Source organism: Anabas testudineus, chromosome 6, assembly GCF_900324465.2.
Source record: "Anabas testudineus chromosome 6, fAnaTes1.2, whole genome shotgun sequence".
Classification (NCBI taxonomy): Eukaryota; Metazoa; Chordata; class Actinopteri; order Anabantiformes; family Anabantidae; genus Anabas; species Anabas testudineus.
The window spans coordinates 1365718-1509175 of record NC_046615.1 but is presented as its reverse complement, the minus strand read 5'-3'; the positions used below and the strand labels follow the sequence as shown (position 1 = coordinate 1509175).

The 143458-nt window shown below is 40.4% G+C and overlaps 10 protein-coding genes across 12 annotated transcripts in view; 5 read left to right on the top strand and 5 right to left on the bottom strand.

The window, feature by feature from the left end:
• trhr2 (thyrotropin releasing hormone receptor 2) overlaps positions 1-6964 on the bottom strand; it is a 12101-nt gene extending 5137 nt beyond the window's left edge. Inside the window, exons 1-4 of the mRNA XM_026366091.1 lie at positions 6582-6964; positions 4223-4355; positions 3596-3747; positions 2895-3018 (exon numbers count right to left, since the gene is read on the bottom strand). Coding sequence (XP_026221876.1) covers positions 2895-3018; positions 3596-3747; positions 4223-4355; positions 6582-6964 — 792 coding nt within the window. The remainder of the gene's footprint in view (positions 1-2894; positions 3019-3595; positions 3748-4222; positions 4356-6581) is intronic.
• An 8716-nt stretch (positions 6965-15680) lies between these two features.
• Positions 15681-47056, top strand: zc3h18 (zinc finger CCCH-type containing 18). Of its 2 annotated transcripts, none has more exons than XM_026365292.1 (19): positions 15681-15848; positions 16917-17870; positions 20496-20580; positions 21948-22096; positions 22337-22432; positions 23066-23208; positions 23674-23703; positions 23878-23992; positions 24963-25228; positions 31754-31936; positions 32797-32922; positions 34004-34096; positions 34456-34734; positions 39377-39493; positions 39911-40116; positions 40272-40486; positions 42366-42462; positions 44401-44497; positions 45884-47056. In XM_026365292.1, the coding sequence occupies exons 2-19, from the start codon at positions 16926-16928 to the stop codon at positions 46110-46112; spliced, it is 3471 nt and encodes a 1156-aa protein (XP_026221077.1). In that variant the 5' UTR covers positions 15681-15848; positions 16917-16925; the 3' UTR covers positions 46113-47056. The 2 variants fall into 2 exon arrangements, with proteins under 2 accessions (XP_026221077.1, XP_026221075.1); XM_026365290.1 differs by having other exon boundaries at positions 42363-42462.
• A 7684-nt stretch (positions 47057-54740) lies between these two features.
• On the top strand, positions 54741-56780 carry il17c (interleukin 17c). The gene is made up of 3 exons (XM_026365980.1): positions 54741-54894; positions 55006-55235; positions 55955-56780. Exons 1-3 carry the CDS (start codon positions 54880-54882, stop codon positions 56229-56231), a joined length of 522 nt encoding a protein of 173 aa, XP_026221765.1. The 5' UTR covers positions 54741-54879; the 3' UTR covers positions 56232-56780.
• A 3232-nt stretch (positions 56781-60012) lies between these two features.
• Positions 60013-68859, bottom strand: utp4 (UTP4 small subunit processome component). The gene is made up of 17 exons (XM_026365751.1): positions 68714-68859; positions 68418-68582; positions 67957-68145; positions 67754-67838; positions 67569-67658; positions 67193-67404; positions 66930-67101; positions 65027-65118; positions 64844-64940; positions 64394-64458; positions 64073-64195; positions 63806-63962; positions 61130-61236; positions 60956-61051; positions 60666-60851; positions 60388-60498; positions 60013-60216 (listed from the first exon to the last, which is right to left on the bottom strand). Exons 2-17 carry the CDS (start codon positions 68574-68576, stop codon positions 60100-60102), a joined length of 2058 nt encoding a protein of 685 aa, XP_026221536.1. The 5' UTR covers positions 68577-68582; positions 68714-68859; the 3' UTR covers positions 60013-60099.
• A 28-nt stretch (positions 68860-68887) lies between these two features.
• chtf8 (CTF8, chromosome transmission fidelity factor 8 homolog (S. cerevisiae)) lies at positions 68888-73456 on the top strand. Its single transcript, XM_026365753.1, has 3 exons — positions 68888-69036; positions 71027-71150; positions 72623-73456. The coding sequence occupies exons 1-3, from the start codon at positions 69017-69019 to the stop codon at positions 72902-72904; spliced, it is 426 nt and encodes a 141-aa protein (XP_026221538.1). The 5' UTR covers positions 68888-69016; the 3' UTR covers positions 72905-73456.
• Positions 73457-75693: 2237 nt separating this feature from the next.
• Positions 75694-85557, bottom strand: has3 (hyaluronan synthase 3). The gene is made up of 5 exons (XM_026365752.1): positions 85475-85557; positions 80479-80572; positions 79828-80378; positions 77862-77963; positions 75694-77736 (listed from the first exon to the last, which is right to left on the bottom strand). The coding sequence occupies exons 2-5, from the start codon at positions 80570-80572 to the stop codon at positions 76807-76809; spliced, it is 1677 nt and encodes a 558-aa protein (XP_026221537.1). The 5' UTR covers positions 85475-85557; the 3' UTR covers positions 75694-76806.
• A 3083-nt stretch (positions 85558-88640) lies between these two features.
• tango6 (transport and golgi organization 6 homolog (Drosophila)) lies at positions 88641-105368 on the bottom strand. The gene is made up of 18 exons (XM_026366113.1): positions 105261-105368; positions 104135-104793; positions 103922-104044; positions 103659-103815; positions 103331-103437; positions 103030-103192; positions 102345-102412; positions 102019-102131; positions 100726-100902; positions 100076-100202; positions 99774-99977; positions 98720-98863; positions 97603-98136; positions 95915-95972; positions 95614-95772; positions 93197-93348; positions 92328-92441; positions 88641-88867 (listed from the first exon to the last, which is right to left on the bottom strand). The coding sequence occupies exons 1-18, from the start codon at positions 105310-105312 to the stop codon at positions 88691-88693; spliced, it is 3288 nt and encodes a 1095-aa protein (XP_026221898.1). The 5' UTR covers positions 105313-105368; the 3' UTR covers positions 88641-88690.
• A 1449-nt stretch (positions 105369-106817) lies between these two features.
• cry2 (cryptochrome circadian regulator 2) lies at positions 106818-123377 on the top strand. Its single transcript, XM_026365576.1, has 13 exons — positions 106818-107120; positions 109408-109516; positions 111059-111201; positions 112318-112502; positions 114444-114532; positions 114966-115106; positions 115239-115364; positions 115518-115703; positions 116009-116160; positions 116324-116526; positions 119940-120020; positions 120113-120681; positions 120945-123377. The coding sequence occupies exons 1-12, from the start codon at positions 106963-106965 to the stop codon at positions 120673-120675; spliced, it is 2136 nt and encodes a 711-aa protein (XP_026221361.1). The 5' UTR covers positions 106818-106962; the 3' UTR covers positions 120676-120681; positions 120945-123377.
• A 2389-nt stretch (positions 123378-125766) lies between these two features.
• On the top strand, positions 125767-138380 carry mapk8ip1a (mitogen-activated protein kinase 8 interacting protein 1a). Its single transcript, XM_026366532.1, has 12 exons — positions 125767-125960; positions 131040-131115; positions 131560-132132; positions 132587-133168; positions 134059-134313; positions 134881-134956; positions 135044-135210; positions 135331-135434; positions 136194-136304; positions 136623-136693; positions 136821-136919; positions 138157-138380. The coding sequence occupies exons 1-12, from the start codon at positions 125889-125891 to the stop codon at positions 138227-138229; spliced, it is 2259 nt and encodes a 752-aa protein (XP_026222317.1). The 5' UTR covers positions 125767-125888; the 3' UTR covers positions 138230-138380.
• Positions 138381-141891: 3511 nt separating this feature from the next.
• Positions 141892-143458, bottom strand: part of c6h11orf49 (chromosome 6 C11orf49 homolog) — a 5184-nt gene continuing 3617 nt past the window's right edge. The window contains exons 8-9 of one of the 2 annotated variants that reach the window (XM_026364946.1): positions 143042-143105; positions 141892-142797 (exon numbers count right to left, since the gene is read on the bottom strand). In XM_026364946.1, coding sequence (XP_026220731.1) covers positions 142635-142797; positions 143042-143105 — 227 coding nt within the window. In that variant the 3' untranslated portion in view covers positions 141892-142634. Of the gene's footprint in view, positions 142798-143037; positions 143106-143458 lie in introns of those variants that run through there. The other variant, XM_026364947.1, reaches the window with a different exon arrangement.

The following is a 143458-nucleotide window of genomic DNA, read 5'->3' as shown; positions in this document are numbered from 1 at the left end:
CATATGAAGTTCATGATGGGCTTTTGAAGGCTTCAAGGTTCGACTTACTTATCATTGGAACAGCTAGAATCCCTGAGCTTCCGACATCAGTTTGTGTTGATGCTGTGCTTTTCACTTCACCTCTGAACAACACTCCTACAAATGACTGCATATTTTACGGAACTAAACCAAAAACAAAAGATATTTTATATACAGCATAACATGCATAAGCTCAATTTTAACATAAACAAAAAGTTAGATAATTTGTTTTTCTTTCAAAATCCAATCTTGCAGTACACTGTCCAGTTTGTCTAACTACAACACTTGGTTAAGGTTAGAGAAAGACTGTGGTCTGGATTGATAAACAATCACTTACTGTACCAGTCACTTCAGAAACTTCAGCCTGTGTATTAGCTAAGTGCTTTTGTCACATCTAGGCAAATACCAAACATGTTTTAAAAAAATCACCTGGTAGTGACTGGTTCTTAAGATAGTTTGCATAACTACTAAATGGTTGGAATTTAACATACAGACACATGCATACTGTATGTACAGGAACGCTCCGTCATAAATGGATAAATCCACAATTTGCTCAGATCCTGAGAGGAGGAAAAAGAAGTTCTGAGTTTGTCCAGAAATCCAAAAGGTGAGCAGTGCCCGTGCTTTGTGCTCTGCTGTTCTGTTTTTCTGTTTTCAGAGTGAGTCTGCTATAGTTAGGAAAACCAATGTCAGACTGCGAGGGCGTAGATCATTGCAGGTGGTGTTGAGCCTGCTCAGGAATTGGGTCCATAAGAGTCGACAATACGTCATTTTGAGTGTGAACTTTGAATGGACCACTCAGGGTTGGTTTCTACAAAACCAGAAAATATTAAAAAGGAAGGGAATGCACTTCTAACATACTTAGTGTGTGTCTACAGGCACCGTAGAGTCACATAAATGTACCAAACCAGATGACCAGAAAGTGGATTTTGCATAAAAGGGCACTTTAAGACTGGAATCTTTACAGAACACACATTTAATAATCTTCTCTGCTGACCAGCAGCACAAACTGAACCAGACTGGAACAGACCCAGTCCACCCAGTCATCACAATCAGCCAGCAATTACTTGTACAAATGCTTTAGTAACCATTCATCACAAATAGCTTTATAGTGGATCAAGTATGTGACCATTATCCCCCATTAGTTTTTTGTTTTTTACCTTTTCTATTAGTAGGTTTTTAATGTCCTGTGAAAATATCACCACTTCTCTGCAGGACAGAAACACAGTGACTGGAGACATTACAGACAAAGGTTTAATCAATATAACAAATTATGCAACACAAGTGTTGCCCAATCATAAGTATTGATCTGCAAGCTGTGCTATGAAATCAACCAGTGGCTGCACCAGACAAAATGGACGTTATTATCTGTGGTTCTGTAATGACTGAACTGTACATTTGTATTCCTGGTCATTACAAATATGCTTTTAGAGACTACACAGATGTGCAGGTGGAAGCTAAGATATGAAATAACTGTAATCCCACTGTAGCCCATCTAATTTCTCTGTGGGTAAATCCATTAAAGTATCTTTTTCTCTGCATTTGGACTCTCCAGGCTGAAATGGTGTTTTTCCTCTGACTAAAATGTAGCTCTTTCAAAATGTCCTCCAAAGCATATATATCTTAGACCACCAGCCTGGTGTTGTAGCATGTATGTGGAAATTAGACGTTTGAAATGCTGTTGCAGTACTCAAACATACGATGGTGGTGGCATAGTATTTCATTCTTAGAAACAGCCTTTTGTCTATTGTAATACAGCTTGTTCTGCGTCAAACTAAAAAAGAAATCTTGTAGTATGCCTGACCAGGACCATCTCGACCATATTGATAACAGAAACAATAATCAGCAGTTTATCCGCTGGCTTGTTCATCCTAATGACAAAAAATCCAGCATCACGTGAAATTGTAAACAATATTATCCAGCTAACCTGATAATACATGTATGAAAAACGGGATCCTGGTTTTGTTTTAGTATGAACAGGTTTTTTAGGAAGTACCCCGCTTAATGAAAACAGATAGGGCCTCAGATAGGGCTTTCAGCTGCTGTTAGACACCACCACCCCTCCCTCATTTGAACCTTTCGTGGCATTTGGGGTAGCAGTAGCAAAGCTTAAGCAAGGCTTTATTTATTATATGAAATTATATAAACAATATTAGTGTCTTCAAGCAATAAAAAACTGGAACAAGGTTTTAATTTAAAATAATTAGCAACTTTGATTCAGACATACACAAAAGTCAACGTATTCCTGGACAAACCCTCTAACAGAGACACATAATTCTGTTGCTTTTGTCCAGAACACAGACCTCTGTTCCAAGGCTTTTTAAATACCATACAGCTTCTGAAAGAACAAACCATGGACACAAAACTAATCCCTTCTAGACTAAAAAGAACCCTCCTGAGTGCATAAAGCCTTATGAAGGTAGATACTGACAAGACCAAAAAGCCTTGGAGAATGCATTGTACACCCAAGAGCACATAGACAAAGCAGCACTGCAGCGCAATACCATGCAATCTGAGGGAGAGGGGGCTTTCTCAGTAAGAAGGCTTTTTGGCTGCTCAGCCTGTGGAAAAGAAGCCATTACCACCACAATTGCCTTTAGGACCTCGTAAAAGCCAGGACGGAGACCCGACAAGAGGGCACTTTTTAGAGGCAATTGATAGCAGGAACATCATGAACATGCTGCTAAGAGGGAATCATGGCCTCTGTATTCTCAGCAAATCACATACACGGCCAAAGATGAGAATAGGGTCAAATGTGACCAAAGCTGTTGCACAGCAATTACTCGAAAGATAAGAGAAAGCAGCAGTTACAACAAGAAGGCTGGTTGCAGAAGGGGTTCACTGGAGAGTGGGTAAATATAGGGTGGGTCACAGACCTGTTTCCTAGAGGAGAGCGCAGACTTTGGCCGCCCCTGACGACCCCCCTTTCCCGTTTCAGAGGGTTCGCGGCAGCTCCGACGCAGGGTGGTGGCCCGGGTATCAGGATGGTTGGGCAGAGGGCTGCAGGAACAAAGGCAGCATGTTACAGCATTTTTTATTTATTGTTGCTCAGTCAGGTGGTTAGACATGTTATGTAGGGAAACTGAACTTAAAACTCTCAATCTTTTATGTTGCTGCTAAATATCTTTAAAGGTTATTTATCAACGTAATATTTTATTTACCCCAAAAATACAAGCAGTCATTGTTATGACTCTTGCGTTTGATTCTGTCAGGGTGGAGGATTATCTGACACAACCTCTTATTGTACAACAAAAAAATCAAACAGTACAAATTCTATTTCTTGGATTTGAGTCTGAGCCGGCGCTTAACAACAGCTTCCAATGTGTGATGTAAGCCTTCTTGCTTTCTTCTAAATTCAGAGAGTTGCTGCCAGTCAATAATCTTAATATTATACGAAATATTGAAAATACCATGGTGTTCTGTATTTGACAACTGCATTACTATGCAACAATTAGATGGTTCCAAAACATAGTATAAATTGATTTTTACATCATCAGGCTGACTTCACAGACGTAGTAGTACTCAATGCACTAATGTAATAATTCATCAGCACAGCTTCAAAGACCTTCTGCCACACCTGAGGTAGAGGATCCGTGCTATCAGGCCGTACAGCACGATGGCGAGGAGCAGCGGGATGACGTAGAAAATGGCAAAGTCAGTGAGGTAGATGGGCAGGTAGAGCTCCCGTTTCACTTTGTAACCACACTGCACATGTCCATCCTGGCTGACCTGAGTATCACACAGTTATCACTGAGATGCTGTAATAAAACAGACCAGTGGATCACACGCCAGCTCTGGGCTGATATGCACATAATAATCTTTCACGTCTCGACATAATAACACTCTCTCAGAAATGGCACAGGGCTCTTACAAAGCTTTTCACATTCCCCTGTAGTTGAACTAGAATTCATATGAAAAAGGTCTTGATAATCACAAATGTTTTATTACTCCCTTCATGACTCATGCACTTACTGAAACTCTATGCGCCGCTGTAAAGGGCACTATTGTGTTTATTTTAGCATAACCTGCAAGTGGGTTCAAATTAGTATATCTGTACCCACAGTGGACATACAGTCATCCTACCCTATAACTTGTTTTAGAATCAGTAATTGAAGGCTACTCTACTGTGGCCCAGTTATGTTAGTATCATACAAACTCTGATATTATATTTGATGCAACAGATCTGAATACGTGAATACAGTACCTGAATGTCCACCAGGAAAAACCACAGCATGCAGTAGACACAGGTGAAAATCCAAACCCCAGCAATGATGCGCTTGGCCCGGGACACTGTGCACACTGTCTGAGCCTTTATCGGATGGCAGATAGCTATGTACCTGCAAGCAAAGAGGAAATGTAGTGTTCAAACGCAAGGTCAAACTAACTGTTTTTCTTTTTTGTTTTTCTAAATACTGTTACCATTCATCTGTTCCCCTTTTCAATGTTTTTTGAACTAAACATCTGCACAGCACTGTGACTGTGGGTAATCACACCTCCTCTTCAGCTGAATCTTAATTTAGGACTCCTGTTTTATGCATGATTTATGCTAATATTTTGCTGGATATTCACTCCATTGTACAAGGGCTGTTTTGGCCTCGGTAATATGAGAGAAATAAGAGAGGCTAATCTGAAGACTCTCTCAATGACTTTAAATTGGCTCTTTAACGTTTTTTCCCAGTTAATTTAAATGTTATCTTTGTTCTTGTGGGATGACAATTGGGAAATTAATTTTTGATCAAGTTGCCCAATTCTATGCATGTTTGATGTTGCTGGCTTTCCAATAATCTCATGACATTCTCCACGCCAGCGACAACCATAGCCAGACATGTTTTTATATGGTACCTCCACACAAACCTTATCATATTCTTGTAAGCAATATGTTGGGAATACCTTGAGGAAATTTCTTCAAATTTGGCACAAGCTACTCTTTTAGTTGTTGTTTAGTTGTTGTTTTGGGTGTTTACTCCCTTCAGTCTCCGCTTTAGCAGGTAAAATGCTCCACAGGGTTTAAGTCTGGAGTCTACTTCTGGCCCCTGATGAACTCCTTTGTTGTTTTGGCAGTGTGTGCTTTGGATCATTATCCTGCTGCATGATGAAGGATCTTCCAATCAGTTTGGTTGCATATTTCTTTAAATTGCTAGACAAAATGTTTCTGTTGACGTCTTAATTAACAACAAGTTCATTTTTCTGCTGGCATCATGTGTTACATCATCAATGAAGAGTAATAAGCCTGTTCCTGTTACTAACAGTTGATTAAAGGGTCTTTCTTTACAGCTCTCACAATGTTTCTGTCGTCAACTGCTGTTGTCTTCTTTAATCTACTCATTCAGCATCTGTTACTTAGTACACCAGTGGTTTCTTTCTTCTTCCAAATGGTTGTCCTGGCTATGGACAATGTTTGTGTAATGGTTCTGTTTGATTTTCCATCTTCTCTCAGCTTCACAATAGCTTTTTTCGCCAATAGACAGCTCTCTGGTTTTCTTGTTGGCTATACATTTTAACTATAAATACAGTCTCAACAGCCTAAATCTGAAACTGAGCGTAGACATTTAGTGCTATTTATTGTTTGAATCATTAATGTAATTGCACACACCTGGGCAACAAAACTCCCCTATCACATTACAACCCCTGGTTGTAACGTGACAAAATGCCCTTTCTTGAAAAACAGGTCATCTGGATGGAAACATATGATGCTCTAAAACCTGAATCTGTCTTTCTGCATTTACGGCCCATTTCCCTTTCCAGACTTGCACGCTGCCCATTCAATAGGCACTAATGCACCCCCACACCATAAGGAACACAGCCTTTTGAACTGAAGGCTGGGGACACTGGACCCATAGTTTCCAAACAGAATGTCACATTTCAATTTGCAGACCACAGGCCAGTTTTCCACTTCACCACAGATTATTGTAAATGAGCTTTGACTCAGAGAACATGGCAGCATATTCTAGGCAGAAGCTGCCACTAGATAAAACCGCTTGTTAAAATAAAACAATTGAACCTAAGTCGCCTGGGTGCAGTGATGGTCCAGTTAAGCATATCCTTATAGGGCCACCCACACCTCCAAGTCATAGTCAACAGTACCCCAAGTGCTGCGAGGTACTGGGTTTTGAAATCCTCAGAACCATTGTCAGACATTCCATTGGTGCAGTGGGAGTGCCTGGGCAGTTCCTGGATGACAAAAGCAATGATGCTACTAACTCACTTAAATCCAACTGAGCACAATCTGACACCACCAAGTACCACCACAGACTGTCCAGGAGCTCACTGATGGCCTGATCCAGGTCTGGGAGGAGATCACTTAACTTACTTAATTACTACTTTAACGGGCCAGAATGTCTTACCAAACTGTAAAAAGCTAGGCCTACTATATGTTGTATGTACGTTTCATGAGCCTATTAGTCCTGGGCCATTGAAATCATCTTAATCCCCCCCCCCCCCCCCCTTTGTAGAATCCATAAACATATGTAAATTAATAGTTTTTTCAGGCTTTCTTCAGTAAAAAGTAAAATCAAGAAAGATGGTCAGAAAACGACTGCAGGTGGTCGTTTGTCCATACTCACCTCTCCACAGTGAAGGCAGTAATGGAGCAGGAGGATACATTGATGCCCAGGTACTGTAGGTAGGTGATCCCCAGGCAGCCGGCATGGCCAAAAATCCAAGTACCTGTCAGACTGTCGGAAATGTTGGGCAGCCCCGCTGCCACCAACACTGTCAGGTCAGCTATAGCCAAGCTGACTAGGTAACAGTTAGTGGGTGTCCTCATGTGGCGCGTGGTGAAGACAACTAGCACCACCATGATGTTGCCCACGATGCCCACGCCACACACCAGCAACACCAGGAACACTGACACCGTTTTGTACTCTAACGACTCAGAGACGGTGATGCTGGGACTCAGAGAGATGTTGGTCGGGGTGTCCACTCTGGAGCTCACATTGGCAGTCATATTCCCTAACAGCTGGCCTTTTAATTTGCCAAGTGTTTGCTATTCAGTGGTTATGTTCATTTGATTAAAGCTAAGTGATGAGGGGCATGACTCTGAAATGTCATCATGTCTTTCTTGTTCATTTAGAGCATTAACTTACATTTAAATCTAATCCTGGTGAAATTAGAAGATGAAATTAAGTCATGTGAAGCTTAAACATGTCCTAATTTTGAGTTATCACTACAGAGGAGGAAACAGCTGTGGATTATCTTGCTATACTGCAAGTCATTAATCACTGAGAAGGGGAAACAAGTGCTATCCTTGTTTTTCTTGCCTGTGATATTTCCTTAATTCAAAAGTGTGAGGAAGAGTAAAAGGTTCAACATAATTCCAAACACCACTCAGGTCTCTCTTCAGTCACCTAGAAATGGAAAACAAGTTCAGTTAATTGGACTTCTGTGTCATAACATGATAATACAGAAATGTCAAATGCACACATACACAGGATTTCTCTTTTCCTCTCATTAGAGTAAAGCTTGTGGAGTGCCTAAAGGTACATAGGTAAAGCATTAGCATGCTTAAATATAAAAAAATGGTGATCTGACTAGCTTTACCACACACTAGTAAAATTGTTAGAACTAATTTTCTTTGATCGATGGAAATTGTTAAAACATTAGGAAATCCTACCATTACAAGAAAATAACCTGCATGTGTATCGGAGCACTTGGTAGGATTCTTTTTTGGTCCTTGCATTCAGAACTCGTTTGCTGCGTTCACACATACACTGGATCACTGAATTTCTCCAGGACTTTATCCAGGTTGCATGTGAGAACACTAACGTCAGCTCAGAGATTGCCCAGACTTTATCCTGTGAGGCCTCTAGTACAAAGTGTGCGTAATGTCCATGTGAGCTCATGTGTGAAAACATGTATTACTGTCTGGGGGATTCACTGTGAGCGAGCACAACACCAGAAACTATAGGAAATATTTAATATGCTTTCTAGTGTTGTATCACGCCTCTCTCCTTCCTTCCTTCAGCCTGAAACCAAACAGACTATTTCCCCTAATGACAATGCATGTCCCTGCTGTGTGCTGCCTGTGTTTTCATTTTCTAGACATAGACCAGAGTGCATATGTGAATATGGTATTGCTTTTAAGGGCTGTGCAACATGATACATATCACAATACAGTGGTTATGACTCAGTGTATCGTGTTATTGGGATACTGTCAGAAAGGTGATATATTGCAATATGTTAACTCTAATTTTAGGGAAGCCTGTAATAAAATATTGAACACACCACCATATGAAGTTAACTTTGCTTGTTTAACACTGCCACAACACAACACAAAATGAACCACTGTCTGCAACAAATGTTTGCATGTAAAATCTGCAGTGTTTTTGAGAATCGATACAGTATCACAAAAGGTAATATAGTGATACTCAAGTGTATCAATACTTTCTCACATCCCTATTGCTTTATTGCTTATTTATTATTCCATTCAGACGCATATGACTTAGAAATCAGTCAAGTTCATGTGCAACTAGGAGCAAATCCAACACAGGTGACATCACTGATGCTCCCTCTCTCACTTTGCATTGTTCACATGTAAAGCAGGTGGTTAAACATGTGTCTGTCTCGCAGTAAAGAAGCGCAAGTAAAGAAAACTTGTATTACAAAGTTCAGTTGATGCTTATATGAGGCTTCAACAGTCTGACATCAAATGAGCATCTCCTGGAGTTACAAGGGAACTGTGACTGTACAAGATTGTGAAATTAGAAGATACCCAATTAATCTGTTTAACCTAGACTGCAGCAGCCTTATGTCAGCTCTGACTGAATGTCAGGAAGCATATTTGTATGGAACAAAGACTGTGGATCTTCAATGGAACTGCTTTAGGGAGGATTCTCCTCATGACCACTTCAAAACTTGGGTACCAATGTGTTCTCTTGCTATATTTCTTCCTTTACCATGGAGAGGTTAGGATGTCCAAAAACCAACTACATCTCCCCTCAGAACAACTTGAATGTATATTTCAGACTTGGTAGTGAAAAGGTCGGTGGGTGAAGCAAAAACACCAAGAATCAGACTTTGATGACTATAAATATCCACAACAAATGTCATGTCAATAAATAACAGAGGAATAAAAAGCTTTTCTGGAAAAAAAAAACCCTGCTGCCATGTTCCTCAGATTGACTTTTGTGAAGAAGGAATTGGTGAAAAAGAAAAGAGATTTGGGAAAGAAAGTCATTGTTTGTAGGTTTGACACGCCAGTTGGTGATAAGTTGGCTGACAAGGTGACGACTCAGTCGTGAATCATGCACTGCACCCTGAAGGCAAAGGCCAAACACTGTGCTGACATGTAACCTTGAATTAAATGACTGCAGATTTGGATTTGCAAACATTTTTTTCACCTTTTTGTGTGATGAAGCTTTATTAAAAACTAGAGTTGATGAGCGTCAATAGACATTTAAATTTAAATGAGACTTTATATTGCTGCTCATCGTGCCATGCAACAAATAATCCCCAATACAGAACTCAAAGCATAAACACACTCAATGAGGGCGTTAAGGCAATTTTAACATAATATTCTGACTAAACACAATAATAAAGGCAGGATTTATCCTATCTCATGATACATTTATGATGCCTCCTAGTGCATCTCTGTTGACATTACAGTCCCATCCTGTACAGCAGAGCATTGCCGATTAAAGCCACTTGATCAACGACTACTGCTTAAACCTGCTTTGAAGTCACTAGAGGCTAAACGTGTGAAGCTGACTCCTTCATCCACAGAGTCCTGAGGTTTGTTGTGAGGTCTTGCAATGTGCCAAAAGCTAATTAACCACTGACCAACACTGTGAAACTCTACAAGGCATCTGTTGCTCTTTTCACTCATCTCCCAGCCCAGGCGCGCACACACACACACACACACACACACACACACCTCGTGAGGGCTGCCTCTAATAAATTGAGGTGGACGTGAAATGAAAAGTAATTTAGTTCCACTATTCCACCATCAATCAGAGCGCATGCACTCTCCATTCCATTACACAGCCGCGGCTCAGCCAAGCTGATCTTGTGCACATTTCTGATGATCCATCACACTCTGCTGGGTGAGGTCTCGGTGTTCGGATGGAGGGTTTCCTGTTGCCCTGTACAGTGTATTTCAGAAAAAAAAACTGCATGAACTACATCCATCTACCAGCTCTTCCATCTTACTAATTAACACTGTTAAAGCACAACATGTCATCTTCTCAGCAACAACATCATTAGAGAGTTGTTCCAGTCCACAAGCTACTGTGAGACGTCTTTCTCATGTCTGCTGTCCATGTTCCCACTGAACACTAAACTCACTTACTGTTGTGCAAGACTACGCCTGGAATCAATCTAACTCAACCTGGACTAATCTCTGGTCCAAAGCTTTATAATTTACTTCCTGTTCACAGAACACCGTTTCAGTTTCAAGTGAATTATATAGTTCATATATTTGGGCTTCACTGAGCTAAACAATGCACATGCATGTTTAAGAGCCTCTCCCTTCTGCTGTCCAGGATGAAGGTGATCACACAGTCTCATTTCCTGCCTCCCCTTGCATCCGTTTTTATGTGCATTCATTTGTTCATTCATTCATGCCTCCTTAAGATTGAAAAAAAAAAAAATCAGCCAGCCCCACTGTCATCAATAGGCTCCGCTACTGGAGCCGGATCCTGTTCCAGTCTTTCCCTTCATGTTGCCCTGACAAATATGTGGCGTCAGATTTAACATGGTCAAGGTGGCAAACTATAGGTGCCTTTGAGCAAGGCACCAAACACACAGGTGGAGTGATCAGTGTGTGTTATAGAATGACAGCGTGCCATTTGTTGCACTAGTGCCACTATGAATGTGAGTACATGACACAGCATGGTTACCTGTCAGACTATAGAGTTACAAGAGAACTGACGATGTTGATTGATTTAAAAATGCGAGCTACACAACAAGTGAGTGAAGTGTGGCAGGAGACTGGAGAGTGCATGTCTGAATTCCCTCTGATGAGTACTGTACGTGTTGTACACTGTGTGACCTGGTCTGATGTTAAAGCATGTATGGATGGATGGATCATCATGTGATGTCTTCCTCTTGTCTTTTTCCTCTTTCTGTCATTATGCATGAGGTGCTCCGACTAATGGTGACAGCAACGCGGATGAGAAACATAACTGATCACAAACTTCTAACTCATTGACAGTGAGAAATCTAAATCTTTTACCTTGTGCGTCTCTGCATCCTGTCAGCTTCCTTCAAAATCTTCTTCCAGCCCGTGTCTCTGTCAACTGTTTTCTCCTGTTTGTGTGTGTGTGTGTGTGTGTGTGTGTGTCAGTGGCTGCTTAAAGCCGGGTCGGCAGCATAGCCATGCTTTAACTATTAATGCTCTGCTGCTACTTAGAGCTCCGTCACACCCACACGGACAACGTGGGAGGCGGCTCTTGTGATTTCAAAATAAAAGCCCCATACGCTGAATTTCACAGAAGCAACGTTATATCTTGCTGCACTAACCCACTAAGACACTAAGGAAATCATTTTATTATTTCATGAGTTAAGTTTATTGATTGATGTTTCAGAGGGACCACAGGAAGACTTGCACAAGCTGGCCAATCAGAACAGAGTGGGGTGGAGCAACAGAGGGACCTTGAGGACACAAGAGCTCAAACGAGCCTTTCTAGTCTCAAGGCTACAGGAGCTGTTGTGTAAAGCCAGATAACTGCATCTTGCTCATTGCTGAAGAGAACATGTGATTTATCTTTATTTTGATTGTGGGGGCTGAAGTTATAGAATATTTGACATTTGCCACCATGTAATTATCTTAATTATGTACATTATAGAAATGTCCTTATATAAGAAAATGAACAATTGACAGAGTTACAAATAATGTTTTTTCATCTATATTATGATTGTGTCTTTCAGACTTTGCTGTCGTCTAATAATCCTCCAGCTTTAGTTACTACTACTAGTTCTACTAGGTCATTGTCCCTGGGTCATTGTACTTGTTTGAGGACAAAACTGGCTCCAAACACTGTCCACGTGGTATGGCATGGATAGACTTCCTTCTTCAAGATCCTATTACCCTGTATAAATCTCCCATTTGTCACTACCAAAGTATATATGGTAGTATATATACTAAATTTGTGTTCTGAACAACCATTTAAATGTATATTTGTCTGTCAATTAAACCTCTTACAGTTACAAAATGTTATGAAGATAAGGCAGAGAAACATGGCAAAGCACAGACTCCAAAGCATCACAGCTCTGCATGATCTGATTGAAGACAGGCTGTGTGTGAGGTCAAATGTGAGACCCTGCCTGCACATACTGTATATGCTGTCATCACCACAGTGATGCCTCAGTTTGATAGGTACTGTTCACTGAGCCCAGCGTTGGCGGTAGTAAAGTAGTATGAGGTTTGTGTCTCTCCTTCAGGGAGCAGAAATGATTATCTTCACATTCTGCTCTCTTTCAGTTAATTCACCAAGTTGTCTGGAAAAAGAATATACAAAGGAGCATGTCTAGCATTCATAAACCCAGCAGTGAGATTGATCCACCAAAAGGATTGTTATGTCCTGATCCACCCACAGAAATCTCTTTAAACAATGCCTGTTATCCCCATTCCTCTACAATCCAGCGAGAGGTCACATAAATGCTTGACTCTGGTCAATAAAAGCGTGTAAAACAGATAATACAATCCACCTCAGTCCTTGGATGCCAAGAAGCCAATTTAGCTTAATTTACAGCTGAAAGACATAATGAGGAACAGCTAACTGAGAATTACTTTAAATCTTTACTTTAAAACTTTATTTTTAAATAATTACACAGTGAGATGTTAATAAAAATACAGGCATTGTTAAAGTCCTGGTCACTTTAGTTCACGACCCAAACTGTCCCCTAAACATCAACAATAAAGTAGAAATTTCTCAAGGAACTAAATGGGAGAGCTGATCTGTTGCAGAAAAGACACCGACCGCTTAGAAGCTGCTGACCGATGGCAAGTTGTTATCTAAAAGAACGTTACAAAGAAAAGTTGATGAAGAGTAAAAGTTCACAAAGATAAAAATTATTATCATCACATTCTGCTCTCTTAAATAAAAGAGATGGACAGAGGTGAGGCCAAAGATATATGGAAGAAAAAGAGGTACAGAAAAAGCAGGAAGGAGAGATGGGGTTTATAAAAGGAGAAAGTATAATGAGAGTCATAAATAAAAGATAAAGAAAAAGAAAAAAGAAATAAAAGACATAAACCAGTAAAAAACAAGAAGTACACAGTAGGATGATTGAAGAAGGAGAACATTTCATACATATCTCACATGCTTTGAATTTAAAAATCTAGCATACTTCATATATTGTCAGTTTGCTAACTGGTGCTAACATTTCTAATATTTAAGCCACTTTAAACTTTTGCTTATTGATTTTAGGTACGAGGGCTTTTATTGTGAAAACAGCACTCTTATTGTGAAAGTTACCTTTCAGGTGGAGACGAGCGTGTGTCGGTAAAAAAAGATTAACAGGTAAATAATAGAGAAAGAGTCGTGTTTAGGCATGGGTCCTGACATCTCCTGCAGTCATTATAGGTAAGGAAAAATATCATGGGTCAGGACAGAGACAAACTGCACCTCATTAATGTCTCATCCAGGCTATTTCCAGGGAAAAGGTGCTCCACAAAAACTATTGGTCACAGTGAAGGGACTGCAAGACTAGGAGGCTTCAACAAGCACACTTATGTTTGTATGTCTGTCAATATATGAAGAAACTACAACTAATAAAGGTTTGGTGGTCGTTTACAAATGTAAAAGAGATGTGTGATTTAGAGAGATCTGAGATTCAGACTGCGCTGTCTCCACAGTTAAAAACCACAAGTTCTATCCTTACAAGAAGCAGATGTCCAGAAAGAGGACAGGTTTCCCTATGTTTTGACATGTAATGTGTGTATGAAGGATGAAAGTTAACTGAAGAGGAGAAAAGAAGGAGCTAGTCCTCATAGTGAGAGTCCCATCACAAAACACACGACATCATCATCACAATCATGAAAAGTAACAGCACACAACTTTAGAAAGTTGAATGACGTTTCTCCAACAGAGCTTTGAGGACTAGTTAAGGAGCGAAAGTAACATTTGAACTAACTCATAATAAAGAGCTCTCCCACTAAATAATAATGACACATTATGATGTTGATGCCTTTATATAGGGAAACAGCAGCACATACAGCAGGCCAATGTGAGTTTCAGTGTGTTTGTGTGTGACTGCTCCATGACTGAACTCAAACCCCACCTAGAAAAACTGCTGCAATCCACGTACCCACCAGTGTCCTCTGCAGACTGTGCAATCTACTATCTTATTGTCATGTGCATGTCAGTCACCCTGCAGTTAGCATTTTTTATTTTATATGTTTTACCATCTATTTTATGTATAGACAACAAATGGGAAACATTAATCAGACAAGAGTTCATTTCCAGTTGAAAATGTTGCACATGCTCAGTGTGCTGTATATAAATTAATCTAAATGTTCCAACACAGCTGAGGAGAAGCCTTGCTGTCATTTGGTGTAAAGTAACAGCTGCCATCTAGTGGTGACAATTTGGAAAGGAGCCGTGTATGACTTCATTACCAACAGCCCAACTAAGTCAGCATTATAAATATAGACTACTCACAATGCCATAATAGAAAATAGGCCAAGATATATACATATGATTTTGTTTCATTGTGTTTCCTCAACAGAGCAGAATCAAACTTCCAATACAAACAATATTCCACAAAAAAGCAGTTTTATTTCACATGAAAACGTCATACTAAATGTTAGTAAGTCAAATGAATCCAGATACAAATATTTCATTTCAGAAGCTGCACAGGCAGCAGCAGTAAGACAGAGAGACAAAGAAGGAAATAGACATGTGTCTTGAAGTTGACCTCTTCTTTTAGCCTTACCCATTTTTACAGTCTCTTCTGCAACAGCTTCATTTGCCACTGAGGTATTTTAGACCAAGCCATAAGGAACTGCAAGACATTCACTAACTCTTTCTCCATTGTCACCCGTGTTGCTGATAAAACGTATTATGTAATATATTAATAGAAATATTGGTTGTACTCAGTGCTGCAATATCCATCCCTTTACATTTTACATGTAGGCATTTGGCAGATGCTTTTATCCATAGTAACTTACAAGACAGAGTGAGCATAAGGAGGTCTTGCCTAAGGACCCCTACTGGAGTTAGGCCACAGCCAGGATTCTAGCCAGTCTCCCGGACATCCACCTCAAATCCTTCAGATCAAAGCCTTCTGGGGTCAATATGGCTGTATCTATGGCTTATAATTAAGATTGCTTTATTTATTTAGACTGCATTGTTAAAAAATTCAGGGAATCAAAAATGCCAAATAAATCTTTCTTTCAAGTAAGTGACTTTTCTGATTTCCACATTAAAGACTAGACTAAAATCCATCCATCCATCCATCCATCCATCCATTTTCGTAACCGCTTGTCCACTGAAGGGTCAGTGTTGTAGCCTATCCCAGCTGTCAGAAGGCTTGAGGACAAGCAGTTAAGATAATTGATGGATGGATAATATAATAAAAATATAATTCTTAGATATTCTTTTAAATAATCAATATGTATACATGGCAGCAGTCCACAGTGTGAGCCATGCACTGATCTCTGATCTGTCCTGGTTCACTACCAGTTCCCCCACCCCTCCAAATTGTCGTATGTTGATGACGTCGAGGTAATGGCCGCTCTCGCTGTTCTGTGCGGGGTGCTTTAGTTTCTCCACCATAGTGGCTAAATTTAGCGTTATAATATTTATTATAGAGTGTAAAAAAACAACACCAGCGGAAGAGGGTCGTTCTTAACGAAGCAGTGTCCTTGTAAACAGCTCCGGGTCGGCAAGGTGAAAAGAATTTTCTGGTTGTTAGCAGTTAGCTTTTAGCTTAGCTTCGGGGGAGGTTGCATTGTTAATTGAGAGACAGTCGAGTGTGCTACACTGTCCGCGCACTGCTAAAGCGGCCGTTTACGGCCAACGTTAGTTCCGCGATTTACTCAAACGGTTTGTTTGTTTACATATATTTTGGAAGTCTTGTTGTTTGGTGAAGGCAGAGTGCTCGTTGATTAACTAGGTCTCTTCACGTTGGCAAGTTATGGGCCTTGTTGCCTACTAGCGCGAAGCAGCTAATAGAAATGTTAACGTTAGAAATCATGCTACGATGCAGGTGAACTTGTGTAATATTTACCGGCTTGGACACGTTGTCTAATTGTGTACACAAACTAGATAAACAATGTAACCTACGAAACATTTAAAGCACATGTGTTTTAGCTTCTGCTATTGGCAGATTGTTATAAGCTAACTTGGAATAGCAAATGTTTCTCCTTTGCTATTTGCTATGCAGAAGTGCCGGAAGCTAATAAAGCTGATGTCAGTTTTATTCATAATGAACTTTAATTCTCGTTTAAAGTGTTTTTAAAGTAAAAGATACAGTTTCGCAGTTTACTGCTTTGCTCAGGTAAAGTCCAATCGCCCAAAAATCGTTCACACTTGATCATTTGGTGTGTTATTTAGAGTAGCATATATTGTATTGTATTGTCAACAGTTTTGTATGCCTAAACAGTATTTCATTAATTCATTAAGAGTGTGTGGTTGTTTGGAGTTAGTAACATTAGCATAGATTTTATAAGACTATTTTTCTGGTGCATTATTTATAGTTTGAGTTTTGACCAGGCAATTCTTTTTGGATAATGAATGTTATGTAAATGTTTTTGTATCTGCTACATAACCTCGTATATTAAGTTTTGTAAGATGATAGATGTTTTATCATTCACATATTTGCTAATGTAACATCTGCCGTGCCAAACTCTTCAATATTACATTGTTTTCATAAAATCATTAAGCATAAATGTGCTATCAGGTGAGGTATTTTCAACTTTTTACAACATTGCAATTGTTTGTTTTTTTTAATACCAGAATATTCCGATGGATACTCCTGAAAGCCCTACTCAGTCCCCTCAGTCTCCTGAGGAAGAGTACAAGGGCCTTTCTGACAGTGAGCTGCTGGATTCTGCAGATGAAGGGGAGGAGAGGGTCATCTCAGGCAGTAAGGTAGTCTTTGATGAGGACAATGATGGACTGGATGAGGAGGACAAAGAGGAGGAGACAGTGGAAAACAGAGGAAGACATTCGGTATTAGAGGAAGAGAGGGAAGAAGATCATGAGGTGGTCCCTGATTTTGTTTCTGATGCAGAGGATGAGGAGACTGTAGGAGAAACCGGAGTGATGGGACACGAGGATGAAACAATTATGCTGATGGAGGGAGATGAAGATGGTCCACAGGGAGAGCAAATAGATGGAGAGGAAGAAGAAGATCGAGTGATTGACACTCCTCAGTCTCCAGACTCTGAACCAGAACAGGTCAGGAGATTCATTGCTGGAGAGGACAGGGAGGACAGATACGGTTACTACAGAAAGGATGCCTTTGCAGAGCCTGAGACAGCTGAGGTGGATGATGATGAGGAGGAGGAGGATGAAAGCAAGGTAGAGGAGGACAAAAGAGTGAGATCTGAAGAAGAGGAGACGAGGAGGGCTGTCATGGTGAGAGAGATGGATGATGACTCAGCATCTGTGTCCCGGGAGTTGGATGAACACGAACTGGATTACGATGAAGAGGTGCCAGAGGAACCTAGCATCCCTCCACATGAGGAAGAGGAAGATGAGGAAGATGCAAAAGTGGAGGGAGAAGAAGAGGAGGAGAGAGATAAGAGCAGTAAGAAGGAGAAGAAACCAATTCTTCCCCCATCTCCTAAAGACAGTGACTGCAAGAGAACAGATGATGGCAAAGGGCCTGAGAGGGTGCGCAGAGATTCTTTTAGAGACAAGAATAAGGATGAGGACGATGGAGAGATCGATGAAGGAGAGATTGATGTAAGTGATTCTAGTGCGATTTATAGCTATTTACTACTTGATTCAGCCAAGTACAGTTTTCATGCATTGTGCACAACATGCCAATGATTGCAGATACATATTTTGTTGAGTGATCACACATAACACCACACTGGAGGAGTGGGCAGATTAGGATAGAACAGCTTATTTGTCATTGCGCAGAAGATACAATGAAGACTGCTACAACGTGCAAAGAGTAGGAGATAGGCAACCAAATAATGTAATAAATTTTTTGTTGGCATAGTCCAACCAGTCAGATTCTATTATGATAAACCTGACCCCAGTCTTAATCCAATTCTATCAAGTTACCTCCACCTAGTCCCTATCTGCATGTCGTCATCCTGAAATACTCATAGTAGCTCTCCGTATTTTATCTTACACATGTTTCTGCAGGAAAATGACTCCTTGAGCATAATCATTTATTTTTATGATGTTGTACTTTAAGAATTTCTTTACTTATCTGCGTGTTTTACGCTAACAAACGTGTAAATAGACAAGGACTGGTGTAAATGAATATGATGTTCACTGTTACGTAGGGCGTCACAGCCACTAATAACAGGGGGTTGTTACATATGTAAAATGAACACTACCGTAAGAGTAATTTTTAGTTAGTTCTGTGTAAATAGGCAGAGGGGTCCTAAATTAGGGACAGTTTTACAGTAATAAAAGATTGGTTTCTGTGTTTAAAAAAAAAAAAAAAAGCTGAGTGTGAGGTGAATGACGGGGGTCCAGGTAACTCAGCTCCTGGAGCCATGTTCCAGCTTAGCATAGGGGGTGTTTGGTCTGATGTTATTAATTTAGGCTATATAACCAGAAATAAAAGAGGATTAAACAATGAGTAAATACTGCTGAGACTCTATGTCAAGCATATATAGAGCCAGAATGTGAAAAATAGACTAATCGGAATGAGCATGCTAGTGCTTTTTTTCCCCTCAAAAGCCTCTCATCTTTTACTTGTGCTGTCAACTATTTTTTTTGCACGATTCTATGTATTAAGTCTAAATTTCAATTCAGTTTATTTATCTTTAGTTCTCTGTTTGAAGCCTTGATCAACACCATTACTGCTACTGTGTCATTGGAACATGTGTCAGGTTGGCTGCCATAGTTGTCCAATGATGCATTCACACATACAAGACACAAAGTAGCTGTTAATAGTTGAGCTCTGGCAAATCTGTATTTTGAGTCTGTGTTGTTCTGAACAAGTTATTTACATGCTCTCCTCTGACTGGGCAGTTGTTTACTAAGGTATCTGCCACAGGAACACATAATAAATGTGATTTGATTTGATCATCTCACTTAGTTTCCTTATACTGTGAGGATTTTTTACAATGCAACACACACACAGTGCACTTAATATGTTTTCCTTGCATTTTAATCTTTGCACCTTTCACGTACTTCTTTTATATACTTTTTATTGTTTTGTTAAGAAAGATACAAGTTTTTCATGGTATGACAAAAGCTGTCGTACTGTGAATATGACAATAAACCTCTTCAGTATACCTTGAATATTGTGTTATATAATGTGTTAAAGACATTGCACGTAACTGGGAAACTAAACTGATCAGCCTTTCTTGTGTGATTAATATTGACTGATTGATTGAGCCCTCACATAGCTCAACATAACATATTTGCACAGTATTCAAGATTCTTTTGAATCTATCATTCTCTGTAGGTGTACATGGCTGGACAGTGAATGGCAGTTTTTGCCACAGCCATTTGAATCTGTATGTGCACTGCATGCTGCATGCATGGTGGCACATAAAATATTGTACACAGCTGCATACCTCCACAACTATCTCACTGTAGCTGGTGTTGCTAGTATGTGGTTACAGTGATCACACTCTATCTTTGTGGTTGTTTACACTTGGATTTGGCGTTGTCTTCTTTTGATCCAATTACACAAGATTAATTTTTTATGGGGGCATTTGTTGTTGCTGTCTCCCATATTTAAAATGTTCAATATAGGCATGTGATCAAAAAAAGTACACAATGTAAGCATGTGTGTCAAATATTTAGCTAAAGATTGAATTCCAGCCCAATTTTCCATCACGCTGTTTTATTTATAATTGGTAAAAAATATCCATATACTATGTAAGAAACACAGATATCTTTTTTTTATTGTGTCTTCTATTCCAGTGCTGCACACACAGTTTGTAAAAGGGAAACCTGTGTATAGTGAATATTGTCAGGGCTGTGCAGGGAATATTTCTGCAGACCTTTGTTTTGGTTCATCCTTGTGTTCCTTTGTCCAATATTAGGATCTCTGTTCACAAAGACAGTTGTGCTTTAAAATTTGTATCATGCTTGTCAATATTTCTTATCGCAGTTTGTTTCCTGATATGTTACATAGTTGTTTTTTTCTCTGAAATTGTCCTTCTTTGTCAGTTTTTACTTCAGGTATAATGTATTATCATTATTTATTGTATAGTATTTTACTGTACGATTCAGTGCATTTTAGCAGTTTCCAACATTAAGTACAAATAAGACACTCTTTGAATGCCTAATTAGCGTGATTAGAAGGTAGTAAACCTAATATTGTCTAATTAAAAAAAAAAGATTCTGCGATTATTTATATTTATGATTTCCCTTCCCTGTATGTGTGGGCAGGATGATGACCTGGAGGAGGGCGAGGTTAAAGATCCCTCTGACAGAAAGATCAGACCACGCCCCATTTGCAGGTTCTTCATCAAAGGTATGTGCTGCACAGTAGAGTATGAGCCACACACCAGCATGGGTGATTTGATCCCCCTATTGTCATTTTAAGCTGCTATATGCAGTATTTGGGAATAAAACTAGCTGTGGCATGAGACTCAAAATAGAAGTTGGACTTGGATGTCTGGATCATTCCACAGCATCTCTATCATGTTCATGTCTGTTTTCTGTTTTTCAAGCCATTCTGTAGCAGATTTAGTTTAGATTTTTCTGCCACATCACCAAACTTCTGCCAAGCATCAGCTGGCACACAGCCACCCTGATTTGATCCTGGAACATTCTTTGATAAACTTTAGAATTTTTCCCCTAAGGCAGCAATGCCCCAAATCTTGATCCTTCCCGGACTGCAAGTCACCTTAATTCATCATTCCACAAAACATTTTCTCAGTAGTGGTATGACATGTCTGTCTATGTGCTGTTAGGCAAACTTTAGCTGTGAAGTGATGTTTTTTTCTTTGAGGGAGCTGGAGCATCATCTGTATCTTATATGTTCCTTGGACGCTTCATGCACTCTAGTTTGTGTATTGCTGAAAGCGAAGCCTTGAGCTATTCCTCTGACTCGTTGTAGTTTGCTGACTCTTGGACATTGTTTTGTCATTTAGTCTAATCCAATTGGCAACAAAATGTGATATTTAAAAAATATTATTATATAATTGTTTTCATGAAAAGTAACTGGGCTAAGGGCAAACCATCAGATTTGGATAACTTCAACTGTATTGTTAACACAGCCTATGTTAAAGGGAACCATTGTCAGTACAAGACCCTTGCTTATGTATAAAATGGTATGTTCCATTTTAGATGTAACATACCATTTTGGAACATATGCTTTGGTCTCTTCTGGCATAATAGCTAATATCTAAACACCTTAGACTCTGGGAAGGTGTCATTTTAAGAATGTGAGATATTAGTTTGCACCAGCTCAATAATGGGACTTGTTCTACAGCAGGGGGAGGTATTGGACCTAAAATGGATTACTTTTCAATTCAAGATTCAAGATTAAAAAAACTTTCTTAATCCCAGAGGGAAATTGCCTCCTGTCTAGCCAGCACAGAGGAGCACATTCAGCTTTCTAGTTTTTAGTGCCCTTTGTAAAATTAAAAGAAACGACACATAAAATAGACACTTATTAAAGACAAGAAATAAAGCGGTGAAGTTGTCTGTCAGAAAGAGAAAAATGTTTGCATGTGTTATATTCACCATTCTGTGTATTCTATACAGTCTTGTTCTATATTGTAATTCAGCTTTCAGTGATTCACTAATCACTGAAATTAACACAGTTAACAAATGTGTTTTTCTACCTCTAACTACAATTCATTTTTAAATACTGTTAAATGTTTTTTAATGCAGGAAATTGTACTTGGGGCATGAACTGTAGGTTCATCCACCCTGGAGTGAATGACAAAGGCAACTATTCCCTCATCAGTAAGCCAGACCCATTCTCACCTAATGGTGCACCCCCTGGAGGACCTCACCCTCTCATTCCTAATAATCCCTGGGTATGAATTTCTTACACTGCTCTGCCCACACCCTATATGAAGACACAGTTACCTTTGCACTTTTCTAAAACAGTAAAAATGTGTGTATGGTGTCTGTATGCTTTTGACAAAAACATTTGTAAAATAGATAAATATTGGTTAATCATAGCTAAAACATGTTTTACAGACAGCAATGGTGGGCTTTCATAGCTCTCTGTAAGTATATGTGCAAATGTTGTGAATTATTTGTCACTGCTTTAGGCTGGGCCAGCAGTAGAGGAGCTCCCTCCACCCCCTCTTCCAGTGGAACCTCCTGTGGAAAGTGCCTGGGAGAGAGGTCTACGGCATGCCAAAGAGGTGAACATTTCTATATGCTGTGTGTGTGTGTGTGTGTGTGTGTGTGTGTGTGTGTGTGTGTAAACTAAATCATTAAAATGGAGCCATGGATTGGTGAGAGGATGCTGCATGGGCATGGAGAAATGTCAAACATACTGTAGTAGTCAAGTATAAAGAGACTTGAAATCTAATAATGTAAAAATATTAAATTCAACTGTATGAAACAGTGGACACTGTAAAAATGACAAATAGTGGGCTGGAAGTATTCAGAAAATTGAACTCATATTGAATACAAAGAGAACTCGATTTTCAGTTTTGGATCATGACACTACTCATACCAGCTGCATCTCTCTGACTGTTGACAAAACATTAGTTGCATACGCATTTGCTAACTAAGATAATGGTCCATTTGAGAAAAAAAAAAAATGTTTGGGTCTTTAGTTGTTGGCTATTGATCGGATCACCAGTTGGCACAGGCCTGATGGAGATCACACATTCTATACATTCTCTAACATTCATAACTGGTTGAACGTCGTTCTTCATGTCATTTTAAAAAGTGCAGATTTCTGTGTGGTATAGTTTTTTTGGCTGCCATTTAGATGCATCAATGAGATTTTCTGTGATATTCTGTATCCCATTCCTCATCCGCCATAGGTGCTGAAGAAGGCCACGATCCGTAAGGAGCAGGAACCGGATTTTGAGGAGAAGCGTTTCAACGTGACCATCGGAGAAGACGAGAGAGAATTTGACAAAGAGAACGATTTCTTCCGAGAACGCAGCTACCGTATCATCAGAGAGTATGACTGCTTAAAGTGATTGCATTAGCTAAAAGTGGGATGCATGATGAATGGCACTGTCTGACGTAGAATGTCCAGCAAGTGTGGTCCTCTCCACTGTCTTGCAAGAGGACTTGGAAACTAAAAGTTCTAGATGAACTAATGGAACCTTTTTCATGTTCAGACATGTTCATGTTCAGAATGTACCTCTACATATTTTTAGGTAACCACATTAAAGTAAAGGCATTTATGAATACAGAAGATGAGTAATCAAATTTCTTCTGCGACTCTGATTTGTTTTTTTGAATTAACAGTATAATGAGTGAACATCCATTCACTTCATTGTGCTACTTCCTGTGTTTGCAGCCTTTTGTTAGGCACATGAGAACTTATAAAGAACCTATTTGAAAGTACAGTACAATATAATTTTTCATCATTGAATATAAATTTAGTGAAATTAATTAACTTTCTGTTTTACTCTTTCAGTGAAATGGAATTCAGAGATCCAATATATGGGTAAGTGTAGATTTAATCCAACACTTAACACCTCACTTGATTGGTTTTCTGTTCTTTATCAGAAAGTGAATCTTCACTAGACCAGTGACACAGCAGAGTTGTGAAAAACAAAAATCTGTAGTAAACATCCACTTTAAGTAAACTTTATGATTTCTCTATTGTTTCTCTCTTCAGCGACCTGTATGCAGATCCATACTATGACTACGAAATGGAGGCCCTGTGGCGAGGGGGCCAGTATGAAAACTTCAGAGTACAGTACACAGAAGCTCCTCCTCCTTATCACTATAGTGTGAGTATCCTCCACAGTCTTGTCAAAATATTTTTTCTGAAACATCAACAACCACAGATTGTTTGGCTGCCAAGCCAAAATGTCTAAAGGACAAAGCAGAGGGCACCACTTGAGCCAAGCAGGTGATGGCACAAATATATAAGAGCAGTTGTATATTTTGTCTTTTCAAATGTGCAGCTGGCCTTAGCATGCCCCCAGTACAGCCAGTGTTAAGTCTCACAAGTCTTAGTGTGTTATGTTAATGTAATTATTATTATTAACAATTCCTTGAAAAGCCCAAATTAACAGTACTAACAAGAATTGCATGTGTATCCATAGCCTGTTATTGAATTCATCAGGAAATATTATGGACACATTAGTGAACAAAACGGTTAGTAAGTCACATAATCCTGCACATCTGGAAGTTGAGTCGTGACAACTGGGTTTCCTTCTTGTTAGGTCGAAACGTTTCACTACTCATCCAAGTAACTGAAGATAGTTGGTTAGAGCGGATAGCGGTTTGATTCACCACCTTCTTTTATTTATGCTATTTATCCTTCTCACCTCTCTCAAACCACTTATCTTCTTTGTGAACAATATGTGAACCTCATTGTCCTTGAAAAAGTGTCCTTTGTCCGTAAGATAAAGATACACAGCTGATACCGGCCCAATTCACACCTGCACCAGGTTGGACAAACATAGCCACCCACTTTAGGGGATAAAAGGGCTTGGCAGAGGTGTGACTATTACATCCTTCACAACTTCCCCTTCCATTTTTTTACTTAACGAGCCTATACAGGCCAGGGGTTGAAAAATCAAACCCGGAGCATAAATTTGGGGTCTCTAACCAACTATCTTCTGATTGAAGAAGCTGCTTGTATGAGTAGTGAAATGTTTCGACCTACAAGAAGGAAGTCTAGTTGCTATGACTCAACTTCCAGATAACTACACCTAGAAGACTGAGAATCTTTACCAACATATTCCTGCACAGGAGCGTGAACGGGACCCCCGGGAGCGGCACCGGGACCGAGAGAGGGAGAGAGATCACCGTGAGAGGGAGCGCCGACTGAGGGAGAGGGAGAGGGAAAGAGAGCGGGAGCGTGAGAAGGAGCGGATGCGGCGGAAAGAAGAGTGGGAAAGGGACCGGATGAAGCGGGATGAGAAAGAGAGACCGAGGCCACGTCCTCCTCGTGATGCCAGGGAGAAGAAAGATGAGGAAAAACTGAAACCCCGCTCTCCTCTAAGCTTGCCACCCAAGTAAGTGCTACAACTGTTGACTTCATTTCTTAGAAATTAAAACCCAGTGCTCTGTAGTTGTGTTTGACAGACTAATAAGTAATTTGCATATGACTTAATACCACTGTGTTGCTGCGGTAAGGAACTGCAGAAAGTGATTTTCTTAATATACTTGTTGTTTGTATAATTTAAGGTTGTCAGATCAATCCATTTTGAATCCATTTGGATTTTTAACAAACCTTTACCTGAAAGTAGTTAACTTATAATCGTAACATTAACGTTGAAACACATCTGGCAGCCAACGCAAATCCTAGTGAAACAACTAGCAGCAGTAATAACCTATAAACAAGTGTAGACAAAAAGTTATCTCCACAGGTAGACAGAGATAAATTATGTGTTATGTCCAGAACATGACTAACAGCACAGGTTAAACCTAAGTTAATGTTAGCATTTATTAACCATTTTAATTCTGTTGCGCAAGTTAAAGAGAACTGCTACCTCATTCTAGTTTATACATTTGTTAGCATTTAAAACCTGCTATTAAATACTAGTAAAAACAAAATTAAGTGCAAAATAACTTTTGCATTAAGCTCTTTATCAGTGATTAGGAGAGGGGACTGATGGAAATAGCTAGAAGATATTTATTGAGAAGTACTGTTGGTAAAACATACAGTACAAAAAATAGGAAAGGGTTATGTTATGTCAGCTACATTACTGGAGTCAGTGTTAATTTTTTTTCAATGAAAATTTTGACGATAAAGGTTTACTTAATGACTTGAAATTGTAAGGGCAACAATAATGAAAAAAAAGAAAATATTATGACAAAAACTGTGATCAGATCTCTGTTCAGCACAGCATGAATAATAAAGACGAGAGAAAAAAGAGTTTCTTATTTTCCTGAGACAATCAATCACAGTCTCCGTCTGAAAGAACTGAACGTTATTTTATTTTTTAAACAATAATTTGCATAGTTCCATTTGAATGTGCAGATCCTCTCTGTATCTATGCATCCTTATCAGTTTTTACTGTGGTCCAGTTTTGCAAACCGTCAACTGCAAAACTTGGCACCGGAGCTGCACCGATCCCCACAACTCGTATTTGTAGTCTATGCTAACTTTACTCAAACACATCTAACAATCAGCCACAATATTAACACTAGCTGGGACTAGCTTTTATTTTGGGATGGACCAGTGTCAGTGTGGGCTTTCTAACATATCTGCAGCTACAACACAGCCTCAACAATATGCAGGACTGACAGACCAGAGACCCATGATCCCATGGTCCAGAGTCCTGTCCCAAGTTGGGTTTAGACAAGAAAAGTACTTTAGTTAAGGTTAGGACACAGATTGTCTTTGGGGCTTAATTTTAATTTAGAAAATTAAAAGTTGTTTAGCAAAAACGTATTTGTGAGCGGAGTTGTAGCTTATAGACGTGTAATTTATAGGAATCTGGGTTGTCATATTCAGCAGCCTTGATACACTGTGTTGTTGTTCTGATACCTGCCAATCAGAGCCAGCAGTAAAATTAACCCACTAGTTCAAACCACCACATCAGGTTACTGTTTTGTCTTATCTGTGTAATTAGTCACTTTAAAATCAGACAAGGCTTTAGCTGATTATACTGTAAATAGGACTTTGCAGGACTTTCTTTTGATGATACCGCTCCTTGTCAGATGTGCAAAACACTTTATATTGCAAAGTCAGCTCCAGTTAGAAATGCTAAGTGATTTTATGCTAATTAGCTGTCTGTATATCCAGATCAGTCAGGCTACAAGAGTCATAATTAGACATGATAAAATAGTGCTAGTGAAAATTTAGTTGTCATTCTCATCTTTATTTCACTCACTGCCGGCCGCATTTAGTCAATTCTTTAAACCTGTATATTCGATATGAACAATTTACGCTGTAATTGATTAAGGCTTCAAAAAGTTCGTAACAGCATTGTAAAAGGTAACCCAAACTATTGCAAAAGCATGCTACTGCCATAGTATAATTTTAAAGCTGTAGAAGATGGTCTTCTAGGCTAATTTGAACTACACAGTTTGAAATAGTTGCATATTTTTATAACTCTGCATTATATTTGACGGTTGTGTGGACAGCTGTGACTAGAGGCTTTAATGTTTTTTATGTTCATTCATGCCATTTTTAAGAACACGTTATCAAACCATTAAAGGAATTGCATCAAATTTGTTGACATCTTCTTGACTCATGAACACATTAGAATCTGGACAGGCATGCATGTAAACGGCAACTTGACGGGTGCACAGAGGTGTAGAACTGCAGTGCAGTAATTATAGCTACCTGATGGCACATTGCCATTCTAATAAAGGTAGATATGCTACTTTTTTGTAAAAGCAGCAACACCAGGAAATGTATAACAATACCTTACTAGAAACGTTGGCAATATTGGCACTCCTGGCAACTTGATTCTTTCAAGTTTCCCTACTGTCAGTCTTGTGGTTTTAAAAACTCCAGCCCTCTGCATTTGTACTCCAGACAGAGTTTAGAACAGAAGCTTCCAAGCTTCCAAGCCTTTATAAACCAGATGAGGCTGCAAGCTGGCAAACACAAACATCGTTCAGCTTATTATGTCTTGTTAAGTCACTTTAACATGAATTAACTACCTTAATGAAATTGTCAGCAAGAATACGTCAGTAGTGTCAGCTGCTTTTATGTTGAAGTGTCATCTTTCATCATACATTTTAGAGTTTTTGCATATTACTACAAAGAGATGTATTGATTTCTTACTTGAGCTGGGAAGGAAATTTGTATATATTGCAATACATCAATGCAGGTACTGAGATATTATAAAGAAGAAATAGTAGACTGTGTGAAAACACTGACGTTAGGTAGTAGTAGTAGTAGTAGTAGTAGTAGTAGTAGTAGTAGTAGTAGTAGTATTTATGTGTGAAACAATAAGTGGCAGTTTACTTTTTCCAGTTTGGGTAAAGTTTAAGCTGAACAAACGTTTGCAGTTACAAATTAATATGTGCAGGGTTTCATAGTAGAGGTGAATAATTGCATGAATAAGATGCAAGTATAGGGGCTTTTCTTACCCACAAATAAGATTCCTGAAAAACTGATTTCATTTTATTGAGTTCTGGAAGAACATTAAAGATGTTGTTTTAAAAAAGCTTTGCAACAGCTTTTAAAGGCAGTTTTGGATAATATAGTGTTCCAGGTATATAGGTGTTTTTCCAGTGGAAAAAAGCGACTTAAAAAATGCAGGCGTTCCACAGGTGACGTGACAGGTCTCACACCTATATCTTGAAGTTAAGTGTGTATTGACAGATTTGACAGAATGGAATTCTGTTCTGCGAGACATACCAGTGACAGACCTAAAAAATGCTTTAGATGCACGTTGGCCTTTAGAGTTGTCATGGAAAAATAAGGTTCCCAAAATTCAAATAAGCTATACCAGTCTTGTTTACTAACCCTTTTTTTTTTTTTATTTATGGTTTTATATTTGGTTTACTGTTGCATGCAGAAGTCATGGAAATGAATTATTTATTAATAATGATAATGCTTCCAGTATGTGCTGGCACAATATCCTTAGTGGCAACGACAAAAGATGTTTCTTGTTCCACCACAACCTGGTCTGCATTATTTCAAGGCATTTCCAGTGTCTTTGGATAAGCAGTAGTTTGTATTTGGAAAACTGCCCCCACTGTGATTCAAAGTGGATTAGTCTAATCGCATTTCATCAGTTTATTACTGATAACACAGCCAGTGGTGTCACATATTTGCGATAAAGCATTTGGAGAAGTTGTCGCCAAATGAGAGCCAACGCCCTTGTTTACTATAAACTCTATAAAACACTTAGGCAGTATTATTTGCAAGATGTGACGTAAAATCATTCCACAATGAACTATTAATAATTCTAATTTTCCCTGTAATTTACACTTGGGCTTGTTTTGAGAAGAACTTGTTGGACCTTGCTCAACTTACTACTTAGATAATATAACCATAGACCTTTAGAACTTTTTTTGGTGTCCACAGTATTAATAGGTAATAATAACATTCACAAACACTTTTTCACACAGGGCTATGTAGTTTTATTATGTTTTCCCTTAATAATAAACACCTTCATTTAAAAACTGCATGTTGTGTGACAAACATGCAAAAGACAAAGAAAAGGGGGCCAACTTTTTCTCACCACTGTAATCTACTGTGCTTCTTCCCATCAGAAGGCTTCCAGAAAGGTCCTCAGGCTTATATATTATACCTACAAATGTCTGCAAACAACCAGTTACCTTTTCTTCTACATGCTTGTGGGCTTTACAGGTTTATTTGACCCACTTCCCTTTGTCATTCCTTCCACAAAGGAAACACTGAGCTTATAATAAATGTTAAGAACTAAAAATAGCTCCTGTGTTTTGATGCTATTTTTAGCACTACTTGTTTGTTATTGCATCACCCCTGTAAAACGTTGTATGTAATTGGGTGTACACACTGAAGGATGCAGAATCATTGGCTGATCAAATAATGAGGTAATTTGAACAATTCAAAAGCTGTTCTCTTGTATATACATGGTATTAGATTATGTTAAAATGTGAGAAAACCTCAGATTAGCAATATTTTTTTTTATTTCATAGTTTTCACACAGTATATCATTCTCTGCTATTGGTTTGTTAAATACATGTTTTATAAATAAAAAAAAACCTCGTAATTTATTTATTTATTTTTTATTTTTTTATTTTTTTTGTAACTTCAGTGTTCTTAAATTCAAATTTTTTTCATTGCATTTTTTTTTCTAGCCTTCAGAGAAATAAAAACACACTTAATTTAATCCATAATCCTCATAAAATGGTCTGAGGACCTTGTCTGGTTTCAGATAGAGAGATTAGACTCCCTTGAGCATTTATTCAAAGTGTCTGTAACAAGGACAGTTTTATTCACAGTGGGAATATCCACCTATCTTATTCATTTCCTCTAACAAATATTTAGATACATGCTTGAAGACGTGCAAGTCTTGTTTTCTTTTTTGCAACAATAAACCGTGATCTCTGTTCCGGGGAAAATCCCATACATAATGATGGTAAATGGTGTTGCTAGGAATTATCCAATAGGTCATTACAAATCACTGCATATGTTCAGGTCCTTCAGGGAGGTATTCATACCCCTGAACTATTTGCACACTTTATTGTGTTGTAGTTTTAATTTTAAGTGGATAAAACAGCAACTGTTGCCCTTCAAGACATGAAAACATGTTTTAGTTTTCATGGAGTTTAGGTAGATTGACTAGGATTTAGTAGGGTGACTGTGAATCAGTTGTTAGGTCACCTTTCCATGAACCCCATGACCAGTTCCTCCTGGCTGCATGTTGAGGTGTCATTGGACAAGACATTGAACCCCTGTAGTAGCGTCATTAAACAGACATCAAACAACAATTTCCCCATAGGGGGTTAATAAGATATATTATTATTATTACTATTATTAGGAAATTGAACCCAGTGGTTCCAGTTAGAAGACAACAATGTTGAACCAGCACATCTCTGTGTTACATGCAGCCTTAGAAATAACAGAAAGTTGATCCAGTTTCAGAGGGTTTGCTACACCACCTTACAGTGGCTGTGTATTGGTGAAGATGGGGAAGTACTGTTTTAACATCTAGGGAAATTATCTATCTTAATCAGGCAAACACAATAACAGGGAGGTATTGTTTGCTTTGAGTATGTGTTCGTCTCTAATGCATTTAGTGAATTTGCATTAATGGTTGTGGTCACAAAATCCTGTAGGGATTAAATTTGTTCGCATTGTGCGACGTGAAGAAAAATAACTTTGAAATCGGCTCAGTTTGGCCCAGTGAGCAAAAGCTGTGCGTCTCCTAACCTTTCAGGCTCATTCACCTAATTTAAAGTGCCCATATTATGCAAAATCCATGTTAATTTTCTCCATTTTCTGGTCCCTGAGTAGTCCATTCAAAGTTCACGCTCAAATGATGTCTCACGTTTTAGGGACGCAATTCCTGCTCAGGCTTGGTCCAAACACCTGCAGTCTGACATTGGTTTTCCTGGCTACAGCAAACTCAATCTGAAAAAAGCAAGACAGCAGCAGCAGGGCACAAAGCACATACAGAGCTGACCTTTTGGACATATAGACGAATTCTGTCCTTTCTCCATCCTCTCTGGATCTGAACAAACTGTGGATTTATTTGTTTTTAACGGAGCAGTCCAGTTTGTGTGCGTGTGTGAGCTCAAAGATGGAGTTATTCTGATGGTGACCTAAAGCCTCAAAATTGGTCACTTTGGAGAGAGTCTCTTCATGCACGTTGTCAGACTGGCCACTCACTATGATCTAGATGGCTTTCCAGGATGACAGTGTACAGGCACATTTTGGGGGACTTCAAGGAATTTTTTTTTTTTTTTTTTACACTGAAAAAAGGGGCACAATATGGGCACTTGTACCTGGTTGATGAACAATCTCATACAGTTCTATTTCAAATGATTTTAGATATATCCAGTTTGTCCTCAAAGTATGGATATTAGAAAAATGTAATATTTTACACTGTCACACATCTCTAATCAGCCATTAATAAAATCCTCAGCAGACCAATGGAGCCTCCCTCAAAAAAGGAGGTTGTTCCATTAATGAGGCGACCAGATGAGTGGAAGGACCCATGGCGACGATCCAAATCCCCCAGGAGACGCCCAGGAGTGGGATCTCCAACACGGGGCCGCCGTCGACATCGGCCCTCTGGTTCCTCGGTCTCTCTGTCCAACTCCTCCAGGTGTGGAACTCTTTTTACAAGTTTTATTGTGCATTAATTTGATGTGAAAAGGATGGAGAAAATAAGCAGCTTTCAAATTATCCTGCTGTGGAAAATCATCATGACTGGGAACTAATGTGCTGATAAACCTTACTGAGCTCTGTAATTTTAAAAGATCAGTGTGCCTTAGATTAGATAGTGTACAGTGATATATGTAAGTATAAAGCCTTGTGATGATGCTCAACATGCTTTGACTCAAACATGTTTTAGTTCTTTGCTCATTGACACAATAACTGTGTCTGTTAATGAACCATTAAAAAGAATTGTCAGTTGGATTGATTATAGTTTCTCTAGTACTGCTATCCATTTGTATAATTGTAAAAACCTGCTTATTTCGACTTAATATAATGGCTACTTTGATGTTATTCAAATTGTCTGTCATGGTATCGTAAATATCAGCATGTACAAATACATATTTGGAATACCCGTTTGTACAAGTAGCTGAATATCAAAACAATTTCCTCTTCTTTTCCTACTAAGTTCCCAGTTATTATGCTAACCTGCTTTAGGGGTTACCATGTTTATTTTGTATGCATCACTGTCATTAAGCATATCAGCTGCTGATAATTGTAATGTTATTTATTTTGCATGTGGTCATAAACCAAAGTGCTAGACAAGCAGAAATTTTGACCTTGTGGTAGTGCTACTATTAAACAATGTCTGTGCATTTCAAATGTCCATTTGATAATTGCTGACACATTTCAGTCAAAACTGGAAATTGGCCAGTGGATAATCAGGGGGGACAGGTAAAGAGTAGGATCTGATTTAATGAATAATAAATACACATGCAATGTGTGATTGTGTGTACACATGTGTTGCAGGTCTTCATCTCGCTCTTCATCCTACTCGGGCTCTGGCTCATCTCATTCCCGCAGTCGGTCCTCTTCGTTCAGCTCCTACTCCAGCCACTCGTCCCAGCACAGCTCCTTCAGTGGCAGCCGCTCCAGGTAATTTGCATCAGTGCTAATGAGTCAGACTTTTTAAATAGATCAGCTTTAGTTGAGCTACTTAAAGAGACTCCAACTGATATATTTATAATAACAATAAATAAAATGACAAACAGTATTTTCTAATAAACATCTTACTTGGCCTATCGGAGGATTTAGCAGCTGAAGATCCAGATATGCTCATGAGTAGAGAGCATAAACTGCTCTAAAAGTGACTATATAAATGAATAGAATACTTGCCTACACGCGGAGACCTGAACCTTGACACCAAATGATTGCTAATGTTGTTATAGCAGCTCTTTGCTAACACAAGTATCAGTTGAGGTTAAAGGTCATGATCTGCTTACAACTTGTTTCCCCTGGCCCAAACAGGCTGTGAAAATCAGTTTTTACTTATTTACCATAAACAGGCCTCAGGCAGAGGCAGTTTTCAGGCTTTTTGTTTCATTTTAAAACCATCTTCAGTAAAACACAGTGTAGACAATAAAACTACACTTTATAAATACAAGGTGTGTCAGGTAGCTCAATTATCATTCTATTCATTATATTACGAGCATGGTATACATTTTTGTCATCATTGAACCTTGCATGTTGTGTAGATTTGTATGACATCCTAATTGAGTAATCAGTCACACTGCAACTATTAGCTGTTGTTTCCTTGTCCCTTGATAACTGTTTTAAAGTAAATTTAAAAGCTAAAGAGAACTGCCACTCAGGCCTTTTTTTCTCTTATGTGTTTACTTTTGTGGTAGATTTTCCACAATGAACACTTTAACATTGCATTATATTGATATCCTCATTGATGATTAGCATTTCAGAGTGCAGACATTTGTGTTCCCAGAATCTTTAAATACTACTTAAATCGGAGCATAAAAACATTAAACCAGACAGTTTTTTATTCAATCAGCAGTTTTGTTGACCACATGATATCAACAGTACTTACAGCATCGCTCAGTGGCTAAGACTTGAAAGTGAAAACGCATCAAAATGGAGCTACTGAGTTTTTTTTTCTTCTCTGAACAGCATAAAGCAGTACATAAAACTATGACAATATTATGACTACTGTTTTATTGGTTCATAGATCTCGGTCATTCTCCACATCTCCCTCACCGAGTCCTACAGCAATGAGGAATGCAAAGAACAAGACAGAGGTTCCTAGTGCGTTACCCAAAGGGTAAATATTAAGGACTTTTATGGTCTTTTTAAGGTCATTTATTCCATTCATAATCCAGAGCTTCTATTAACTGCTTTCATTCATGTGTCTCCATAAATAGATATTCTTATTAGTGTACAGTCTCTTTCTGTATGTGAATTTGAATAGTCCCAGTCATAAATTCTGATAAACAATTTAAAGTCTATGGTTAAGGTTTATTCCAACATCATATTGCACTTTGCCTGTTAACTGATTATTATTTATAAATCATTACCTACAAAAAAGCATGTGCTCTGCCGACATGCTATTTTCCAGCATGCGCTTTCTGTCGCTGTCTGCATGCTTGGAAAAAAATGTGAAATTCCTTTTCCTCCCCTAAGCATGCCCCTGAAGCCCGGTGCCATGCCCCCTCCTCGCAGGGATAAGCTCCCTCTGAAGAAAGCCCCCAGTCCTCCTCCACCTGGCACAATGCAAGGTAGGCCTTCCAAACCTATGGCAGAGGGAAGTAAGCCTCCCACCAATCCCCGAGAGGTTGGAGGCACAATTGGCGGGCCAGGCAGCAGTGGAGTTGGGAGGCCAGCGCCTCCAAGGGAACCTGGAAAACCTCCCAACCAGAGGGAAGGCAGACGGAAAGAACGGCAGCAGCATCCTCCACGGCGGTAGGTGCCTTACTTTTAAGCTCTCAGTTTGTTTTAAGGCAGTCGTACTTGTAGTTTACAACAAAAAAAAGAAAAAACACATTGCAGTTTAGGCCTCCACCATAACACCCCCCAATGTAGTTAGATGTGATTCTAATTACAACCTCAATTATGAGCGACTACAGCTGGTAGAATTTCTGTGGCTGGTAGAATTTGGGGTTAACAAACACACTGTACAGTGGGAACTCGGCGCAGATCTCAAAAAGAGAATGGTAGATTTACACTACAAGTCAGGAATGTCTCTTGGAGCCTTTTGCCAACAACTGCACATTCAAAAATCATCCATTTAAACAATTGTACACAAGCACAGGTTTTTGGGAGGTGTAGCCACTTTACAAGGTGTGTAAGAAGACTAAAACTGTCTAATGTAAAAGACAAAGCATAATAAAGAAGAGTTCTGTGGTCAAATGAGGCAAAGATTGACTTGGCCAATCCGAGGTATGTTTAGGTAACTGAAAATGAGGCATTCAGCCTCAAAAATAATGTTCATTCTGTTGAGCACAGTGGAGGTAGCATCATGCTCTAAGGCTGTTTTGCTGCAATGTCCAGAGTAGATTGACTAATGAAGGAGGAGGATTACCTCTACAACAGAACCTCAAACCATCCATTAAATAGTTGAAAACTGGGCACAATTGTGTGTTCTAACAAGACAAAGACCTCAAATACACAAAGCTGAAATGGATAAAGTAGGGTAACGTTAAGCTTTTGGAATGACCTGACCCCAGCCCTACTGAATATATGGCTGCTTTCATAATTCAATGACACACTGAACTTCTCTCCATTGTACGTGGATTAGCTGCAAGTGAGAATTATTGAGATCAGAGATTATCTGGACTTTATTCTACGACCCCACTAGTACAAAGTCTGCGTAATGTCTGTATGAGCCCAGGTGTGAACACACCAGGTAATAGTCTGGAGTGTTCACAACGAGTAAGGGGGCATTTCCTTTTAGTTGCTCCACTGAGCACAACACCGTAACATTTAGAAGTTAAAAAACAGGTTTTCTGTTGTTGTTCTCCCTGTAAAGCAGCATTTCAAATCACGACTTGCTTTACTGATGTGCTATGAACAAAACACACTAAACACTCTTGTATCTCCTGCAAGCTCAAGCCCAAATTTAAATGGGCTATTTCCCCAATGAAGTCACACAGACTTTCCACTACTTGTCTGCTATATGTGTGGATGCCAAACTCTGCACAATGTATATAGTAACATATTCAACAGAAATCTGCCCAAGGCATTTTGATTGCTACCTAGACTCGCCTCTGAAGGTATTCCATCAGTGAGGCCAGTTCCCTTATTTTTGCTGTAGGCTGAAAACATTTGGGTTTGACATCAAAAGATGACTATGAGACAAAAGATTATTTCATTTCAGCTTTTATTTCCAGGTATTTAAATCTGGATTTGATTCACAACTTGGAGGATATCACCTTTTGAGTGAACCCACCCATTATTTATGTCATCAAAAGCATTGGCTTATGTGACTGACTGTGTTTTGTTGCCCAGGTGTTTCCTATTACATTGATTATTCAAACAATAACAAGTAATGAATGTCTATGCTCAGTTTCAGATTTGGGTTTTTCCTGCTTGGACTGTATTTTTAGTTGAGAGGTGCAACCAACATGAAAACCAGCCAGCTGTCTATGTGTGAAACAAAATTGTGAAGCTGGAAAATGGAAAATCAATGAGAACCATTGCAAAAATATTGTCTATAGATGGTACAACCAATTGGAATGAAACCACCAGTGTACTAGTAACAGGCGTCAAATGGGTAGACAGCAGTTGACGACAGAAACATTGTGAGAGCTTGGTACAACGCTGGCTCATTAGTACTGGTAACATTAAATAAAAAAATAATCAGTTGTAATTTATTGTACTGCCAAACACAGCAAAAGGTGCAGTGGCAAGAAACGGTATGTTAACCTTTTGGAATTTTGTTGTTTTCTGCATGAATCTGTCATAAAATCTTATCTGATCTTCCTCTAAGACAGTGTTAACAAATATATTCTGCCTAAAATAATAACACACAAAAAATAATACAATCTTTCATGTCTTTATTAAAAACGACCATAAAAACCTCATAGTGCTATTGGAAAAAGTATGTAAACCTTTGGAATAGCTCGCTTGAGGAAGATGCTAGCATACTAATTAGTTTGTAGGTGTGGACTAGAGCTACAAAACCCACTCAATCTTTTTGTTTATTATTATTATTATTATCTGATTCTGAATGATGTTTTATTTTGGAAAATTACTGGATTCTCGCCACATCTGTCTATGACTCACTCTTGATGCATGTCAAGATGCTTGCCTCGGTCAATGTTTTACCTACAGCCGCTACCTTCTTAAGGGGGCTGCCCCGGCCGATAACACATTGTAAATTACTGCTAAATTTAATTATTAATTCAATTCAATTACCGGCCGGTCCGTTAAAATATTGTCTGACATTAAACCGGTCTGTGGCGCAAAAAAGGCTAAAGAGGAGACTGAAGGGAGTAACCCCTTAAAACAAATAACAACTGAAAGAGGCTGCAGTGAAATCCTGGAAAAGCATCACAAAAGAAGAATGCAAAAAAGATTTGCAATCATTCTGACTCTGTTTTTTGTGTAAACTACACATATACTTAAAAATACATTCAACATAAACCATTGTGCAGAAAGTGCCCAGTAGGGCTGTAGCTATTAAATATTTTAGTAAATATTAAATAATTGATAAATAAATTTGCTTTGTTAAAGACCTGCAGTAAATATACATATATAAAGATAAAATAAGCCAAGTTATGAGAAAGTAATTTTTGCAGACAATGATATTGTCAATGTTAAAGCTAAACCCATTACTGCATTTAAGGGTTATTTTACATTCTGGGTTTTGAAGAAAATATTCTCTAAATGTTATTATTAATAAAATGAAACATAAGTAGTGCCTAAGGTATGCAACTTTCAGAATTACTTTTACTGTCTTATTTAAGCCTTTTTTTGTATTAATATGTAGCAAAAACTATTGGACAATTGGAGATTTGAACAAGAGTTGACACAGACCAGACTCCTACAGGGATCCAGTTTTGCAAACCAAAAAACAAAAGGTTTGGTACCAGGCTTTATAAGGCCCGACCCTTAAACTGGCATTAAAGATATGCATATTAGTCATATTAGTCACTCACTTCAAAACCTGTTTAAGGTTGATGGACCTCCTCTGTGTTGGTACATGGCACTAAAAGATGGAATGATTTCCTTACATTTGGGAACAGCATTTTTAGGTAAACATCTACTGTATGTGAATTTTTCTCAGGTGATGTAAAGTCCATTATAGTAAATTCAAATGTTATTTAAAATAGTCAGATAAAAGAGGGTTTTGGAATAAAACTAAAATGAATTCCAACACAACAAGATAAAGGGTGTAATTAAAACAGTAACTTGAATAGCACCACTCTCTTTTCCTTCATCCTTGCAGAACTTTCAGCCACCTTGTTCTTATCAGTGGCAGCATCCCTCTCTATTGATAGTAAAGTGAGGCTTGAGAGTCTGACATCTGGCCTTGAGATAGCAGTAATTAACTTCAGCTAGCTAAGTTCAAGATTCCACAAGACAGAGACAACATACATACACCTGCACTGCAGGGTTAGAATGCACATTTTATCAAATGATGCACAGATAGAGAAACAGGGAAACATATTGATGTCAGGTCAACTCTTGATTTTAAACTGATTGTCATATTGATTTAAAAACCTGATTGTCATTCCGCATATCATTCGAGCAGAGCATGGGTGTTAATGAAAACTCTCTAGATGCTTGTAGTTTGAGGCATGTGCATGAGGTTGGGACATTGCTGGCCGGCCCACATGTTTTGTTTACAGCCTGCAGGGAAGTTTGTTCACAGTGGATGACATTACACAGATAGATTTTCAATAAGCAGAACTGTGTCTCCTAACACATTCAAATTTGCATAGTTTTTTCATGTGTGGCAATGGTAATACTACAGGTGTATCCCACAGCTGTGCATTTTGGGGGAAGACCATAGTTGCAGTGTGTGGGCAAGTGTGTGGGTGGATGTCTCGAGGAAAGAGTGCACTTTTTTAGTTTTGTACACATTGTGTGCATGCGTTTGTGTATGTGTGATAGAGAGCAACATCAGCCAGAGAGGAAGAAGATTTAAAGGGCAGGGAAGAACAGAAAGTGTGTGTGCAACTGTTTTTCATTTTTGTGTGTGGGTGGAAGTGTGGGCAGAATGGGTCACACCGTGGAAACTATCCAGGAAAACCAGCTCCAACACCTGTTTATTATTCTGTTTATGAACTACTTCCCCCCAACTGATTGATGTATGATGTAAGGCAGTGGTAGTTGCTCAGGCATGTTAATTACGGAACATTGTAAACATGTTTGAGTGATAATTCAATTCAGTCCAGTTTTATTTGTATAGCGCCAAATCACAACAGAAGTCATCTCAAGGTATTTCCCTGTAGAGCAGTCCTTCTCAAATAGTGGGGCGAAGAATGCCTATGAATGATGATTGGATGGGGAGATGGTTGGTACAGTTGGTTTCTCTCTTTTAAGAAACTACCTGCTGTATTCTCTGTTCTGTCTCTCACACCCTCTCTCACTCTTTCAGGCGAACTTTGAGTGGGAGTGTTAGTGGAAGTGGTAGCAGTTACACTGGTTCTAGCTCCAGATCCAGATCCTCATCCAACTCCCTCTCACGTTCACGCTCTGTATCCAGAAAATCCAGGTATTCTAATTAAGTATATGCTTATGCATGTTTGATTTCATTACAATTTTATTTAATACATGTTATCACTAGCATGCTGTGACAAATAAAACCTCTTTTACTGCACTGTACATCTGAATCTGAAGGCCTTAGAATCTAAACAGTGTGCAATTATAGCTAACTTCATTGGCCTATTTCTATGTTGCCTTCATCGTGGGTCTACAATAAAGGTATTCTAAATGTACATGTAATGGGTAAATGTGGTCACACAGCCCAATTTAGATTATGTCTTTTCTCTCCTCTGTTATCTCCCACTGTTATCTCTCTGTCCCATCTCATTTGGGGAAACCATCCAGTAAATACAGGTATCATAGTTAGCATTCAGAATGTGTGTGCATGTTGTGTTGTGTATTATTTACCTGTCATCTCTTGCTGCAGATCGCTGAGTGTGAGCAGCGTGTCATCAGTGTCATCAGCATCATCCAGCAGCAGTTCAGTGCGCAGTGCAGACTCGGATGACATGTATGCTGACTTGGCCAGCCCAGTGTCTTCTGCCAGCTCTCGTTCACCCACCCCAAATCATCCCCGCAAAGAGCAAGGGCCTGCACGAGACCGGCCTCCACATGGAAGAGACAAGAACAGGGGTTAGTGCAGGCAACAAAATATACCATCGGACCTACAGGAAATATGGAACAGTATAAAAAGTCATAAATTCTCCAGATAACTTTCAAATAAATAAGATAAAACAAATTAATGCCACATCAAAATAATTTGCCATGTTTTCCTCTTCTTGTCACAGAGAGACCACCAAAGAAAGATGAACCCATTAGGGAGGATCGCAGGAAAATCGACCCATCTAGTGCTCCCCCAAGAGGAGTCAACCCTGCGCCCAGATCAGGACCTGGTAGCAGGGGTAACCACCCTATACATCCCCCAGCAGGGACTATGGGTCCCCCTGGAAGCTATGGAGGTTCAGGTTCCCACAAAGACATCAAACTCACCCTCCTGAACAAGGTTACTATTGCTCCTTTTTTCAATTTTTACAGGGTCTGTTCACCCAGATAACAGCTAGAATCAATTCAATTCAATTTTATTTGTATAGCACCAAATCACAACAGAAGTCATCTCAATGCTTTACTTTACAGTTTAAAGTTTAACACCTTACAGAGTATAATTGTATAAAAATTATATAGAAAGCCCAACAATCCCATTTAAGCAAGCATAAGGCAACAGTGGAGAGAAAACACTCCCTTTAGCGGAAGAAACCTCCAGAAGAACCAGGCTCAGGGTGGGCAGCCAGTGGGGTGAGTGAAAAGAGGAGAAAGAAAAGTAAAGCAGGCTCAGTGTATCAATAGAGGTCCCCTAGCAGACTAACTTATAGCAGCATAACTAGGAGATGGTTCAGAATCACCTGAGCCATCTCTAACTATAAGCTTTGTAAAAAGGTAACGGTCTAAGCACAAAACCCTGTGGAAGTCCATAACAAACTTTTGTGTGCATGGAAGACTCATCATTAACATGCACAAACTGGAATCTATCTGATAGATATGATTTAAATCAGCCTAGTGCTGTTCCTTTAATCCCAATGACATGTTTCAGTCTGTGTAATAAAATGTTGTGATCCGTAGTGTTGAATGCAGCACTAAGATCTAACAAGACGAGTATAGAAAGTAGTTCATTGTCTGGTGCTAATAAAAGATTGTTAGTGACCTTTACCAGTGCTGTTTCTGTACTATGATGTACTCTAAATCCTGACTGGAAATCTTCATACAAGCATTGCCGATTTGCCAAGGGCGTGATCCCAATATCGTGTTTTCCACAGAATTGGAAAGGATTTTACTGTGGGGGTGATGGCCGACCTGGAATAATATCTTTGGCTCTGTATAGCGCTGTTGCCTGTTTCTTCACCAAGTCAATCAAAGCACACATCGACACTAACAAATTTGTTCCGTTATCGTGAAATTAACTTTAGCGACTGATCTCATCTGCTATTTAACATTTTAAACACTAAACAAATAATCTACTGGAACGACAGAGCGCAGGGCAAAAATACAATTGCTGGTGGCTGTTAATATACTAGCAGTGTGGGTAACACTGCAGTACTAATGTTTGACAGTCCAGTCCAATCTAAAATAAAACATAAGGAAGTATTCAGTAGAAATTTCTTTTTAAAAGAATTTTGCAAATACACATTCCCAGACTTAAGTTAAAACTGGAGGGACCTATGAGATGGTAGTTCATGGACACTTAACATCCAGCCTGATCTCTCTTGACAGGATTGGGGTCAGGAAGAATGAGTTAAACTGCGTAAATCAAAAAGCTTGTTGAGATTTTCCTAAGAGTCAAAACTGTAACTGCTGCCTGAGACAGCACTAAATACATTTAGATTTTGCAACAAAAACATTTTTTTTCAATTTAGTACTGATACACAAACTAAAATAGTTTGTGATTAATCATTTATTATTATTACCAGTCACATACACACAAAGTTGTCTATGTTCTTATATTGCAGGAGTTGTGCAGGTGTAATGTCCACAAGCAATTTTATACAAGCTAATCATCTCCTTCCTCTAACGTAATGTTAAGCATTAAATGATACAAATGGTCTGACTGGCAGTAAAGCAGTTTTGCATATTTGACAGGATGTGAAACTATTATTTTAAATTCTAATTTTTAAATTGTATGAGGTAGGATTTTCCATCACTTAACATTTTCTCTTCACACTCCTTAGAAAACCATTTGGGTAAATCTGCCTCAACACTACTTGAAGTACCAAATTTCTTGGTGATTTTTTACACTCCAATGTGGAAAAAGTATTTGTAGTCAGACTTTGTATTTTAGATTCAATGCTGCTCTGTATTTTCACTTCATTGTATTTTTCTATTTCCAGCAGCAGGGAGATAAGGGCAGCAGAAAGAGGTACCTACCCTCAGACAAGGACAGGCTAGGTTCCCCCCTAAGCAAGAGAATGGCCATGTCTCCAGACAGAGGTGAGAAAAGTGCTGAGTAAGCACACACACACACACACACACACACACACACACACACACACACACACACATACACATACACAGACATGCGTTACTGTTTCATATGAAGACTCAAAATATTGGGATGATACTGGGTTATGTCATCTCTGTGCTGATTAACTGAGCCTTATTAATTTCAATGAGACATTTAGGTCAGACTGCACAAATTGCAAAATTGCCATTTAATTTTGTCATTTTTGGTCTATCTTTATGTTCTGGACCAAGATACCTCTAAAAACCCTTCTATATATACCTTGATAAAGCAGTATTTTTGATGTTGCAATCTCAGTTTTTTGTCTGTTCTGTGATGTAGAATGAATCCTAAAATGATGATCTGTCAGATGGTTCCCAGAAAATTACATTGCAGTTACTTGGTATGAAGAACATGCCACTGAAGTGGAAGGACACAGATGTTATTAGCTGATAATGAGAGAAAAAAGAGTTTCTGAGTTGCATCACATTTGATGAATCATTAATGACAATAAATGGCACATCCAACTTATATGGTAACTTGGACTTAACTTCTTAAAAACCAACATTGCCTTAAATGCCATTGTTAAAAAATCACATTTATAACAACTGTGTGACTCACTGATCAAACAGTGATATCATCGTAAACCTTTGAGTTTCGTCTTTCGGTCACCCTTGACAGTCTTTGTTGAAGGGGTTGCTCATATTGATCTTATTGAAATTAGTTAAACACTTCTTTGCCATCAGGTGTTTCCCCCACTGTTCTTGCATTAAAATTTTTGTTGATTGCAAAACACAAATGCATACCTGCACACTCATCCCCTCAGGCTTCCTTCTCTAAACCTAACTTTCCTCTCCTAACAGTGTAAGTCATCTAAACTAAACTTTGTTTTTAGACATCACAAAAAAGCAATAATTTCAGACATGCAGTCTTTTCCATTAATCTGACAGCATCTGAAGGCGGCAGCATCTTGTCTTAATGAGCACCGTGCTCACTTTTTCAGAATTCGAAACTGCTTGCGGACAGCTCGCATCCATTAATTTATAGCAGTGAAAAACACAAAAAAGAAATTTTTTAGCGGCTGGATAGTGTAGTGGTTGTAGACTGGGGTTCAAATCCCAGCTGTAGCCTACCTCCAGTATGGGTCTTTAGGCAAGATCTCCATCTACTCTGCCTGCCTTTGTACCGTATTCCTCTCTTGTAATTCGCCTTGGATAAAAATATCTGCCAAATGACTAAAATGTATACGTAAATGTAGGAATGCAGAAATACAGTCTCAGTTTCACTACTGTAATACCGCTTACAATGAATAATGGGGCTTATGTTGTCTACTAGTGGACGACAACCTTACATGTGAACACAATAATAAGTCATTCCGGAATTTGCCTTTAGGAAATAATAAAGTCTTAATTCCTTAACTTTTATATATGATGTATTGGATATCAGTCTGGTTTCCATTTGTACGGGAACAACTTTTATCAGGATAGTACCTTATTTTTTCAAATAAACTTGAACTTGAAGCCAGCTGTTACAGTTTCAATATGTGGTCAGTGTATGGTTAGGTTGTACCGCCTTTATCAGCCGCTGTTTTCAGAATCAAACCAACATGTCGCATGTCCCAATGGTTCAATTACTTCTGGTTCTCTTTCTCATTTGCATGTACAGTGTGGTTGTGAATATTTGTTCTGTTCAGTTCATGTTTGCTACAACGACATGAGCCCACATCCACATTTCCTTTGCCAAACATAGAAGTTGAGACATTTCATGAAAAATTTTACAGCTGTTAAGAAACTATGGTGTATGAATACAGCTGCTGTTATACTTTTCTACATTTGTAGTTTCAAGAAATGTTGTAAGTGTAAGTAACGTTATCCAGAAACCATCAGTCCTAGTATCTTTATTACTATTATTGAACTGGTGTTTTCCAGGCCGTGATAAACGGATACCCGGTCGGCCGCCGCTCTCCCCTCGAATGGAACGACCCAGAGGCCAGGGGCCCCGACCCATGCCCCCCCAGGGTGACAGGTTGGTGCAACCTGCTGCATGTTGTTGCTGTAGGACTGTTTCTCACAAGATCATACCACAACTAAAGTCACAAGTAGTTTTTTTTTTTTTTGTTTTTTTTTTAAAGGTAATTCATCTGGAAGTGTGGAAATTCTATGGTCAACTTTTCTTTCTGACACATCGTTTTTATCACCAGTATTTATCTTGTTTATTCAGGCAGGGTTTTCAGATCATGAAGTGTGCATGACCACAAGGCATAAACTTTTGTTAGCACAAATGAGGAACATGCCACAAGTGGAAGCACACAGATGTTAACAACCATTTCTGCACGTGTCATCATAGTGACTGGCTCTTTCTGTTTGACAATTCCCCATTGTCAAACAGGTGCTTTGTTAGAGGATTCGGCTGAAACTAGATAACGTCTATGTAAAGTATGGAGAATAAACAAACGTGAACACTTGAATTCACTAATTCTGGCTTTTTAGGTTCAATGATAGTTGGCAGCATTTATCATCATCCTGTGGGCATGTTGTTATAACATTGGTCATGGCTGAATTTGTTAAAATTTATCTTTGAAAAGCAGGTTTGTCATGACTGAGACAATTGTTCAAATGACAGTAGTACACCGCTGTTTGGGATTTCAGCTATTTTTTAGAGATCGATCCTAAAGATCAGGGCTTATCGCACTAAGCTTAAGATTTCTTTTGCATGAACAAAATACAAAAATACAGCACAGAATTACAAATTATCAGCTAAATATTCTTCATTCACCAAAATAACTATCAAATCCAGTCAAACACCTATTTGCCTCAGTGGGGTTTACAATCATTATTGTACAACAACACCCTCTGTCATTATAGCTTTAAAACAGATAAGTAGAAGTTCCCCTGAAAACTCTGGAAAATTGACGAAACTTCATGTAAAGCAACAGAGAAGAGACAGTGAAAGTCGGCAATAAATATTTACATACATCAGGACTAAGATCTGGGAGGACACCGAGCCACCCCAAGTCTGATTGGGAGTCTCTAACTTTAGATTGTGTTTCAGCTTATTCTAATAGTAACGTAAATAATACTGGCAAGTGGTCATTTCCAGCTCCAAGTTTTGTGAGAAACTTTTAAACCCTGTCTCTCATGTGATCTACAGTATTGTCATAGTTGAAAACTCTAATTTCAACTAAGGATGTTAAATGTCTTGGCAGTTTAGGTAGTACAGCCTTAGAAATTATGTAACAGATGTTGATAACAGATGCCAATGAAGACCAACCCACCTTTTTGGATAACTCACAAGACATATTGTTGCTGCATTGATAACTGGATATTGTCTCTTGTTCTTGGACATGTCACACTGCTTATATCAATTTGACAAAATTAAAATATGACCCTAACCCACATTCCTCTTTCACAGAAAACGTCCTCTGTCACCACCCCCCAAGTCCTCTGGCAAAGGCCCAGCAGCACCTTCGGGCAAGCCGGCTGCCCCAGGCTCAGCCACAGCTGCTGGTTCAGGCTCCAGCTCGGGGTCGGGCTCCAGCAAACCCAGCAACACACTGTCCCGCCGCGAGGAGCTGCTGAAACAGTTGAAGGCCGTGGAAGATGCCATTGCCCGGAAGCGAGCGAAGATCCCTGCTAAATAAAATGTGCCCGCTCCTCTCACCTTCATCTGCCTGCCAGCCTGTGCGGCCCTGAGCAGTAGCCAGGCAGCAGTGAGAACCATTGGGCATTTTTTTTCCCCCTGCCATCAGTGGAAGTGTAAAAATGTTGTATGGTTCATGCCGCCAAGAAAACCATCTTTTGCTTGTTTGGCTCTGCTCCATTCTAAAGTGTTGTTCACGCCCATGTGCCCGACTTTTGCTCCCCTTAAAAATCTATGAATGTCTCGGCTGCAGCTAGAAAATGGGGCGAATGTTTGGGCATTTGGAGGGAGGGGTGTCTCAGGACTGGAGTGTGCTTGTGTAGACTTTACAGAAACAGAAGGTTGTAAGGTGCACTTGACCACTTGGAAGCATCTTCCTCATGCGGTGTGATAAATAACAGATTTCTACACATTGATTCTCCTACTTTTGACTTTCTCTTCCCCCTTTTATTATCTCGTTCTCACATTGTTTCTTTAGTTTTCTCTGTGTAGAGTGGTGTGACTGTTGGCTCAGCTCTAAAGGTTACTGACAGCCTACGGGGCTTCACAACACTTCTTTGTGTAAATCTGCAAATTCTTGAGGATCTGTAATCAGCCCCTCAAATGATCACGAGCCCGCACTTTGTTCACAGCGGGTACATTTCTAACCAATGACTGTCTGTTCTGTGTTTTAGGGCAGCACTGTCACTCCTTGTACAATTATATAGCAAGTCATCAGATCCTTTCAAGCATATGATTATAGACAACAGTGATGTGAAGTATTTCCTTTTTTATCTGCAGCATTTTGTTTTCTTCTTAGCTCTTTGCAAAAGATAAACTGATGTTTTATTTGTGTCACATTTTTAGTTGGAGGAGTATGAGAGGTGGAACAAGGACATGTAGAAACAAGATACGTCTTGCTTTTGTGACAAAAGCCTTCTAAATAAACTATTTTGATAAACAGAAGGTCAGTTTTTATCTGCTGTTGCGCCAGACAAGATGAGGAGGTGTTTTAAGTAAAGAAAAAAGGAAACATAAATTACGTAAGTGTCAGTTTTATCAACAAACAAAATATCAACAAACACAATATTTCTAAGCCAACAAAACACAGTTATGTGTATTGTTATTGAAATACACCCATTAGACATTCAGAGTGATGGTGGAAAAAGTAAGTGAAACCGTGTTCTAACAACTGCCCATTCTTCCTCATGTACCTTATTGTTGGAACAATGTCTTCATGCAGTTACACCGTTGTCTTTTTACATCATAAATAGCTCCCAATCAATTTTTTTTTGTTTCTTTCACAGTAGTGACAATAGGCCCTAAACTACACCTCGCTTTTTAAAAGACTAGTGTTTCAATTACTTTTTCCAGAATCAGTCTGTATGGTGGTTAATGGCTGTGTTCAATAAAAGATAAATAAATAAAGATCATGACTGTGTCTTAGCAGCTCAGAATATTGATATTTGTGATCAGATCATAAAATGCAAGTCTTGTAACTGTATATACTGAAAATAGCCACTGTCACTGAGGGTCAAAATGTTTTGGAAACCCTTTATACCACAGCAACATGCCAACCACAAGTTCAAGTCTATTGCATTTATTGTTCTCGCTCTCTTTTCTCTTATCAAAGCCAGTGCTGCACTCATGTCGTTCCCACAGTAACTTGATGATGTAATATGGAACCATGCTGTTGGCTCTATAGATGGTCTCCTTTTATCAATAGACCCTTCATAAACATTTTGTTGCACACTGGATTTAATGGAAAATGCCATTATTGCTGTTTCAACTAAGTGGAGATGACAATTTACTGTAAGTCAAAAGCTGATGAATGAATGAAAGTATAAAGACATGTCTAATATCAAAGTATGATTTAAAGAGTTGGTTAGAGATTAATTAGTCATATCTCACTATTTATATAAAGGAATTATATAAATTGTAATTACTCTGTAGAGAAGCAGTGTTGCAGAGACGAGGTGACTGATCGGTCAAGTAAAGTGGAGGAAAGATTATGTATACAAGGTCATTTGTGGTTGCATGAAGTGCTTTGCATTTAGGAATTCCTTTCAGAGTTCCCTCTAAACTGTGTAACCTTTAGCTGAAATTTGCTTAGTTTTCCATAACATGAATGTGAAGTGACAGGACTGAATAAACAGAGCTACCGCACCATCAGTAGATTAGCCTCAGGGACAGAAAGTAGATTAATACAGTTCAGCATTTGTTGAACTCCACACATTGTGGAGGGTTTTCGAGAGTAATGCATGTCTGCAGGGACCAAAGGGAAGGAGGCTGTTCTGAGCCTGCTTTGCCTGAGAGTAAATATCTATGACCCCTAAAGTATTTACACACCTTCACTTTTTGGACATTTTACTGTGTTGACAATCTTTTTTTACATGGTAGAAAACATTGTTTTGTCACCCGAGAACGTGACCAAGGAAATGTGAACAGAGCTTCAGACGGGAGAGCCCGAATAAGTCTCTCTCCCACTGTGTGAACGGTGTCCTCATGTCTTACCTCGTCTGTAATTGGAGTTGACTGATTATCAAAGTGTTTATTAAAGTCCACGTCTTAGCTCAGATAGTTTGACCATATTTCATATGACGTCACTGACTTTACAGTCAAGAATGACAGCTTGGTACTTGTATGCCGCCACCAACTAGTCTAGCTGTAGTTGATGTACGTGTCTGTCGTGGCTCTTTCTAATCAGTTCATCCGTCTGTGTGTCCAGGTGAACGTTAGTGCCACATGTAATGAAGTTCCTTGAGATATGGGATGGATGTGAGTTCACAGTGACTTTTGACCTTCAAGCACCACCATCCTTGAGTCCAAGTGAACATTTGTTCCAGTTATAAAGACGTTCTCCTCAGGTGTTCATGTAATATTGCATCTACAAGAATGAGATGGACCTATGATTGGTCCATAAGTGTGGACCACCCTAACACATCGTGTCTCCATGATGTGTTCGGCCACAGCTACTGGCAGCGCTGTAGCATAAAAACAGCTCTGCAGCAATAGCAGTCAAAATGAATGTTTGGTCTCATGTTTGATTCTTTGTTATCAAGGGAACCTGTTTTGTCAACACACTCCTCTCACGTTAGTTCATGCTCATTAGCTTTCCAAGTTTAGATTCCTTTCAAAGTGTCTGCATTAATCCTATTTAAGTCATGAACAGCTCTGTCAGGTTTGATTGCATTCACTGCCTCAGATTGCTCTAGGGCAGAAAACTCTGTCTATCAACAAGTCTGTCAATATGTTTTAATCCAAGTGAACATTGCATAAGCACCTGATTGTTTCACATCATCCCAACGTGAGCTGCAAAGCCACATGTTAATGAAAGTAAGGGGGCTTAAAACAGCAGTCAAGTGCCTGCTTGAACACTGAAACAGGTCTTGCTGTACTCATTCCTCCTGTTCATACTGGCCATGACAAGATTGTTCCTAAAGTAATTTCAGTGGGAGTGATGGTAGCCGACATCCACTGACATTGTTCTGAGGAAAAATTGATTCAAATGTGTTTCTAAGGCTAATGTGGAGCTTCCACTTCACCTCTTGGTAAATATATCAGGACAAAGGTGTAACAACATTTCTCACACTGTTTCCACGATCGCAAAGGCCTCCATAGCTGTGAAATGGAAGAAGTGTGGCACGACCTGGATTACGAATGAACCTGGTTATCTGGAGGCTGATTCATGACCATGGCCTTTCTGGGAACCGGGGGCCATCTAGAAACGGAAATTGACAGGAAACTTACTCACAACATTCACTACAACACAAACGGGGAATCATCAAGACTCTGCACCAGGGCGTCCAACCCCGGTCCTCGGGGGTCGCTGCCCTGCTTGTTTTCCAACTATATCTGCCCCCAACCACTGCTGATTACCTGGGTCAGGTGTGTTGATTAGAATACAAGCAGGACAGTGGCCCTCGAGGTCCAGGAATGAGCTACCATGCTCGACACAGTAGGGGAGAAAACATCCCCAGCTCCCTGAAAACCTAGAAGAAGGAATGTGAGTGGACCTTTAGCAACAGGAGGAGCAGCAGCTCATAATCAGCAGTGTACCTTCATCTGAAGGACAAACGACACTCATTCCAGGACAGTGATGAAGATATTTCAAACAGAGAAGAAAGATGGTCTGAGAGAGAAGTGAAAGAAGCCATCAATGTTCAAACATTCAGGTTTTTTCTTCCCATTTTACTTGGTACGAGTCATAACCACTTAATTGGAACAACTCTCATTTACTTAACGCCCTTTTTTTTTGTCCACCTAACAAGTCAATTGAGGTCATGTGAGAAGTGAAACCACCCTGGGGGGTAAAACCCTGGAGGTCTCCAAGTAGCTTCTCATACTTGAGAAGCTACTTGGATGAGTAGCGAAACATTTCAACCAAACTAGACAGAAATCCAGTTGAAATGACTCAAAGTGTACGCTGTACGAGTCATTGTGAGTCGCTGCCTTTATGGTAATATGCAAAAACTGCAGGTTTTTCTACATTTATATAAGATGACATACAAAAAGAAGAAGTTCAATTTGTAGTTCCAGTGCTTGGTTATATTCCACCACTGTGTTTCTGCCCACTGGTGAACTATACCCTTGAGTTTTGTCTTGACTTTATTTGCAGTTGATTGATTAGTAACCAAACACTCTGACATGTAGACTGAGTTCATTGAACCAAGTCGATACCTCCCAACGTATATGATTTAAATATAACTTAATCAGTTGAGTCGATGTCAGCCAAAACCTGGTTAGGTTTAAAAAAGACATATTGTAAAATAACATATACAATATATTTCAAAAAATGAAGTGTATCACAAAATATAGTACTTTAGTAAAATTGTAATTTCTTTTTTGTGAAAAAACATAAAACTGTAAATTTAAGACAAAATGAACTCTTGTTTTTTCGAAATGATGTATTAGGGCCATGTGTTTTTTCCTAAGTTTGTATTTTGAGAACAAAGTTCAAACACAGATCCATCTGCTCTACGTTGGTGGATGAAACTGAAGCTGGTTTGATTTCTTCTCAAAAGTTCGACCTCAGTCTTGAAATGTGATTCTCAACATTTTGACTTCAATTTCCAAATGCAAAATTTTATGGGAGAAAGTTTTTCTAAGGGGAGTCAATGTAGCCTCGTTTTATCTTTTTTTTTTGTTTGTTTTTTTTGTTTATTTGTTTTTGTTTTCGTTTTGTTTGTTTTTTTGTGATGTTTACAAGGCCGGAGGAGCAATTAGAGCAAATATAACCAGATCCAGTGTTGATTACTGGCATCTGTCTGTAATTATCATTCACTTAGTGTGGATATGAAGGTCTTACTTCTTAAAGTTAGAATAATGGATTATTCATTTAAAAGATGTGATAATAAAAAAATGACATTTGTTCTACAGTCATAACAGTGGCAAGAAAAGCTGTTTGATAAGGTTATGAATGCAGAAACTTACGTTATGGAGGGAATTTGTGTGCTGCAACAAGCGTCTATTGAGTGCGCGTCGGCTCTGACTCATCCCACTAACTGTTATCTGGATAGGCGCTCTGTTATTATTGGCTCCAGTGTCGTGTGCTCGGTGTCTCAGAGTGCACCCAGACGTGGATTTTTACATCTGCAGAGGATTCACCCTGTTGAACACATGCCAATGGGACTAACCAGTGGGAAGTTATCTGTGAATGCCCCTAACACACACACGCTGATGAAAGGACATTCCCCACGTTTAATAGATGGATCTCCATATTGGTAAAATGCCCCACTGCGTGCGCACACACACGCACACACACACACACAGTGAACAGCGTGTACTTTTCTTTCTTGAAGAGTACTAAATTAAGCTACATACATACTTTAAATACCACATTCGTTTTCTTGTGCAGAACTTCTTTGCCTCTCTGGTTTGATTGCTGTTAGTAGCACTAAAGCAAAATCAGTTTTTTACAGGCTGACATACGGGGGGAAGAAGAAATAAAAAAAGAAAAAGAAATAAAAACAAGATGGATGAGACAACAGGAGAGAGGGAAAAGAAAAAACAAGTTCCTCTTCCCAAAATACCAAAAGTGTGCAACAGGAGCAGGGGGCTGGCCAGTTTTCTAGTGGTAACTCAGTTATTCTGCTAGTATTATTCTAGCTGTGATGAGCCATGATGTGTGTGTGTGCTCTCCCCACAGTCGCTGTAGTCACTCGTACACACCACTTATTCACGGCTTGTGAATTCACATACATTTGATATACAGATGGTGTCTCATTACTAAATGCTACTGTTACTCAGGAGAAGAGAACAGAGATCCAGTAATGACCATACTGAGCTGTGGTCAGCGTGGGCGGCAGACGCTGGGGCGAAATTAGGAAAAAGTGAGTTTTTGCTCTCTCTTCTGCAAAAACACGTGGATTCTTCCCTGACGCACAGTCAGTGTTGGCTCTGTCAAAGCAGGAAAAACAACAGTTTCTGAAATGTGATTGTTGTGATTTGTCCTCCTGAGTCACCACAGCAATGGAGCTTAAACCCACTGGAAATCCACAAAAAGACATTTGCTATGTCTTATTATATTTAGTTGCTGATTATTGATCTGACTTTCTTATAAAGTTCCAATATTTTCTGCATTTGACTTCATGTTCATTTATTAAATTGTTCATTCGGGTCAACACAACAAGTAGGAAACACAACACTGACATTATATCAGCTTGCAGGTTGCGGGTCCTTCCTCCAGTTTCCTCCCACACTTCCCATATTTTCTGGTGTTGTTCTGAGTGGATCATCTGAAAGGGACTCAGTTACCTGCTGCATTCACACAGCTTCAGATAGGGAGCTGGTAACTTCTGGTTAATGTTGGTGCCAACTAACTCGGACATTTGCATTCTCACATACAGCTTCACTGGGAGCTGAAAGGACTGGAGTGATCAAGATTGGGCGGGAGACACACGTGTGTGTGTGTGTGTGTGTGTGTGTGTGTTTGTGTACGTGTGAATATACTGTGGATATACTGTGGACCGTCGTCTCCATAATTTCATTCATTCAGTCAGTCATTCATTGAACTGGTAAACAGTGAAGACCTGGTTTTAGGTTCAACCAAAATATTGCAAATGCTACGTCAATTAGTAATTAGTCAGACACATTTAAGATTCTCTGATTGGTTAATAGAACAAACTTCTCCCAACAACTCGTAGAAGCATGAATCTTTGCACTGCTAGTGCTGGCATCACCTCTCCAACCTATGATGAGTCGTGGAGCAGATTTCTTAATTAATCCAAGAAATGACTTGTAGCTTTAAGTTAATATCTACACATCTACAGTTTTTCAGTACTAACCTCCCTCTTTAGTCACTATTCCTTGCACTTCATCTCCACAGGGAAACACTAGGAGGGAATTTCACACTAATAAGTGATAAAACAGTGAATGAAAGTGTCTGGACTCTCTTTGAAGTGACAGAAACACAACTGTGTGTGTATGTGTGTGTGTTGTAATCCTGTAAGGTTGAAGATGTTGTCATGTAGCAGATAATCAACAGGCCAGGACCGATCACAGCGACCACGGAGACGTATCACTAAGATTTATACAAAGGGAACAGTGGAGTTTTTCTTATCCTTCGGTGGCACTAACCTGTTCACACATCATTTCTAACAATATCTATCACCTGATCTCTTTCAGGAGAGGCTTTGCAGTGTAACTGGGTCAGGTAAATGAACTCCAGTGAAAGCCAGGGGACATAAATAATAACAGAGCTTGCTATTTTAGGATATCGGCCCCTGGGATATTGAAACAAGTTGCGTTACCACATCAGAATGACTCTCAAGTTTCTAAAGTTTACAGAAACCTCTGGTAACTGACACGAGAGGAAGTCGGATGAACGTGTTGTGGAAAGTTTTCTAGCAAAAGTCTTTTTAAGATGCAGGGTGCTCCGTGTTGTGTAAGCTGTGTTCTGATACGGCTGATCTTTACTGTCAGTGGAGTTCCTCCTTTAAAAAACGACTCAACAACAAACGGCACGTGTCAGAGGAGGCTTGGCTTTAGTTTCCCTAAACAGAAAGACGTGGTGTTTTTTAGTATTCTGAAATATGATTAAACGGTTATGTAAGCACATAAACAACAATCGTATCTTTATCTGTGTGACAAAATACAGTACAAACCCACATGTTTCTAAAGATGATTAAAAGAAACACTGACTCAACTTCCATTGATTTCCCGGAGATTTCATCTAACTTGAACGACTACATGACTAAACCCGCCCCTGGTGATAACCACTGTGTTAGGATAAAGTGTGTAAACAGTGGCCTCACATTGTTTGTGTGCGTCCAAGTGTAGCTGGTTTCATGGTTGTGTGGACACAACTTTTTTTTTTTTACTTCAGGACCATTTTCCATCATCATATCGATCATAGTGACATGATGTCTGTTAGGATTCAGGGTTGGGCTCAGACATTTATCTGTGCTGGTTCGGGTCAAAGGGTGGAGACTGAATCATGTCAATGAGCAACAAGTGTCCTCACAGCTAAAGAATTCCACGTGTGTGTGTGTGTGTGTGTGTGTGTGTGTGTGTGTGTGTGTGTGTGTGTGTGTGTGTGTGTGTGTGTGTGTGTGTGTGTGTGTGTGCGCGCTCGTGCCTGTCTGGCCAACAGAGTGAGGACCAGTTTGAATTTTAGTGCGCTTTCACTTAGGAAAGAGGAAGTCGAGGAACAAAATAACGTTTCCATTTCCTCATGTTGCCGGTTTTTCCCAGGTACACGCAATAAATAAGAGTCGACTGACCACGATGGCAAGTATAAGCAAAGCGGACCGGCCGGGTGAGAATCACACAGAGCAGAGAGACACGGGATGGACATGAAGCAGGTGAGTGAGAGACGCGCGTCTCTCTGGCTCCTCCATCACATCTCTCCGTGTGTGTGCGTCTGTGCGCTCCAGCGCTCCATCTCACCCCGTGTCCCCTCATCCCATCCACAGATCCTCATCTTCGGGCTCGTCCTCGTCCCCGTGTGGACCTACAGCAGCCGCTGCTACGACGAGGACAAGGTGAGCGAAGCGGCCGACAAGAGGCTGCGGACGCACCGGCAGCACGGGAGCCCCTCACCTGCGGCGGTGTCCGACTCACCTGCCGAGTGTCCCGTGAAGCTGTACGAGCGCCTGTCGTCTAAATCCCTGGAGGAGCGCTCCCTGTCCCCGTGGAGATACGTGTAAGTGGCAATTTAAACAAAGCAGAACACACAGAAAAGGTTTTATTTCAACACACTTGACTTTAACTCGGGGTTCAGATGCTGTCATGCGTAACTTGTCTTCTCGTTGCGCGCATGCTCTGTTGAAAGGGACTTTATTTGTAGTTGGAAACTTCACGTTTCCCGTGAAGTTATTCTGCATGTGATGAATTAAAGCACTGTGCCATCACTGAGCTCCAGTGGGATGTCCGTACACAGTCAGCCTCCTGCTGCACCGAGCTTGCATCACCGCCATGACTGGCTGTGATTTGGTTTACCTGGCACGGGGCTCCGAACGCGCCGGTGATGACGCACTCGCCACTGCGCCACACCTGGTTGTGCAGAGAAGGGAAAGTCCCCCTCTCTTCATCCGCTGTCTGCTGCTGGTTCATCTCCGCTGGGATTGACGTTGTGGCGGACGGTTGCGTCACCTGCAGCTCCTACACTGAAGCGCGCCACCTGCACTCTGTTTATGAACGAGCTGTGGTGACATCCTGTGCTTTCTGAAGGGATGATGATGTTTTCAAGTGCAAATGACACAGTTCAGAAAAGAATAGAAAAGAAAAAATACATACTTTAGTTTTCATGTTTTATCTGCAGCTGATGGAAAAGAAGTGGTGGATTTCCAGAGAAGCATCATGTCACTATGTTGCATCCTGGTGTAAATAAGCTTCTCACCAACTCTCCTTGTCTCTTTTCAGACATGTATCCAACAAGGATTACTTTCCTTCCACCTACGTCCAGGCGGACTGCCTGTGTTCTGGATGCATCCTGGTCCAGGACAGGAACCAGGGCTCACCAGTAGTTGTGGAGAGCCACGACTACAACTCGGTCCCCATAGAGCAGACCAGGATGTTTCTCAAAAGAGAGCTCTGCAGTAGTGTGGGCGAAGACGGCAGAAAGCAGTACCGCCTGGTACCAGTGTATGTCAAAGTGGTGGTGGGCTGCACCTGTGCCAGAGTCAACACCGCCCCGTAAAGGGGGGGCCTCATCCAGACCTGCTGTCACAGTTGTACACTAATGAATGTGTTTGTTTTAAAATGCACCAAGTTCTTTGGAGAGTTAGGAGTGTGGAGTCCTACAGGGTCAGTCAGTGGACGGTCGGCACGCTCTATGATGGTCCAAGTAAAACATGGACTCATGACACAACTGACACCCGACGATGATGTCTCAAGTCTCTTCACTGTCATAATGATGACATCATCTATATGTGTTTCGTAGGTCTCTGTAGACCCCGTCTGTTCTTTACTTGTATCTCTGCATAGTGCAGCTAATGTAAGATGGGTATTTGAATATTTTGATGACGTTGTCATCGAGAAAAATAGCTATTGTATAGTTTTGTACAATAATTTAACTGCTAATAATATGATCTTCTATTTATTTGATTTATTTTTTGGAACAGTTTGGAAGATGTATTTATTTATGTTGAATATCCTGGAGGTATTGTCCCAGTGGGACTCTATCAGGCTTTAAGTCAGTTATTGACTTCAGATAAGTTTCTTCGAGGCAAAAATAAAGAAACTGTTGGATGGCAAAGCAAAGTGTTTTCGTGTTTCTTTATTCGCAGCTGATATTGGAGCAGTCAGAGCTCAGGAGTCACGTATTCCTTCCAGTAAATAGTCATGTGAGGGTGGAAAAGTGTTTGCCCCATGTACTTCAAACTAAACATGAAACAAAGGCGTCCAGAGCAAACACAAAGTACTTAGTCAATGATTTTATTTCTTGACACCAGTAGGTTATTCAAAGCTAAGCTGACACGTGTGAAGACGTATTTGTATCTTCTATTGCAGTGTAAGCAGCAGGAGTCCTCCACCTGTGCAACAGTGTATTAAAAGGTTTATCTGGACACAGTATAAGGCTTCACCCATCCACAGCAGTCACTTTAAGTGGACGGCTTCCAGGGTTACATTACTCTGGGTATTTCCACAATAAAAAGTATGGGAGCTCTTCTATTGTAAGGGCATCAGGAGGCGCTCTGTTCATGACTAGAATACACAGGGGAATGATCACAGCAGGTAAGACCTGTCTTAGTGTTCACAAAGACAGACTGGAAAACTAGGTGGCTACTTGTGAGTATTAGGTATTATTTTGTTTTTTATTTTGAATTCATCGCTATGACTTTGATTCTGTTGGCCATTATAACCTAAAGTGTGGCTTTATGTGATGAAGGTCACCATGAGACATGTGGCTCGAAAAATCACCACAGGCGTTCATGTGGTGACCGTGAAGATCACAGAATACCATTTACATATCATGAACATGGTTGATAAGTTCAGCTGAGTTCATTGCGTTTAGTCGCCAGGGACCATGAACAAAGAGGTGTACTTTCCGACTTCTGACCACAGAAAGAGAAACTGCTACTTAATTTCCTTGTAACGGATTTTTTCACTGTGTTTTTTCTCTACGTCCTTCTTATATGATATCACCTTTTTTTGCATAGCTACTGTTTCATTCAAAACAAGTGTGAGTTTCAGTCAAGTTCTGTTGCAGCACATTTGAATTGAGCACACTGGTTTCCTTGACAAAGCCTGAATACACGTACGCAGTGCTTCATGTTGTGTTCAGTGTCTTCACCAAAGGAAAACAGAAGAGGAGAAACTGAAGCAACACTGTTCACATTAAACCTTTTTTTCTGGCTGAGCTTCATGTGTTTTAATTTAGTGAAATTGAGTGAAATTATACATTAGAACGCCACCACCTGCTGACTACTACACAACACTGCCAGCCACCTAATATTCCCAGCATCCAAATCTGACACAGAATGCTGCTACAGACACGGAGTGAAAGGATCTGATGCTGATGGTCACAGCGAGTTAGGGTTTGGGTTTTATGTTGAATTGTACTGTCTAAAACTTTAAGCTGCCATGTTGACCTAGTCTCCCTTGTTAACCTCAATGGGATCTATCTGATTAACTTTTATTAAAAAAATGTAATAAAACTGTGGAACTGTGACAAACCTGCACAGTGAAGATTCACTCATAGGGAGTCTTCCTTTTTAGTTTGAAAGCTGTGACCTCATCCTTTAAAGGAGTCATACTATGCTGATGAATTTACTTCAACGAAGTAAAAATATTATATTCTAAAATATTAGAAAATATATTTTAGGCTATTGATAAAAAGGGGTTCTTTTTCTTTTAATGATAGATTAATGATAGATATCAATGTGTGCATATACATAACAATCAGAACTAAAAAAGTAATGTGGGGTTCCACAAGGGTCGATATTGGGACCAAAGCTATTTATATGGTTTATAAATTAGATTTGTAAATGATATAGTGCATTGCTCAGATTCAATGTTGGTGCAACTCTAACTAGGAGGGAATGGTTTGATAATAACATGATCAGGGTAGACAATGGATGTGCTTATGAAAATACATTTCTGGGAATATAACCAATTGTATCCTGGAGGTGACAGTGGACCAGTTAGATTGACAGTTGCAACCTGACTCCTCCTGGCCATGTGTCCCTGAAGTGTCCCTGAACAAGACACTGAAACCCCCCCCCCCCCCCCCCCCCCCCCCCCCCCCCCCTCCCAGTATGTCCACAAAATCCTCAGCAAAATCTGATGGATGTGCTCTGCTATGGCGACCCCACAGGCCACGGGTTAAGCCAAAAGAAAAAAGCAAATACCGAAATGATAGATTGAGTTCTGTTCGAAGCCCAAATTCAATATGTTAAAGCACAAATATCTAAAGTAATTTCAAGATATTAGAACCTGGAAACACATGGGTAGGCATAGAAAACCTATACCTTTGCAATCCACTATGTAAATCAATGAACAGTATCTTTACTTTGAAGGATTACTGTGTTTATCATAATTACTAATGTATGTTAGATTAAATTAAACTAAACTACAACTACTATCACTTGTGTTTAATATCACCTCAGATATTGCATACACATTATACATATTATTATAGTGATTGCTTTTCATATGCTCTCATCTATTCATCTATGGTTCTTCCCATTGATACATCCATCTAGTAAGAGTTTCACAGCCTGGTTCTTCTGGAGGTTTTTATTAGAAGAGTTTTTCCTCTCTGTCACTGTCTAGTGCTGCTCAATTGGGATTGTTGGGTTTTCTATTTAATTCTCAATATGTAAAGTGAAATCATTTAGAGCTATGTAAATAAATCTGAACTGTTTAGATAAGAATGCATTGAGCCAATAGCTTAATGGATGTCAAGTGTTATGCTCTCACTTATTTTGCTCCACAGTGTTTCAAGTTTACACACTTTATATTGCATAGTTATGATTTGATATGATGTTGGACTGCTATTATTTTAAACACAACTGTAGTTACCAAGCTGTTCCAAATCTTATCTATGACTGTGCCAATGACCACATCACTCTCTCTTAAATCATTGGTCATAAGCATTACGAAATGCCGGAAAGATCTTGCAAAGAAGATAGTGTTATCTTGGAAATCACCCTACACAGCTTTTCTGTTTGTGCTTTTTCCATTCGTTTCATTTTCTTTCTTCACTCCATTTGTTGTTCCTTTGTTAACATTTAAACATTTAATGAAATTCTGATGATCTGTATCAGTTCACCCTACAGTCCTCTACATGGTCCTGGTTCTGCATAAACTGGTCATGAAAAGTGGTGCGATATGTGTTGGTGTGGATCCTTTCTGTCTAAGTTGAGAGCAACTGTAACAAAGCAAAACAATTTCCCTCTGGCACTCAAGGTTTTTTGAATCTGAATCTGATCTGATTACACGACACACCTCCAAACAAGAATTAGAATTATAGGACTTTATCAAAACATTTTTACACACAAACACTTATTTATTTTGGATGTAGGAGCTTCTGTAAATTAATACAACTCTTTATTTCATTTGATTTATGTGGCAAACTTCTTCTGTCGGACAGGTGCAGGCAGCTGAGACATGATGTCTTGCAGGGGGCGCTCCACTATGACCAGTGAGTGGTCCTCGAGTAGACTCACACACATGAGGTGCTGCGGAACAGAAAGACAGCATTAGCATCAGTAGGACTGAGGCGGAAATGAATTTAAAAGTCCAAGGGTTCACTTTAACTCTGGTCATGTTTACTGGCTTGATAATGGCTCTGGGCAGCCCAGCATTTAAAGCAGAGCTCCATTGCGTGTTTGTGTGTGAGATGACAGTACCTGGAAATTCTTGCAGATTTTAAAGGCGTGGCTGTGTCTGATTCTCTCCGACTCTGGGACACTCCTCAGCGTCATCTGATTGTAGAGCAGAGTCTTTGCTTCAGGGAGGGGCTGCATGTGAAAACAGACACACAAACATAGCTATAGTGTTACTCAATCCCATAGCAAAAACTCAAACGCACGCACGCGCACACAGAGCACTGATAAAGCAAATAAAGTTGTGACTAGTTCTGAAGGCTGTGTGTCACAACTTGACAAAGACAAAAATGCTCACACACCAGACTCTGGTCAATGATGCAGAACATGAACGTGTCGTGGAGAACGATGTGAGCTGGGTTTCTGGGATTGAAGGTGACGTGTGTGACAGGTGTGTCCCTCTCCAACCACAGAGAGTGCAGCCCTTGTTTCTGCAGCTTCCGACTCCACTCGGTGTACTCCTTCCGTGCCAGAGAGTATTCAAAGATCTACACACAAACAGACACAGAGTCATGACGTATGCAGAGTGTCATCATCTCAGCATCATCTTTGACAAATGTTTGTTTTTGTCCTTTACTGTGTCAATGTTTACCTGCTGATCGGCGTGCACCACGATGAGGCTACTGGTCACTGGGTGGATGGCTATGGCAGTGGGACAGGAACTGTACACTGGAACTGTACAGTGAAGCTGCAAACAGGCATACACACAAACATCAGTTTACTGTTGTCTGTAAATCAACAGACAGAGCAGAAAACGTGAACTCACCTTCAGCTTGTCGAGGCTGTACACATGAATCTCACAGTCTGTGTTTGCCGTAGCGAGCCATCTGCCGTCGTCGCTGGCAGCCAGCAGGTGGACAGGCTGCCTGGAGCCTGCACATCAGACACACGGACACTTTATAAACAGTGTAAAGCTGCAGGCTGACAGGTCAGGTGCCACTGTATTTGTATGTTAACAAATATTGTGAGTTTCACCTAGGGTTAGGGTGAGGTCTGATGAGACCCACCTGAACTTGTTAAAAGAGCGCATAAATTGTTTTTTCTAATTCTTCTAAATAATATCTTTTATTATTTTTATATCCCTCACACCTCTGCAGGCTGCTGCCTCTTTTATTGTTTTGTGCTTCAGATTTTCAGAAGCCTTTAAACCACTGTTCAAGGAAGGATTATATCTACTGACAGCAAAGGACTCTTAGTAGTTACTATTTCCAAGGAAAACATGTTGAACTATGACCACAGTAAACACAGACACATTAACTGGAGAAGTCTTTTGCCATCAGTGGGTGGTTTAAAAGCTTCTGAAGTTGTTTGATGTTGGGAGCACATGTAAATCTGTTGTGTTTCCCCACAACCTGAGGACCTGCGTCATCATCAGCTTTACTGAGCTGCCTGAGTAATCAGCTGACACACCTGGTAATTACTGTTGTTTCCTGCTGAAGTTTAGAAATATTGAAACAGCCGGAACTGACAGGTTGGACCTCTATAACCTCACAGTGGAGTCATACACACTACAAAGGAAGAAAAATAATCTGGTCTGCTGGTAGCAGGGAATTACACTGCTGAGTCTCCATTGAGGTGCACAAGACGAGAGCAAACGTGTTCCATCAGCAGCACTTACAGTGTCTATTAAAAGTATTCACGCCCTTTGATGTTTCACCCTTTTATTGGCAAATCAATCGTGGTCAATATAAAGTGGCAACTTTAAAATAAACCTATAAAGTAATGTCAAATAAAAATATGTAAGGTGAAATCAGTGTTTGCATTATTATTCACCCCCTTCAGGTCAGTATTTAGGAGATGCACCTTTGGCTGCAATAACAGCATGGAGTCTGTGTTGATAGGTCTCAATTAGGCTTGAACATCTGGACACTGGGATTTTATGCCCATTCTTCTTTACAAAACTGCTCCAGCTCTGTCAGGTTGCATGGGGATCAGGTGTGAACAGCCCTTTTCAAATCCATCCACAAATTCTCTATTGGATTGAGGTCTGGCTTTGACTTGGCCACTTCAGAACATTCACCCTGTTGTCGGAAAATCATTTCTGTGAAGCTTTCGCTGTATGCTTCGGGTCATTATCTTTTATCTATTGCTGGAAAACAAATCTTCTCCCAAGCTTTAGTTGTCTTGCAGACTGAGTAAGATTGTCCTCCAGGATTGTCCTATACTTTGCCACGTTCATCTTACCCTCTAACTTAACAAGCCTTCCAGGGCTGGCTGACAAGAAGCCTCCCCACAGCATGATGCTGCCACCACTGTGTTTCACATGGGGATGGTGTGTGGTGAGGTGTAGTGTTTGACCATGGCCTCCATGCCTATTGGTGAAGTAGTAATTCAACATGAGTTTTCTTCAACAGTGTCTTTCTCCTTGCCACTCTCCCATAAAGCTTTGAGTGGTGAAGAACCCGGGCAACAGTTTTTATATGTACAGTCTGTCCTATTTCAGGTGCTGGAGCTTGTAACTCCCTCAGAGTAGTCATTATTGTGTTAGTGGCCTCTCTCACTGGTTTCCTTCTTATGCTTTCCACAACCTGTTCTCTGAGTGTTCTTTTGTCTTCATGGTGTAATGGTAGCCAGGAATACTGAAGAACCAATCACTGGACCTTCCAGACACAAGTGTCTTTATACTGCAATCACTTAAGACACATTCACTGCACTCAGGTGATCCCCATTTCACTAATTGTTGGACTACTAGCCCGGGTGGCTGGACTGCTGTAGGATTAGGTCATTTTAAAGGGGGAGGATATTTCGGCAAACACTTATTTACCCTTACAAATTTTTATTTCATTGACATTACTTTGTGAAAACCACTTTGAATGGGGTTGAGATATTTTTCAGATTATTCTTGTCTAAGACAAGAATAATTTATAATTATAATTTAAAATTAAATAGTTTTATTGACCATGTTTGATTTATAATGTCAAACATCCAAGGGGGAGTGAATACTTGCAAATATATACTTGCACTGTATAATCTGATTAATGTCATCATCACATTCATTTTTTAAAGCTAAATATAAGTGTGGTGAATGATGGTGGAGGTACTCTGCTTAAATGGGTTTAATACCTAAATGTCAAATTCCATGTGAGAAACCTCTAAAAATAAAGAATTTTGCCTTCTTTACTATCACTGAAACCAGACTATACCTTAGCAAGAGATGCTGCAACAACAGAGAAGGCGTCTAGCCTTCTAGCGGGGGACAGGGTGTGCCAAGCGTGTTGCCATTATTTAAAACTGCTGGAAATGTGTGCAGGAATTTACCACATTATAAAAGTTAGATCTTAGGGAATCATTAAAGTTATGCACAATACCCGCAGTACCGCACTGAAATTCAGGCAAGTGTCATGAAATTAATAATCAGTCAACTGCTATCACTCTTGCCAACATGGCAATGTTTTCATTTCACTGACAGTCCAGAGAAATGAGCAGAGGACCCAGCACCTACCTGACTTTGGTTTGAGAGTGTGAAGGTATTTGCACTCTGACTGGTTGAGGGCAACTACGATGACTGAAGAATGACTAGAGGACGCAAAGAGCTTGGAGGAGTCTGAGGAGAAGCAGAGTTGGCGGGCTGAGGAGAGGTCCTTGGGTAGTTTGGACACCTGGGGAGAGGAAGAGGAAGTGAGACAGAGCTTCATCGGGAGCCTCACTACCATCAAATTTAAGATTTAACAGTTTGTTTTTTAAACACTGTCAGTGTTGAGGAGGTCACCTTGGTGATGCTGATGTTGTTGTTGTTGTGCTGCAACCTATAGAGACGAACACCGGAGAGTGTAGAGTACGCCATCCAGCCACCACATGGAGACAGAGCACTGCAGCAGATGTGATCCTCTCCCTGCATGAGTCACCACACCCACACAATCAGCTATTTGTTTCTCCTAACTCAGAGTAAATCAACTGTAACCCTTAGCTTGTAAGCTTTGACACGACTAAAAATAAAAACCTGAAAACACTTTTACCCTGAGACTATTTATTTTCTTCCTCTGAGCCATGTCAGGTTCTAGTCACAAAACAAGGAAACATCAATACACACCTTCCTCTTTAGCTCGATTAGTTTCTCTGGCTTCCTCTTTACAGGTAGACTGTCGCCAGGCTTTCCTGTTAACGCACAGCAGAAACTGACAGTTATGGCAACGGAACCACAGGTAAATCAGATGGATGCATTTCTCACAGTCAAGCACACATGCTTGAGAGACAAGTGGACAGGAGAAGCTCATTTCCAGATATCCAGTTATTTAGACTGAACGCTCACAGAAAATGAGGAGACTTCAGGAAGTTGAACACAGGACTCCTCTGCAGGTTTGTGTTCTATTTAACAGATGTTTGATTAATTTCTTGTACACTCTCTATATGTTCCACACATCCTCTACAGTGGTCTACTATAATGAACTACAAATTTGTCTCTGTGCCTCTGAGCAGTCCCTTTAGAGGACAGGAGGGATATGACTGTGTGTGTGTGCGTGTGTGTGTGTGTGTTCCTCACCGTATCCATCGCTCTCTCCCAGTCTCCACAGCTCTAAATGTTCGGGGAACTGAAACAGCAATAGTCCTGCTTTCTTCGCACAGCACACCAAATTTTTCTGCGCAGACGTCAGACACATGTAAGCATGTAGCTATGGAAACAGTCATCTTCTTAAAATGTGCACTTCATAGGCTTTGTTCTTACATGTGGGAAAGCTATTTTGCGCAGAGCTGACTCCTGGGTGTTCTTTTCCACCTTGTCCAGGAGGGGTCGCACTACCAGCTGAGTGTCCATACCTGGTAGGATTACAAACTTCACATCATCATCCACTCACATTCAAGAGGACTGTACAGTTTACTGTGCTGCACGTTCCCACTGGGCTTGTTAAAATTTGAATCATTTCTAAAATTAATCCATGTTAAACGTCTTTGCTGAAATGCTAAAGTGATCTTATTATAATAAATAAGAAAGATATCAGTTTGCATACAGTGCAATTGATAGTTTAAACTATTAAGGTATCAAAAGTGTCACATTGATATAAAGAGCAAAACTCTGATATCCCACATAAACAAGAGATAAGAATGGTGCTAACTTGTGTCCATGATTGAAGACTTATTAGATCCATTCTATATTCAGCTGCAGTGTTGTAAACACTGTTTTTGCATTAATGTTATACTGGGTATAATGATTTCTTTCATCAATGCAGTTTTAGAATGTCAATCCTGACAAACCACTGTGAGGCTGTGTTAAATGTTAATGCAAGCATAGCAATATATTCACACTACTACTAAGTCAACACACATAATAGTGGATTCCTAGTTTTTTGAAAAACCATCAACACTTCATAGAAGTGCATCACAGGCGTGTTTCCCTGAAACAAATGACGTACATACAGCTGTGTGCATGTGCTGCAGTTGAAGGACAAGAAATTCTACTGTTAACTAGCTTATTGACACTGATCCATAAATCGTTCTCTGGAAGTAGTGCAGTAATATTTTGGTCTGACATGAATATAATCAAACGTTTTAGCAATATTAGGCAAACTACTCCTACAATTTAAATGATTCACCATTTCCATGCATTTTACTTATGGAGGATGTCTTCAACCATGTTGTATTGGAGCCACAAATATATTCTGAGCCAGGTAGCCTGAAATAGTGATGTTACATGACAAGCACAAGCTACAGCTACAGAGCTGCAGTATCCAGAGTAGGATTCCCCCCCTTAAATGCCTCACATAGTATTTATATATTTGTGGGGGGACTACCTGTGAGCTTAGCTAAAGGTCTTATCTACCCCTGTTCTTATCCGACTCTCCTCCTAGTGGAGACTTTTTCTTGTGGTGGCCCTCTTTTCCTCATTACCATGCTTTGTTATTGCCTTCTCACCTAATGAAGGACAAGTTCTGAAATATTACTCACTGAATGTCAATTTTGTTTCACTGCCATTTGTGCTGCATCCATGCTCACATCACATACAATCTTTCCTGGGAAGACTTCTCTAAACTACATATGCTGCTGCTATTTTTTCTTTCCTTCTCCTTTAGTAATAGTATCATCATCATTATTATGGCAGAATCTGCCTAATGTTTTCTTTTCACTGCTGCTGTATGGGTTGTATGGCTGCTGTGCCACAATCTGAGTGCCAACTTTAGGTTTTGTATATTTACTAAGATCAGCTGGTGGAAGATGCAGCACCGTAAACTCATTTTTTAAAAATAGAGCAGCTCATTTCACTATTGTTATATTCGAGCCACTGAGCCTGAAACTTGTCTTTAGACTGTTGCTTCATTTTTGTAATGTTACCAAACCTGTCTTGAGCATCCTCAGGAGTAACGTCATTATAAGAGCTAGATTTGCAGACATCATTAAAATTATGCGCAATACCCACAATTTCACACTGAAATTCAGGGCCTGGTGCCCATACATGGATGCAGTGGATGAAAGCCTTTTTTTGCCCTCCAGTTGGGGAATCCAATAAGGCACTAACATCATGTGAAGACTATACTTAAATACAGTAATATGTCTTCATTTAATAATATTCACCATTCACAAAAACTTTGATCCACATACATTAATCAGACACAGACAGCACATTTAACACCAACCTCCAGAAACCACAGCAGTGTCTGTGTGAGCAAGCGCCCTCACATCATGCAAGTGGTTTTTGAAGGTCCTTGTCCGGACCCACTCCTTATCCTTATGGCCCACGGTGGAGGAGATGAACTGGAACTGGATGATAGTTCCCTCAGACGTCCCAGCTACCAGACTACTCTCATCCTGTTAAATATTTGCAAACGTTAGGTTCATTCCGTGGGGTTGTGTAGCTAAATCTGCTTACATGTGTAAGTCGTTCCAATTACTTTCTTACCTGCGAAACAGAAAGAGCTAGAACGTCCCACTTGGTGATCAGGTGAGCCCGGACCAGAGTTCCTGTCAATCCGTCCCAGATCTGGACCTTTCCTGCAGAATCACCACTAATAATCGTGTGGTCAGACAGGAACGCAACGCTCCAAACCACAACCTCTCTGCTCTTTGATGCTCCAACACCTCTCTCCACCAGCAGTCTGTGTGTGGTGTGGCCTGAAATCAGCGAATACAAACAAAAACTTATAGCTCAAGTGATGAGATTTTTCATGGTATACATGGCGCTTTAGACACACACACACACTCTGCAAATCACAGGCCCTGTGCTAATTTGAGAAATCACTTCAAGAGAAAGTTGTATGTTGTGTATGGATGTTTACCTGTCTCAGCATCAAAGATTCGGATCATGTCCATCATTCCAGCAACTATCAGGGCACTAGAGGGGTGCCAAGACAGCGATATAATACGACCTAGAGGATCACATAGAATATGTTTACAGAATGATATAAGTAACCGTTTGTGCAGGTAAATGCTGCATTCGTGAACTTCTAGCTTGTTCTCTTACCTTTCTGCCTGTCAAGATTTTTTTTAAACTGAATCCTCTCCTCCAGCACTTCGAATATTTTCACTGTCCCGTCCTCACAACCAACCTGACACAGACAATATCCATTAAATTAGCAATTTACACTAAAGGCTAGATGAGGCTCCCATTTCAGTCCTAACCTAGGAAACATTAGTCAATAAATTTGAGATAAGGCGTTGACTGACCGCTAGCAGTGTTCCTTGGCTGTTGCTACTAATGGTCCAGATTGGTCCTCCATAGGCTGCCACAGAGTATCTCGGCATCAGGTTCTCCAGGTCATATTCTGTGATCTCGCCATTCAAACCAGCACTGAACAGACGCTGACCCACCCAGCACAGAGCCTCGGCAGCCCTGCCATCCTGTCCTGGAATGACCTGTGCACCAGAATCAAAACAAGGCTGGAGGTTAATCCCTGTATATCTGGTTAACCAACTGCTTTCTAACCACATACCCAGTTCTAACAGGAGGTTATGCAAAACTCCATATAGAAAATAAGACATTTTCTAGCTTGCATAGGTGCATTAAAATGAGAAAGTGACTTAAAAGTACCGCATCTGGCAATAAAACAACAATAATCAAAATCATAGACAGATGATAAAATAAATACCGTGTGCGAAGGAAATCTGGACTGAAGAAATGTTGTTACCTTTTCTTGGAAGTAGTTGTCAGCGAAGTTGAAGACCTCCACGGCTCCATCAGCCCGGGCCACAGCCAGCCTCTCGGAGCGGCTGTTAAACGCCATGGCTCTGATAGCACTGGGCATGTAGTCGAAGAAGCGAACACGGTGCACCTTGAACTCACCCATTTTTAACTATTAGGAAAAACACAAACACACCACTTGTAAACATGCTGCCTGTTAGCTAAACAACAACCTCGCGGCATTTGTGCTCAACAGTTCAATTACGTTTAACGATATTAACAAACACAATAAAACGTATATACCGGCTGTTTTCTTCTGGATAGTTAGCGTGTCTTTGCCTTTAACTCCACACCATGCGACGCTCACTGGAAAACATCGGCAGCCACGTTGAGGACCTTTGAACCGGTACTGAACAAGATGGAAGAAGCGGAAGTGCGTCATCACGCCCGCTACATGCGCCGGTGGCGGGAAGTATTCGGAAATAGTGAAAATAGAATGTGTAAATGGAGCTGTGTGGAAATGACCTGGTCATGTAGTTTAAACCTTTTATTGTTTAGTTTAGCCTTACCATTATATTTTTAACGTTCTTGCTAACCTACAGTACAATGGTTCAAATAATCATAAGGTAAGAATGGTTCATTAACACTAACCTTAAGCTCAACCTTACTAATACCTAGTAGAGGTGCAGTTCTGTTGATTTATATGCAGGCTCGTTCAGGTTTTTCAACGTTATTTCCGATAAACATTATGTCCAGGGAAGAGTAATTATTATAAGAGTATTTATCTGTGTGAAAATGAATGACGTTACATACTAAACTAAAGGTGTTGGTTGCTAAACGTTTTGCTACATTGTCTGTGATGTTTACGTCCGCTAGTATTTAACTATACGTTGCTGTAAAATGTGAAAGACGGTGGATTTTGTCATGGCATTTCGACGCTTGACTGACGTTAAGAGAGCAACGCCAGTCAACGCTGCAGCAGGAGATACTGGGACTGTATCTGTGAGCGCGCTGTCTTACCGGTGTCGTGCCAAAAAATGCTCGTCTGTCAGAAAGTGTCCACTGGAGCGCGCACAGCCTGTTAAAGTAGTATCTCAAGGTTTATCTACGACTACAGCTGATTACGTCGGTATCAAACCGTCATAACGTGTAAAAACTGTCCACTAAATATATCCCCGTGGTAATAGCGATGTTTTGTCTTTATAAAATGTGAATGTTTGAGGAGATTTTACCTAAATAACAGTAATAACAGTCAGAGGAACTATGTATTTAAACGTGTTTGTCATGAAGCTCAAAGTGGACACATTATTGTATCTTTCTGTTTGTAAAGGTTTCCATTCGTCTGAATGGGTTTCATATGCCTGATACTGTGCTTCTGTCTGCTTGAAACTACTGACAAAATATATAATAAAATTTAAAAAAACCCGTCTAGGTATAGAAAATGAACAAATGGACTGGATGGTTTATGCTGCAGTGCACAGAGTCCCTGACTCAATACAACTTTATTTTATATGTAGTCCCCAACCAGTCGTTTCAAGCAGACAGAAGAACAGTATCAGGCATATGAAACACATTTAGACGTATGGAATCTTTACAAACCAAAAGATATAATAACGTGTTTCTGACGTACTATCACTTTTTGGCACGACACCGGTTTCACACTGCAATATTTGGTGCGTTGAACTCAGTAACCAGGTTACAGCCGGCTTTTTCGAGAAAGTCGAATTCCTAAGTGGAATGTAAACAGGAAACCTGGTTACTGTAATCGGGGTAGGGAATTAGAGAAACCTGATTTCCTGAAGTACATTTTTCTGATAATTCTCACTACTCTAACATAAGCACATAACTGGCCACTCTATTACCATCAGTAGTGTTGGTGAGATGAAACTTTATGAAGCACTGGAGCTTTCCATCCAGTTGGTTCACTCATGGGCCAAAGCTTTATGGTGCTTCGTTTGCTTTACTGTGCCATCAAGTGGACAATAAATGTGAAACAGGCAGAGTAATTTTAATGACCCCATTGATTTCATGTGTGAAGCTTTAAATTGAATAAATTAATGTTTGTGATGCCCATAAATTATGAACCTTTTATAGGGTGTCTGTCTTTTATGATACTACCTCAGGGTCTAAAAGGAAAATGGAAACAGATCTCACACCAAACCCACAAACTATTTCATGAATCAGTCACATGGTACGGCCGGCTAACAACGGCACATACGTCATCAACACAAGCCTCGATACGTGATCTTCCCAGATTACTTGTCATGCTTCGAAGCCATGGCACAGTGGGACACATCACTATCAGCTGAGAAGAGCAGCCAGTTAAAAAGAAGATGCTGCCACGTTTTTAAATCAAGCCAGCCAAAGTCCAACTAAAACTGAAACCAACAAAAAGTGCCCCCTACACGCCTAAATACAATTTCCCCCCCATCCATGTATAAATGAAAAATATAAAATTTACAGAATATGTGAACCATGTTCCAATCAGATTACTCTTTCACTGTGTGTAAACTTAGATTTACAGTAGCCTGGTTACTTAAGTGCATGTAAGCATGGAGATTTAATTTGTCTAGCATCTTTATGTTACATTACATCTAATGTTATATACTCTGGCAGAGGCAGTGTGGATGGCAGCAGTCCTCCAGAATGGCTGCTCGTGGAGCTGCAGGGCGAGATGGTATCCAGACACAACTCTGGTCTGGCAGGAAATGTGATGGGAGACCTGCTCTACACCAAAGAGGTAAAGAAAAGACCAAGTTTGTTTTTCAGATACTATGTGGCAAAAGTAAAATAGTGAGTTCAGTTCTAAAGCAGTATCCAGGCTGAAGTCGTATTTGTACTAGTGTCATCGCATATATCCATCCATCCCATCCATCTTCCTCCGCTTATCCAGGGCCTTGTTGTGGGGGCAGCAGTCACAAGAGACACCTCCTTCAGCTCTTCAGGGGAATGCCAAGGTGTAGTAGTCCCTCCAACGGGCACCTGGGTCTTCCCCTGTACATCGATCACATTACTGCTGCCAATGCACTGATCCGTCTGTCAGTCTCACACTTTATGTTCACTTACTCATATACAAGACCTCAAGATACTTAAACCCCTCCACTTGAGGCAGGATCTCTTCACCTTTTACTGGTTATGAACCATGGCCTCAGACTTGGAGCTGCTAATTCTCATGCAAGCTGCTTCGCATTCTGCTGCAAACTGCCCCAGTACACGCTGAAGTTCCTAGCTTGAAAAAGCCAACAGCTGCATAATATCATCTGCAAAAAGCAGGAAAATTCTGTGGTCCCCAAACCAGACTCCCTCTGGCCCCACCTAGACATCCTGTGCATGAAAATAATGAACAGAACCCCCAGTGATCCACCTGTAGTTGGAACACATCTGTCAACATCAGTGACATTGTCCCTGATCTCTGCAAAGGCAAACTATGACAGCCCCACAAAGTCCAGAGAATTAAGGTCCTCCTGGTGAAGCTCATCTAACCCTGGTGCCTTGCCATAGAGGAGCTTACGCTCTACCTCAATGACTTCAGCCAGGTTGATGGACAAACCCGCCTCCGAGTCCCCAGGCTCTACTTCCTCTGCAGAAATCATGTCAACGGGGTTGAGCAGATCCTCAAACTATTCCTTCCACTGTCCATCAATTTCCACTGTCTAGGTCAGCAGCTCCCCACCTTCACTGTTAACAGTGTTAGCAGAGCATTGTTTCCCTTTCATCAGGCGCCAAATGGTGTGCTAGAATCTGTGATTTGGTGCTATAAAAATAAAATTGAATTGAATCTTTCGAGGCTAACCTTTCATGGCCCTGCTGAAATCCTCCAAGGTCAGAGGTTTTTCTTCTGTGGCTACCTGGACACTTGACCTGCCAATACAAACTGCCTCACAAGTCACACAAGCCACCACCAGGCCCAGTAAGACTCCTACTTCAGCTTGACAGCATCCCTTACTTCATCACATATATGGCTACTGCAAAAACATTGTAAAGTATCAGGATATAGTCTAAAACGAACTAATGTAGATGCAAATCTACAGTGCGTCTCTCTGGAGCAGGACGTGACATTAATAGTGGGACAGTGTAGGGCTTCACGTTGGTGCCGTTAGAATAGAATAGTAAATAGTGAAAATACTCACTTTGAAACCTCTGCCAGACGTTCAGCTGACTCTTCATCCCAGTGTCATTTTACACAGCTGCTTTTCTTCCTTTCTCCCCCAGGGGGTGCCAGTGCTCATTGTAGGACATCATATTCTTTATGGGAAGCAGGTCAAACTGGAGAAACCTTTCGCTGTCCTCACCAAGCATTCCAGCCATTCGCAGGATAATCTCAGTGGCCAAGACAACGACAATAGCATCGCGGATGTCACACAGGTACCCGTGGAAAAGGACCAGCAAGGCTCCACTAGCACCTCTTACTCTGTGACTGCCCTCATCAAACGGAAGCTGATCTTTAAGACTCGCCCCAAACCCATCATCACCAACGTACCTAAGAAGGTGTAGTGTGACCATTTCCTCACTCAGCCAGAGATGTTGTGTGATGGTAATAAGACTTTAATGAGGCTCCTCACAAGTATGGATGAACGTTTTTATAGAACATTTCCAACCCAGTGACTAAATGCAAGAATCCAGATGCATTGGATATGAGCAGGACAGGGCAATATCTATATCTAGGTATTATCTGTACTACTGTTTCAATGAAATTAAGTATTGGGGTTAACTATTATTAAGGGTGCATGACTATGTATAAGTATGTAGACTGTATTTTCAAAGTTGGTTTTGAACATCTGTCCTGCATAACACACTAAACAATATGCTAGATAAACAGGACTAGCTAAACACCTTTGCTATCTTCATACTACTTATTTGGTTGCTTAGTGTTTTCAGTCTGTCTTTTGAAGACACGCTTTCTTACAGGTTTTCATCTCTCTGCCCAATTGCACCTGCTGATCACCTTTACATTTGTTAACTATGCCCAAGTTGGGCTGATTGAATTCTGGTCTGTTTTAGACAAGGATGCATAGAAAACACGATTAAATAAAAAGTGAATGAAAATTGCTGCTGTTTTCCATAAATTCCCAATCACCTTATAAAATGTTGAAGATTCTCAGCAATCCAGGTGAAGTTATGTGGAAGTTTAGTCACGACAACTGGACTATATATTTTTTGCACCTGCCCCTCAGACAGCCTGTGCTCCCTGTTACAGTAACTACTCTCACCAGTTACCTTGGCTTTGAAGAGGGAACCATTTATGAGAAAGGGCATTGGAGTTGGTTCTGCAGATTCCTAAAAAACAAGGTCCAATGGTTCAGAGTCAGTAGTAAGAGATACACAGGCATACAAAGCAACTTAGACGCAGTGTGGACCACAATCCCTCTGACTCTTACTGAAGCTAGGTCATTACTTGACAATTAATGGGAAAACATTTTAGAGGATTTATGCAGCATTAATGTTATTATTTTGTTCTAAAACATCCAGCATGTTGCCAGAATATGTACAGTGTGTATAAATGTGTTTTGTTTGGTGGAGACAGCTCCCATGTTGAGGTGTAACCTCACAAGTTAAAAGGCACCTTGTTAGTATGTGGTGACTGAAGGGGCTGATTCATTCAGCTGCTGTAAAGCTCCCATATGCACATGCATCTAGAACAATGTCGTTAGTCAAAGCTCAGCTATTTAATGTGCGACTGACGTTTCTCCTTAACTACAGCTGCTCTCGGCGCTGGTTTGGAATGGAATTAGTTGAATCGGCCACCGAAAGTCACCACACCAGTATCTGCACCAGAGTATTATGTTTAAATATGGCAATGTTAAAACCTTATTAATCTAGGCTTTTATTCTTGAAAATGTACTTCTCTGCAAATAAAAAATAAAATACACTGAACAAAAGGTGAAAATCAGACATAGCATGAAGAAAATGTCAACGCACTCACTGAAATCATAGAGAACATTCTCTGTTTGGTATGAATGGAATGATTGTGTCCAAAACAGGAAGTATTATTAATGACTGGGGAAAATTCCAGTTTTCTGTGAAACCCAGAAAGGGAAATGGCAGATGACCATTAAACAACTTGTGTTACAGCTTGACCATCAGGCAGGTCATTTACTTTTAATGCACATGTACAGTATGTGTTCTTTCTGAACCTTCACTTTGAAGTCACTCAAAAAAACAACAGACAAACAAAAAAGCAATACAAACAATAACTTAAATAGTAGAAAGAAGAAATGTCTTTTGTTGCCATGATCATAATTGGTGCTGATGATGTTCACACAACTATTTTTAGAACAATTTATCTGATCTGACAGTGAAAGAAAGTCTCAAGTCTCACTTCAGAAGAAACCTCTTTGGTCTTCAGTCTTTGCTGTGTAGTTGATGTACAGAATGAATTAATATGTTTACATTTAGTGTAAAAGGACACACATTATTAGTGTTACATAGACACAATTTGGCACCATTACAATACATAAAAGTAACCATATGAAAATCATTGAACAAAACCACAACCCACTGGTGACAGGATACTGAGAATTGGGACAGTAAGTTATTCATTTGCCCAAACAGCACCGAAAATAATACATGGTTCAAAAATGTTAGAATGATGTCAGAGCAGAATATTAACCAAACAAACTGTCTCAGTCTCAGCCCTGGAAACATCCACACCAGTCCATTCAGCTGCAAATAGTCAGGACAAGGAAACTTCTCATATTCTCTGCATTTCTAATGGCTGAAAATGGATAACTCTCAGCCACTGTCTCTCTCACAGGGATCAGTCTGAATTTATCTTGATACCCATATGTCTTTGTAACTCAAAAGCTATTGCTTCACGGCCATACAGCACAGCAACTAATAACTGCATTCTCACTTGGGGGAAATAGGCCATTTGGTTTTAGTAAGGGGTGGTCCCTTTGAGTCTGACTCAAAAAGTACACAGCAGAAATAAAGTGTGTTTAAGTATGTTGAAGTAGAGCCTGTCACCTATTGAAGAAACAACGCACTGTGTATACAACCCCAAGTTTCTGAAAAAAGGAAGCCAACTTAACATCTCCGACATTAGATTTTGTGACTTTTCAGACATCTTATCTCCCCCAAAAAACAGAGAACAACAAATCTAGCCACTTTCTGGTCAGACTTCTGTGTACTTTTCTTTACACTAAAGTCATTAGTCATTAGAAAAAAAATGTGAATTAGCTAACACAATCAATTAGTTATCCACTCGCTAGAGTTTGATTTTTATTTATTTACTATTTTTAATAATTAATAATAATAATGACATACTTTACTGATCCCTTGGGAAAATTGTGGTTAACCATACATTACATATTGGCGCTACTACAGGATTTCAATGTCTTGTCCAAGGTCACCTCGAGAACCGGTCAGGAAGAACCGGAAGTCAAACCACTAACCATGGAGTTCATAGATGACTGCTCTACCAAATGTATTTAAAAATATAAAGCTATCTAAAGTTACATCATCATTTGACATATTGCTACTGGATGCAGTTGTAGATGGTAGAAGGAAGTTGCACCTGATGGACACCCCTAGCTCTCTTGTGTTTGGAAACTGAGGGGTGCAAGGTATTCATATGGTTGCAATATTTAGTCTTACCACTAGATGCCTCTAAACCTTACACACGGCACCGTAAGTTGTGTTGTGCAGAACACAAAACTAAATTTTCATATTAACTTTGCTGACTGTTTACTGTTCATTGTTATTGTCACAGTTACATTGAGACGTTATCTAGAACAGTGTGTTTTGACTCACGAACAACTCCTATTTTCTTCAATCTCTCTACTTTCCCCCTACAGTTATTTCTGTACTTCAGCAGTATACAGTAGAACCATAAATCATCATCAGTGAACATTTCTATTCTCACGCTGACATTTTTAACTTATAACTTTAACAAGTCTTAGTCCCTAGTCCATTCTCTAGTCCACTTCTAAATTGTACTTTAGTGACCATTTCAGACACACTTCTAAATCGATTCCCAAAGATCTCTATGTCTGTCATTCTTATTTTGTCCTTTTTCTTGCTTTATATTTATTAAAAGCACATACTGCACCCCTTTGTCACAGTTTTACAGCTAAACTGTTCCCACAAACTAAAATATTATTCTGAGCTTGTCAAACACTACATAACCTGGATCAGTTCCTTTTGGTTTGTGAAGCACCAATGAAAGTCATATAAACAGAGGAGCTGTACGAATCCACTCAGTAATCCACAACTGGATTAGGTTCCTGCTGCTCAGATTTCAGATTCACACCTTTATAGCACCAGTGATGAAGATGTGAGTGTGTTCCTGGTTCACAGCTCATCACTCTAGCAGCACACAAGGTCAACAGACCACTGCTAGAATCATACTGCAGTGAGACTCTGTGTAAATGTCCTACTAGTCTCTGGTAACAGATTTATGCCTCTGCATATGGCAGGTGATACTGTTCTTCTCTCTTGTTACACCGTTTGGCTACAATTGCCAGGTAGAGCACCAGCAGAATGAGCCAGTAACAGGCGTAAAGTATTGTCCCTGCAATCAGTAAGGCTTTTTCTGTCTCACTGAATGGCTCCTGTGTTTCACAGTAGATTGTATACACCACACCTCCAAGCAGCACCATTGCCCACACTGTGACAGGCACAGCGCCAATTAAGTTGACCACAATCTTCTTGCGGCCTGAAGTTCCCCATCCAGCCTTGTTGATGGTTAGCAATGCAAATATTTTGGCAGGGAGCAAGCTGGACATGTAGAGCAAAGAATAGAGTGACATGAAGATCATGACCAAGCTGCCACGCAAGAAACAGGCATAGGTGGCCTTAACCATCCCAACCAACTGGACAGTCAATAAGAAGAGCAGAATGTTCCACAGCCTTCCACGGTAGAAGAGATGAATGACCGTGGCAACCAAGAAGAACGGGAAGAAGCCTGTCACCACGGACTCATAGGTCATCCAAAGGCTATGCTTGTGGAACCACAAGGCATTGTAGAGCCACTCACGGAAGTAGGACTTGCTCCATCGAGTTTGCTGGTTGAGCCAACGCAAATATTGTGTTGGAGTTTCAGTCTGGCACTGTGACCGCGCTGTGAATTTCGTCTTGTAACCAAAGCTGAGCACCCGGTTGGTGAGGTGGCGGTCATCACCAAAGCTGCACTTGGAGCCTAGAAAGGTCTGGTGGTACCAGGGCTCCAGGAAGCGCTGGAGCAAGGAGTTCCTGTACATCCCCAAGGGGCCACTGATACATTGGACACATCCAAAATATGACTGGCAGGCCCGCTCAATGTTGAAGGCCATCCAGTACCGTACGCTGCTGAGGAAGGAGATCCACGAGTCATACTTGTTGAGAATCTGGAAGATAGAAAATGTAGAGAAGGGAATCAGAAAAAAATCAAGAAAGAAAAAGCTTTCAGAATGTGAGCTTTCAGTCAAATCTCTTTTGGATTTCATGACTGAAAATGTAGAGTTTTCTTTACCTGTACATCTCCACCAACTCCTCCCACCATTGAATCTTCCTCAAGGATCTTCAGCATTTCTATGGTACATGCTGGGTCTAGAACTGTGTCTGAGTCACACACCTGGAAAAGGACACAACAAACACACAGGGACTAATAAAGACAAGAATCACACAATGACTCAAAAGTATACAGCCATGGGTCAAATTAAGACTGCAGGTGTTGGAGAACACAGAGCAGTGCTGATGCTAAATTACATGAGAGAAATAAGAGGCTGCTGAAGGAGATCCCAGCTGGTTTGTTGTAACAGCTCAGCAAGGACACAGGGGACTTGCTACAGCTGGCTATGAAGAGTGCCTGGGTTGTCCAGTGTGGGTCAATTGGTTTGGAATGCAGATAAGTCTTTATAAGTGATCCAGTGTTGATTTTCAATTAACTTTGAAGGACATTCCATAATCCATATTTACCAATTAGTACCTAATAGTAAATGTATCTAACCAAATATAATGGTACTCACATTAGTGACTTAGTAACAGTATGCAGACATTGCATTTGGACATCTACATGTGCCAGGGCAGAAGACTTTGTATATTTATGTATATTTCTGACCTCAGCTACACACACTCAAGTTCAGAATTGTATTGGTGTTTAATAAAAATGTTTTATTGATTTATTGTCTTATTGTATTATTTTTTGTTTATTTGATTTACTGTGAGAAAACCTCCTATAAAAAATAATGGTCTAGCACCTTTCTACCTTATCTTACCCAAAAGACTTTACAATGTTGTTTCTCGGGAAAAAGTACAGTTTGAGTGCTGCCTTGAATCAGGAAATGTCAGTCTGTCTGCTCTCTATTGGTCGTTTCACTGCTTTAGTTCAGGCAAAAATATCTCAATAACTTGATTGCTATTGCATTTTATACAGACATTCGTGGTCCCCAGAAGAAGTATCCTAATAACTTGGATCACCCCATGGTTTGGTGTTGATATCCATGGTTCCCTGATGATGTATCTTACTGACATTGATGACAATGAATTAAACTGTCTCAACAACTACTGGATGAATTGTGTTCCATACATTCTTTATCCCAATGGGATGAATTATAAATACTTTTGTAATCCTGCCTTTACAATCTTTGTACAACTTTGCAATCATCGGCACAGATAATGGTACAGAATGGTACAGAAGCGTAATAGTTTTGTTTTTTTTTTATCAGTAGAAAAGTGCCAAGGCTTACTGGTTAATTGTTGTTGTCGACCATTTACTCAGATACTGTCTGCCAAGCCCTGAACAGCAAATACACTACAAGCAGTAGGGTATGCACCTGCATGGAATCAACAAGTGATTTCATGCAGATGCATAGTATATTTGTGCTGTAAAGGAAATGGACATTTGGTTCTTGTGAACCCACAGTGTCCCTAAAATCAGAGAATAGTCATGTTGGAAGACCAAACGTCTAAACATTATGTTGAGGTTTTAGAAAAAATGTCTTACAAACATGTACAGTTTAACAATAGACTGGGGTGGCTGTGGCTCAATAGGTAGAGCAGTTGACTGCCAATCACAGGTGGTTCGTCACATGCCAAAGTGTCCTTGGGCAAGATAGTTGCCCCCGGTGAGTCAGGTCAGCTGTATAGCAGCTCTGCCATCGGTGTGTGAATTTGTGTGTGTGAATGGGTGAATGAGACGCAATGTAAAGCGCTTTGAGTACCAGCTAGGTAGAAAAGCGCTATGTAAGTGCAGAACATTTACCATTTACCATTTACTCCAGATGAGGATTATTAAGACTATTTAGAGGTTTCACACAAGACATTATCCAGCTATTTTCACTGGCTTATAAGGGCTCATGTACATAATTCTATATACAGTTATATTTGTAAGGTCTCAACCTTAGGCTATACTATAAAATGTCATGAGATAACTTTTGTCCTTATATATATATATTTATATATATGATATGATTTTTTTCTGTTTCTGTGGCTCTTACCTGCACATAATCCACACTGTCCCCCAGTGCTTTAAAGGCAGTATACATCACTTCTCTTTTCCCTCCCCACTCTTGCATGATACATGAGTAGCGATTGCTTCTGACCAGCCGAGTTACTCGAGCTGCCTCCTCCTTGTGCACTGCGCTCCTCTCTCCACCTCCAACACCTCCCTGTCCACTACCATCACTGTGAAAGTTTCCCTTCCACACCATACAGCCGGCCTGCTCAGCCCCGCCCATCACCTCCTGGAAAATATCCATCATATAGCGGTCCTCAGGCCGGTTCCCATCCACCACCAGCACCACCTTCAGGCCAGGGAAGGAGATCCGGCGCACGCTGCGTAAGCACTTCCTCAGATAGTCTGGGTCTTCCTGGTAGGCGGCAATACAGAGAGCCACGGAGCGACGGAGGTGCTGAGGCCGGGCAGGGCTTCTCATGCGCCGATGCTCCAGAAAGGCAAACAGGCTCTGAAGGAAGAGGTGGAGGGAGAGGAAGGCACCATAGAGGCCAAAGGAGAGGTGGTGCTGCTCAGTGTGGATGAACTGGTAACCTTTAAAACAAACAAACATAGTGAGACTAAAAAAAGAATTTGTTGTTTTGTCATGTGCAGAATTCTCTGTCTGTGTATATATAATTGAAATTCACTCAACCTGTGACATAGGCCAGCAGGATAGTAAAGAGGACCACTGCAGCAAAAAGGGTGGTCACCACGATGTTCAGGATATTCCTGCAGCGAGAGGGCATCTGGAGGTGGATGCAGAAGTGACAGGATGAGAAGGAGGTACATTTTAGAGCATGCATGTCTTGGATAGAGAATTTGAAGAGCTACTTCTACCTTCTAAGTAATTGCACTTTTACTTGAGTGTTGCATTTGTGGCCCCCTACTGTACCTGGCTATTCAGTACATGAAAGAGTGCAGTATCAAAACTGGTATGACATACAGTACATGTGCAGTGAGACAGGGAGCTTACTACTACTACTACTACTACTACTACTACTACTACTGCTACTGCTACTGCTTTCAATAAAACTTTTACTGGAAGTATGACCACTAGTACAGCCCTTACTTTTATGGAATCTACTGCCTCTGCTTTGTCTACCGATAGTATACTCTGTATACAGTAATACATTGAGAGTATTTGCATTTTGGTAGCTTTCAACAAAGCAACGTGCACTTAGCAGTTTAAGTGCAGTCTTAGAGACAATTCACCAACTTGACTGGATGAGCTGGGGGTCGAACTGCTAACCCTGCCGTTAGTGAGTAACCGGCTCTACCTCTCTAGTTGGTATTTGGGACAAATTTTATTGCCATTTACTCACTTACAGTGAAAACTTAAGAGTTGAAAACCGCCTGATCATTTGTTCTCCTCTCCTGTCCTTCATCCCCACCCTCCCCCGTTCTCCTCTCCCCTCACCCCTCCTTCCACCAGCCCCTTTGGAACTGCCTTCTTCCCTCTCTCTGGGTTAATAGCTCTAATTAAAGGCCAGCTGGGGTTTGGCCAGTCTTCAGGACGGGTCAAAACAGAGGAACAATTCTGTCCTTTCATTCATGAAATTACCTCCTGCCCCCACCTGGCCAGGTTCACTCAGGAGAGACATATCTATATTATTACAAGAAGCTCTGTGGGACACACTGGCACAGACAGATTTATCTCCCTGTCTGAGTAGACGTAGAGATGTAAATGCTAGCAGTGAATCAACAGACCTACACTAGACGCTACATGACAGACAGGCTTTCCAGGAGAAACTGTGCCATTCAGGTTCACTCAGAAAAGGGGATTTTGAAAGAACAGGTTTTGGAACGTGCACAAAACATTTTTTTCTCAAACTCTCTTTTCATGTGTCATTTTAGGTTCTTCAGGATAATCTCAAAACCACAAGAGCCTCTTCCCTGATTATTCTGGGATACTGTTCTGTAGCTAATGCTATAGTTGTCTTTGTGTCTTTGTGGATAAGAGCGTCTGACAAATTTATAAAATCAGCACATAAAGTGACATGTTAAACCTTAAAGTCTCAAGGGTTCCATCCTAAAGAAATGACTTTAATACATAAATAATTCTAATTAAATGCTCTATATTTCCCCAATATTTCCTTTGGTAGAGTGTCACAAGGTCAAATATTACACTGGCACAATATGGATTGCCTTTTTACCTCTGATGGAAATAAAGGGGGGAAAAAACTGCATCTGTTCATCTAAGGTGGATTATACCAGCAGGCTAAGGCAGTGTGGCCTGAATGCCCTGGGGCCAAAGAAAGATAAGTGGACAGTAGCATTGACTGTTTGATTAGAGGGCCACAGACACCAGAAGGGCTTGTTGGCAGGATGGGAGCCAGGATTAGCTAGACAACCGAGGAGGGGGCATGAACAATTAGTCACATCTGCCGTACTATTGCACTTGTACTTTTACAACTGCAGCATCGTGACTACCTGGTGTTTCACTTAACAGTCAATGAACTGCATTTGACAAAGTGAATAAAAATGAGTAATGTTACTGGATATGAATAGTAAATGAAGATACAAGCCAGTCTTTGTCGGAGCTCAGAAAGGATGTGGTTTTCTTTCAAAATGGGATTAACAGTGAAGTAACAGCACTAACACAACCTCTAGAGGCAAGTTTTGACTTGAACAGAAATCCACAGAAACTGATTCACACATCATCAAAATTATGAAAGTTACCATTAACCTTGTCATCACAAAGAAATCTTGCAATCTTCAATATGATCTCAGTCGTTCTTGGAAAGAATCACATTGCCAAGTAGACGTGGTAAAAAAAAAAAAAGGACACCTGGACATCCTAACAGAATCCTGAGGCTTGAATTTCGGGCTTTAAATTTCACCCACGCATCCAGTGTGATGATGTGGTAAGTATATTAACAAGCCTGTGTACAAGTATCTCGAGTCTACGTCCAGGTCCGGATTAGAATCCATGTTTAGACTTTAGTTGTCAAGGACCACTGGGCCATCATTTTACAAAGGATCCAGGATACAGATAATTCCAATTTTCCAACAAGATGCAGTTGAAAAACAAGATAACAAAACAGTAATTCCAAAATTAATTGACAAGTAAAAAAAAAATCAATCCCATCAGTAACACTGTTGCCCAGTTGTATCCCATTAGTGGCAGAGACACTGAATGGGCTGAGAGTTCAGGTGAGGAGTTGGGGAGGAGCTGGAATGATGGGTCTGGCTGTGGGACAGGGACTTTTACCCAGCTGAGGGAGAAGGAACAAGGGAGGGGTGGGAAAATAGGTTTGAAAAAGAGATGTTGGGTGATTCATGAGGGTGGGAAGTTAGGAAACAAGAAATGAAGGAGACAGTTTCCAAAGTATTGGATAGTAACATGCACATGGTGCAAAAAATCAACCAGCTGTTAATTGTTGAATATCCAGATCTCAGAGGTCTTTAGAAAAATGATTGCGACTGACGAGAGTGGGGGCAACATGAATGTCCTACATTTCAGAATCAGCTGACATTACCTGTAGGCCTAGGCCTAGTGTGCTCTAGATCTGCTTTTCTTTTGTAGTGTGTGTTACATTTGGATTGCTTCACTGCTGTCAGAAGCAGTGTTATTGAAAACACAGCATCTAAAAAATATTGGCTCATTAAACGTCAAACTAATAGTAATTGTAGAATTTTATTTTCTATCTACCCTTTTATAGTTAGCAGAGGTATTCGAAAGACGATGTAACAGTGTTTAGGACTTTGGAGGCTCGAAGAAGTTTCAGTCATGTACATCACATGAAACTGATTAAACCCCAACCCTTCCACAGTAATCATTGAGATGGGTGCTGAAGAACAGCAATAAGAGAAAAGGAAGGATGGGTTGAAACTCAACTGGGCATCTCACCCAATGCACAGTATTTAGGGCTCAATGTAAATTTCCTCTCTTATTGTGTCATGCAATCAAAGATGCCCTTCACACACTACCTTCCCAATGTTCATCTGGGGACAGTTGTATCATTCGGACTTTGATTGTTTAGTTGGGGAGGTGGTAACCAGGGTGTGTAGCTCCAAGCTTACATCAGCTGACAAAGCAATGGTTTTCTGCACCTTCACAGGCTGGTGGGAAAAAGTCCTTTTGGGCAAAAGCAGGTATTCTGAACAAGTAGAGGAATCTATTGATGAGGGGAAGAGTGAAGACACTTGTGTGTGGACACTTCACTCTCACCTGGTGGAACAAATTTGGCAGAGAAATAACCAGGCAGGTGCAAAGATGTCTTCACCATGCAGGAAAACACATGTTGTCGCATGCAAATGCACTGCTGGGTAACTCATTTATGGCCAGATGTTCTGCTTCATGTTTTCCACCTTTCAGTCTAATCTCCTCAGTCAGAGAACGGGAGCAGGGTTTGTCACTGGTTTCGATAGCGCCTGGGTCCATCCAAGCACTGGATAGCAGCGATAATTCAGTTTGGTGAGTGATCCATCTCCCATCATAGTAGGTGTCCTATCTTATCAGCCTTTTAAGCACATTGAAGCACTGCACAAGACTGCAGTGCTGTTGGCCCCAAACACAGCTAAGAAGTCCACCACCACCTGCTGCGTCTTGAAATGAAAATGCGTTTGCGTTACACCTACACTTTTATGTTATGCGTTTGATTGCTTATAGATTAAACTTTGCATTCCTAAGTGGTGAATAAGTTGTTTCCTCCCTTCAAATTAGTCTTTGTTTAATTTTCTTTATAGTAGTCTGTTTTCTTATGACATTAGTTGAGTTTATCCACATTTAATAGCATCAGTTGTAGCTAGGATATCTACTTCACTGTATGGGCAAGTGAGCTGTCAAATACCAGCAGGTTCCAAATAAAAGCGTGCCAGAGCGAGCAGGTCCAACATGGCAGTGACGGCATGGAAAATCTGCTGGGCCAGTGATGTCTTTGAAGAAGCCAAAACTGTCCCACTGAGGGGCTCCTGTCAACTGTTTCCTAACGGTTACTGTCTGCCTCCACAGAAGGAAAAGGCTCACATGCCAAGAGGCCACACACACACACACACACAAATAAAAAACACACATGCAGAAATAATGTACATGCAGCCCATACTGAAGGGCAGGCAGCATACATACACACACACACACATACACACACACACACACACACACACACACACACACACACACACCTTTTCTTTAGCTTTCACTGAGTCATTTTACAGCTTTTCTTAGCAGTCAATGCAAGAATGAGCAGCAGTTTTAGACCGTCTTTAGTCCAGTCCAAGGGATTCGTTGACTCACTCACACATAAACTCACAGTGTCAGGGCAGAAAAAATATTTTCTCTTGCTCGCATTGCAAACACCTTCACCACACAAGCCTGAACACACTTGACTCTTTGTCCTGGATTTTCAAACTAAGCTTTAAGGTTGCTCATTACACTTTTTCCAAACTTTCTATTCACTGTCTGTCCCTCTTCAACATGTGTCTTCTCATTTTAATTTATTTGTTCTTTTCCCCCCAAATCTTTCCATCTGCCTGACGAACCTGAAGCATAACTGAAATGTAAAAGTCTCATCAGAGTTCCACTCTAGAATCAGGTATGAATGCTATACCAGGTCTTTGTAGAAGCATGTCTCATCTTCCTTACATCACCTGTCTTACATTAGAATGACACAGTGTCTTAGTCAAATGCAGATTATTAAAAGTCTTACCTTCCTGACCCGGTGGACCCTCAGTCTTCGTCTCCCCCTCAGGACTCCCCCCAGATCTCCGTCTGCCTGGTCCGTCGGTCGAGCCAGGACGTCCAGCCCTCTCCTCTCCTCAGCACAGCATGCTCCTTGTTCCGTGCCCCCCCCCCCTTCACTAGCTCACACTACATCTTTATTCCAGCTTGCTTGCTTAATTCAGGAGATCCCACATCCAAAAATACAGCAGGCAGCTGAAACCCCCACCCTCCACCACTTGTGTGGACCAGCCTTCCTACTGCCTGCTCCTCCCTCCACCACCTTCTCCTCCCTCTGTCTACCAGGGCTGTACCAGGGCATGAAGCCCCCCCAGCTGTTATCAGAGGTGAGGGTGTTCAGCCTGCAGCTGATGCTGGTGCAGTCTTACATGTGTAGATTATAGGATGAGGGCAGCAGTTAGTCTGGTCTCTACCTCTCGTGCGCGCCATCCCGCCTCTTAATTTCCACCATGAGCTTGGGCCCAAAATGTTGAAGGAAAAAAGAGTGCCAAAGCAGGGAAGCAGGGTGTTTGACCCCCTCTTCGAGTCTGATTTCTTGTGGCTCCCTGCACTGACTGACTTCGTCCTGTCCTTCCTGCTGCAGTATCTGCTCCTCTCTGCATCCCCTGTTTGCTGCAGAGCCTAAATCCTTCTCTGCCTCTCTCCTCCTCACACACTCACACTGTCCCACCTGGCAGGCTGGCAGACCAACACTGCTGAGCTTCTCCTCCACAGCTCCTCTCTCTGTCTCATTTAACCCCCCTCACTTTGCCACTTCCCCCTCCCTTCGCTGGACACCCCAGCTAGCTCCCTCTCTTTCTGCATTGCAGCCAGCAGCCTCTATCAATGTAGCCCCCTCTCTTCTCCACCTCTCTGCCTGACTTAAAGCATCCTTTATGGGTTTATTTATCTACCCTCCCTCCCACCTCTGAGCCAAGCTGCTGACATCCTGCAGGTTCCATGACCACGGCCGGGCTGGCAGCTTAAGACAAACTGCATTACGCCTCTAAGAGTCGATACACAACTGCCAAAGCTGCTCAAACACATTCTAATTACATCAGGTAAGAGAATGCACCAGTCTAAATTAAACAGGGTTAACATGGTTCCACTCAGCTGCTTTCTCTGAATCCTATCCAACTCAGTGACTATGACACACAGGGAGATATACTATGAGACTGTGATAGAGACTGTGGCTTCAGCTCTCTCTATCTCTTGCTCTCTCTCTCTGGGAAAACTAACAAGATGCTCATATTAAAGGCTTTAAGAGAGGCCGGCAGTTAAATGAGTAAAAGGACTTTTCAATAACTCATTTCAAATTTTAAAATTAGTTGATGATCTGAATCATTTAAGTGTGTCTCACTTTAATGAAAACTAAAACTGCTGCATAGGTATAAGTGAGAAATACAGTACGTGTGTTTCTTGTTATTTAGTTGTACCAACTGTCTAAGTATATATTTAAAGAGATAATAAACAACCTAATTTAAGAATAAGACGATGCTGAATCTGTGGGGACAAAGGTTTTTAGTCCCAAGATTAAAGGCTTTGTCTTGAAAATAACATTTCCTACATTATTGGCTTGTCCTGTAGTTGATTTCTACGGGTAAATCTTTATCCCATGTTTGACCTGAATGAAATGTTGTAAAATAAACTTTGTGCTCGTAACACTGCAGAGTTCAGTGGCTGTAGTATGAGCACTATAGTGTTCCTGTGACAGAACCTCAGACAAAATGCCAGGTACATTCAAATCTGTGATCTAATTCAGCATTAGCTTTTCATTTGACATCAAAGTCTTTGTTACTTGCAGAAAGTGAAGTTAATGACTACGTGGACTATTAATTGACAATGTCAGCTAATATTCATACAAACCTTTGTCTTGCCCAGAGCCACAGTCCTGACCTTGACTATGATAAGTGTTTTGCAGAGAGAGTAATGTGAATCTGGCAAAAATGCTTTGCTCAGGACTACATCTACTGTCTCGTGGGATTTTAACATGGCTCTCATTTACAGTCTCATTTTGCCTGTCTGTACAGAAAATCATTAGAAGACATTTTTGCACTGTGCATACCAGGTAATCTCAGTTAGCAGTGTTTGTATAAAGAGAACAAACCCTGCTGCTGTGAGACCCTGAACCAAATATTAAAAACTAAAACAATGAACTCAATGATGGTACAAACCTTCTCAGAGCTTCAACTTCAGTTTAGTTCTCAGTTAATATGCTTCCAAAAACAATTAGGACCCTGTTAAAACATAAAAAATATATACAAATAAATAAAAAAGAATAAATGCAAACCCACATTTGATAGTATGCAGTACACAGACATACAAACATATCAAATGTAGAAACTGAACTGTCTTTTTTATCCTTCATTGTGTGCACTAAAGCATCCCTATACCATAAGGAATGCTTGTTTTCCATCTGTGCACTAATAAACTGGATGCTTCCTCGTATCACTCCGTCTTTCACAGAGTGATGAACCTAGCCTCTCTGAGATACTCTTTTTATACCCGGTCATGATACTGACCTGTTGATGTAGCTCATTCCACCATGTGTTTCTTCTCTATTTTTCAGTAACCATAAGACTTTTTTTTTTTTACGTAATAATTATTAATATCATTAATTGAAAAACAAAGCACACTTCTGTGAGATTTTACTCACCTGAACACAGGCTTTATTTTCAATTAGAAGATGTCTGTTCTCTGCCACAACACACACATCATCTAGATTCACAAACATTTCTTTGAAACCCTTATTTTTAGTGTATTGTACAGACATGATCAGAAACCCTACATTGTTACACCACAGAGACACCGCAACTCCACGCTGAGAAAACTATCCACAGACTGAAATTCCACGTGTTTGCCTGCTGTGTGTTTTCACACAGAGGTCGAGACAGAGAAGGTCATGCTTCATACACTGCTCAGTACCTGACACAAAGGAAGGAATGTCTCATTTCTCTTTCTCTGTCCTAGTCCTGACTCTGTTCAAACCCTGCTGGACCCCATTTGGCCTTACTTACAGGGTCCAGCTCTTGTCTCGGTTTCAGATTTAACACTTCTCCAGATAAAATCATCATCATCTACATATCTATATAAGCTATTTACACCATACAGATTACATAGACGGTACAATACACAAAGAAGCAGAAGAAAAAGAGTTATATGTTTAAAACTTTATTTTATCAAACTGAAAGAATGACTGATTTAACTACGGCAGGACGACAATCTTCTTCTCCAGCTTCTGTTCAGGGAAGATGAACCTCTTCATTATGTCATCGAGTTCCTCCAGAGCCAGCTGGGCATGCAGCACCACAATGTCATCTGGGTCAGAGCGAACAACCCACTTCAGAGCCCGGTACATGTCCAACAGAACATCACTGAGAACCTGGAGAAGTCATGACAGAGAGAGGGTTTAAACAACACTGCAGACCTTTGATGGATCACTGGATTCTCTCACTTGTGGCTCCATGTTCTTCTCTCACTTGCTTCCTGGATATCCCGCCACCTCCACTCCACCTGACCTGACCTGCTTTTCTGCACCATGCCCTCCCCTTTGTGCGCCGGTCTGCCGGGGTCTGGTTCCTCTGGTCCCTCTCATTTGTTCTCATGTCACTCTGTGTATCATTACCCCCTAACAGATGGTGCTGTCATTCTCCAGCTGTTCCTGTAATGACAGGACCTGAACCCAGCAACAGCACCAGCAGCTGGACAGCAGGACTGCAGTCGTGGCAGCGGTTCAAGAGCCAGTGGCCAGCAGATCACATATACAGTAGGTGTATTTGCACCAATTTAAAGGAAGAAGAATGAATGTATTAACTTATTAGTGCTACTGGCGGCTTTTTGCTGCTCTTGGTGATGGCCCATTCTTGCTGAAGTGAAGTGTGTACAGCCTATAAAGTTTGTTCTTGGGAAAGGCCCTAAGCAAAGTCTATGTCAGATTCAGAGACCCCTGTGTTCTCATAATCATGTATTCCATTGTTCTCATAAGTTAACAGCACATGGTAGTTCCTATTTAGCACAGGCAAAGACGCCACTTAACTGAAAGACTGCAGGGCTGTTTTGTGGTGAATGTCTCAAAAGAAAGAAAAAGAAAAGAAAGAAAAGAAGCTCTAAAGAGGCTGAAGCATTGAAGTGGAAGGAAAGCTGTGAAATGAGTGTGAATTTTGTTTTAAAAAAGGTTGGGGAATAAGACCCACTGTCAGTAAGTACACAGTGCTGGAACCCTTTTAAATCTTCTCTATTGCTGCAGAGATATGATCCAAAACAGAATAAAATGTTTATTTTTTAAGTTTCAAATGTTCAAGTCTTAAAATTAGAAGAGAACTCATTTAAACTAATTAGACCAAATATGTTACACTTATACTTATTTATTGTGTAAAATTAATAAATTATTATTAAAACGATTAACTAAATGGTGTAACATCATGTAACTGTTTATCAGTACAAGGATCTTATGCCATGCCAGGACTTGGCTATTCCAAAACATTACATTGTATAAGGATAAAGTTTTCAAGGATTGTGGTGTTTAGTTGTCATCAAACATAAATCTTCTCATAGCCAAAAAGTTAAACTATATTGTTTTCATCTGTCCAGAGAACATTCTTCCAATAGCATTCTGGCTTGTCTACACTGCCTTGAGTAAACTGTAGATGAGCAGCGATGTTCAGAAGTAGTGGCTTCCTCTATGTAAACTCTGTCTTATCTTAAATGTTCACATACATTTGTCAGTCAAATATTTAATATGGTTTTGTATGTGTTTTAAGGTTGTATTATTTTAGAAACTATTTCAGAAACCTTCAAGTGCTACTGTAAAATGTTCCACATCAGTAAATTAGGAACCACTCAGTAACTCTGCATCTCTGCTTCCATTTTAGGATCCCGGAGAACAGTGACGTTATTAGCCTGGACTATCTAAGAACAACACTTCAGCGGAGACGTGAACAGTTTTAACAGTTTCACTTCCCTCACTGGGACTGAATCACTGCGAATTTAGAGTTAGAGTAAATCTCCTTTATGTATCTCCATCTCCTTTTGGTGAGCAGCTAATAATGATCTATGCTTGATCAATGACAGCAGGTAAACTGGGACAAAAATACAGAACCTCGCAGGTCAAACAGCATTTGTACAGTTTGTACCATGTTTTAAGACGAAATGATGAAAACCATAACAGTCAGTTTAATAAAACCTAACTGGCCACTTCACTCCTGTTGGACTTGTGCCTGTGTTGAGACAACCCTGAACCTGAATGCTTACCAACCTCCAACCTGTTTCATTTTGTTTCCACACACATGCCACTATCTCTCCTTCAGATGTAAACATGATCAAAGTAAACCGTTCAGCATGCGATGGAAAATTAGGTCAGCTGTTTGTAATGCAGATGTGAGAATAGGAATCTATCAACAATCCCAAGATGATGCCGATGTGTTTTGTGTTTCTTGCTTCTTCCCTGGTGTCTCTGTGACCAACTGAAAATATGATGTGTCCCGATGAACAGTTACATGGTGTGAAATAAACTGCTATTGCCTTTTGTTGGACAGAAAGGGAGATGCCTACAGGGTGAACACTTGAGCAATACAACATCTGTGACTCATTCAGGATCACCACCTAACCAGCATCCATCGTGAGCTGGTGAGTGTGTGCTTCTGTAACATGAGCAGAAATCCTTTCATAGTTTTTGGCTCATTCCTGTTTATTTTTCTTCCAGGTAACTGCATGACTCATTGTGTAACAAAATGCACCTTTCCTCAGTAATATTGAGTAATAGATCATAAGCACTGTCTGTAAAGGATCACTATAATATGCTGATTTCTAATGCTGAAACTGGAAAAGCTTGGCAACAGTTTTTAAAACATAAACTGTAAATACTGCACATCACATCCACAATAACTGAACACACTGAATTTATCACAGTTAGTGTATGATGTCTGCTTTAATTCTATTTAGGCTATTGATGTTACTTGGAATGTGGAAAGCTTTATCTAAATCATGTTGGTTCATTACCTGGCCTTCCTGGTTCTAGAACATTTAATGATTATGGGTCTTCGGTGGTAAAATGCTTAGTGGTAATGGAGTGCACCAAGGTGCTCTGCTGGGCCCAGTTTTGTTTTACTCTTTACATAAAAATAGGTATTAGTGCAAACATAATGTATATTTGTTATTCCTATCATATATACACACATTATATAGAGTTTTGTAGTTTATGCAGTTATAGCTTTCTGTCCTCCAGAGGACTATGTCAGTTATTAGCATATTTTCTACTCAAAATGCATCATATCCTTGTAAACCTATTTTACAGACTTCATCTTTCAATCATTATCTTATTATTATTATTATTATTTCCAACCACTATAAACCAACATAAGTACTAAACACAGTCTTGCTCTTTCGTTATGTTATTCTGCCCAGAAGTAAAATCTTTGAATTAGTTTCCGTCTAATTAATTAGCGTCCTTGGCCAATTAATCCAATACTGATTCAAATTCTTTAACGTCCAGATGGAAACAGATGGAATCATATTTGGCCGTGTAGACTTTGAATAAAATGCACAAATATAAGGACCAAACTTAACCTTAATTCAAGGCCGCTTTAAACTATAGTGGAGGATTTCTTTAATAACTGTCACTGTCCTCAGCCCTATTCTGTTTTGCAGCCTCCTCTGTTTTTAGCTATTTAGAGCCTTTATACAGTACATTATTTCCTTTGCAGAAGAAGCTATTAAGCTCAAAAAGTCAGTTTAACCTGAAGGTTAAAAGTGACACAAGGCGCAAGTCCTGAAGTCCTTATGGAAACCAATGGCACAATATGACTTGTTCAGTGTAGTATGAGTATGACACTGTGTATATGTACCTGGGTGGTTTTGTTGCCGAGTCCTTGAAGCACTGAGGCGATAACATGAACAGCAGCTCTCCTCACCTCTGCCTCCTTCTCTGTCTTTATCACTGCAGTCAGACAGGAGCTCAGCTGTACGTACACATGCACACACACACACGCACACGCACAGACGCAGACATTACAGTGGTATAAATAGAGCAGCACAGATAAAGACCTAAGATGTACTTGCAAATAACTTCTAGGTAAGAAATACAGCACAGCTCTAGACGATTACATGGTTGTTGGGCTGCTGCAGGCCTACACTGCTGAGGTCAGTGGAAACGGGATCAATTGATGTAAAAGTGTGCAGGTTCATGAATAAGCATCCCTGTTTCTCCAGTTTACAGAGTCAACATTATTCAAGCCAACAGGATGCACATAAATGCGCACACACGTGCACGCGCGCGCACACACACACACACGAAAACATCTTGTTTTGAGCGTCTGGAATGCTCATGTGTAAATGCAGGCTGGCTTTCTGTAAACTCAGACCCTCATCAAAGTGAGTATGTGCATGTATTTGTGTTTGGCTAAACTCAGGTTAAAGAGAATTAAATGCATCATGAATGCATTTACCCTTAACATTTCTGAGATAGGATATCCAATTCAACAAAGTGGAGCTGAATTCTTTGAACTGCTGATGTCTGAATGGTAGTGTATGTAGCGTGAAGCATTTGAACTGTTCCCTAAGTCTGAATATCAAATAAATGCCCAGACCTATATTTGACCTTTTCTCATGCATTATTTTGATGCACTGTTCTGTAACTATGTCTTTTTACTATATAATGCTGCAAAGACCCAATTCTGCAAGAGGATCAGTTTCATTTCGGTGTGCTGCTCCTCACCTCTTGAGCCAGTGGCCCTAAGGCATAGTCCAGTTTCTCACAGAGCTCCCCTATATTGGACAGACAGCTGGCTCGAACACTTTGGTCTGGGTCCTTGGTCCCTTGCAGGAAGACACCTACGAGAGGACGGCCGAGGTGTGGTGCTAGTTCCCCTGGACGTGGATGAGAGAGAAAGGTCAGGCAGACAGATTAGTTTTCAGGTTATACATTTATGAAACAGTGACTGTAAGAAAGTCTAGCCCTATCATCTGCAAAGAAGCTCACTGATGTTACATTGGACACAGAAATTCCAATAAGCTTCAAACTCTTAAGCAAAGTTAAATTAACATAAAAATAACTAAACAGAATGAGTCACATATTCTGTTTACACTTCTGATCAGTTACCGGTCCAACTATTTGGACCTACTAACATTCAAATAGGTTTTTTGCTATAACAGCAGGTCTAGGGTGGTAGTGTTAACCCACATCTTCACACAATATTAATGTTGTTGTTTACAGTATAGTCATAGTGGCTGTTTAACAAGCTGCGGGTGTCACTGTTGTATAGGCAGACATACAAAGGAGTAAGACCACTGCTCAGAACAGCTGCTGCTGCCGCCAAACTGCAGGGAGAAAAGCCAGAAGCCTCCATTGAGGAGAGACGATTCTGGCGAGCTGTAGTAAGACCTGATTGACCTGTGTGTGTGTGTGTGTGTGTGTGTGTGTGTGAGTGTGTGTGTGTGTGTGTGTGTGTCACAGCTGGTTATACAGACACAGCACCCTGATCTATTTAGTTTGTCCTAGATTACCCTTTCAGAGTGCCAAGCACCTTCTCAGAAACAAGATTCAAACCCACAACACACACACATGCACACAGAGACACTCAAGACCAGCTTACGTGCACAAGCTTCTCTTTTCTTTTCTGTGTTTTAACAGACTGTCACAGCCCTAACAGGGCTAATGAAAGAAGGATCACACTGTGTTTAACCGAGTGTGAGTCAGCAAGAATAACACACACACACACACACACACACACACACACACACACACACACACACACACACACACACACACACCTGGGAAAACTGATGCAACACTCACAGATGCCTACATTCTCTAAACTATATTTACACTATAGATCCACTTCCTGAACATGTAAACTTGGGGACATCATTTGGTGCATAACTTGTCACTTTGAGTAAGCCTTTTTACCCCTCAGTGCAAACTAAGGGAGTTTTTTGTAAGTGCAGTAAGTCTGCAACTGGAAGGAGACCAAAGTGGAGCCTAACATTCAACATTTACTCAACCAGGCAATTCGTTTAAGAAAACTCTTATTTACAAATGACAGCCTGGCAAAAACCTAATCTAAGCCACTCGGGGGTTAAACAGAGGGTCTCTGGATGTCTGTGAAGCAAACTGAAGTTCTGTCTGATCTCTCAGCAAGGATATAATCACCCTAATTGTCCCAGGGAAGTGGTATGATGGCAATTTGGCAGATAAAACCAGACTGAAGGCAAATAAAAACACAAACAGAGTTTTCTGTGGAGGACAGGTTCTCATACACAGAGCCCATTCTAAACAGAGATCTGTCTGAAAACAAGCCTGCACTGTGACTTTTGTAGTGTGGTGGCTACTTGCCGATATCTGTCCACAACAGACAAATACTGTCTATTGAGTGGCTTCAGAAAATATTCAGACCTCAAAAATCCAAAACACCCTTAATTCAGTACTATGTAGAGGCCCCTTTGGTAACAATTACATCTTCAAGTCTTCTTGGGTAAGTTTCTACAAGCTTCCTACACTTGAACTCAGGCAGTTTAACCCATTCTTCCTGGGAGTATGGGAAGTGTCTGAACTGTCATCTTCAGGTCTCTCAACAGATGTTCTGTAGGGTTCTGGTCTGGGATTTGGCAGGGTCACCCAAAGACAGTCAGGGAAGCTTAGGCCAATCCAGCACAGTCTTCACTGTTTACTTCAGGTCACTGTCAAGCTGAAAATCAGCCCAGGCTCTGATCACTTCACTCTGGAACAGGTTTTCTTCAGGGACTTATTTGAATTTGGCTGTATTCAGCCTTCCCACAGTTCTGATCAGAGGTTGGGTACCAAATTAGAATGCTACCAAGAAGTGATTCATGTTTAATCAATTTGTGCTTTACCCTGGCGACTAACATGATCAAGGTTCTAAAGACAGTTTTGGGAGGGGACGCGGGTTGAGAGATTTTTACTTACTGTATATTTTGTATGGTGCATGAAATGTACTCAATAGGTAATGAAAATGAGAAGGGTGGACTTTAAATGGTACCAAAGAACACAATGTATACTTATGTGTAAATGTAGTTGTATTCATATCAAAAAGCTATGTTCTGATAGTCGATACATTCTGAGGGGTCAGACGATATCAAGTCAAGCAAATGTCCTCACATAAACATGAAACTCACCCATAGCCCTGCTCGCCCTCATCAAGACTTCTCCCACTTTGAGGCGAGTTTCTAAAGAGTGCTCTTTGTTGGATGTAGGGAGGGAGGGACCATGTTGGAAGTCTTCGAGGAGCCTTGTCAGGATCTTCTCAGGGTAGGAATCAGCCAGAACAGCAAGACCTAAAGACACTTTCTACTCAGTTTATCTGCCTTCATTTGTTGCTGATAACTGTTAAGCCAGGTAATATAATCAGTAGAATATACAAACTACTTCTGTAGATTGACAATAAAAAAATTGATCTTAGCTGAACTATCATATTACCTTGAATAGCTGACAGGTAGATGAATGAGTCTTCATGCTCCAGGTTTTCTAAGAACAACTAGAAAAACACAGTCCATCAGCATACACTTTCACTACATAGACATGACATAGATAAATATTTCACCTTACTGGTAAGATTCTACCATTTCTGTATGAAAACTGTCAAAAACATCACCAGATTGGATCTTGCCAACTGATCAAGAGGATCGATACTGGCACAGAAGTGAATGCATTAACAGCATTAAAACCAACTATCAAAGTGAATAATCCAAACGTTACCCCAAGGTAATATAAGGCGCCCTTGAAGATACTGGTTTGAGTGGGTGTGTAGAGAAAATAAAAAGGGGGGATTCGAAAAACAAGAGGTTTCTAAGACAAGCTGAACAGAATGGGCTGGAGCCTTTGGTGAAGTAAGGATGGAGATGGGTAGATAGGACATATGAAAGGTGGCCTGGATGATATTGGAAAAATCTACACAACCATGACACCAAAGGGAGAAAAATCAATAAAGAGGATTTCTGCTGTAACAGCAGGGGGTTGAAGGTTATCTGAGGTGCACAAAGTAGGGGGCTTCTGATTAAAGAGAATACTAAATTAGGTGCTATCCTTTTTATTTTACCATTCCGCCATAACAAGTCCCTAGAGCTCACCATTATTCCCTCTGGCTCCCAAGTTGAGGAGCTGCAACTCCCTGATTTATTATACGTTTGCTCAGAGTGTCCCAGGAGACACGCACACATACAGAGCTACTGTTTCCACCAAACAACATCCACCATGGCTAAATGATGATGCCAGTGTGGAGGCATCGACCAGGCTCCTCGAATAACGGCTAACTATGCAATGGAAGGAAATGGGAAAGGCTCTAATAACTAAAAAATGTGAACTGACTGATTTTCAAAACATTTTGGATGAAATAATGAAATACAATCCAGGAGTAGAGCAGAAAGCGTCCATGAGACCTCATCTTTAGGCCGGATGAATGAGGGTGTTTTTCACTTATGTTACTTATTTTGACAGTTGTGTTATAATGGAAATTACCTTGTTTATATAGCATTATTACAGACAATTGACAGTTAATTATTAATATAATTCATGTTCATGTTGACAGTGGATAGGATGGAAAAAACCTAACACTGTCCATGATCAACTGCTGTCAGAACAGGCAGTGCCAGTCAGTGTCCATGCTGACCCCTGTTCACCACAGCATGCTGTGGCTGATCGGTGTATCCCTAATTTATGCCTCCACCTTCTTATTATTGTGTTCTCTATTTGGATCTGTCACCATTTGTGACATCTATTAACATTAAACATAGAATAACTGACAGATGTCAAATAAAATGTTCTGAAGTTATATCAGAATATGAGGGTTGATATTTATATCTGTAGCAAACTATACTGCTGCTCTGAAGTCTAACACACAGACTGACCATGTTTAACATCCTATACACGTAGTCAACACCATCTCTCGTCAGAATGCGCACAGCGTTTATGCGCATCTCCTCACCTCCATAGGTTGGGTTGCGATTATGTATGTTGTAAAATGCTCAATATTGTTATCACTTATAATTGCATTGACACTACTACTACTACTACTACTACTACTACTACTACTACTACTACTACTACTTTTCACTTTGTAACTTATCTGCATTTCTACATGGTTTTGGATATGTGAACAAGCAATTTACCGTGAACACTTTTTCCTGGGCTTTGACAGCTTCTGGGTCTCCATTTTTCACCCTCTGGGTCAGGACCCTGAGGGCAAATGCTCTGGTTGGGATATCTGGATCACACGCCTCTAGTAGCCAATCAGAAAAGGGCTTGGTAAGGGAGCCATTGGCACTAGTCCCAGAAGTCCCTCCTTTATCTTGTAGAGTTATTCCCGATCCAGTCCCTTCACAGGGTGCTGGATGTTTGATGTGGGTGCTGAGAGGTGAATTACTTCCCGGGGAAGGTGAATGAGCATTAGTCTGGGAGTTGTCCGTTTCAATTTGTGGTTTTTGCTTTTTCCTTGAAAGCAGACTGTTGTTCTTTTGTGTTTCAGGTTTTCTGGAGGTCTGAGCAGCAGCGGTGAGGTTTGCAGGCCAGTAGGCTCCATGAGTGGCAATGGCTGTTCTGAGGTTGGAAGCCAGCTCCTGGATGACCAAGTCAGAGTGCTTGAGAGACAGCGTCTCTAATGGCAGGAGCAGCCTCGACATAGAAGAGTAGTCTTCTACACTGAGCTGTAATATTAAAAAGGCAGAGGATAGTTGGGAGAGAGACCACTTTCTATATACTTTACATTTTAGACTCTTTCAGACAGCCAGTAGTTAACACTGCTCTGACACCTGGAACATCTGTACTGTACTCTTCAGGCTGCAATTGAAGATTGTAGCTGTCACTGTAACAAAACAAAATACTCTGTTCTGTCTCCTTCTGCTCCTCCACTGCGCTACTGCACTCTCAGACTAGTTCTACATGTTATTTTACTATTAGATTGACTATAATCAGTCTCTTTTTTAGTGAGTGTTCTCTTTTGAGCTGTTCAATATAGATTAAGTGAACAAAAGAAAGAACCAAAAACGGGATACAATACTGTAGAGAAACACCACAAAGGAAGAGGTGCTCACGTTGAAAGATGTAACAGGGAGAGTAAACATAACATGAGGCTGACTCTTCAGATTTTAAAACGACAGCTGCTCCAGAGGGTACAAGGTCATATAAGTATAAGAATGTCAAATTAGGGTGTACATTATGTACATAATGTGGAAGTAGGTAGTAGTATTTTTTACCATGTTGATGTGTGATACTTTCAGTTGTGCATACCTTAGGTCCAGACAGCAGAGTGGCCACCAGGCCCATTCCCATGCTTAGAGTCTGGCTCTCTATTGGATTTTCAAGACTTCGGTTAGCAGCCTGTTCCAGACCAACACAGGCTCTCTGAATCAGAGAGACTATGAAGTCCACAACCTGGAGACAGAATCATGAACACAAATTATGCTCAGAGAGAAAGAAAGAAGTTAAGGGGCCAAACATGCTCCTTGAGATAAAGCTTGTTCATGTCCGAAAATATTCAGTCCTTATAAAGTCATTATTTAATGGGGTAAAGTCAGTTTATCGCAGACATTCTTTAATCTGCGACGGAATGTTTGTTGGTCCTGAAGTACCAGCCAGCCAACATTATGTGTACCACTTAACACTCCCCCACCCCCACTACCACTTCTCCTCATCACCCCTGCCAGAGATGAAGTAAATAGGCTATTTCTGTGTATCCTGCATGACTTAATGTGGCCTGTATCCATTAGACAAGCTCCCACAGGAAAACAGGCTCATTTTAAAATATGCTGGAGGAGGAGAGATGCAGCCCCAGGAGGACTAACGGGAGGTCTGCATAGACACAAAACTTTGTAGAATCCGTGCAACATCTCTCCAATTAAATTTAAATTTAACAACCATAAACATGAATTTAGGACACGGAGCCATTCTACACAAGCAAGACGTATGAAATATATTGTGTGGTTTTCTGTCACCTCCTCTGGCCTGGATTTGCTGTCAGTAGGACTGTGTTCAGTAAAGGTCTCCCTGACCTGGTCCATCACCAGGCACAGATGTTCCATAAACTGCCCATTATTATCATATCCATACTATCTGCCATCAGCTTTAAGTACAACAATTGATGTGAAAGAAATTATTTGGACATACATCAGCAATGCTCCCTTAGCCAACTGTAGCTATACCTGTACCTTACTAAGGACAGCTCAGCAGATCGTCAGCATAATTGGCTCATGTTCGAATTGTTTTAATCTGACTGGCTAAGAATTCTACATACAGTGCCAAGAAAAAACACTCTACATTGCTCAAAACAAATGTCTTTACTTACCTGTGTGATTTTTCTCAGCAGCACATTATGCGGCAGAGACTCAACCATTATGGCCAGCGCTTGAAGTAAAACCAGTTTCTGGCCTTGCCTCGCAGCTCGACCCAGCAGCTGCTGCTCTACCTCCAGGAGCGTCATGGCAGACACATCTAACTCCTGTTCATCTTCCTCCTCTTCATCCGCTGTAACTGTCCATCTGGTCAACTCCTGAAGGGGACACGAAGAAATTGTGGAACTGGAGGAAGTGGAAGTGACCAGAACAAACATCGCAGACATGTCTCAGTGTGTGTGTGTGTGCTCCTCACCTCCATCAGGTCCAGGAAGAAGTCTCCAGGTAAATCAGAGTCTTTTACTTCAGCCAGCAGCTGCATCAGGCACTCCAGTCTCCACTGCTCTCCTGACAGCTTCTCATACAGAGCATCGTCCTCATCACTGGGGCCCAGAACAGAGAAGTGAGGAACAAGGACATGATAGTAACAGTCATCATCAGTGGATAAAAAGAAGGCAGGTGAAATTAGTTAAGTAAATGGTGGTGCATGTTTGTTGCTGTGAGAATGCTTTTGTAGCAATATCAACAGTATAGTGGCTTCAGAAGGTATTTCATTCATTTGTTGTACATTCAGAATTAGAGGGGTCCTTATGCTTACTCTGCCTTTGCCCTGTACCTTTGGATAAATGTGTCTGCTAAATGACTAAATGTAAATGCAAATGCAATGTCTGCATGTAGAATTGTTATTTTTAATTTATTAAAAACACAAAATCTCAGCTTTACAATGAACACTTCTGTTCACAATAATTCTATTTTTGTCTGATCAGATGTCTAGAATCATTGTTCAGAGTGAAATATACACAGACAATAGAATCTGAAAAAAGTGAAGGTGTCTGAACAGTTTCTAAAACCGCTCTCTTTCACAAAGCTCACTGATGACAAATATGTTAGTTCTATGTCAGTCACCTGCTGTGATCTCTGGAGCCGCATCTGACTCCTCCATCACTGCCCGGGGTGAAGTATAAGTCTGCCGCCACCGTGTTTTTCTGCTCCTGCAGACCTGAAAGCTGCCTCAGAGCTGACATGGCCACAGACTTCTCAGTTTGGCTTAGGTACCACAGCAAAATCTCCTGGCAGGGGGCACTGTGGAGCACAAGGTACACACAGCTCATTTTCACAATTTTCAGGCATTTTTAAAAAGATTTTATTGAAGTTCTGCATTTATTGTGTATTTTAGGTATAAGAAACAAATAAAAACCAACAATGTAGTTAGATCAACACACAGTATTCTGATTTCCTACAGCGTTTGTGGCTCTCACTCCAAGCTGCTATTGTAAGCAGAATCATTTCAGTTGTGGTTATTATGGGGTTTGCTGACAATACAAAAACAACAATATCAACTTAATTATCTAGAAATGTATTTTACTTAATGCCCCCTGCATTAAGTCCTGCTCCTCGATGGCCACTGTCCTGGTTGTTTTCCAACCATCCCTGCTCTCACAGCTTTTGATTGGCTGAATATACCTGATCCAGGTGATCAGTGGTGGGTAGGGCAGGAGAGTTAGCCCTTGCCCTCACCTAACTTGTGAATTGCCTCAAAACAGGATCAGGCAACACAGTCAAACGAAACCCAATGTCGTTCCCACTCCTATTTCTCAAGAAGCTAGAATTACTGTGTTGCAGTTGTTTGCCTCTGTTGACCAGTTGTGGTTTACATGCACGTCTGTCCAGACTCATGTTTGAATATATTACTATAGGAGTCCAACTGTATGTGTGCCAGATGTAATGACGCCCTCCAGGATTTCTGAGATATAGTAATGATGAGAATGAGATATGCGTGCGAAATGGTCATTTGTGCAATATTTAAAGAAATGTCCTCAAGACATTATCAAAATATTGCATTCACAAGAATGGGACGGACAGCCTGAAAACGATACATCTCCGGCCACGGCTGTCAAGAGCGTAGAGGCATAGCATCCTTGATAAACCGTTTTTGTTTGTGGGAGTTTGGATAAATTGGCAAAACTGAATGGTAATTCATTATGCTGAGTTACATACAGTACCCCAACCAGGTTAAAAGTCCTAAAACGGTAGTTATGAATGAATTAACAGTGAGCACTAAATGAGTAATAACCACGGTAGCGTCAACATTCATCAGATACACAGTAAGCAGTTAACGGAATAAATCACTGCTACAATCCTACTACTATGTACTATGTGTACAAGACAATCCTGACCAATAAAATATAAAAACCTTACCGTAGGTGGGAAACATTCTGCTTTGTGAAACAGAAGAGTGTGAAAATAACAGGAAGAACATCTTCTAGAGCTTTCAGTAAAGGAGCTGATGGACTGTTTCCAACCACCCAGATCTAAAAGAGACACACAACACACAAGACTGAGAGTTTTCACAGTATTAGCAGCTGAATTAATTCTGTGAATACACTTAGACATGAACACAAATGCCCTGCTCAACTACACCAGGTACTGTGCAGACATCTTGAAACCTTGCCAAAGATATGAGCAGCGAGTCTTGCTATGAATTTATGATGCTTCACTGTGATGAAAAGGGAGTGTGTCCTCACCTTGTACACATCCTCCACACACACTGTCAACTCCCACTCCTCCACAGCAGTTTGGGAATGACGCTCATCTGGAAAACACACACATTTCCTTAAGTTCAAGGGACATCACATAGCTAGCTAACTAACTCATTAATCCTAACCCTTACATTAATTCCCTGAATAGGAAATATAGCAAAAGAGCAGGACATTCTGACATTGTCAGAGTTAGAAATAAGGATTTTAATAGAAATGATGAATGTGTTTTTAGAACTTTACCTTCATTAAAAACAAAAAACCTTTTGCAGCAATTACAGCCTGACATACCATAAGCATTCAAGCTGGCAATTTTGATTCCTTTCATTTCATGTGTTTCCTTGGAAACACAAATAAACATGAATAATTATTCATGGATAAAATATCTAAGTGATTCCAATCGTTGGTAGTGTACATCAAAGTTGGAGGGGAAAGAAAGTGAGGACTGTGTCTCACTTTGTCAAAATGTCCTTCAAATTTTAAAGTGGTCCCCGCCCTGCTGGCTATACAAGAGCACACGTGCAGCCCTGTTGGGATATGACTTCATATCTGTGTGTGTGTTTAATGCTCTTTTCTCCTGACAAAAATCATCAGTTTTATTTATTTTTAAAAGATTAATTCAACTTTTAATTTAACATCCAACACCTGTGGATAAATCAACCACATAACTCACTGGAAGCAGTGGTGCAGCGGTGGAGAGGTGCGAGCAGAGGGGTGAGAAGGTACTGCTGGGCGAAGCTGGGCCTCTCCTGCAACATGGCGAGGATTACCCGGGTGGAGACACGCTGAAACTGTTGGGCTGTCAGCTTGTCTTTGAAGTGCAGGAGGTCGAGGATCTAGAAAACAACATATACAATTCAGATGAATTCATGTGTTGTACTGCTCACTAAGTTAATAATGAAATCAATTCTGACAAAAATGCCACCCAAGTTGTAATAAACTACAAAGTTCCCGTGTATGTGTGGTGAGCTGACCTGAGGACAAACTTGTTTGTAGTAGCTGTCTGCTGAGGCAGACTGTTGAGGGCAGGCCACCAGAATCCTGGCTACACCATCACATTTTCTCCAGTCCGACTCGCCCCCTAGAGGACAAGAATAGTATTACAGTTAGGTTTTTTAATGCACAAAGTTTTAGTGTCCATCTATAAAAATGTGGACACGTTAAAATATTTAAAATAAAAAAAACAGTGTAGAAAATGAAGCTTTAAGAAGACAGGTTTATCTAAAACCTAAATAAAGTGTTGATGCATTGCTTCTGTGATGTTGTGCTTTTTCCTTCCTCTGTTCGTCTGTTATTAGTCACCTGAACCTCCCTCCAGGATGGCTCTGACTACAGCCTGGACACCATTAGGCTGCATCAGACGCTCAGACAGCAGCTGGCCACACAGACGCCTCAGCCAGGCCGGAGCTGACCCCAGAGCTGCTCTGCTGCCAGAACTTGAACCTCCAACTCCACCAGACTGGGAGCAAGGACAGCACATGCATTACATTTTTGTTAGACTTCACAAATACACAATTGGTGGGTTTAATACCAGCTGTCCCCACAATAATCATGCACACGCACACCTGTTTGGGTCCACCTTGGAGGATCAGCAGCTCTTTGATAACGATTGGCTGATAGACTTTTCCTAGAAGGTCTCTGAGGGCTTCCCTGCATGTTTGTCGTTCCTCTGCACTGAGCTCCTGCATCTGAAAGTTTGCAAGAAAGGGAAAAAACTGTTGCCTTTCGCATCTCTTGATGTCTTGCATTCCTCTTTAATCCTTATCCAAATATGTTACCTTCTCCTCCTCTCTGTCACCTCTCTCTGCCCTGTGTGGCTGGTAGCCGAGCTGGCACAGTGCTGCTATCACATCTCCCAGATGCCGCGTGAACACCAATGTGGCAAGTGATGACAACTGTGCCAACTGCAACAGCACTTTTGTGGTAGTAAGAAGGCGGCGTCCTGCTGTTGGTACCCCTCCACTGTGGACAAGTTTTTCTACCATGGCTCCAAAATTTGACCTACGACCTAGCGGCACACCTACACCAGGGGCCAGGTAGGGGCAGAGCCCCAGAGAAACCACAAACTGAAGAGCAGCTCCAAGCAACTTCTGCTGGGTGACACTGAGAACATCAGGAGGTAAAGGTGGAGCCATCTCAGGAGTGCGCTGTTTAGCTGCAGAGAGTGCGGAGGCCTGCTCAAAACATTCCAGTTCAGATGAAAGGTGTCTTGCTAAAGTGAGGAGCAGCAGGAGACACTCCTGCACAAAGCTCCATGCAGCATCTTCTGTATGGATGGAGAACCAGTGTGCCGCCCCCATCATCTCCTCCCTCAGCTTCTTCACCTCCTCCAAGCCTTTCTCACTCTGAAGCTGCTGCAGGAGAAGAGCTCTGTTGGCCCGCAGCGCTGCCTGCAGAGCCTCCTGCTGGGAGGACTGAGCATCCTGTGCGGACGCATCTACAAAAATAGCAACATCACACTGTTTCTACATAGGATTATTTAAAAAAAACAAACAAACACACAGAGCACTCAATAGACAAACAGACAAGTGGATAGACTTGTTAAGTTTGACAGTTCCCAATAATAAAGAATATAATAAAGAATATGTACAGGAATCTCTTTCTGAACACATACAAAACAAACCAGTTAATTTACCCTAATGCTCCTGACTTGAAACTTGAAATTGAAGAGGTAACCCCGAAAAACTTGATTGAAATAAACAATTAGAATTTATTACCGCTCTTTGTCTTAAAGAACAAACTTTAGTGGAAGCAAATCGTATAAATACGAGCTTTGGTATAGTTATAGCAACCAAAACCAAATGCTAACCTTACTTACGGACATGCATACCGCTAACTTCACCCATTATCCGTTACGTTTTACGTTAACTCCGTTATTCTCGCTGTGTGTCATTATGTACTTACCACCAAGAGGTCTGGTTAGCACAGCTATCGCTGAGAGGACAGCTGAAGTCATGTCGCCATCACACAGTCCACCAGCTGATGTGCGCTCACACGTCTGGACCAAACCAAACCAAGGGCGCTGGAATTACACGTCATCACGCATCGGCTTGATGACGCCACAGCAGTGCTATTATTTTCCATGGGACATTTTATATCTAGTAGATCAAGTGCGTGCTCTGCTGTATTATTAGAGCTGTGTGTGTGCGTGTGTGTTGTTTGTTTGATGGTGTGTTGTGCACTGTACTGTTAATTTTTGAAGAAAAACATTATACATTCACGGTCCTGTTGGAAATGTCGTAATTTACCAAAACAACAGGATTGATTTAGTTTTCCGACGGAAATAACAGGCCTTCAACAAAAAGCTAAAACAGAAAAAAACATAAACTAAGTACTTTGTAGTAATTGTAATCACCACAATGCTTAAAGTTACTGAGAAAAATGTAATTCAATTACAGTTAGCCTACTAATAAAAATGTAGGTGATTACAATAGAACACACAATATTACATAAAATGAAGAAACGAGAGTACTGTTGAGGTTGACACTGCCTGGCCTAAATGAATGTTTTTTAGGAATGACCCCACAACAACCTATTAGGTTAGGTTTATATTGTGTTACTTGTAACTAACATAATTATTTTTACACTGTAATTAAGACTTTCAAAGTTATCTATGACAGGATAGAGGCTGATTTTTTCAAGGTAATCTAATGGTGCAAGCTTTCAATACCAATGAGAAAATCCATTTTATGCAGCTCATCTTCCACTCTGTCAATATGTGGTCCCATAATCACACAGCAGTTACAGACACATGTGGATACGGGAAAAGATTTTCCTGAAGTGTGGCAGGATTTGAGAAAATTCTTTGCTGGTACATTAGAACGAGAACTGAAAAAAAAAAGAAGTCTGGCTTCAGATCAGACCATCCAGGGCTCTAGTCCTCATCTCAAGCTGAATATCCACTGGCTAAGCTATCCACCTATATATTCACTGAACTCAGGTTGTTACAGTTTCCCTGCCACAACCTTTGCCTTAAAGCTTGTGGCTGCTCATGCTGCAGCCTCTGATTCACAGCCTGGAAGAAAATCAGCTAGCAATTTGATTCAGTAAATTGCAACAGGGCAGCTTTTTGTGTAGGATGTGAATACTATAATCAGAGACAAAGCAAAGATTATAGCAGCCATGGTTAACAATTCAAATGAAATTCACCCCAGTAAATAATATCAGTTTCCTCAGAACAACATGAGCTATTTGAATATGTCTATGTCAGTGGTGTCACACATGCAGTATGCTTACAATGTCTAGAATAATAATATAAGAATAACAGTTGATATGTGATCATGATGCAGTTTGTTTGAGCCTTTAAGTTGTCTGCATCAGGACCACACTGCTCTCAGTCACAAACAGACCCTCGTCACAGCCACCTGCCAATCAGCCAATGAAATGTCCTGTTGTGTAAGTCATGTTGACGTGATCCCGTCTGCCCAATCAGCGAACACGTCCAGGGAGCCTGACACATGCCACGCCCCCTCCGTGTTGGTGTATCGTTTTCACAGTAAGGAAAGTTTGTGGGAGTCTCCGATATTGTAACTGTTTTAGGCTTTGAATCAGCGCGTTTGGCTTCATTTTATTTGGTTCATATCTAATGATGGAATAAGAGCTAAAGATGGCGGTGAATTCAGTGCACTGGTTTCGCAAAGGTCTGCGTTTGCACGATAATCCGGCGTTGCAAGAGGCCCTCAATGGAGCACATACAGTGCGCTGTGTTTATGTCCTGGACCCATGGTTTGCTGGCGCCGCGAATGTGGGAATCAACCGATGGAGGTTTGTAGGCTAACTGTTAACTCTACCTGTGACACAGTTGAGCTGAATTAAACAGCGGTTGGGCACATAGTTTTATGATTATCAGGTCGCCATTTTTTGTGATTCATGGCTGTTTACTTAGCCTTAAATGTGCAACACTTGGAGTTAAGGCTTGGGCCTCCAATCCACGTCAGTAAGCTAACGCTAGCTAAAAACGGAAAGAGCGATAGTCCAAACAACCAAAGAAGTAACTAACAATTTAGTATTATTCTCGTACATATGCAAAATATAACACTTACTGAAGTACTACTGACCATTTGGATATTTGGCATTGACGTAAACCCATAACTGTTAAAACGTTACACAACGTAACGGCACAGAAAGCAAGTTGCTGTTAGCTAGCAAACTAACTAGCTTGGTGAAATAAATAGAAACATGTAATGACGATAGCAAACAAAGAATTGCATAATAACGATAATTTACTTGAGCAAGTCGATTTGTACATTATGTGAGATTAAATCAACTATTCTGAGTTCTGTGTTCACACAAAACTGATATGCTGCCGATAAACAGAGCGACGCTGAGATCAGTTTTAGTGAATGCACATCATGTGTTTACAGCCCATAGTAAGTAATAGGCAATATAAAAAAGTCTACTTAAACATATGTATGGGTAGCTTTACACATAGTTAACTTTATTACATGACTTAAGTTAAAGGGGAGTGATTTTTTTTTTTCAGATTATTGCTAGAAACATCCAAATACTTCATTAACAGTAGCATCAGTGAACTGCAACGAATCCAGAGCCAGCTTTACTTTATACCTCTGTGCCATACACCTCCAATATCTTTCTCAAAAACTTTGAAGAACACATCAAGTCACACTGTTAAATTGGGTGACATGTTATTTCGTCATGAAAAGTGTAACCTTAGTGCTTTTTGAGAAAAAGAGCCCTGAAGTGTCTCTTTGACTTGTGGTCGTTCTCTTCTTTTTTGAACAAATACTATTTGTATTTACTAATACTAACTGGGTCACAGTTTTCCTGAGTAAGAAACATATCCAGTCCAACTGTGTGACTTGCAGATGTGTTTTTGAACAACAGTAGAGTTCTATGGTGTAGGCAAATAAGCTAAAAAACTAGGTTCAGATGTTACAGCAAGTAGTCAGCTTGGTCATTTTTGGTTTTAGACTTTTTATGGGATTAATGGCAAAATAAGAAGAAAACTATTCAAAGTCATTAACCGTATCTCTGGTGGCATCAAATGATAAACTTGTTTTGTCTGCTGAGGTTAACATAATATTTCCTGCCACACCACACATCTTTTTTATCAGCAGGTTTCATCTGAACTACAAACAGAAAACAGATGTGTCAGTTAACATCACATAGTTTTTTTTTCTGTTATTTTGAGACACAGTGTTTCTGAAATTTCATTTTTAAAGCTTTGACAAACAGATTTGTATTTATGTTACAACATTCAGGGATATCCATCTATAGTTGTAGCTGGATATTCTGTAGCTTATATAAGGACATGTTATGATTTTAATTTTCATATTGATTGATTTCACTCGTTGCTGATATATCATATGCATTTATGTTTCTATACCTTAAAGGAGGAAGGTAACACATAGTACAGTAACTTCCAAACTTTTACTCTTTGAAAGGCATAGTGACTGTCACAGTCATAGTGTTAACAAAAATAGTTGTGTGGCTACATGTTAGTAGTGATGGCAAAGTGTGAAGCGATTTATGTTCTAAATATGATCATTTCAATGATGTCCGTGTTGCTGCTCAATAGTATTAAATTCATGAGTGTGTGGTGGTTGGTTGAAAGGTATTGTTTACAGGCAAAATCGATCTAACAATGTGTTCAGTTGTGGTGTCTGATCATTTTTGGTTGAAACCCAAGTTTGTACAAAGCATATTATAGTGGCATTTGCTGTCCCTATAGAAACATTCAACCTAGCCACAATTTGAGACACAGACAGAGCTCCTCTTTGCTAATGTGTACATGAAAATACTGTATGAAAACATGAAAATGTCACACATTTTCCATGTGGTCTCAGATCTTTAGACTGTGTGAATGCATCATTGGCATCGACTAAACTAATTACTATCAGCAATGTTTAGCCACAACCTCACTTTCTCAATCAAGAGTTCCTGGAAGAGTTTCTTTTGTGGAGATGCAAACATAGTGCTTCTTGCTGCTTTACTGCAACCATTAAAATGTTTTATTGTGAAGCACTAACAGCTTAATGGCTACAAATATTTCTCGCTAGTTAGCATTTCTCTGCTCTGTGTGTGCACACAGGTTCTTGCTGGAGGCTCTGGAGGATCTGGACAAGAGTCTAAAGAAACTTAACTCCAGGTTGTTTGTGGTCAGAGGGCAGCCCACTGATGTTTTCCCAAGGCTTTTTAAGGTTGGTACACCCACCCACCACCTCCTGTCATCCGTCTGTCTAAACTTCAAAATGCCAAAGGCTCCTGACCAAAAGATCAAGACAGTGCATCTTGTAGATGTTTTATAATCAACTGACCATTCATCCATAATGTTCACAGCTGTATGTGAACTAGATGCATATCTGACTCTTGTCATTGTTCATTCAAATAGTTTAAGGAATGTTAACCTGCTTTTATTATGGCCATGTTAGACGATGCTGGAATGTCTAGTGTGTGAGCGTTTATGATTTAGCATTATATTCCAAGGCTCTGGAGTAGATTCTTGTAGAAGTGCAGGCTGTTTACCCTTAAATGTGTTGAGGTTATTCTGAACATGACACCAGCCTGACCTCAACCAGTTACTATTTCCAAACTTTAGGATCTAACCTTATTTCATAGCCTTACTTGCTTGTCTGCACTTATCTTGAAGCATATGACCAAGAATAAAAAATAAGGCTAATAAAGTGTGAAGTAAAATCAGTCTCAATTTACATTTTTCTTTGACACAGCTCTAAAAGTCTGATCAAGCTCTGTGTTGCACTTTGAGGTAGAAATGATCTGATGAATCTGTCGTGGGAAGTGTGTGATTTCACTGTTTTCCAGCTGCTATTTAATTAGGAGAACTTGGGAGAGAGAGACCTGTCTTTTTAAGATGAATCTGCGAGGACACAAAGTTCATTCAGAGGACAAACACTTATTGTGACTGTGAAATGGACTCTTTCACCTGTAACCAAGTCTGCACGAACAGTGCTGTGTACTGAACACACCCTGTTGTGTTGTTGTTTTCTTTTTACATCAGTGCTGTTTAAAGGAGTGAAAATCTCTCTAGCTAATGAGTTGAGAACCATGTTTATTGTGTTTTTTGTGACTGAGCACACAGTTATGATTTATCTTCACATCTATAATCTATACATTTTAAACACACATCTTGCCTGGTCATCCTGCTTTGAACCACATCAGAGCAAATCTCCAATCTGCCCTACTATTTGATTTTTGTTATGACTTATTGTTTTAGAACTATAAGAATATATAGAATATAACATATTATAGTTTGTGATGGCACATACATTTTCAAAAACTAGAAATTTCTAATCAATAGTTTGCATGCAAAGATTCATGCTATTAGCATAGGGGTGCAGCATAAGGTTAGCATTAGAAATGAGAAATATATTGAAATCAGAAATACCCCTTTATCACAAAATCACATTATATTGAAAACTAACCCTTGTATCTTGATAATGCATTATACTGAATTGTAAATCATTACCTATTCCCCATTACCCACCTTGACACATATCAGAATCAGAATCATTGCCAGATTCTTAGCATTGGCAAATCTGACCAATATTTCAACTTGCTTACAGAATTGCAATATATCACAATATAATAAATAATCTTGTATCACAATCTTGCAGTATATTCAATTGTGACCTCTGTATCACAATTTCTGTTTTAAATCCCCTGTCTTACTACATGGCTCAGAGATTCTTGGTTTGTGTTTTTCTTTCTCTGCCTTCCCGTAGGAATGGAAAGTGACCAGGTTAACGTTCGAATGTGACCCAGAGCCTTATGGGAAGGAAAGAGATGGAGCCATCATCAAATTGGCCCAGGAGTTTGGGGTGGAGACAATTGTCAGAAATTCACACACCCTCTACAACCTGGATAGGTTCGTTAGTGCACACACACATGTTCAAATTGAGTTGGTCAATGTAGATATCATGAGGCACAGGTCAGATGACAAATACTTTAAAGGACCATACTTTGAACCATAACTTAAGTGTGTTAGGTGTACACACCTCTGTCTAGGGGCTGGGACCAGAATGAATAACAGAGTGTAGGAAATATAAAAGGAGTTTCTTCAAATACAACCCATACTGTGTCTTGCCCTCATCATGAACAGCATTCAAACAAACACAGTATTAATTCACTATTACATAATTAATCAAATATGAATGTGTGTGTATTTGTCTAAACATAATCAGTTTAGACGTTCACTTGTAAGGACTTGCCTTCCTCATGGACACCAAATGCTGTTCCTCACCATGTATTAGTTCTCAGTCCTAGTCCTCAAATAACCTTGTCCTACTCACTACTGCTTACCTGGATCAGGTGTGCTCAGTCAGACAGAAGATACCAATTTGCTTTGTCTCCATGAAATGAATGCGTACTTAAGTCAGTGCAACATTTCCACTGTGTGTGTGTGTGTGTGTGTGTGTGTGTGTGTGATTGTGAGCATGATTTCTTACAAAGTGAGGGTATTTTAGCCGGTTCTCAATTTGGGGCTAGGACTAGGTTTCAAGGTTACGGTTACGGAATTAGGTTTTGGTTCGAGTTAGGTTAGGGTAAAGTTCAGGTTGAACTGTTATGGTTAGGGTAAGGCAGTGCATATTTAAAACAGAGTAGATCACTGCTTCTCAAATCGTGGGGTGCGCCCCCCTGGGGGCGCGTGTGACGCCAGGAAACGTGTTTTTTGGCTGCACTTGAATATGCGCGTATGCGCACAGCACAGAGCGCGAGGTTTGAAGTGTAGTAAATAAACCCTCAAGAGACACCAAGGAAAACTATTTAACAGGGATGAAAAGAAAGAGAGAGAGAGAGAGAGAGAGAGGTAATGAGAGAAATGAAAGGTACGCAAATGTTTAGTTCTTCCTGGGGGGGGGGCGTAACAGAAAATAATTGAGAAGCACTGGAGTAGATTAACATGGCCTACGCAACAGTAGGGGTCTAGGCTAATGTCTTCACAATGATTGCCAAACTTGTGTGTTTTTTCTATTGGTCACAGGATAATAGAGATGAACAACAACAATCCTCCTCTGACCTTTAAGCGGTTTCAGACCATTGTGAGCAGACTGGAGTTGCCCAGGAGACCTCTGCTTCCTGTTACTCAGCAGCAAATGGACAAATGTTGCACTAAGATAGCTGATAACCATGACCAGCTCTACAGTATACCTTCACTGGAAGAACTAGGTATGATTGTTTTTGTTAGATTTTTAGAAATGAATGTGTCAGTGACAGGTGTATTAATTCTATTGAGCACAAGAGCAGGCACTTCACATTTCGTTGTTATCTGATTATACTGAGGGATAATTAGTTGAGAGGTTGTGATCAAATTCATTCAGTATCAGTGTTAGGTTTGATTTGAAAAATACTCCTGCACTGCTGTGTGTAACTGAGAATGGGTGAGCATTATATGTTGTCCAACACATTTTGAAAAGCATAGGTGCCTGTATTATGCTCCTTTTGGAGCTTAAAAACGGGGTCCCTGAAGTCCCCAAAACGTGCCTGTACATTATAATGCTGAAAAGACGTGTAGATTATAGACGTTTGTGAACCTTGAATGAAGTTTAAAAAAAAAAAAAAAAAACCCGAACACACTACAAGTTACAAAGACATGATCACTAAGATTTTTTTGTAGCAGCAGACACGACACGACAAGTTGTTAAAATAATGTCAGATAAACATGCTACTTTACCACTATTCAATCCACTACTGCCATACAAGATATTTTATAAATATTAATTTATATTTCACACAGTGTTTCTAGGACATCCTGACTGTCCTGCTGGGTGATTACCTGAAAATGTACCCTTCTCTGCAGTCTGAGAGAAACTAATGTTATCCACATTAACCATGTAGCATTAGTGTGCAGCTAATGTGGCTGCATTCAACAAGCTAACCCACTTGCATTTGTATCAAATTTTAAATGAGATCCAGGGCTTTGAGCTTCAATGCTGAAATTAATCCAGGAGCCTCAAACGGTCTGAACTGTTTGTTGGCTCCTGCGAGGACTGTGTGGTGTCACAGTTCTGTCTATCTCTCTGTCTTTTTGCGTTTAGTCAGACTCTCTTCTTAACAGTGTCCAACATGTTGCAGAATTTCTTCATAAAAATCAGACAAAGAGGCAGTAGCGTGTTCAGAAGTGAGGTTAGCTTTATTGACAAAAAGTTCAATACAACTGAGACACATCTGGATAATGTCTGGAAAGCTGGCTGTGGGCACCCTTTAAATACACTTCTGGGCTGCCCAGAGCCCCTTCTAAGCAAAGTAAATTTTTTTCTTTGATTCTGCTTCCAAAAATCTTTCACCATTATTTACAACCTATATGCACCACATTTGTTTGACCTGAGGCTTCATCTATAAATATGTAACTCTTCTTTGCAACTGTGGGGCACTGCACTGTCTTTGACCTCATGCAGCTGTGTGCTGCTTTCCTGACACAATTATTTTCATGCCTTTTAAGTACCCAATTTTTTTAAAGATGCCTAGCTGGACAGATTATACACTTTTGTAACATTTCACACACGTATAACATATTCTTATGAATGGGACATATATACCATTGGACACACAGTAAATATTCTTGATAACACATCTTTGTAAGTAAGGCACATTTTACATGGAAACCTTTTATTGTTTTCAACAATAACTGCAGAGCTTTTTTTAGTGTGTGTTTGCTGTAGCAAGGAAAAACAATAACAGACTGTGAGTTTTTAGCTGAGGTTGTCATGAGCAGTGTTTGGAGCCTAAGCAGGGATTGGGTCCCTGAGACTTGACAATATGTCATTTTGAGCATGAATTTTGAATTTTACCATCTACAGTCAATACCATCAACAGTTCAAGGACTGCTTTCTACAAAACCAGAATATATAAAAAAAAAAGGAGCGAGTTAAAAGTGCGAATTAAACATAACTGGTGTCTACATGCACCAGAGAGTCACATGTGTACAAATATAACAAAAAATGGAATTTGCATAATATGGGCACATTTTACTGTATTCCTGCATGGCCCTGGAGTTGTTAATAATCACATTAAAATTCCACGGTATAATATAGAGTTCACCTTCATATTTTCTTCAAGTAGCAATCAAATGCTTCTTATTTGACATACTCTTCATGTAAATGTGTCCAGGTTTCAGGACAGAGGGTTTACCTCCTGCTGTGTGGCGTGGAGGAGAATCTGAGGCTCTGGAAAGGCTCAACAAACATCTGGATAAGAAGGTAACTAAAGCCCCATTACTGGTCCAGTTTGTTTTGAAAGCTTTCAAAAAAAAAGGTGTAGTAGCCATCAAGGTGGCTATGATCTTTTTGTTTGTTTGTTTGTTTTGATTCAGTTTTAATTTTTTGGGACACATGCTTGTTTCTCAAAAGCTAGTCAAAACTAATACTTTTTGCGGATTTGTCAGATTAAAAGCAGCAAATAAGGGAGGTGTCATTGTTGACGATGTGGAAGATCTGTGCAAAGAGTGAGGAGTTTCATTTACAATAGAAAAAACAAACAAACTTCAAAGTAGAATAAACTGTAAATGATAGGAATTGTTGTCTTTGCTATTGCAGTAAATCAAAATAAAATCAGGATAGTGACTGATAACAATTATTATTATCATCATCATTATTCTTATTATTGTTGTTCTTCCTGTTTCTCTCTGTACAGGTATGGGTGGCCAACTTTGAGCACTCTCGGGTCAACACATGCTCTCTGTATGCCAGTCCCACTGGCCTCAGCCCCTACCTGCGTTTCGGCTGTCTGTCCTGTAGGGTTTTGTACTACAACCTCAGAGAGCTCTACATGAAGGTATAACTTTCGGCCAGATGCTGTTTGTTTGCTCTGCTCTCTGACAATCCAGCTATTTAATTTCCTCTTTAACCTTTGATTTGGAACCACAGTGTTTTGATTACAGTCCTCTTGTCTGTGCCTTTCCATCAGCTCCGTAAGCGCTGCAGTCCTCCTTTGTCCCTTTTTGGCCAGTTGTTATGGAGGGAGTTCTTCTACACAGCTGCCACAAATAACCCAAATTTTGATCGCATGGAGGGAAACCCCATCTGTGTTCAGGTAGACTGTGCGCCATGCAACATACATGTGTTATATGGATAGAAGAGTGGTTTGATTGCTGTCTGGATTGGAGTGGTCCAATCCAGAGAGAGTTTTTAAGGATTGTTATCAACAAAAGTAAATTTCTATCCTCTTTCATAAATGTATCTCCAGATTCCATGGGATCAGAACCCAGAGGCACTGGCCAAGTGGGCAGAGGGTCGGACTGGTTTTCCATGGATTGATGCCATCATGACCCAGCTGAGACAGGAGGGCTGGATCCACCACCTGGCCCGACACGCCGTGGCTTGTTTCCTTACCAGGGGAGACCTGTGGATCAGCTGGGAGAGTGGCATGAGGGTACGACACACTAACACAAATCAGATCTCTGACATTAAACCTAGTTTGTTTTTTGTCTACGCTCTTTGTGCTAAGCTCTGTTAGAAAATGTGATAGCGGCTTAGTTGGTAGGACCGTTGTTTGCAAATGCCATGGTTGGTGATTTGATCCCCCCCCCATTTCCTGGCCACATATCATGGCCTAGACAACAAAATGCAACAACAGATGCAGCCTGTCCAGAAAGAATTTCCCCATGGGGATTAATAAAGTATCAGTTATTATTATTAATATTATCATTCAGCCAGTCTGTCTGTGTGTTCCTGCAGGTATTTGAGGAGCTGCTTCTGGATGCAGACTGGAGTGTGAACGCCGGCAGCTGGATGTGGCTTTCCTGCAGTGCGTTTTTCCAGCAGTTCTTCCACTGCTACTGCCCTGTTGGCTTTGGAAGGAGGACCGACCCATCAGGAGACTACATCAGGTGAAACTTATGACCGCACTTCTACAGATTGCGAGACTGTCATTAACAACATTTTTAATTTTGGGTCTCAGCAAACTCTGTAAAACTGACTGCAAATATCATTAAATGTCAGCTGAAAACACAAAGTTCCAATGTTCAAAGTCTTCTTTGCAACTTCATACAGGCGTTACATCCCTATCTTGAAAGACTACCCAAACCGGTACATCTATGAGCCATGGAACGCACCAGACTCGGTCCAGAAGGCAGCCAACTGTGTAGTGGGAGTGGATTACCCCAAACCTATGATTAACCACGCAGAGGGCAGCCGGCTCAACATCGAGAGGATGAAACAAGTTTATCAGCAGCTCTCTCACTACAGAGGACTAAGTAAGTCAACCAACAAGACTAAACTCTATAACACGGTGGACACATAATCACCACACATGTTGTATGTTTGCTGTTTGTTCTTGATATCTACATGGATTATTGTGCAACATTTGTACAATGTGACCACTCTGGCTACAGATACCAACATAAACACAATATCAAACTAACATCAGCTCTGTAGAGGTACAGTGCATCCAGAAAGTATTCAGTGCTTAACTTTGTGAAAGTGAAAGATGTTTGTTTAAAATCTTTGCAAATTTATAAAAAAATAAAAAAAAATAAATCACACGTATATAAGTATTCAATCTTTGCCATGACACTCAAAATTGAGCTGTGGTAAATGCCGTTTCCATTGAACCTCCTTGAGATGTTTCTACAACTTGATTGTGTCCACCTGTAGGAAATTTCGTTATTTGGACATGATCTGGAAAAATATACACCTGTCTACAGTATATAAGGCCCCACAGTTACCAGTGCATGTCTGAGCACAAACCAAGCCATGACGTTCAAGGAATTGTCTGTAGACCTCAAAGGCCTGTATGGTAGAGTGGCCAGATCATGAGAAACAAGATTCTGTGGTTTGATGGAACAAAGATTGAACTCTTTGGCCTGTATGTCAAGTACCGAGACTCCCCATCCAACCTGATGGAGCTTGAGAGTTCTGCTCAAAAATAGGTGTGCAAAGCTTGTAGCATCATCCTCAAAAATAATTGAGACTGTAATTGGTGCTAAAGGTACAAAATTCTTTCACTTTGACATTAGGCTGTAACATAACAACATATGGAAAAAGTTAAGGGCTGTGAATACCGTATTTTCCGCACTATAAGGCGCACCGCATTATAAGGCGCACCTTTGATGAATTGCCTATTTTAAAACTTTTTTCATATATAAGGGGCACCGCATTATAAGGCGGATAGAACAGACGCTACAGTAGAGGCTGGCGTTAGTTATGCAACATGAGATGGAGCTGTGCTAAAGGGAATGTCAACAAAACCAAGTGTCAGGAGTTAGTAGGACCAATAACAAGGCTGAAGCAATCTACTCAGTTCAGTGCGTTTACTGCGGCACACAAACAAAACTACAGCGCAACGATCAGCTGAGCAGTCTTTTCTTTAGAAGAACACAAAAGGAGTCAATATTAATACCTGGTGAAATCAAAGTCCTTGAAACATAGATAATCCAAACCCGTAGCTCCAATAGGAAATCCAAAATAATCCAACGAAAAACAGCGGCATTCAACAAAACACAAACCGGGATAAAGTATCACAGTCCATACTCCAAAGCAATAATCCATGTAGCAGAATCCTCAGCCGTCGACTACTTTAGGTCCTCCACACTAGTTTGTCATGAGTTTGTCGGGTGCACAACAGGTGCAATCAATCGGTTTAACAAATATCAAGCTGCTGCATGAACACCATTCCGCCCGGAAATGGGACCTTCAAAATAAGAGGTCAGCCTAAAAGGTAGTCGGGGGATACTCACACAGCGAGGTCCGTCAAACTTTATTAATAGATTGCCATCATGCCTTTCAGTTCAAGTGATAAATGAATAACAATAAGTTGTGACAGGCAGCTAAAAAGTATTATAGTATTGTTCTTAAAAATGTATCAGAGTGAGAGTTGTGTATTTTAGTTGATCTCTGTTAAGATAATTAGTTGCAGAGTGAGCGCTCTTTCCACTCTCTGTTCAATAGAACAGCTTTGACGTATTTTCTCCGTTGGTAAATTAAACTAGTTTAGTTTCCACAGTAAAACCAACTGGTTCATGTATATGCTGAGTGTGATTTATACGTTTGTGCATTTGTCTTTGTAAGTATTAACATGTTTATTGTCATTAGAAGTATGTTAGCTGTTACCTGTTACATGTGATAAATTACGTGTGGGTGTTATTGTAAATAGCTTCATTCAAGTCAAGCTAGCGTGTGCGAGTGTAACATACGAAATGTGTAACGATGTGTATTATTTGTTAATTTAGTTTCTTTCAGTTACATAAAGAAAAGATAGGCGTTTGTCCTCCAACTGTAGCCATCTCGCTTTGTTCCCTCGGAAACTCTGTTTAGTCTTCTTTACTTGGCCATCTTGTCGCTGCCTCCACTTCCGCACCATTGATTCGTTAATGTTAACGTCTATTCCCGTGTTCTACTGCGTGACTGACTCAATATTGATCCATATATAAGGCGCACCGGATTATAAGGCGCACTGTCAGCTTTTAAGAAAATTGAAGGTTTTTAGGTTGGCCTTATAGTGCGGAAAATACGGTACTTTCAGGATGCACTGTATGTGCCAAATGTCCCTGGACAAGACACTGAACCTCTAAGCTGTAGAAAAACAGCCACTTAGGCTGCACTTTCCAAGCCTGATGGATGATTGAAAATAAAGCTATGACAGAGTTCACAAACCAACTCAGCTGCAGAATGATTTGCAATCTAAGCAAAATAAAAAGCCCTATTTGGAAAAACATTGACTATATGATGTTGATCATAACATTTATTTATGCACATTATGAAATATGAACAGTTTGATTCCATGTTCACCTTTGGTAAATGTTCTGCAATTATTTAGCGCTTTTCTACCTAGCTGGTACTCAAAGCACTTTACACTGCGTCTCATTCACCCATTCACACACACAAGCCCACACACTCGCACAACGATGGCTGAGCTGCTATGCAGCTGACCTGACTCACCGGGGGCAACTTGGGGTTCAGTATCTTGCCCAATGACACTTTGGCATTTGACGTGGCAGCCGGGGAGACAACTGCTCTACCTATTGAGCCACAGCTACCCCTTTGTGTTAAACATGAGGAAATTGTTTTCAGTGCAAGATTTAGGTCTTTTACCATCTACAGTCAAACTTTATCATGGTGAAAAGATTCAAGAATTCCAGGGAGATCTCAGTGTGTAAAGACCAAGAGTTGAAACCACTGTTACATGTGTGTGACCTTTGAGCCCTCAGGCAGCATTGCATGTGAAACCATATTGCTGCAGTAACATGATCAATATAGACAAATGGGCTTGGGAGTATTTGGGAAACCCATCATATGACACAGTTCTCTGCTGCATCTAAAGATGCGAGCAATGCATGCCACGTTTTCTATGATCAGACAAGATGCAAGACTGCTGAAGTTTTCCACCCAGCAAGAATGGCCAAATATTTCACTAAAGAGTCAGAGACAGTAGTGTCTAAACCATCAAACTGCTACACTGTATCCCATTGTTGTACTAATGGCTCATCAGTGCTATTCTCACACTATATATGGCGCATTCCATATAACTCTGGCATCCTTGGCTTGACCACAGCTGGGGACCTATAATGACCTTTGTAAATCATTTTAAGTAATTTCATAGTTTTTATGGATACTTATCCTAAAAGTAGCAACCTTCAAATCTCAATGTGTTTGGGGTTCTGTGTGTCAGGTCTACTAGCATCAGTACCAACAATCCAGGAGGAGGCAGAACCACCAATGACTGATGAATCCCAGGCCAGTAGCGGCCCTGGTAGGTAGAAAACCAAAGTTTGATTTAAAAATGTTATCATAAATATTCTTCACCTGTTCACGGTATGTGCTTGTTATTTTCTCTTTTTCTAGACTCTCCTCACAGAGGTCCTGATGACAGTGAGGCAGCTGGCAGCTCTTTTGCTCCTGATTCATCCACAGTCTGTGCACCCTCCTCCTCTGCTCCAAACCCAGACTCACAGGAGGCAAATATTCACATATTACAAACAGCCTGCACCTCGTCGGGCTCAAACTCACAGCCAACAGCAGCCACAACACCTACTTCTGCTAGCCATCTTGCGTCCACAGCAGCTCCTCTAACACTAGCCCAGAGCCCAGTTTCTAGGTCCAAACCTTCCTCACCTTCCTCTTCATGTCCCACCTTGTCCCCATCCCCAAGCCCAGCCGCTACCCCAACTCAGACCTCTTGTCCTGGGCAGAGGAGGAAGGGCCTCATCCGCAAGGTGCGGCGCAGCCAGAGGCAGCGCGGGCGACAGAGCTGCGGTCCACCAGCCAGGGATGGAGGGGGGAGAGCAGAGGAGGAGGGGGAGGTTGAGGAAGCAGAAGGGGAAGAAAGAATGGAAGAGGATGTTGAGCAGGATGAGGACAGAATGGAAGAGGAGACTTGTGGAGAAACAGCAGGACTTCAGCAGTGATACAAGGTAGAATACAAATCATGGATATTATACTGTATATACATTAGTAAATAAATCGAATGTACGAAACACTCGAGAGGCTGTCATTGTAACACACTGATCAGTTTAAACGAGGTGGACAGGGTTAGCATGCAAACTGTGACTCGGCATGTATTGGGTAACAGTTCTAGACTGTGGAGCTGCTTCTTTGCTGAACCAAATGATCTGAGCACTTCCTCCTTCATTGAATGTTTCTCTAAAGGTGTTTTCTGCTCCGGTGTCTCTTTCAGGTGACGTTCAAGAGAACAGCCTTCAAACATCCATCTTCCTGGACAACTGGACACACACTGTAAAAACAAACAAACAAACTGCTCTCTGGATATGTGGACAACATAAATAGTTGTACTATAAGCATGCATACCACACAGGTGGAAGCACAGCAGAATAGTTTTACTCACATTTCTTCGGTCAGGAAAAAAATAGAAGTGTTGTTTAGACAATCAGTTAAAAAGCTTCTTGAAACTAACTGGCTCATTTTAACATGTTCGTACAGAATCAGTCCTAAAAAGATATCGGAGACAAAAAATGAAGAATCCTTTCTTTTACAGTTCAATCTGTGAGACACACACACAGAGGTAATATGCACAGCTCATTTTACACACCATATCCACAATGAACCCATACAAGACATTATGAGAGTGGTATTTAGCAGTAGCTCTTCTCTGCTCATCCTCGCGCTTCTACAAACATCCTTTGACACAAGGAGCATGAGCCTGAACGTCATCTGCCAAAGCACAATGTCCTGACTTTACACCATCTGTGCTCTGCTCTACATTCTCATAAAGACTCCCAGACCGTGTATCTTGACGTTTTTGCAGCAGTTGTGGTTTAGGAGGTTTGTTGTGGGCAACAACAGGAGTCCCAGAACCAAATACCCGAGGCCAAAAACCAACTATTGTTGTTTAGAGGTAGGCACAAGGTAGAGCTGCAGCCATTCAAATGTATCTGTGTTAATCCTATATTCCTCCCTACACTGTACAGTTGTGGTTCTTTGAGCCTGCTCTAGGAGGCTTTTATTTCTATTCAGATGGGAGATCTGTGATGCTCTGAACATTTGACCCCAATGATTAACACCTTTAAGGATGATCTGTTTTTAACACATAGAAACACTATAGAACATGATTGAAATGCTACATGTTAATGTAAATGTCTGATGTGAATGTTGTTGAACAAATCTGATGCATTTGCTGGCAGCAGTAATCAGGTTAATTAGGGAATATGCCTTTTTCTGTCCTCCCTAAAGCAAAAATTATCAGTGCGTTTTGGAGGATCACACATCTTTGAAGGTAGAGCACATTGCTAGTTGAAGCAATCAATATTAACGAGAGAAATTAATTTAGACGTTGCACAGTAGATGTGCCACGGTGGAAAATTAGGTCTTTGAGACTCAAAAAGTTTTTGCCATATTTTTCTCTGGCAATAGAAAATGCTGCTTGTGTGGAATGAATGTAGAGAAAACCCAGTGTGGTTCTCCCCATGTATTTATCAGAGTTTGTATATAAATATATATATATATATAAAAAAATATATATATATATAAAATATGTAAAACCATAACCTGTCTGATTTACTAATGGTGTAATTAAGGGGGTTTCACAAAGGTTCTTCTTTGTTCTTGTCCTGATGTGTCTTACCAAGACCATCCACTAGAGGCTGCACACGATCAGTAACCGTTGAGATTGATGAATTTGGTTAAACATTCACTAGAAGGTTTTTATAATCCTTCAATCTGACTTGTAGTTTCTGGATAAATCATTATTTTCATATGAAGTCTGCCCATTATCATTTATCCAGGCTTGTTTTAAATTATTATGCCTTATTTTGTTTAGCCACAACTATCTGAAAAATAAAGTGAAGACATTTGTTTCTTTTTGACATTAGTGATTGAAAAATTAGAAAGAAAAAAATCTATTGATGATTTTCAATCGGCTAACTAATTGATTATGTGACTAATCAGCAATAACTTATGCAGTCCAGTTTAACTTCTGGATCAGCTCAGATTCACATGCTGTTATTTAACTTTCACAAATTCTACTATTTTGTCAGAAAAGGCTTCATAGTATAGCAGATAATACTGAATTTGTACCTTTTACAAAAATCTCTACAGGTTTTACTAGTTTCCAAGTTTAAAACATTGATTAAAACCAAGTCAGCTTATTTCTAGAGGAGTGACACACATTCCTTATTGCATCAGAAAGGTTTTGTTGTAACCTCAGTTTTTGACTCTCTCTAAACCAAAAGTTGAGAAAAGACAAAGGAAAGACCTGAACCCAGAGTGCAGAGTAAGTGAGCCATAGGCAGTGCGACTTTGTGAAACCTCCTCAGTTTTGCCTGGATGGGGTCAAAGTTTCCCTATAGGGGGATCATAGATTTTTCAAAGACAAACCTTTCAGCCGTTGGAGCCGTCGCACTGCTGGTGCTCTAGACAAATGGGGACTGAATTCTAGAAGGTAAATGGACAAATCAGCTCACAGTCCCCATTTGTCCTCGGCACAAAACAGGCAGAGATTGGATGCTTGTGTTTGCTGTACATTCCAACTAACGGCAGTGTGATGCTCTGCGGGGCACTAAGGTCTGCCTGCAATTACATGGATATTTATTTGTTTTGTATTGTACAAAAAGAGTTTATTTTCATTAAAATTGCTGAAGGAATTGTGATTGAATTGGGAGTTTGTGGTGTGCTTTCCATTTGTGCCACACTCATTTTAACATAAATGAATGTAACTTTACTTGTTGCACATTATTGAGCATGTTGGAGCCATTCTTCAGTTAAAGGCGTCGTTACCTTCAGTAACAGAAAATAATCACTCATTTTGTTCAGAGTGAGAAAATGAAAGTACAATCTGACAGAGAGACCAGTGGACTTGTGCCTTTTCAGAGGTGTCATTCAAACGAAGTCTGGTCTGGTATATTTGATATTTGCTCTGAATCTTAGCTAAAGCTAATAACCTGAGGTGTGACATATGAGTCAATATCAACTAATCACCTACTCAGACTGTAAATTGTAAATTAAAGTGGCTAGAGATTTTCTGAAAACCAAGTACTGCTTTTCCTGGGTTGACAGTGTGACATTCCAGTGCCAGCCTGTCTGTGGAGCTACTGGTATACAACAACATAAAGTATATTCTTCAACAATAATCTGCTCACTAATTTGAACCCCTTTATCAGCCTCCACCAAGTTTTCTTTTCTACACTGGATCTTTCTGTCCTTTGCTCCATTAATCCTTCTGTTCTCCCACAATGCTCCTGTCTACATCAGGTCTCTCTGGCTGCATCCTTCTCTAATGATCGGTAAAGGATATCAGGATTCTGCTGCAGTCTGATCTGCACGTGTGTTACTTGATACTTTAGACGAGGACTGTGTGTGTGTGTATGTGTCTATGAATGGCCATTTTATGGACCGGCTAAAGTCCACAAGCTGATCTTGAATTCGATTTCATTCTGCACCACCCTGAACTTGCCATTTGACGAGTTTCAGTTCAGCTAAGTAGAGATAAAAGTACAGTACAGAAAGAATGAAATGTTGCTCCTCATAGACGTTCTAGTGCAATATAAGAATAAAAAAATCGACCAAAATCTCTAGTGAAGACTGATCTAGTCTCATGTAGACTTCAGATGACCACTGAAGTGAAAAAACATCATCACTTCAGTTCCTCTGATGACATTGGTTCATTCTTGAGTCCAAGTGGACATATGTGCCAAATTAGAAAACATCCAAAGAGCTAGTAGAGCTATTAGTCCTATGTGAAAAAGTTGACCTTTAGTAGTTTTAATTTAATATCATGATATCAAAATATCAAATGATTGGCTAATCTTTTTTTTTTTTTTTTATTAAATCTTCCCATACCTATACCATACATACCCATACCATAACACTGCCTCCACCATGACAGGTGACGTGCTACGTTGTGGATCCTGAGCTGTTCCTTTCCTTCTCTGTACTTTTTATTTCCCATCATTCTGGTACAAGTTAATCAGTTTCTTCAGTCCAGGGAATCGGATTGTGGACCTGTCTAGTCTGATGTAGTCTTGCTGTTCTGGAGCGTCACCAGTGTTTTGCACCTTGGTGTGAAGCGTCTGTATTTACATTCAGAAAGCGTCTCTTGACTGTAGATTTGAGAATGACACCTACCTCCACAAGAGTGCTCTGAGAGAGAGAGAGAGATAAGAGATGCTCAGCTGCTCTTTCCTGCTGGCGTCTGAAGAGATCAAATGTGTTTGCTGCCTTCAATGTGTGTGCGTGTGTGTCATACACACGCACACGCACACACACACACAGATACTGGAGCATCTGGATGTAGGCCACTTCAGGCAATGATGCAGCACTGTTGGCCTTCTTCTGGGCTGGGACAAAGTGGACCCAATGTAAATAGCAAATATAACACATTCCAGCCTGGTGAACATCAACAACGCGTCCTCTAAGGTTTGTTTTTCCCCTTTAAATGAATCCTAGAGGTTCACTCATTTTCCACAGGAAATGAACGAACAGGGGTAATTTGATTGGGATGCTTTATCTAGGATTAGTGTGACACCCTGTCTCTGAGTTACCCGTGTAGTCTTATTTGACTGGGTTACACATAAACACACACACACACACACACACAGTCGGTGTTTATTAGCCTTAACTCACAGAAAATGCCACAGGCAGATAAGCTGATGTCATGCTGTGCTCTGATTGGTTGGCCCTGACTTCCACCTCCCCCCTCCCTACCTCACTCCCTCTCTGCATCTCTCTCTCTCTGCCTCCTCCCTGCCTGCCTCTCTCAGTCACTTCTCGTTCATCCCGTCACTATCTAACACCACCCACCTCTCTTGCTTTCTCTCTCTTCCTTCCTCCTTCTGCCTTTCCACCGCTTCTCTCTTCTGCGCTCTGCTCCTGCCAGGAAAAATGATGATGGTGATAATGATGATGTTATACTGAGGCCAGCCAATGGTAACGCATGGAGTGAGTGGAAGGGGTGTGTCCAGAGGCCAAGCTTGGAGCTGTTCGATGCTGAGAAGGCTGAAGAGGAAGAAGGGGAGGTAGAGGAGGGTGGGGGAGGCCTTGTCCAAGCTGAGGAGCGCCTACTCCGGCTTAAAAAAAAGGGGGAAGATTAGGAGAAGGAGGAGGAGGAAGAGGAGGAAGGAGGGAGGAAGGTGTCGACTGTCAGAGGGGGGAATCAACCTGTGCTGTCATGGACAAGTATCGACCAAAGAGACCAACCACCCTGGCTCTGTTTCCACAGCTGCCACAAGCCGGCACCCAGGTACGGAGGCTGGGAGGATCCCCTGTTTTTAAAATGAGCTGGGAAGATGGGCTAACGTGTGTATGTGTGTGTGTAAGATGATGGGTGTGTTTGGAAAGAGGCAACAGTGGCATCAAGCTGAAGAAACGCACTACTGTGTGTGCAGATCGCCTGGGAGGCTCCTGTCTTCAGAATGAGACAGCATTGCTTTGCTGTGTATCAGTGTTTGTGTATGCTGTTAGGTGTGTGTGTGTGTGTGTGTGTGTGTGTGTAGGTTCTGACAGTGAGTCAGTTGTGAAAATGGTTCAGCTGTCGTGTTGCAGTGCAAATGACAGTATTCCTAAGAGATGCCTATATTTAGAATATCAATAGTCATAATTCAATTTCTTCATCATGGGATTTGTTTGTTTCAGCTGACCCATGATAGATGAGCAGCTAGAAGGTTCAGTTCAGCTCAAGGACACTTTAGCAGGACACACTGTCTGTTATAGGAATTGACCCTCATTGTGCTATTAAAACCTCCTTATAAAATAAATATACACAAGGATATTTAAATGGGTCGGCTGTGGCTGTATCGTCTAGTAACAAAAAAGATTTAGAGGGTAATACAGCAGCAGGTCTGAGGAGCTGTGTTTTTAAAAGAAACCAAAATGAAAGTGAAGTGGTTAAACCTGGCTCTTCACGCAGGGCTCAGTGATGAAGGCTGTCTGGAGGGAGCCAGCTCCAGTTCCAGCTCCAGCACTACCCCTTTAAATAAGCAGCATCCTGTTTACTGTGTCAGAGCAGAGTCACCGTAAAGGATAGAAACTCAGCTTGTCAGGTGTCCACATGACTCTTGAAACACCTTTTGCTTGCTGTAATTCAGAAATTACACCAAAGTCAGCTGTATTATACATATGCATATACGTTTAACACAAGAATAACTTAGGAAGATACCCACTTGACTGATTAAAGTCTGATGGACTGCATCATTTGCACGAAGAACGATTACAGTGACAAAATGTGAATGTTGTTTTATGACATGCTTGAAAAATTGTGAGTCTGTCCTTTACAAGATCCTGTGTAAATGATGAGGGACAAGGTCTACATTTAGAAATTGATCTAGACATAGAAATGACTACAGTAAACAAAACCTGTCTCAGTGTTGATATGGACACATGAGTCCTTTAACATCCATGTTCTCTACATAGAGTTGTGCTTCCGTATGGTTCATTCAAATGTCCAGTGAAATCACTATTGTTGTAGCTGCATTTTGTCTTAAGCCAAACATAATAATACAGCAGATTATCTGGTCAAATATTATCTAACAAATTGAAAGGTAGGCTTGTGTTGTGTTGTGTTCAAATCCCCTACAAAGTATCTTAGCTCTTTTAGTTGTTTGAATTTGCAAGTAAAAACCTTAAAGTAAACATCTGTAATGAACTTCTGTTGGTATCAAAAGCAGGCAGCATGGTGGGGTAAAACTGTCACCTAGTAAGAAGGAGTTTGCATGTTAACTGGTGACTCTATAATTACCCACAGGTTTGAATGTGAATGTGTATGGTTGTTTTTCTCTTTATGTTAGCCCTGTGATCGACTGGTCATCTACCCTGAATGGGACATCAGAGGTTCAGTAGCATCAATTGTTGTGTTTTTAAAGACGTCATCTTACCTTAAAATACCTGATGTCCTTCCATATTTTCACTGTCCACTGTCTTTTTCGTCTTTCTGAAACCAGTGACATGATAACGTTTTGTCAAATTCCCTGTGTTTCCAGGATTCACAACGCAGAACACAGTAATGTGGCATTCTGCTTTTGATAAAGCTCCTATTGTGAGTGTGACATCTGAGGAGAATGTCACTCAAATATAACCTCTTAAACGCTGCTACTGATAAATAAACATGAGCATAGGAAACGTAGCATGATAGATTGAAATGCTACTACTGATGATACTGTTGTCAACACTGGACCATGGGTTCATCACCTGTGTCAACAAGTTGCATAGTAACATGTTAACACATTGACTAGAGAGGATTGTTCTGATATTGTTCTTGCCAGATATAGACCTGCTAAATCTTGTATACATCATAATCCAGATGGTAAACGTCATCATCAGTTCTCTGTAAGGAGGAAATATGCTCCTGGAGATCTGCTATATCAATCATGATCTGATTACCAGATCATTCGACAGTCTATTGGAACCTGACACAGTGAAGATGGTCTACTGACGAGCAGACATAGAAGATTACCATGTCTTCATAAGCTGTGAGAATGCCTGCTGACATTACTACAGCGGGAGTGTAAAGGACTTGGACCTGGTTTCAGTGGATCAAAGACCAACTGAGCTACAGCAGATATTCACCAAGATGCTGCTTCAAAGGCCTTCTCCCTTTATCATGTGTGTTATATTGGCTAGACTTAAAATAGCTTTTGCATACCTAGGGCTCAATATGTGCTATTAATATCCTTGACTGAACTTCACATTAGAATGTTAGACTAAGGTGTGTTGTATCATCGCTGTGTTGATAATATAACAGATTCTCTGAGTTTTCAATGCACAATAATACTTAAGCACACTAACAGTCATTTAGGACAGGTGGAACTCAGTAACAATCTTAGGAATTAAGGTGTACAGTACCTTGGAGTTGATTCTACACGTCTCTGCTGATGGGATGAAACACCATTGCTCCAAAAGATATTTCCCAATTTGGTGTTTTGATAATAGTGGTGGAAAAAAACCTTTGGTGCACAGGCTCTCACAGGGTTTTTCTCTGGGCACTGGTAACCTGTCCAGGATGTACCCCACCCCTTACTCAATAGCGGCTGTGATTGGCTCCACCGCCTGTATGATCCGTAACAGGAAAAGTGGTTAGGATAACAAAAGGGTGAACCCATAGGGTTTCAGCTGGCTTGATTACATATGATGGAAATGATCATATTGATAAAACCATCCAATGACTCTTTTGTAAAACCATTCAGATGAATCTGACATGTGTTTAAATCCACCCAGTGGTTTTAATGTTGTTGTGGGTTCAGCATGGGAAAGATTTAATGCTGTGTATGATTGACAGGTCTTTATGTGGAGAGTGTTTCCCTGTGGAGGTGGTGCTGCTAAGGAACAAACAGAGGGCATTATGAACTTAAAAGACAGTGTTAGAGTAATGGTGCATTCGCCTTTTGAAATCTGAGATTTGAACAGAGTGCACTGACTTTGCTTTGCTGTGGGAAATTCTAACCTTGTAGAAATTCAATAGGCAAGCATGGAAAAGCAGGATTTGAATTTGACAGACCCCTGTGTTACCTGTACAGTGTGATGGGATGCTTTTCAGACATATGCATGCACATTTTGAAGGTACGTGAGGATGGTACAGGTGATGGGGCTTGAAACTGACGTCCAGGCAAGGAACCACTTTGAAAATTAGCAGTCTAATAATAAATAAAGCAGTGCTCTGTAGCCTCTGGGCGACCGGCTGCCTCCATGTTTACTGCTGTTAACAGAGCGAGAGAGCAGGAGGAAGCTGATTCAGCATCCCGGGCAGCTGCATTGACCTGTTATGTCTGCCTCAAAGACATTAAGTTCACTTTTAATGGGAGGCGTCTCATCAGGCCTGCTGACAGATTCATGTGTGTGAGTGACTGTTGATGGGGTTTATCATGAACCTGTTAATAAGAATAGCTCTGGTTGTGTTAGGGAAATGCTGACAACAGCTAGACCTGTGTAGATGTAGCGATTAGGTCTGTTCGACATGTTTCAACCAGTTACTGATTATTTCTAATCATTTATCCAGTTGTTTATTATTTCTTTTTGAACCCTTTGGAATGACCTGTTTTTTTCCATGAATTGGAAAAAATAGGATTCGATCTTCATGTAAGTCCCAAATACAAACAGTGTAAACAAGCTACTAACACACAAACAAATTATAATGTTTCCTGTCTTTGTTGAACACACATTAAATGTGGTGTCACTTGTTGTGGAGAACCAGGTCATTCTAAAGACTTCACACAAGTTTCTTACCACTGCATCCTCTCTCTTACATGTTCTCCGTTGCAGCATGTGGTGCTGAGATTCTACCCCCAGCTGGAAGTCAATGCTTCCAATGCAGTACAGCGTCATTCAAGGATCCCAGCAACAAAGATAAAGTGGACGTGGGACAGAACAGATATACTTGTAATCTGCATCTAGACTGGTTGGCAAATACAACTGAATAAATGTTAGATGTGTGTAAATGATAGATCCCTGAAGGATGATGTCATCGGAGTGAGTCATGTGTTTTACACAGAGAGACTTTGATTCTCCTTCTCATGCACACAGACTTTGAGGAACCATGGTAACAAAAATTGACAGGGAAAGCTGGTGCACGATACATTGAGATGTTAGTGCGTGAGATGGCATGGCGTTGAGGCTGCACCAATGCTCACTTCCTGGTTCGTACCTTCTCCTTGCAACAATTTCATAAAGACAGATAGAAATAGCTACACTGATTTGACCAATTTAGGCAAATACCTTTTTACTACTTAGCAGTTAATTTGCTGTAATTGCTCACCCTGAAGGTCAAGGGTCGAGTCGAGCCAATCCCAGCTAACATCCAACGAGAGGCAGAGTACACATTGGACAAGCTGTCAATCTACGTACAGGGCTGATCAGTAGGAGCTGAGACAATGGATGAGATAGATGAAAAGCATGTGCTTTATGTGTATAGCTTATCTAGCTATAGTCCTCAGAGCTCCATGATTTGTGGAAGGATGTAGAATCAAAGAATATTGAACATTGCTGGCGAGGGCCTCTGGGCAGCCCAGCAGTGTATTTAAAGGTGGCTCACAGTCAGCTTATCAGACATTATCTGGATGTGTCTCGGTTTTATTGATCTTTTCATCAATAAACCTAACCTCACTTTTAAACACACTTTACTGTATCTTTGTCTGATTTTTATGAACAACGTCTGCAACTTTTTTGACACTGTTAAGAAGAGAACTCAACTGAAATGGCCACCACACTGTCACACCTCAGGATAAACTGAACTGAACAACCTCGTGTGAATGTGTGCACGAGTGTGTGAGATATGTTAATCATGCTGGATCTTGTTCTTATGCTGCTGCTCTGTCTCATAAACTCTGTTCAGGACTCCATCAACAACAACTCTTTGGGCAAGAAAGACAGCTGGAAGGAGTCCCGCTCCTCCTCCCCACACATCACAGGTATGGACACTAAATGGGTCAGAAGTAGTGGAACAACAGGTGGTCTAAGTGATGTTAAGGTATTACAAGCTTAATTAGTCCAATTAGTTTCAACAGCTGGGACTCCCAACCAATCCATCAGAACTAAACTAACCTTGTGGTTAGGGTCAAAATGACTTTATGAACTTCAAGCAAGTCCAGTTAACACTTAGTAGCAACTTTGGAAAAAAAGTAAGTTATCACTTCCTCTGCTGTTTTGAGTCTGACCATATTTTGTGTAACTCTGTAAGTGCATTAAGGTACACGTTCCTGAAATATTTGAAATTAATCAAGAGCGGATTTTTCCACTGTTCCTGCAACTCTTATCCACCATAAACTGCTTACTGTAGGCTACTTTGATAATCCCACTGCGTACATCTGGTTGCCTAATCTGATACTTTTGTTTGTTTGCGTGTGTGTGTAAAGGGGATCTAATGCCACCGGATGTCCAACAAAAAACGGAGGACAAAGTCCAGCACAGTACTCGGCGTCCGGCTCCAAAGCCTCCCACAGCCAATGGAGCCAAAAGCAGAACCAACACTCAAGCTGCCGCCACCACTGCAGACACTAGAGCTCGACTGCACGAAAGACAGGTAGCTGGGAGCACGTACACACAGTCCTCCAGCACACAGAGGAGTCAGCGGAGAGGAGGAGGAGGAGGAAGAGGGGTAGGCAGAGGAGCTACAGCGATGAGAGAGCGGAGCCTGGGGGACAGCAAAGGAAAGAATGGAGTAACAGCAGGGAAGGAAGAGAAACGAACAGGAAGACTGTGTGATGGGAGAGAGAAAGAAAGGGATGGACTTCACAGACCAAGAGAAGCAAATGGACTGAAAAGCCGGGGGACTGACAGGAAAGGGAAAGTAGTGGCTAAGGGGAGTAACAGAGGAGAGGGCTTGAAGCAAAATCACATCATGTCTAACCAGGAAGTTTATCAGACAGCAATGGTAGTTCCTCGTACACCTGTAGCACCAAGAAACCAGGACAAGAGCCAAGACCAAGGTATGAACCCACCTCCATCATGAAATTATAGTCAAGTAAAATGTCAATTAAACCATAAGTCTGAGCCACTCTCTTCTACAACTATTCTGCACAAGTAAATTCTATAGAAAACTGCTAAAGTAATCCATGTACATATTTCCCATCAATTGTGGAGTAAAAGCAAAACATAACAGTAAAGTAGAGTAGAGTAAAGAGTAACACATAGAGTGAAAATACTTCTGTGCATTACTTCAAAACTGTACCTCAAAATAGCAGCTTAAAGGATATGTAAACGTGCTGAGGCCAGCACCTGGTACCTGTTGTCATAGATAACAGAGACTGACAGATTGCACTTGGACATCTTGTACTAATTTAAACTTAAATACAATATATCATGCTACATAATTACTTGAGTCTTACCAGTTAAGTGTGCTACTTCCAATATCTACCCACTAACCATATTTTGTGTTCTTAGGTCAAAACCATGACAGAACGCAGGACAACCCCCCTGCTCTCTCTCGGTCAAGCAGTGAAGGGGGCTCAAATAGGATGTCCCTCAGCTCAGACACAGAGGGCCCCCCACCAGGGCCTCTGCATCCCTCCCTACCCTATCGAATCAACCCTGACATCAGTGAAGAAGATGGGGAAGGAGAACCAACTCCCTGCATGAACATTCAGAATGGTCCACTCCACTGCCTTGAAGGTAATGAAACAACAGAGATGGACTGTACCACATCCGTGGTGGACGCAGGGGGAGGACAAGGTGACATCAAAGCAGAAGTGGATGGCACGAACTCTGTCACTCAGGGAGATTCTGTGGCTGCTCGGACTGTACCAAAGAGTGACACAACAGAACAGTTGAACTATGACTCTGTAAAATACACTTTGGTGGTTGATGAACATGCTCAGTTGGAGCTGGTTAGCCTCAAGAACTGCTTGCACAGTTACGAGCACAATGATGACAGTGATGCAGAAACAGTATATCAGTCAGCCAATGAGGATGAAGACCCAGAATATGAGGAGGAGAGGAAGAGGAAAGAGCAGACAAGGAAGCAAGGTAATGATATAGATTCATCTTTACATTTAAATTGATTAAATATTTCTTTGCATGAAATTCTGTAATAAAAGCTCGAAGTATCAACAGCTTTGAATGGATCACCCACATTTCATTACATCGCTATGCGTTATTTCACACAAGTCATAGAATTGTAAAAGATAATTTATAATTTGTAGTGCATATCAAATGATGTGCTATTTCAGTAGCCGAAGTTGAATACATTAAAATAATTCACAGTTGTAAGGAGGGCTAGTAAGTAATATGTGAGCTAAGAATTTGAATCCCCTTTGGCCTGCTTGGAAACACATGAAATTTGGCTCTGGTCTCCAGTTGCTCTTAATGCATACAAAAAATAAATAGGCTAACTACAAATACACTATGCTAAAGACGAATTTGTACAAAACTAAATATACTGTACCACTGTACTGCTGTAGGCAACAAACATTTTAGATATACAAGTTAGATCAACACCACTAGATCCAATAGAAAGCCAGATTAGCTTGCTTTCTCGTTTTTGTTTATTTAATTACATAATTAGTTTAGTAGAGTTGATTACAAAGTGTGTTTTTCATTCCTGATCTGCCATATGCATAAAGACATGTCATTTAAATAAACAGACATTATTATGATGTTTTATGATTTGTCTGTAGAGCTGTGTGTCATCTGCATGCAGAGATGCATGTGTGTTTGGAAAATAAGAAAAAGATAAGAAAATAGTAGCGGATTCAAAACAGTACCTTGTGGAACACCGCTAAACAGATAATGATCAGATATTAGATGACTGTGCAAGTGTAGCAAAAAACACAAGTTAAAACTATGTTGTTTGCACTGTAAATCTGTAGTTCTTGCTTTGTGCTGCTGCCAGTTTAACCTTTCCTTTCTGCTCCAAGTGAGGGGGAAAGAGGAGGAAAAAAGAAGAAAGGAGCAAGAGACGAACAAGTGGAAGGAAGAGGATGTGAAGAGGAGGAGGGAGGAGGAGGTAAAGAGGAGGAGGGATGTTGTAGCAAGGATCTGCAAGCAGACCAAGTTAACGTCAGCCACAACATCAGAAGAAGAGGAGTCTAAAGGAGGAAAGACTGGAAGTCCCAGAAGCAGGAAGTTCCTAAATCTGTTTGCAAACAACAGCAGCCCTTACAGCGCCACTGGTTTGTATATTCTCATATCTTACCATGATATATTAATAGATAATAAAAAAAAAGAAACATTCAAACTATTCTGATGAATTCATATAGAGTCTCCTGTGAATTGATGTGCTTTATTCTGTCTGCTTTAACAGACAACTTTTAACTAACTGTTCAGAATGCTCAGTTATTCCATGGCCAGGTCTGTGTTATTCCTTTACAAATAAGCAAATTATAGGTCTAGAATTGATTTGAAATGCAATTAAAGGTCCAAAGAGCTGTCACTACCTATGAAGCAAGCCATCATTGACAAATCAAATCAAACCCAACAAGTAAAAACAAAGAACACGCTGGTTAGCAGGAACATTAAAAAGCCTGGAAGACCACAGAAAACAACCGTAGTAAATGTGAATGACAGACAAATTATTAGCCTGGTGAAGAAAAGCTTATTTACAAAGCTGAACAGATTAAGAATACCCACCTGGAGATGTGTTCACGTCCCTAATCAAGAAAAGACTTAACCATTCTTATTCTAAAATACAACCTGTGAGCCACTGATTGTTACTGTAACATCAATGCTGTATCATTCAGGTGCTGGGTCTTTTGGTGTGTTCTCCTGTGTTTTGGATGGAGTGGAGAGACAGCAGAGCCACAGAGCTGTCTACAGGTTAACACATACAATCCATTGCAAACTAATAGTAACATGTCCACATTCAAATGTTCCACTGAAATCATTTTTGATGCCTTATTTTAGGTTTGTCCCACGTCATGCAGATGAGCTTTATCTAGAGACAGATGATCCTGTTTTGCTGCTCAACCAGTCTGAGGACCTGTGGTGTCACGGTTACAATATGAGGACTGGGTCTACTGGTATTTTCCCTGCTTTCTACGTCGTCAAGGTGGCCAAAGAGCTTAACCAAGGTACGCTGCAAAAAAAAAAACGCACACACCCCGCTGTAACAGCAGGGTCCATGACAGGATCATCAATGTCCATGACACTGACAGTTTAAGATGCTTCTTTCTTCACCTTCTTCTTCACAGTCCAGAAAGACGGATGTATAGAGCAGTTCCTGGTGCGATTTTTGGGTTCAGTTCAGGTCCCCATCCACAAAGGCAATGATGTGCTGTGTGCTGCGATGCAGAAGGTACATAAGTGAGAACACTGTTCAACAGAACCACAGCACAAAATTATTATCACCATAAGAGTCAGTGGCATGGTGGGAAATAAAGACAACCACCATATAAGAGCTAACAACAGTAAAGTAATCAGTCTTGCATCTCGTCGATCAAAGAACCACAAATTAAAAGATTTTTATTACCAATTAGACAAATTACTATTGTGTTTACTTTAGCTCTTTTATTATTTCAGTTTTATTGCACTGGTGATGAACCTGGACAACAGTGGTCATATGCAGTCAATAAAACAATTCACAGTGCTCAAAGTAGTACTCACCAGTAACTTAAAAACATGTTCGCTGTACTGATCTTCATTTAACTAACTGTGTGGTTGAATCACTGACATTTAGGGTGAGTTACTTCAAAGGGGGTTAATATTTACATATACGTGGCAACTGAATTTCATGTTGCCACTGATTTTTTAATAGGCAAATACTCCATAACTGATTGAAGCATTAACAAGTTAACAAATCCACAGAGGTCAAATACCTTGACCCCAAACAGTCAGTTAGCTGACACAGAGCAACAGTGCTTCTCCCTTCTCACTAAAAACTGGCTTTCCACTCCACATTAGTAACAACACAAACACTTTCTCAGCATTGCCAGACAAAAAGTAGTTTACACTCATTCTGACTTACTCAACCTACTCTACAGACCAGTCAACATGTCTTGTCACCAGCCCCTGCTTTGTGTGTTTGTTGACCGTTTGTTCTTGACTGTGTCAACAGGTTGTGTGTAACAGGCGGTTAGCAGGTCAGCCTCCCTCAGTTTGTGTGCTGGAGGTCAGTGTGAAGGGCGTGAAGATCAGTGTGCAGGACCAGTGTCACTCTGCTCACAGGGTGCGTATGTAATCAAACGTTGGAGGTCACTTAGAAATGTCCTTGGTTTTATAAGAAAAAAATGATTTTCTAACAACAAAGTGATCAGAAATAAAATGTGGACATTGTTAATGTCATAAATGACAAAAACAGGCAACAGGTAATTATGGTGTAGTTAAGTACTGTAGATAGTGCTTTACAGTGGCAACGTTATCCTGTCACTGTGGATATATATAAGATTTATATAGATTTATCTGTACTTAGAGTTGTACCTGTATCTAGACAAACCTAAATCATTCAAGCATTACACGTCTTTGTCTGTGTCTCTTTCTCTGTCAGGGGGACCAGTGTTTCCATTTTTTCCAGCTGAAGAACATCTCATTCTGCGGCTGTCACCCAAAACACAGCAAGTGAGTCGATGTACTCTGTAGGAATAATTTGATTGAACCAATTCTCACTCTTGTCTGAGACATTGATTACACTGTTTTAAAAAGTATTACATACAAACAGTATGATAAGTATATTATTGCACTGCAGGTATTTTGGTTTTATCACCAAACATCCTGACCAACAGCGCTTCGCCTGTCATGTGATGGTGTCAGACACAACTTTACATCCTCTGGCTGAGTCTGTAGGGTAAGACCTACTGTGTTGTTTTCGTAATTGTTCAATGCTCTTCAAATAACCAGGATTTCAAGGAAGCCTGCAACATGCTCAAAATGTTTTCTGGCAATATTAGCAGGGACTGGACGGTTTCACAGAACAAAATTGTTCAAAAACTCACAGAAACTATGGCTGTATTTAAATGAATGAGCACTCTGACCATTACTTGTACAGTACATTAAACTCAAAAATGCTACTAACATTTTAATGCAACAGTTACAACGGGACATTGTACTGTCATGAGCAGCATCAACCTGTGCATTGTACTGATGACACTTATGTAGGACTTGAGATATTTTTGTATTGCTATTAATACTGTAGTTTTCTAAGTTAAGGATCTATTAGGTGGTGCTACTAAGAGGCTAAGAGAGGCTGAGAATAGTCATGCCAAACCTAGTTATGCTCATTATTATTTGTACCCAGCTGCTAACAAATCTTCCAACTTTGCCCAAATCTCTCATTCAACCCATATAAACATTTGTTTTAAGTGGACCTAGACTGGTGGAGGCAGGAGGTTCTTGAAATTGCACTCCTTTGGTGTCAGGTACCACAATGGTGACTGCTATCTAATACAATAGCACCAATATAGGGAATAGTGTAGCACTTATTTAAAAATGTAAGACAACAACGGTACATACCAAGAGATTTAGTTGGGATTAGGCACAAAGACATGTAGGTTAGGTTTAAGAACCAAATAAATATGGTTAGTGTTAGGAAAAATGTTGAATTTTGAACTTAAAAAGAAAACCCTCCTTTGCTGATGTATTGAAATTGGTCATTTCATTCTGAAATGTTGCTGCAGTTACAAACAACCTATGAAGTCGTATTTTAAAGGAACACAGTCTTAGTAATACTACTAATAATAATAGTAATAACAATAATAGCTAACAAATGTGAATATAGTTTGAGAGGTGAGAGCTCAAGTAGGACAGTCAGAAGCCTCTAGTAGGCCGTGACCAGTACACAATTCACTCTATCTATCTGAGTATTGTGGTGCAAAGCCCAGAGCACATGGTGCACAGTGAGTTGTGTCACATTTGTTGATATGACAACATGAGATAACCCCTAAATCCCCAAAAAAGATTCATAAGCCTCCACAAACTTTTGCCATGTGTTATATTTGTCAAGATATATTGTACCATAGTGTAATAGCTTTATTATTTCTGTTTTGAAATTACATTTTCCAATTCTTTTCTCTGGCATCCCACAGGAGGGCATTCCAGCAGTATTACAAGGAGCACATCGGCTACTCCTGTCCCACGGAGGACATCTTCATTGAATAACAACTCTCTTCCATCCACACCCTGTACTGCATACTTACTATGTGCATGTAAGCATGGTCTTACACCACAAACTGGACCACTGATATATCTTCATCAGAGTACTTGCCTGGTGGCTTTTCTTTTCTTAGCTGCATTCAGTGATATAGCAAGATTTTCCTTCCTTTGGCCAAGTCACAATATAAATACCTCTATAGATGGATAGGGTCACATGAGACGTCCCATACAATGAAAACGAATATAAAATGAAAACATAAACCTATTGAAGCTCGACCATCTGCAAATGATAAATGTATCACCTAAAATTGCTTATATTGACTGTAAATAGAGTTTGATTCCAAAACCATATAGACAGCCTCCAGGAGTGTGGAGTGAATTTAATGACAGAATGTTTATCATCACTTTCAAAGGTTACAATCAGTGGCGAAATTGGGATTTCCACAGTTAGTGCACAAAATTTCATGGGAATTCATTCAATAGCTGTTGAGATATTTCACTTAAAAGAAAGAAGAAATATAAATCTGGACCTCACCAAACCAGGGAAACATAGGACCACATGGTTATCAAAACTAATAACAAGCTAAACATTGTAAAGGGAATATGTTTGCATATGCTGGAAGGCACAGATGCGAAGTGCATGTAGATATACCCGTTGAAGAAGAAGCTGGAGGTTCATGAAAACTATGGAAATGTTCTGTCTTTAAATTAGTCTAATCCTTAATGCTTCAGTAAACAGAAGGGACTCCTCCACAGCTTCAAAGGCAATTATTTCAAACAGTGCACAATAAAGAAGCCGACCTGCTGGTTTCTTTGCACACAAGAGGACAGTCGGATGTTTTCAAAAGCATATCTAAGTATCATTCTGTATCTTACAACCCCCACACTTGACAATCAACTGTTTGGAGTTACTTTTCATGTGCCCACTTTCTCTTTTTTGCTGCTTGATGTTCCTTTTCTTCCAGGTTATGCAGGGTTTATCTGATATTTTTCATTTAAGGCCCAAATTACACTGTGCAATCTTGTATGTGTGCAGGAGGCAGCTTTGTAGGATCGCTGTACATTCATGTCTACGACACGCCGCATCACTGTCAGCTTGTGCTTCTTTTGCATTGCTTGATCCAATCTAGGCCTAAAGTTGGGATCAAATCAATGTGCAAACACACATGTTCCTCTTTGACATCGTTGTGCTTTCAGTTGTTTTTAGCTTAGATATTAAAAGAAATACTGAACCTGGCTTCCGAAGACTTACCTTCCCAAACTGATCCACAATCTGACATGATTTCAGGGGAGACTTTCCATTTCTTGTTTTTGCTGCCATGAGAAGATTAGCTCCAATTAATCTAAGTTGTACCAATCAACATTTTTAACAACAATGGATCAATTGTCTATGTGCACAGCCATGCACAGTAACTCAGAGTGATTAACCCAGAGAATTATTGCTTAACACTGTAGCTGAGCTTTTGAGTTTTAGCTAGTCTTTTTCATGGTCCCAGATGCAACTGACTCTCTGATCAACCTTACGTCTAGCAGCCACTGCAGCAACAACAACATCACAGCACTGAATGGTAGAGAGACGACACAAAAATGTGCTAAAACACTGTGTCTGCTGGATATGTAAAGAGACAAATGTTTTTAAAGTTTGCTAATATGTTAACCTTGACAGCTTTTACAGTGTGGTAATGTTCTGTTTTCAGTTTGTCCTGCTGCCCTCCAGTGGCCAAAAAAATCAAATGATGCTGCTTTAAAATCTGGGATTTGAACTTTAGGACTTAGGACTCCAGCCAACGACGCATTGATACAAGCATTTGAACTACATGATGTTTGAGCAGATACCGTGAATGGAAATGAAGCCTGAAATGTTTTGCGTTAAAAAAAAAAAAAAAACAGTGCCTTTTTTAGTTTAGTGATCATGACTGTCCTCTGTTTTATCTGTTGACTTCAAATGTCTCCATCACAGAACCTAAAAACATGCAAGAGTCTCATTCAGATGATATGACTTGGTGTACTTAAGATGGCTGTCATGGGAATTTGAATCAGATTTTTTAAAAAGTGGGGGTTAGTACACTCGCCTCACATGTGATGGATTCAGACCTGGGTGCCTCACCCATGAAAAGCTGGACTCCAACATTCCCACCACCCTTAACAGGAAAAGCAGTTAAAATGGTTAAGGGATTGCTGGATTTATCACAGGAACTCAAGATAATTAGTTTTAGCTCAACTAGACTGACAGTGGGGTCCAATGCTTGTTGACTGATTACTGATTAGGGATTTCGTGTCCCATTATCCCCCTGATTTTGTACCAAACAGAGGACAATATAATAGAATAACAGAGTAAACTGCTAATTATAAATTCTCAATATTTCAGTACATTCAAACAGCCCCATGCTGTTCAGTAATACTGTACTTATGCAAGGCTCTGTCTTACAATCATTTCATAAGAGTATGAAAAGAATTGAGCCATGCAAGTGAAATGTATCCAAGTCTGTTTTTAAAGTGAATGGAAATGACTGCTGGACTACTGGAGCCGTCTTTAAGTCTTCATTTAACTGGCCCTTCCTGTGGTCGAGCACATTTTAGCTGACGCCGCGGGATGATGTGTTGTCCTCCACATTTTCATTTCCATGCCAGTCATCTCAGGTGCACCACAGTACGTTGTTGTGATCTGCCAGAAAGTGTCCTTTCTATGTATTCCACTTCTGTGATTCTAACACTATGGGGATCTACTGTACTTCACTCATCCATAGAGATATATCACGTAAAGATACTGTATGTACATTCCAGATGGTGAGTATTTAGACAGTTTCACATGTCAACACGTTCAATCCTAAAAAATGTCATGGAAACTAGATTCAAGTGCCAACTCTCAGCTTTTCTTTTTGAGGAGGTTTATGTCAGTATAGGACACACTGTGTGAGGGATACAGCACTTTTAACACATAATGCCTAAAGTTTAGCAGTTCATAACACACACACACACACACACACACTGACAGAGTTCTATACTGGTGTAACCTGCTCAAATTCAAACTATGACTTTGCACTTTAATGTAGTAACCACTATTTTATTTCATATTGAACATGTTAAAGCAGAGTGTGAAGATGAAAAATGGGTAAAACTCCAAATACTTATGGTCTGTACTGTACGTATGTTTGTATAGAAGCTATTATTGTATGCTGTCGGTATAACCAAAACCTGGGTGTAACACCGCATGATTTCGATGTTGTAAAAGACAAGATGCACAGCCTGGTGGTAATAGTGACGGTGGTTATTCTTGTCAATAAATCATGTTTACAAATGCACCCAGCCAACATGCATGTTCTTCAGAAGGAACCAAAAGACCTGCTATTAGAGAATATATACATTAAGTTTTTAGAAGGTATTCAGACCCCCCGATGAGTCTGAATACTTACACAGATTTAGTTTCAGACGGATACACACCATATGTTGAGTGTTGAGTATTTTTAGACTTTTTAGGTTCATGTGCTTAACCACAGTGATCATGTATTGGCCTCTGAATGCTTCCAAAACACATGATGAAATTACTTACCACATCACTAATAGAAAAGTTACATATGTAGCCCTAAATTGCATTTAGCTGATCTGAACAACCAATAAACTATTTCATATATTTATATATATTAAACATCAGGTTTTTTTATTCTGCCTTTATTATTCACAGTGAGTAAGGATCTCCATACATGTAATATCACATTCACATATTAAAGCACATAGAAAGCTTCATATCATATCAATAGAAAAAAATAAAATAAATCAGAGCTGTAAATAAAGTTCATGCTTCAGCTCTTTACTATGTAGCTAAGGAGAACTTTTATCTGCCATTTCAGTCGATGTTGGACTTACCTGTAGCATGATACATTTTATGGATGCTCGGGAGCACTGACAGTGTTAATGCCCATTGTTGTTCTCATGTTGAACAGAAAGACTTAAAGCAGCAGGAATATAGGCATGAGTGTAACTAAAGCTACTTTTCTAATAACAAGTGCAGGATTTTGTAAGAAATCAAACATTTACAGTCAGTGATTCTAGCTTAAATATGACTAATGCCTCTATCTTTCAGTCAATGGAATTTTAGGGAACATTTTAAAAACATGTTGCTAAGTTTTAACTGGAGTTATTGCTGCTCTTCAGCTTGGTTCTAGTGTACATCACAAGCCAAAGAAATAACACAACTACCAACCAGTACAGAGGGGAAACCAGACATTTTGTTTGCAGAGATTACAGTAAGACGTAGAAAACACTGTGTGTGCTAAGCAACGAGGGACCACACAGCATAAACTGAACAGTGTGTAGGATCAACAGTGAATCCAGAGTGCAAGAAGTTTTAATGTGTACCATACAACCACAGTGCGCCTTGGACTTCAGATGTTATATCAGAGTGGTGGTTAGGTCAGTTTTCAGAGGAGTCTGTCTCTTCCGTGGAGCCATCGCTTTCCACCTTCCTCCTGTGGTGGATGTTCCTCCTTGGGGAGGCCTTCCTCTGCACCTCCTTCAATCCCCCTACTGCACTGCCACTGCTGTTGCTGCTAGGGCTCACTGAGATCTGGGCGATTCTGGACACAACAACAAGAAAAGAGATGTAAAGAGAAGAACAATAAGTTCCCTTCCTTGAAACTGACTTTGCCCGTGTCATTCTTTGTTGAAGCAAACAGCAGAACGGAAACAGAAAGAATGAAAATGTGCTGCCATGTGATGATGCAGTCACCCTGTGCATTGCACAGTGTATCACATTATTCTAAAATGTGCACTCCTTTATAGTCTGTTGTTATAGATATGTGAGTGTGTGTTTGTACTTACAGTTTGTCCAGTTCCTGGTCCATCTCTGGGTCAATGAGTAACTCATCCTTGCTGGGTAACGCTCCTACAAATCCAGAAACAGAGGAGTTAAAGTTGTGTTAATGGTTCTAGGCCAACAGAGCAAAACAAACTTAAATTTGGACAAACACTGTACTTTTCATTCAGCTGGAATCAAACAGGACTTGAATGAATGAATATTCATGGTTCTGCTGGAAGTTTAATTATTTGTTAACCCCCAACTTTTCAACAGAACAAGAAATTGGATGTTGTGCTTTCAGCTTGTTGCAATGTCTGCAGAGAGTTAAAACAGACTTAGAGCTCATCCTGTAATGACACATACTGTACAGGTAGGACCTGTAACTTTCCTGTACTGTGTACTGACAATAAGAATATATTTTTAAAAAACTCTAAAAACAC

Excerpts from the sequence above, each read along its gene's own strand:
- zc3h18 (XM_026365290.1), top strand. The coding sequence starts at position 16,926 with ATGGATACTCCTGAAAGCCCTACTCAGTCCCCTCAGTCTCCTGAGGAA. Across the intron at positions 22,097-22,336 it reads TCATTCCTAATAATCCCTGG|GCTGGGCCAGCAGTAGAGGA; the intron begins GTATGAATTTCT and ends TCACTGCTTTAG. Across the intron at positions 23,993-24,962 it reads CTCCTCCTTATCACTATAGT|GAGCGTGAACGGGACCCCCG; the intron begins GTGAGTATCCTC and ends ATTCCTGCACAG.
- il17c (XM_026365980.1), top strand. Across the intron at positions 55,236-55,954 it reads CTGTCCCCGTGGAGATACGT|ACATGTATCCAACAAGGATT; the intron begins GTAAGTGGCAAT and ends GTCTCTTTTCAG.
- utp4 (XM_026365751.1), bottom strand. The coding sequence starts at position 68,576 with ATGGGTGAGTTCAAGGTGCACCGTGTTCGCTTCTTCGACTACATGCCC. Across the intron at positions 61,052-61,129 it reads ACAGCCTCGACAAGCTGAAG|CTTCACTGTACAGTTCCAGT; the intron begins GTGAGTTCACGT and ends GCCTGTTTGCAG. Across the intron at positions 60,852-60,955 it reads TGGTGCACGCCGATCAGCAG|ATCTTTGAATACTCTCTGGC; the intron begins GTAAACATTGAC and ends GTTTGTGTGTAG.
- chtf8 (XM_026365753.1), top strand. The coding sequence starts at position 69,017 with ATGGTTCAAATAATCATAAG. Across the intron at positions 69,037-71,026 it reads ATGGTTCAAATAATCATAAG|AGGCAGTGTGGATGGCAGCA; the intron begins GTAAGAATGGTT and ends ATACTCTGGCAG. Across the intron at positions 71,151-72,622 it reads ACCTGCTCTACACCAAAGAG|GGGGTGCCAGTGCTCATTGT; the intron begins GTAAAGAAAAGA and ends TTTCTCCCCCAG.
- has3 (XM_026365752.1), bottom strand. The coding sequence starts at position 80,572 with ATGCCCTCTCGCTGCAGGAATATCCTGAACATCGTGGTGACCACCCTT. Across the intron at positions 77,964-79,827 it reads ACAGTGTGGATTATGTGCAG|GTGTGTGACTCAGACACAGT; the intron begins GTAAGAGCCACA and ends GTCCTTTTCCAG. Across the intron at positions 77,737-77,861 it reads GAGTTGGTGGAGATGTACAG|ATTCTCAACAAGTATGACTC; the intron begins GTAAAGAAAACT and ends TCTATCTTCCAG.
- tango6 (XM_026366113.1), bottom strand. The coding sequence starts at position 105,312 with ATGACTTCAGCTGTCCTCTCAGCGATAGCTGTGCTAACCAGACCTCTT. Across the intron at positions 104,045-104,134 it reads GTGACAGAGAGGAGGAGAAG|ATGCAGGAGCTCAGTGCAGA; the intron begins GTAACATATTTG and ends GCAAACTTTCAG. Across the intron at positions 99,978-100,075 it reads TCTTCCTGGACCTGATGGAG|GAGTTGACCAGATGGACAGT; the intron begins GTGAGGAGCACA and ends TGTCCCCTTCAG.
- cry2 (XM_026365576.1), top strand. The coding sequence starts at position 106,963 with ATGGCGGTGAATTCAGTGCACTGGTTTCGCAAAGGTCTGCGTTTGCAC. Across the intron at positions 107,121-109,407 it reads GTGGGAATCAACCGATGGAG|GTTCTTGCTGGAGGCTCTGG; the intron begins GTTTGTAGGCTA and ends GTGTGCACACAG. Across the intron at positions 115,107-115,238 it reads TCAGAGAGCTCTACATGAAG|CTCCGTAAGCGCTGCAGTCC; the intron begins GTATAACTTTCG and ends CCTTTCCATCAG.
- mapk8ip1a (XM_026366532.1), top strand. The coding sequence starts at position 125,889 with ATGGACAAGTATCGACCAAAGAGACCAACCACCCTGGCTCTGTTTCCA. Across the intron at positions 131,116-131,559 it reads CTCCTCCCCACACATCACAG|GGGATCTAATGCCACCGGAT; the intron begins GTATGGACACTA and ends GTGTGTGTAAAG. Across the intron at positions 135,211-135,330 it reads GGCCAAAGAGCTTAACCAAG|TCCAGAAAGACGGATGTATA; the intron begins GTACGCTGCAAA and ends TCTTCTTCACAG.